The sequence below is a fragment of the Podarcis melisellensis genome, assembly GCF_964234715.1.
Source record: "Podarcis melisellensis genome assembly, chromosome: 6".
Taxonomy (NCBI): domain Eukaryota; kingdom Metazoa; phylum Chordata; class Lepidosauria; order Squamata; family Lacertidae; genus Podarcis; species Podarcis melisellensis.
The window spans coordinates 28,891,404-29,035,236 of NC_138538.1; the positions used below are offsets into that span (position 1 = coordinate 28,891,404).

Sequence of the window (143,833 nt, forward strand, 5' to 3'; positions counted from 1 at the left end):
ATTTTGAATTGTCCTGGCCTTTGGAAGGGAATAGGTACATTTAGGTGCATTGTCATCATTGGATATGGTTTTGTTGGGTTTTATGTTGTTGGCCTCGCTGCGCACTCTTTGGGGAGAAAGGGCAGGATAGAAATTTAATAAATAAACACTTGTCTCTGGTTTGAATCGCCAGCAAAGCCAGATACTTGTGATGTCTCTATATGGCCACACAGCACCATAGAAAGAAAAGGCTAAGCTGTAAACCCTACAGAAATCTGGAGTGGAGTCCCTAAGACAGTTGGATGGTGCCCTGTATGCCTCCCAGCTGGTGCCAAATGTATTGCTCTGCTTCCCTTTGGACCACATCAGCAAGGCCAAGAGGGGTTGCGCTTGTCATCTGGGCAGCCCAGGATCTCCCTGCGCACTGTTCAGGCTTGCAACGCAGAGAGGTGACTTTGGTGCTGCTAATGCAGCAAAAACTAGGGAGGCAGTGGTTATGAGTGACTGGTCTCTGCAGCCACAGCAGGTGCTGTGATTCTCCAGCAGTTTGACTTCACCCATAGAGACTCACTCCGTTGTCTCTCGAGAAGGATAGATGCCAACAATAAAAAGAACAAGCAGCTGGTATTCAGAGCCTGCAACACTGGAAACACCTAGGAAGCTGCCGTTGGTCCATCTAGCTCAGTATTGTCTACAATGCAGTAGCTCTCCAAAGTTTCAAACAGAACAGCTGGAGATGCCCTGGAGAAGTTGAGGATTGATGCTCTACCATTGAACTACAGCCCCTCCCTAAAGGTAGCACATAGCCATCTTGACTCATAGTCACTGATGGCTTTATCCACCATGAATTTCAGACATGCGAGAATTCAGCACCATCCTTATCTTCAGAGCTATTTATTGTCCATGAAACTCTCTGACATGGCATGGACTTAGATTTCATAAAGAAAAGTAAACAAGCTACAGTGGACGCTCGGGTTGCGAACAGGATCCATGCGGGAGGCACGTTCGCAACCCGCAGTGTTTGCAACCCACAGCACTGCATCTGCGCACACGTGGGTCACGATTCAGCACTTATGCGCAAAGCGCCAAAACCCGGAAGTAACCCGTTCTGGTACTTCTGGGTTTGGCGCAGTGCACAACCTGAAAACGCTCAACCTGAAACATCTGTAACCCGAAGTATGACTTATTTTATTTTCTGAAATTCATCTTGAAGACATTGCAAGACTTTTTGTAGTTTTCTCTAACTCTTCTACTTCAGAGTTACCATTCTGGTCACTGGCAGACCATTGCAATTGGGGAGGTAGTTTTCTGTGTTCTCCGTATCCCGTGACTTTCACAGAAGGATCCTGTGGTATGTTCAAAAGGCACACTATGAAATGTGGTCATCAATAATGAAAGCTAAAAGACAGCTGAGATAATGAATAAACCACGAGTGCTTTGTGATGTACACTCCTTGCTGCAGTGCTCTGTCTGATAGCTTCCCACAATTTTGCCTATGCTCCTGTGGAAAAAAAAGGACACTGCTGAAGTATCTGAGAGCATTTAGCCTTACATGAGAATAAGTGCATCTTTTGTTCTCTGTGTTATGTCAGGAAGGAATTTGTTCTATCCATAAAAGAACTGAAGGGTGAAAAGTGATTTCCTCGGGCATGTATGTAAGGTGTGTGGCAGAATAACATTTAAAGAGCTTCTACAATGGTTGGAAAACTTTTTTTAGGTCAAGGACCACAGTCCCTTCTGGGCAGTTTTCTGAGGGCCACATGCCAGTGAGCGGCAGGGCCGGAGGTAAAAGTGGTTGGAGCGACCTTTGTACAATAGGCTAATTTCTACATACACTTGCATGCGCTGCTCTGTCCTCCAGACAAGCAAAAGTCATTGTCAAGGACACATTCCAGCCAGGCAAAGGCACTCAAGAATGATGAGAGGCAATGCTGGTGAGGAGTGCCCTTTTAGGAGAATTCCATGGGTGCCTAGATCCAAGTTTGGGGCAAGTACTCTTTGGTGAGACAGCCCCAGCAGAGATTTAAAATCACAAAACATGCAGCAAAGTAAAATGTGGAAAAGTAGGCTGCTAGACCTTTAAAATATCCTCTTCTAAGTTTCTTCCAAACATAGAAAGTTTGGTATGTTTAAAAAAATTGATTACTTACAAGCTCTTCACAAGGTCAAATTCATGTGCTTTCCCATACAGCAGCATGCAGAGGCAGGCAGTTCAACTTAGTTTCAAAAATGTTTCTATATTATTTGTATAGGAAACCAAAGATGGCTTGCTAAGGCCACATGATCTGGGCTTGGAGCAACTAGCCCAGGCATCCTTATTGGCTGGTTCACACAGTAAAATGGGGAGTGGGGTGGAAAGAACAAAGAGTTTGGTAATCCTACCTCCCAATGTGAGGGAATGTGGCCTAGTTAAGCCTGGCAGGACTGCTTACTCTATGGTCTTAACCTCTTCATGCCTTAGTTGTTAGTCATGTTGGTTATATGAGGCTGATTTATATCACATAGGCAGCCCCACTTGCTCCCCCAAGCCTGAGGTTCCCCATCCTGGTTCTACATTGTCAAAACTTTCCACATTCTAAGAGACAAAGTTCATTCTCAGCCATGCACATGAAATCACAGAACGACTTTCATCACATGGAAATTCCTGACATGGAGGGATGGGGATGCAATGCAGGGAATGAGCAGGTAGACTTATATGCTCTGGACTTAAACAACTGAATGGGAGTGGCAAAAGTCCAGAGCATATAAGTTGTCCCATGCTTCCTTAATTCATATACGCCAATGCTGGCCCTAGAAAAACTAGTGCTAGGTCAGATTTAGACCAGCTTTACTACCGGGTATGTGTGACAATATTTGTTCCCGAGTAGAATCAACCAGTCACACTAAATCAAATTATTATTCTGTTTTTTCCCTAATAGAAAAAAAGGAAGGGGAGAGAAAACTACCCATAAATGTTTAGTAACTCGGCTGACTGTATCTGCAGATGGTACAATGATGCTCACAGAATTCTAATGAATTTTATATAAATGATGGAGTTTCCTCTCTCTGGTCGTTTTAAAAGCCACAATATTTAAGGTTGTGGAGGAGGAAAAGCTCTCAGCATTTGCACCCTTAGTTATGGGGGAAACTACTGGTGAGAACGCATCACCCCAAACATTCAGTGGCCAGGTAAGTTATTACATTCAGGGTAATCATATATATTTTTTTAATTAATTAATAGGCATTTCACGTTTGGACTCCCATTTCTAGCAAACTGCAGGTTTATAAACACATTGTCACCTGGTCACCTATGGCAAGAGAAAACTGCTTTCAGGAGACCAAATAGAGGCACTTGACAAAGGTTGATCTCTTTTACTCACACAAATGAGTGTCAGGGGTATGAGCAGGCAGACAGGCTACTGCTACACTTTTGTGGTCATATTTTCAGAGCTGAACTGACCCAACAGCAGTTGCACAGAACACACGGCGAGCTCATTGGCAGTCTGGCCATTCCTCTACTCTCATGCTGAACAGTCGAAGGAATACCTGAGAGCTTTTAGAGTTCGTCATCCCTTGCTCAGGAGGTCTTCAGTCTCTGTGGCTGAGTGCTTTCTATGCTTCTGTTAGCGCTGGGGCAGCTATCTGCTTGTTTGCATACGACTTTCCGCTTGTTATTATTTAATCAATCTGATGAATATTTCACTCCTGGCTCACTTATGTAAGATTCCTAGTGGTGCTTCAGGTTTCACATCTAGTTGGGAGTCCTAATTCTTTTATTGCAAGCTGTTATTGGGTGGCCTATAACGGTCGCAAACAAACAATTTTCTGTCTCCGTGGAGAAGAGCTTAAGTGTGTCCAGGGCAGTCTCAGGAAGGAAGCCAGAGGAAACTCAGCAGAGGATTTCTTTCAAGTGTCATTGTGGCAGAAATAGAAGGAAGCGTCTACTACATTAGCTAGAACTAGTCTAGATGGAGTTTTTTTGGGGGGGGAGGTGCTGGCTGCATGCCTGAGACCTAATTCCTGGACCCAGCATGGATCCAACTCTTGGAATAGCCAGACTAGTTTCCTGGTAAGGTAGTGGCCTAAGTAAGGGTCATTAAGGTAACAAGGGAAGTGACTCTGTGCAAGAAAACCAATAGGTGGGGGCCCCTCCCTCAACTGCCTGGTAGTTAGAAAGACAAAGGTGAGAGTTGTGTTGAAGCTGGCAGGCTGGGCAGCTTGGAGCCAGAGCTATGTCTGATTGCTGTTGGAATTTAAGGCTGCGGCTATGGGACAAGCAAGATTAGTTGTCTATTATGGTTGCTAGTTTAACAATTTAAGGCCTTTTAAACGAAGAGGGGTATTGTTTTGTTTGTTATTATGTTATGTATTCTTGAGTTTTTTATATTGCAGGCTGCCTTGCAATCCTTAGATGAAGGGTGGTATAGAAATTTAATAAATAAAATCAATACATTTTTTTCCATCCCACCCACTGATCTGAAATAATCTCTGTGTGCATTTCCCATGCCCTCAGGCGTCCCACTTCTGGAAGCAGATATTCAAACTTATAAATTTTATTATTTAAAACACTGAATTTGTGCAGTTCCACCCATGCATGCCCGCTAGCCTTTCCAATACATTTTATTCCGGTGTACTAAAAAACCAGGGAAACTGATTGCTGGGGATCGAGAAGTAGCCAAGGAAACAAGAAAAATATGCTACTGCCACAAATTTTGTAGGGCAGCGAAGTGTTTGAGAGATTTGATCTCTACCATCAGTTTTCCCATATTGTCCTTGACAGCTTGCGGCCATGTTTTAAAAAAACAGGCTACTTGCACGTGTGAATTTCTGTGAACCAGCCTGAACATTGCCCCTTTTTTTAGGTGTACACCCAATACATGTGTAAATACAGCAACCGGGTGTTTGACAATGCATACATTGTGCAAGTATGCTTGTCAGAGATTTGGGGCTGGATGTGGCTCCACGCTGAGCGTACAGTTGCTGGCAAAGTTGCAATTGCTGCTGTGCATTGCGTGCAGGAGTCGACAAATTTTGGCTGGCCTTGGTAGCCAACCCAAAATGTGTGGTTACCTGAATCCTGCAGAAGATCAAGGACAATTCCCTCTCCCCAGCTCCCAGGGGGTTGGAGGCTGTAAGTCAGGCTTCCTCAACCTTGGCCCTCCAGATGTTTTGAGACTACAATTCCCATCATCCCTGACCACTGGTCCTGCTAGCTAGGGATCATGGGAGTTGTAGGCCAAAAACATCTGGAGGGCCAAGGTTGCCTACTGTAAATGAACATCTGCTCCTGAGGTGCTCAGAGAGCTTCAGTAGCACAGTGCAACTGCAGGGGTGATTCCACCCCCCCCCCCCCAGCTTCACAGTCAGGGAATAAGTCTGAGACTTGTAACAGGGACACGTGGCATGTCGAGTGTGGCAAATGGAGACCCTTGCTGATATGTAAAAGAGGCCTGAGGACCAAGTGTCTTAGATCAGCGCAGTGGTAAATTACCTCTTCCTCCACCCCACCCAGAGTATCCTGCATCCTTAATGTGCTTATCCTCCTCTGTTGCAGAGGTCTGCCTGACATCTGCGATTGACTGCTGATTGTCAGTCTCCAGAGCCTACGGTCTGACATTTTTCATCAGCAGTCAATCCGCTTAATTTCAGTTTCCAAAATGTGTCTCAATTTTCTCCATCGTGTTGGACACAGTTGACAGAGCCTGCTCTGTTTGCTTGAGGCTTGGCAAGTAATTAAAACCGGGAATGTGATAAAAAGGGATTTGAGCATTCGCTCAGAATTATGAGGAAGTACTAGATGGGGCAGCCCTGCCAGCTACAGGAAGCAGAGGAGATAGGCTCTGGGCTTTTGGTATTTGTTATGCAATAGAAGCTGGCCCAGTGCAAAATGCAGACTGAGGGTTTTATTTCCACTTCTACTGAACTGTGTGAGCACAATTACTTTAGCCACATAAACTTTAGTCTTAAAAAGGTGTTTATCCTGCAAATAATGCAGAAACAAGACTTATGAACAAATATAGGCATGGGCTGAAAATAAGTTGATCCATCCAGCCCTGTCTATCACTAATATTATTAACAGTGTTTGCCTTTGCTGTTTGAACGCTATCCTTGTTTCGATTTAACAATATTTATAATGCTTTGTTCCTTAAGAGCCCTTGTAAGTGTAGTGAGCAGAAGATGCTATTCTAAATGAATAAAACAAGTTCTGCAAGTTCAATTCTGCCTTGGAGGCCGATCGGTTGGTGGGTTTTGCTTACCAGCTATCTATTCTGTGCATTGCAGAGCAGTCTCTATACACCCACTTCCTCATTGTACTGAATTTGGGGATCTAGTGCTGGTCAGAGACTGGTATAATAGCAAGGATTTAGCCATGAAGCAGCTGAAATGGGCAAACAAATAACAAGCTTTGAGCAGACTCTGAGCAATAATATTGTTCCCCTCCAGCACTCTCTATAAATCAAATATTTAAACTGTCAAGACAAATTTGGTTCGATGCTGATCTCCTAAGCCGCTAATAGAGGGATTTTCAATTGAATTCCATGCTCCTGTGAGAGATGCTATAGCACAATGGATGTTGGCGATATAAAGAATCAAGGCTTCTCTTTTTGGTGAATATTTCTTTCTATAATAATCTGCTTAAAAAAAAATGTAGCCACATTTGCAGATCTTTTGAACAAGACTAATGCCATTCTGCTTCCATCATGCAGGGACCACAAACTACACATCATACAGGTGCATTTGTTTTATGCATAGTCATATGTTTTCTTTTGTACATGTGAAATCTTTTCCTACTATTCTCCGGCTATGTCAGCAGTGGTGATTACCGCTGTGTCTTTTGTGTAGTACAGTGTTGGTTCACTTTGCTTGTCCAGTGCTTTTGTATCTAATGATCTGCTTTTTCCAGGATTCTCATGTTAGAAGCACATCTTTTTATGCATATACTTTCTTATTCTGGGGTCACTGAGGAGCCCTTAGAGAAATCTATGAAGCAGCCATGTTACCATTCCTCTGTCTGTGGCCTGCTCTACACATACAGCAGACTGAAGAGGTAAAATCCTGAAATGCTAGAATGCTCTCTTTCACCTCAGATCATGGCTGGAGGAATGTCAATGTTTAATGTTCCCTACAAGTAAAAGGGTGGCACATCAGGGAGAGAGTTGGTCTAGACCCTTCCTTCTGGAAATTTCTACTCGCAGAGCTTTCGAAATGGATCCACAAATCAACAGTTAACAATGTCCATTTTACCTGCTCGGGAAGTTACCACTGTTTGATGCGTAAATCAGACATAAGTTCTTCTCACTTATGGTGGACAGAGCTGTACAAATGATTGGGCAAGCTGCAAAATCAACATCAATTGTATTTCCCATTATAGACATGGTCAAACTTCATCTCAAAAAACATTAAATGTTATGCAACTTACACAATGTATCGAACAGAAAAGACTGCCATATTCCTCTCTGTTTAAACCGCAAGAAAATGAACAGCATGATTCAGGAGGTATTTGTCCACAATGTTCAGAAGTCCTGCTAAACCATACTTTAGTGTGGCATTGATAGGCCACAGTGAGTCTTGGACTTGCACACACACCCTCGCCTCCTCTGGAACAGCTGTGAAGTGGTGGACAACGGGGGAAGGGAAGGAGCTCAAGAACCCAAGGTTCACTGCAGCTTGTTCATGACGTGCTAACCCGGGGGCAGAGAATTTCAGACCCAGGGGCCAAATGTGGCTCTCTTTCTGGCTCTCAAAACTTTCCTTATATTAAAGTTACCAGACGTCCCCATTTCCTGGGGGCAGTCCCTGGATTTACAAATCAGTCCCCTGACAAAATCCATCTATTTAGTAGGAAGTTGAAAAGTGTCCCCAGATTCAGTGGAAAAAAATATGGTAACCTTACCTTATCTCGTATCCCCTCCTCAGGCCACACTTCTCACTGGCCCTACTCCATCCCCTCCTCAAATGCTTTTGCCTGGCTGAAACATGTCCTTGAACTGTGGTAATGTGTCTTGCTTGCCTATCTGGAGGTGTGTGTGCACATTTGAACCTCTCATTTTGGGGTGGCTGTAGCCCACTGCAATAAAGGTAAGTATGGTAGCCTTGTTGCTGAGCAACAGCGCGCAAAGCTCAGTGAAGTCGAAGGCTAGCGAACTGGAAGAGTCTCAGGTGTACTTGCCTGGAGGCTGAGTCACCATCCAAAGTCAGGTCCAGTCCTAAGGTTGGGCAAACAGCAATTCCAGGGGTCAGGGAATCCAATGATCATGGGTTCAAAGGTCAAGATGAGCAGGAAGCAGCAAGGTCGGACCAGGAACTACAAGTGTTGTTGCCAGCATCAGACTGCTGCTGGAAGTTTTGCTTAAGAAGGCTGCAGTCAGCTGGTTCTCATCAGTGTCTTCTCCTCTGTATCCTTGAAGGCTGATCAACTGCAGGCATAGTCACTCTGGCTTCTCCCCCTTCAGGCTGCTGTTCAGCAGGTGAACACCCATCACTGGCCACACCCATTGCTGTCATGTGTCCACTGGAAGGTTCCTCATGTGAGGGATTGTGGCCCTTGGGCAGAAAAGGACTCCTCACTCCTGTGCCACCCTATCCAAAAGTGGCCAGTTTCTAAATCAATGGGGTGAGGGTGTCTACCACATGACAGCAATAATTTACTACAGAAGTGAATGTGAAAACTAAACACTTTCTATCCATGCAACAGGCCCTGTTCCTACTGTGCCCAAATGGAAAGTAGAGGCTGCCTATATTCTCCCACAATGAGTAAGTATTGGCATGCAGGAGATGCTGTTTTTGCAACCATTTCTTCTTAGGACAGGGGAAGAATTAGCCCTACCATTAGGCAGAGTGTAGTGGCTGCCTCAGGCAGCTTTTTTTAAAAAAAATATTTTATTTTCAATGCAGAATCATAACAAAAATGCCAGACATTGAATCCAAAATAATACTATACAAACAAGAAAGAAAAACAGAAGATACAAAAAAGGCAGCTTTTGTGACAACCAATTGTGAGTTACGTAATGTATTTATTATTGTTGCATTTTTATTCCCAGGGAGAGATGCTTCTGGGATTTCTGACCTCAGCTTACAAAAAAATTTGGCCAGCCTTTGGCACAATGTAGCTTGACAGAAGATTTGTTTCACTGAATGCGGCAATGATTTCCAAACTGCTTACATTATACCTGTTGCCCACACAGGAGTACTTATAATCTAGTGTTGCAAGGGACTTCACAGATGGAGTGTGCAGTTGAAAAAGTGCAGTGATGAGAGGCTCTATGAGAGCATGCCATGGTGGAAAATACAATTTAAAAATAGCTTTTGCATGGAATTGATTTGCATAGTGTGATAAGAATTTTAAGGTCTCAGATATATATTAAATGTTCATAAATGTACCAACCAAGCACGTACGTAGATCAGCACAGGAAGACCGACCTGAAACCATTTTTGATTCCCAAACTGACCAAATGTTTTCTCTGCAAGGTCAAAGGAAAATGGAAAAGCCTCCCCATTGTCTTTTCCTTCATAAATCCTGTCTTAAAGGGTATGTCTGTGTTTGAATAGGGTGAGCCTGTGACCTGGCTCAGGAACTAAGTACTTATCATTACTAAGTATTTATCATTACAAAAGACTGGCCAGAGTCCCCAGGGTATCCAATCAAGTAACCTGCCAGACAGGAGATAAACAATGACAGGAGATAAACAATGCACTCAGATTTCTGCTGTAGACCGCCCTTTCTGTGATGTATGATGTATCTGGGGGTGTGTGGTCTTGAACCACACCCCTCCTGTGATGTATGTACGATGTTTCTGGGGGTGGTCTTGAGCTCAAGGGCAGGGAATTTAAAATATCTATATAAGGGCTTGTGCGCATGGCTCGGAGTCCCTCCCCCCTCCTGTGTGTGTGAGGGGAGCACCCTGTTGCAACAGATCAATAAAGATCAGGCTTACTAGCTGCTTTGCTTCTCAATATTCTCTGGTTGGCTCTTTTATTTTCTCCTACCAATAGGGAACCTATGTAAGGACTCTATATGGGCTCTTGGATACCCCGTAAGGGAAAAAGGGATGATGTTGTTTACATCAGTAGATGCATATGGCAAGACAGGTGTTCCATCCATGAGTAATTGCATTACAGGTATCACATTTCATGCAGCAGGACATTGTATCCTTGTGAACATGATGTGGTCTGATAAAAGTAGTATCCAAGCAGAAGGTGAATTAGTTTCAGGTTCTGAATTGCATTGTTGTGGATGATGTGCAGACACCCTACATTATGTCTGGGTTTAATCCATCACCTCTTTGCCATGCCACTTAATCCGCCTGCTTCTTAATCTATGAAAACTGAGCGCAGCAAAGAAAACTGATCAATTCCTGTAAAAGACAGTGAATTTAATGTTGTTGAAGCACAAGGGGTGCTTCCAGATGGATGCTTATTATGGCATGCATATTGCTTGTGCATGCAAACTTTCCCACAGTATGCCAGCTCATTCCCTGCTTCAAATCTGTATTTACCCCTTTTGGGGGGGGGGCGGATCTGATTTTTGCCAATGACACATTTGTGATATCAGAATGGCCCATTTACAATATTAAGTCCCTGATCTTAATATTAAGTAGCCTTCATATTAAGGCTTCTGGGTTTTTTCCCATAGCAAGATTGCCCGTTCTTTCTGTACATTTTGCTAATGTGGGCGCCCCCTCAAGCTTCTGGTAGGCACTGCATTTTAAAGGGCATTTTCAGCACACACCCACACCTAAATATGCTTTTTGCTTTAGGTTGGTGCTTAATACAAATGTAAAGCCTGCATTTATTAACATGAACAGTCTCTTTTGTACACTCTCTCCTGCATTCGTACAAGACACACATGCATGAAGCACTCAAGTGTCTTCTGAATGTACTTGACTAGGGATCAATTCCCTTTCAACTCAATTGAACTCAGTCCTGAGTAAATGTGTACACTGAACCTAGATATATCACTGAGCCCTATTTGCTGTCATGGACTGGCTGGATACAGAGGAGGGCTGGGAGGCACCAGTTGGGGAATTCCCAAGGCAAGAAGGCTCAGAGCCAGGGGATTGGTGATGGGATGATGATGAGTGGTCAGAGGGAGAAGACAGAGCAGACTGGGAGGAGGTGGTGTTGGAAACTGAAGAGGTAACAGGCTTTAGTGAGCAGGAAGAGGCTGTGGCAGAGAGCAGTTCAGAATCAGAGGCTGGAGAGGAGGGACGCGAAGAGGCAGCAATGAATCAGGCTGGTGAGGCAGCCAGGCTGTTTCCTCCTGCTGCTGTGACCAGCTCCCCTTCCCACTGTTCTCCCAGAACCCAAAGAAGCATGAAGAGGGTGGAGCAAAGACAAACAAGGTGGTGGAGTCTCAGACTGCTTGGGAAGGAACCAAGGGAGGAGACTTGGGGAGTTGCGGGAAGGCAGGGACCTTCAGACCTCACAACTTCCTCATAGGAGCAGGTACTACTGGGAAGAGTTGCTGTGCTCATTAGGCATGGCCTCCTGGGCTGTCTTGTTTCTTTGAACAGAATTAACTTCACTGAAGCCTGAAGCATGAGTTATTGCTGACCTGCCCCTGTCATTTGGTCTGGCTACACTGCAGTTTGGAGTCTGGAAACGCAGATTAAATTTGAGCTAGTGTGGTGTAGTCAACAAATTCCTTTGGAGAAGCCAAGTTGACATCCACATTCACCCATAAAGTTCACTGGGGTGACTGTGGGCCACTTGTTCTTAGCCAAACTTCCCTCACGTGACTGTTTAGTTTATTCCTAAAAGGGGTTGGGGGGGATTAAACCCCTCTGATTATTAAGGTAACAGTTCAGGAAATGTGTTTGCTGCATCACAGGGGAATATCAGCTAGGGAAAGAAGTTGTAGGATAACAGCAGAAAGTGGGAGAAAAATCAAAGATATGGCACTACTTCTCTGCTACAAACTGCATACCAACCCTGCTGTTTAGCTGGTGTTGAACCAGGTTCTCAGGTCCAATGCTGCTGTCAGTTCAAATGTGTAGTTATGTAGATCCTAGCTGCATGAATGAACCTTCTCTCAAATAACATTTCAATTCCTCCTTAGTAAGGCATGAACTGCTCCATCACACCTTCATCTATGGCAAAGAATTTCAGTTGAGCTCATTAGCTTTCATTCACAAGCTCTCCACTGTGTTGGGTATCACTGTATGTCTTGCCATGCTCTGGAATAGTTTCTGTGCTTTTTACTGCTGAAAACTCATCTCCCACGCTTTTGAAACTGCTGAGAATGTTAATTAATCAGCCAGGCAATGGAACACATCCCTTTCTATTTGTAGATAGAAAGGATTTATCATTCACGTGCAAAGAACCTTGAATGTAAGTCATATATAACAACACTTCTGCTGCTAGAACACAGGTGGATGCTCATCACTTAGCGAGTGATCATCCTTCTTAATCTTTTTTTATTTATAATTTTTTTATTATTAAACATTTCAACATGACAATTTATCATAAACATATCAACCTCATTTCCCCCAATAAATTTCTCTCCCCCTCCTTAAAAAGAACCCACCCTCCCACCTCCCAGACTTCCCTCAGCTCCTCTCTCTGGTTTTTAAACACATTTTACTCTCTGCATGTTCCCAAGTTGTAATGATCCTTAATTTATCTGTCTATATGTTGCCAAAAGTAATTTGTGTCGGTTTATTCAAAACCTGCCAAGGAGATCAGTTCATTTTGTTGTTTCTTTAAGTACTTTGTAAAAGGTTCCCATTCTTCTTTAAAGTCAAAGTTGTCCTTGTCACGTAATTTATGTGTCAGTTTCGCCAGTTCCACATAGTCCATCAGTTTCCCTTGCCACTACCCTTTTGTCGGGATTTCTTCATTCTTCCATCCTTGTGCTATTAAGACTCTTGCCGCCATTGTCGCATACATGAATATGTTCTTCAATTTCCTTGGCAGATCTTTTCCTACAGCCTTATTAATCTAGCACTCTTGCCTAACCTCTTGACTTCGTCCTGTGCTGAATCACTGGATATTACCTGGGGAATTTAGCCTTGATCTGGGATCCAGCCACCTTTTTTAATTGCATGGAAATGCATTAGATGGTGTTAAGATGCATATATATTATTTTTTCTTCTTCACTTCCCTCTGTGGTCCCCTAGCCTTGTGCTATGCCCCCCCCCATTTACACATTTTTCACCTGTGGCCCCCTTGGAATATTCTGGGCCCCCACAAGAGGCCACATGGCCCCTGATTGGGAAACACTGGTCTACACTGACTGGCAGAGGCCTCTCCCAGCCTTGCCTGGGATAGTCCGAGATTAAACCTGAGGCTTCCTGTGTGCAAATCAGGTGGCCCATCCCCAAATGTAATTATTTTCACACTGACAGCCAGGTGGACAGATAGAGAGGCCACATCTACACCATACATTCAAAGCACATTTGTATCACTTTAGCAGTCATGGCTTCTCCCAAAGAATCCCAGGATCCATAGTTCACCCATCATTGAGCTACAGCTTCCAGCATCCTTAACAAACAGCAGCTCCCGGGATTCTTTTGAGGAAGCCATGCACTTCGAGTGTATAGTCATACCCAACAGAAGTTTGACCAGACTTCCATTGAAAGCCTCCATGTGGTTTGGAAGCTTCTTCCAACAGGCAACCTGAATCTGCTTTCTTGCAGAGGAAAGGGCATCCCTGTTTAAGAGCAGAAACAGCTGCATTGGCACCTGTTCTGGAAACAACAGTGGCTATGCTGTGTTAACCTTCCCCAACCTGGTGCCCTCCAGAGTTTTGGGACTACAACTCCCATCATTCCTAGGCAGCACTGCTGTGCCACGTTAGACAAAGCTAAGCATAACGTGATGTCTGAACATTCCATCTTCCCCACTTCCTCCCCACCTTTTTAAAAACTTTCACTCGAAGAGGGAGCACATATAAGAATTGCTCCTGTAGGTACTACACCCTTCCCCCCTGAAACTGTTATATCTTCCTATGGTGTTCACGTTTGATGCTAGCTAGTATGCCATTGGCAAGATGAATGCAGGCTGAATTTCAGAAGTGGTAACCTGAGTCAGGAGCTTCTTTCAGAATGTCTTGTGTCTCTGCTGTTTCACACAAGCAGCTTCCAAGCGGCAGCACTGGAGGCGCCTAGCTTTCTTATCATTTCCACTTATTTGCAGGTATGCATAACAGTCAAGCTGGCAAGCACAGAGATACACACTATTAGTCTTTAAAGCAAACTTAGTTCTTCCTAAAGCAAATGACCTGGATCTGCAACCCACTTTCTGGTAGCTGCAAACCTCAGGGTCCAAAAAAACACACCTATATTTTGGTTTGAAATGTTGACTTAGAACAGGGTAGCTAACAGGTGACTCTCCATCTGTTGCTGGACTCCAGTTCTCACCAGCCGCAGCTAGCAAGGCCAAGAGATGATGAAGGTTGTGGTTCAGGCATGGGGGACCCTTTGCAGCCTAAGGGCCACATTCACTTCTGGGTAATGTCCAAGAAGCTGCATACTAGTGGCAGGTGGGACCAGAGGGAAAGTACACTTCACTTTCATAAAGTATGCTAGTTTCTATACATCTCTCTCAATTCTCCATCCAGTCAAGCAAGAAACATTTATCAGAGTTCCAGGGACCCATTCCAGCCTGGTGGAGCCACTCAAGGAGAGTGCAAAGCTGCAGAGGGTGTGTAGCCTGGAGAGAGTCCCCAGGGCCTGATAGAGAGATCATGAGGGCCATATATGGTCTCCTGTCATGAGGCTCCCCATCCCTCTGGTAGTCTAACAACATCTAGAAGGCCACCACAGGCTACCTACTCCTTAGAAAGTAGTACAGTCCTAATCCAACCCGCTTGTGAATTAATGCTATTCTATTCTATTCTATTCTATTCTATTCTATTCTATTCTATTCTATTCTATTAATTACGGATTGTATGGCTCAAGAACACCCCATACTGAAGCTGCCTGGCCTAGCCAGTGTAAACCAATGTCCTGCTTATAATGAGAACAATTTTGGAACTCTCGGGGGGCTATTCTGAGAGTGTCTCCAGAATGCAACTCTTTGTGAAATAAGGAGAAATGGTCACTCGCTTGCATTTCAAACACATCACACCTGAAGCCCTTGAGATTGATTCTGTTCGGATGAATTTGGGTAACTGTCACAGCAAGTGCTAGCATCCAGAGCAGCTTAAGCCTGTGATTGGATTTCAATGGGGAAAGAGAGCAATGTCACGCAGCACTCTTTGTCCTCTTCTGGCTAAAGAATATATACACACCACCTTTCCTAAAATAGCATCATGGTTCTATTGCTCTCTCTTTCATCACTCTGATTTTCTGGGAAGGTGGCGTGAAGAAGACAGTTGAAAACCCTCTTTCTCCAGTGCTGTGTTCCAATTCCAGCCTTCTTCCCCGAACTTGCTGTCTTTAAATGGTGGGAGTTCCTAAATGCAGATCTCCAGGGTCTTGCATGATGGGCTGCTTAGCCCTGGGACTGGGTTTCAGAGCAGCCACTGGAAGCAAAGACTCCAGAGATAGCTTTCCAACTCCTTCTGCCCTAAAACTTCAATGTGTTAATGAAATGCATTGTAGGAGAAGTGGAAGTTGGATTGGGCATCACTTGACTAGCACAAAGCAATTGGCTTTGAAGCTGGCAGGCTCAAGGTAAATGATTTGGATTCTGAGACTTCTAATCACCCTCCCAAAGGGAATTCTTGTCAGTGATGAGCTTTGCTTCTTCTGACATTCATCACTTAACTGTTGAAAATGAGGACATTTCATTAAAAAATGATGGCACTAAGCATATCCCCTCAGGGCTGCCCTTTCCCCCCAGGTAAGTGGTCCTGTGGGAAAACGGGCCAGCAGAGCCACGGGCAAGCCTTCAACTAAAGGTGAGAAGGATCCTGCCATTCCTTTTATTCTCAACTTTTATAGCATCATAAATATCATGAAGCGTGACTTCTCCAGCTTTGTGTGAGAATTGTTTCCAGGACTGCTGGGGCAAACCAGTTGCCTGAGGGAGGAGATGAGACAGACTAAGACCAGCAGCTGGACCCACAGGGGCTCGGCTAAAGTGTGTTTTGTGACAAACTGCATAGCTGGCAATGTTTCACAGATAGGAAAATGGGAACATTGGGTGTTATTCAACCAACTTTTACCCACAACAGACCCGTTGAAATTAATGCACTAACTTAGTCATGCTCATTAATTTCCACAGGTCTATTCTGAGTAAAACTTAGTTGAGTACCACCCACTCGTCTAACACACAATTTCAGTACCGAAGACTGTTGCTCAAACAAGCCTGCAGTGCTCTGTTATATGAACACTTGATGTCTGCCGTATTCCTATATTCAACTATAGCCACACTTTCCAGGAGTTATTGTCCAGAGCAGGGCTTCTTTTTGCTATACACTGGTACCTCGGGTTACATATGTTTCAGGTTACATACACTTCAGGTTAAAGACTCCGCTAACCCAGAAACTTTGCTTCAGGATAAGAACAGAAATTGTGCTCCGGCGGCGCAGCAGCAGCAGGAGGCCCCATTAGCTAAAGTGGTGCTTCAGGTTAAGAACAGTTTCAGATTAAGTACGGACCTCCGGAATGAATTAAGTACTTAACCCGAGGTACCACTGTACTGTACTGTAAAAACACTATTGTCTTAAAACAGGTAATCCATCAGCCAAAGCAGACCTCTGCAGCTTCAGTGTGTGAAATGGCAGGATGTGCATTGCATTTTCTATGGTGTTGCACAGCATACATTAGTGCCTGCTTACTCTTAAGTCCAACTGAGTTCAATAGAGCCTACTCCCAAGTAAGTGTGAAAAGATGGCAGCCTTTGTATTTTGTGTACATGTGTCTGGCCTGTAAGTTCATTCAAGGTAGGGTGCATCCAACCCCCCCCCCCCATCACCCCAAAAGACACAATGAAAAATTGGGTGGATGTTTTTTCTAATCACAGGTGGAGGCCCACCAGTTAGGACTGGGACCAGTGCCTACTGTTTGCCTTGGAAGAAAAGCTTCCGTTTCCAGAGGGGTCTCTCCAATGCAAATAGCAGGTGCTTAGACCCCTCCTGGGACGCGGGTGGCACTGTGGGTAAAACCTCAGTGCCTAGGACTTGCTGATCGTAAGGTCGGCGCTTCGAATCCCTGCGGTGGGGTGAGCTCCTCTCGTTCAGTCCCAGCTCCTGCCAACCTAGCAGTTCGAAAGCACCCTCAAGTTCAAGTAGATAAATAGGGACCACTTAATAGCGGGAAGGTAAACGGCGTTTCCGTGTGCAGCACTGGTGCTGGCTCGCCAGAGGCAGCTTCGTCATGCTGGTCACGTGACCCAGAAGTGTCTTCGGACAGCGCCGGCTCCCGGCCTCTTGAGCGAGATGAGCGCACAACCCTAGAGTCGGCCATGACTGGCCCTGTCAGGCAGGGGTACCTTTACCTTTTTAGACCCCTCCTAGTCTGGATCCAGACCACAGAAAGGGATAATTGGTTAAAGACCCCTACCCCCACCATGACTGTGATCTAGACTGCCCCTCCTGCACCTAATATGCACTTTTAAAAAGTAATTAGAACCACTGTTCCTTGTGTGAATATCATCTTATCCAGATTGGGCTTGAGATGTAAGTACTAGGGACTGTGGGAAGGGTGATTCTAATGACTCACGCTAAACAAATCAACAAGGCATGTTATGCCTAACGGTTGAAATTTGGAGAGGAACCCAGGGAATGATTTAGCAGTGACAATACCAGAAAACAGGGATTGCCCCCTGTAAATAGAGACAGTTGGTGGTGCAGATGGCAAAAGAACAACTCTGCCTCCTGAAAAAACATCACAACCAGAGCTTTGTCTTTGAACTGAGCAATTAAGGTACCCCTCCCTGCCTCAGAAGCTGCAAAAGGTCACTAAGGCTGGATCCAGACACATCAAAAAGGCATTTCAGGAAAACGTGTTGTAAACTTTACTACAGGAAATCACGTTGGCAAAAGACGGGACTCCACAGCGCCATCTGGTGTCACTGTGTTATAATGCATATAAAACGTTTTTTCCTTACTATTGTAGCTGACTCCTAAGAGCAACATAGGAAAACTCCTGATAGACCAGACCAAAAGGCCCTACCAGTCTAGCATCTTGGACTCACAGTGGCCAGCCAGATGCCTATAGCACTCTCCCCACTTGTGATTTCCAGCAACTGGCATTCAGAGACATGCCAACATCTCCAGTACTGGGTGCAGTACACAGCAATCATGATTAGCAGCTGCTGATAGCCAAGACTTTGTCTAATTCCCTTTAAGGGTGTCCGAATGGGTGGCTATCAGTAGATCTTGTGGCAGCAAATTCCATAGTTTAAGTACACACTAGGTAAAGAAATGCTTGCTTTTGGCCACCCTGAACCTTCCAGTGCCCAGCTTCATTTGAGAAAAAAATTGGGAACCACTGGCATAAAGGAGGCCAAAGAACAAGGCCAGCTTACTATTCTGCATCAGCTGGCTCTTATACAGAAGGGACCAGTGCTTTTTTCCTAGAAAAAGAGGTGCAGGAACTCCCACCTTTTTTGAAAGGACAACCCTACATTGTTCAGATTTTTTGGGGGTGCCAATACAGTGGTACCTCTGGTTATGAACTTAATTCGTTCTAGAGGTCCGTTCTTATCCTGAAACTGTTCTTAACATGAGGCGCCATTAGCAAAAGTGTGTCTTTCGCCCACAATTTCCGCTTGCATCCAGTTTGCATCAAGGAGCAACTACTTCTGAGTTAGTGCAGCTCGTAACCTGAAGTGTACGCAACCAGAAGTGTTCATATCCAGAGGTACCACTGTACTGCACTGATTGCCACCAACCAGCAGCTTTCCTGCCAGAATAATAATAATAATAATAATAATAATAATAATAATAATAATAATTTATTATTTGTACCCCAGCCACTCTGGGTGGCTTCCAAAAAAGACCAAAAATACACTAAAATGTCACACATTAAAAACTTCCCTGAACAGGGCTGCTTTTAGGTGTTTTGTGAACGTCAGGTAGTTGTTTATCTCTTTGACATCTGATGGCAGGGCATTCCACAGGGCGGGCGCCACTACCGAGAAGACCTTCTGCCTTGTTCCCTGTAGCTTTGCTTCTCGCAATGAGGGAACCGCCAGAAGGTTCTTGGTGCTGGACCACAGCGTCTGGGCAGAATGATGGGGGTGGAGACACTCCTTCAGGTATACTGGGCCAAGGCCGTTTAGGGCTTTAAAGGGCAACACCAGCACTTTGAATTGTGCTCAGAAACGTACTGGGAGCCAATGTCGGTCTTTCAAGACGGTGTTATGTGGTCTCGGCGGCCACCCTCAGTCACCTTAGTCTAGCTGCCGCATTCTGGATTAGTTGTAGTTTCTGGGTCACCTTCAAAGGTAGCCCTACGTAGAGTGCATTGCAGTAGTCCAAGCGGGAGATAACTAGAGCATGCACCACTCTGGTGAGACAGTCCGTGGGCAGGTAGGGTCTCAGCCTGAGTACCAGGTGGAGCTGGTAGACAGCTGCCCTGGATACAAAATTGACCTGCGCCTCCATGGACAGCTGTGAGTCCAAAATGACTCCCAGACTGCGCACCTGGTCTTTCAGGGGCACAATTACCCCTTTCAGGATCAGGGAGTCCTCCACACCAATCCGTCCCCTGTCCCCCAAGAACAGTACTTCTGTCTTGTCAGGATTCAACCTCAATCCATTAGCTGCCATCCATCCTCCAACCGCCTCCAGGCACTCACACAGGACCTTCACCGCCTTCACTGGTTCTGATTTGAAAGAGAGGTAGAGCTGGGTATCATCTGCATATTGATGGACACCCAGTCCAAACCCCCTGATGATCTCTCCCAGTGGCTGTATGTAGATGTTGAAAAGCATGGGGGAGAGGCACCCCACAAGTGAGAGCCCACACTCAACCCCCACCACCACCACTTTCTGAACATGGCCCAGGAGGAAGAAGCAGAACCACTGTATAACAGTGCCCCCAGAGAGATTGGTGGAAAGTGGAAGAAAAGGCTCCCTCTGTGCACAGGATAGAAATCCTGAAGCAACAGCCCTCGGGAATCTTGCCTGCTCTCTCGCTCCTCCTTTCCCCAGATGATGCTTTTTCTCTCTTTTCCTGAGCTCCAGCTGCCACTTGACAAAACATTCTGAATTCTGCAAAAAGCCAAAGAAACCCCAACAACCCTTAAATATTGGCCGCAGCTTGCTGGGGGAGAACCGGCTTTCACACCTTCCCCATCACAGGACATCTTCACTTTCCATGCTAGTGATAAAATGATGGTTCACTTTGCATAATGCTGAAAGCATTTGCTAAGGTTATGAAGAGGCCTCTGGCTCCTTGGGGATGGCAGAGATGAAAAGATGAGGCCGTTATTAGAGTTCTGTTGACTTACAGTAGCATGAAATAGAACAGCATCAGGCATCATTGGCAACATGCGCCTGACCTGAACATAAGATAAGACCAAAGGCCTATCCAATCTGGCATTCTATTCTCACAATGGACAATCATCAGAAGCTCCTTAGAAAGCCCATCTCCTGCTGCTCTCTTTCTCTCTCTGTGTGTAATTTACTGACAGTAGCTGAGGATCCGCATAGGCACAAAGTGCCTTATAGTCAACAACTCACCTGGCTGCCATAGGCGACAAGAGATTGCGTGCATGTAAGTGCTGGGAATTGCATGCCCGTGAGTGAGTGGGCTGGCAGACAAGAGGGGTTCCTCAGTGGTGGATGTTATGTACTGAAGTTCTCACCCTGGGCCAGCAGGGGGATACTGTAGATAGTTTTCACTCAGGTCCACATATGCAAATAAGGGATTGAAAGTGACGTTCAGTGATTGGATAGTTACAGAAAGTTGTTACAGTTGTGTGGTAGTGGAGCTCTATATAAGCAGGGTGGCTAAACCCTTCAGTTCAGTTCTGTTCAGGCCTGTGAATAAACAAGAGCTGTTTGAAGAATCGCTGTGTCGTCTGATATGTTCACCCACAACTTAACAGTGGAACATCTGCTTTGCATTCAGAAGGCCCCAGGTTCATTCCCTGGCATCTCCAGGTGGGTCTGTGATAGTGTTATCTGTTGATTGCCTCTTTATCCTGTGCTTCTTACATTTTCATCCTGCCTCACTGTGTACATGAAGTGGCGTGCAACAGAATAAATAAACAGCACCTTTGAATTTAAAATGCAACACTGGAAACAAGCTGATTTGCTGGGGGGCAGCTGTTCGTTTGGATTCAGAGGCAAGTTTTATTAGCAGCACAGCAAGTGTTGGCCTTAAATGCACATACATAGTCACTAAGGGAAATTACTAAGCATTTAAGCACGATCATAATAATAAAAAAATCCAGACTATTTCATTCTTACATTCTATCTGATGTTGTGAGAATCCTTAGACACGACTGCAAATGATAGCCCTAGAGCCAGTTGGTGCATCGCACGTCCTGGTCTGTGCTGGCTTCTCTGCATCTGTGTAACAGTAACAGTGCTCTAGTCTATCATATTTATACTGTTATGGCCAGGAAGATGGCTGACAGCTATGCTCCTGTGGTCATCCAGGGGAAGTACTGATGGTGCCGTCCCATTCCCATGTAGGTCCAAGGGTTGGCAAGCTGTCCTCTTCTACTAGGTTCTCCTAGTCACCACGATGCCCATGACCTTAAAGAGTTAACCATGAAAACATGGCAATCAGCCAAGAGATGATATGTACTTGTAATGCAAAGCTATGTCAATGGCTTATCTCTGTAGGCCTGAAGGTTAAGCCCACATTCACTCTTATGACACAATACATTCTCACATAAAATTAAATGACACAGCCGAAAAGGACCAAAATACTCACCAATAACTGAGTATTAAGCAGATTCAATCCCCCTAACAAACCCCAAATAAGGTATCATTGAGGCAATAGTTGGATGTCACTAATCTCCTCATGATCACAGTATTCTTCTAAATGTTTCCAATACACAAACAAAAGCTGTTTTCTTTAGTTCAGGGGTAGGCCAACTACCTAGGGGCCAGATCTGGCCCAATCACCTTCTAAATCCGGCCCACGGACAGTCCGGGAATCAGCGTGTTTTTACATTAGTAGAATGTGTCCTTTTATTTAAAATGCATCTCTGGGTTATTTGTGGGGCATAGTAATTTGTTCATTCCCCCCCCCCCAAAAAAATATAGTCCGGCCCCCCACAAGGTCTGAGGGACAGTGGACCGGCCCCCTGCTGAAAAAGTTTGCTGACCCCTGTCCTAGAAACACCCCTTCCTGATGTTGCTCAGTGTCGTTCTCCTGCAGCAGCTTCTTACAAGGCTCCCAAGGGCAAAGGGTGGGGTAGCTGAAAACACCTCTCCCATGATGTTGTTTCCCCTCTTCTTTCTCCTTTCCTTCTTTTTCCAGGCCCTTCCAAGTTCTACAGCACTTTGAATCCAGCAGAGCCCAAGTTATCCATGCCCTGCCCTGCCCTGCCCCCAAACACCCTGTTTTGAGGATTTTCCATAAGCTACCACTGATGGTTAAACCACAGAGCCTAGGACTTGCCGATCAGAAGGTTGGCGGTTCGAATCCCCGTGATGGGGTGAGCTCCCGTTGCTTGGTCCCTGCTCCTGCCAACCTAGCAGTTCGAAAGCACGTCAAAAGTGCAAGTAGATAAATAGGTACCGCTCCAGCAGGAAGGTAAATGGCGTTTCCATGCGCTGTTCTGGTTCACCAAAAGCAGTTAGTCATACTGGCCACATGACCTGGAAGCTGTACACCAGCTCCCTTGGCCAATAAAGTGAGATGAGTGCCGCAATGCCAGAGTCGGTCACGACCTTTATCTTTTACCATTGATGGGAGAGACTCCCTAGGTGCAGTGGCAGAGCCCCACCCCCCAAAAAATCCCACAATGTAGGGTCACCTTCACTTTATCCTAATCCCTTCAAGTGGCATAGATCAGGAGGTTGAGGTCCCATGGTTCGTTAATTGATCTACTAGTTTTAAAATGCAATCCCACGGCCACTTAAATGGGGGAAAGACTGACTGAACTCAGGATCAGGCTACTAATGGCTGCCAGTTTGCTGCTGATCTCATTGCTTTATTGCTATTGCGACAGGGTTTGAACTTTGTCAGTGGTCGCTCTGTGTTGATTGTTATGCACTAATAACCACTTGGGGATTCAGTAGTCTGGAGGGAATAGCACTGGGTGCCTGAGTCCCTGTAGTTGCTCCTATTGTCATAACAAAAACAAGTGCTGTATGCCAGGTGTGTGTGGAGGGGGGAACAGCCACACACTTTGGAGAAACAGCCTCTATAGTTTCCTGTAAATAGTCCATATGGCTGTTATTGCAAGGACAGCTGGAAACAGAAGTGTGAAAAATGTTAAGTGTTTGTTAAGGCCCTGTGCTACACAGAAACAATCTGTCAAAGACTCCAGCTTTTGTCTTGCTATTCCTTTTTGTGTTGGATAACAAGAGTTAAAATGTATTTCACCCCACTTCCCTTCCAAGAGGACACAACACATGGTGAAAGGATCCCCTGCTGCTACCAAGTGCATTTGAAGGACCTCGTGGTTATTCTCTTCTCTGCTACTGATTTTGGAAACATTCCAAATTTAATTCATCTAGAGTAAAAAGGAGCCATTTAACATGCCAGGTTGAGGAGTCTCCCAGGAAAAAGGAGAAATGATTCTTGGCTCACTTGTTGTGTGCTGTTGTACATACTTTGGTTATCTCCCGCTTGGACTACTACAATGCACCCTACATGGGGCTATCTTTGAAGGTGACTCGGAAACTACAACTAATCCAGAATGTGGCTGCCAGACTAGTGACTGGGAGTGGTTGCCAGGACCATATAACACCAGTCCTAAAAGATCTACACTGGCTCCTATTACATTTCCAAGCACAATTCAATGTCTTGGTACTGACCTTTAATGCCCTAAATGGTTTTGGAGCATCTCCACCCCCATCATTCAGCCTGGACACTGAGATCCAGCACCTTGGGCCTTATGGCAGTTTCCTCAGCGCAAGAAGTGAAATTGCAGGGAACCAGGCAGAGCGCCTTCTTGGTAGTGGCACCCACACTGTGGAACCCAGTCAGATGGGCAGGGTATAAATAATTTGGTGTTGTAACAAAGGTCCCGTCTGCACTATACATTTAAAGCAGACAGCCGTGTCTTTTACCAAAGAATCCTGGGAACTGTAGTTTGTTAACGGGGCTGAGAGTTGTTAGGAAACCCCTACTCCCTTCACAGAGCAACACTTCCCTGGGAAGAGGAACTGACTGTTTAATCACCCTGGGAACTGCAGTGACTAATTTGGGGGAAGGTTACCCTCAAGAGGGATGCGGGTGGTGCTGTGGGTTAAACCACAGAGCCTAGGACTTGCTGATCAGAAGGTCAGCGGTTCGAATCCCCGCGACGGGGTGAGCTCCCATTGCTCGGTCCTTGCTCCTGCCAACCTAGCAGTTGGAAAGCACATCAAAGTGCAAGTAGATAAATAGGTACCACTCCGGTGGGATGGTAAACGGCATTTCTGTGCGCTGCTCTGGTTCGCCAGAAGTGGCTTAGTCATGCTGGCCACCCGGAAGCTGTACACCGGCTTCCTCGGCCAATAAAGCGAGATGAGCGCCGCAACCCCAGAGTCAGTCACAATTGGACCTAATGGTCAGTGGTCCCTTTACCTTTACCCTCAAGAATAGCTCCAATCTGTTTTGAGAAATAGCTGTCCTGTTGACGCTGCTGTGGCAATAATTTCTGTTAAAAATCTGGCTGTCTTTTTTGAGGAACGGTTCTTCTTCTACTGTGAGACACTAGGAAATGAAGAGCTTGCTCACTCTCTGAGAACATTTTGTACAGAATACCAGAGCAAAATGAATTGCTTATCAAAGTGCATTTATGCTCAAGATCTGAACCTGAGCAAGTTGCAGTTTGCAGTCTTGACTCAGCAGTCTACTTCTACATAAAGTACTATCCTGTCTCCAGCCAACAGCACATGGGAGCTATGGCACATAGGTGAACTAGGTGGCTACCTTGGGTGACAACATTTTAGGGGCCCCAACTGTCAAGGCTGAGAATTGTGGTAGGTGGGAAAATGATTTCTTAATGACTCTCACAGCATTTGTTTGCTCTCCCTCCCAGAGAAAAAGACTAGCACCTTTGAGTCTTGAGGCAGAGTTGTGCCTGTTTACTTAGAAGTTCATGGCAAAGATGCTTTCCCCTTTCCAAAAAAGGGATGCTTTGGGTTGCAGCCTCACAGGCTCCTGATCCAACCGTTTTACAGCGTCTGTGAAGCAGGGACAGCTAACTAGAGTGGTTGCATTGTGAAGCCTGTGGAACTCAGCGAGACCTGCTTATAGGTGCTTAGGTGAATGCAGCCAGTGGTTGCAGCCTGGCTGGCCCAGCAGTTTTTTTGGGGGAGAACTGTCTCTGCAGGAAGGGATATCATTCCTCAAGCAAGCTCTGTCACACTGGACCAGCTCCAGTTCCTCTCCCTTTGCTTCATTGTTCTAGGGAGGGAAAGTTGTGTGCCACTGCCAGTCAGTGTAGACAGTACTGAGTTAGATGAACTAAAGATCTGACCCAGTAGAAGACAGCTTCCTATGTAACTAACTGCTTGGGCACTTGTTATTCTAACAGCCTCCTAGGCCTTCCTTCTGACATTCTTTCCAAATGCTCAGAGCTGTCAACACACTTTATTCTTCTTCCCTACCCAGTTCCTTCAGCAGTTCTTTTCTGACTCCTTTCCTGCACCTCAATCAATCAATCAATCAATCAATCAATCAATCAATCCTCTTCAGACTGACTGGTGTGACCCAGTGCACTGCCAGGAATCAAGGATCTGCACTCACTCCTGCATACAGAAGTGCAGCCTGCAATCCTCGAAGTCAGTCCTCCTCTCTGAAGAGGAATCTCTTGCTGACTTTGCCGCTCTGAGGTGATGACGAGAGTCTAATAACAAATCCTGCCACTCAAAGGCCCTGACCAATCGCTGCAGCCAAGGGGAGGGCATTGAGACAGATACACCTACACTGAATGTTGCCGAGTGGCTGGCAAGAGCATCTCTCAGTGCACAGTAGTTGCTGCTTCCAACAACTGCAGAGCAGGCTTGTTCGCTGACAGTCACTGAAACCAGGGCATTCAGCGTGCCAAGCAATCCGGGAAGGCTAGGGTAACTGAGGGACCAGCCTCCCAGCATCTGTGAAAGAAGAACCCAGCAATCTTCAGCGAGAAGATGATGGCATGTACAGAGATGCTGACAATGTGCTTGCTTTCTGCCAAGCACGCTTACAGCCCTGAAGCCAAAGACAGCCTGCAGAACTATGGCAAGGGACTAGCAATCTTCCACGATGTAAGTAGCTGCGTGGCACATGTTTTCCCGATGTTGTAAATGGAGAGTGGTTTGAAGAGAAGTACTATGAATGTTTGATTTGCCCGTTGCTTCACCTCCCATTTCAAGCTTTCTGGATTTCGTAATTTCCTGCTTCCACCTCCCCTTGGTATGCTCACAGGTCTGGTTTGAAAAACTTGCCAAGTCCCAAGGAGCAAGGCAAATACAAAGCCCTTGAGTTTCTGCGCTGAAAGCCTTCATGCTACACTTTTGCAGAGAAATGTGTGTGTGTGTGTCTTGGAGAGCCAGGGATGAAGTAGAGAGAAAATTGTTTCATGGTGTGATTTCAGAACAAGATTAGAAAGAGTTGGGCTCTTGTCCCACCTCTGCAAAGGTCTCCCATGATCTCTGGCAAATTGTGGTGGATCAGTAAGTTACCCAACTCTAGCATGGGAATAAGTGTGCACTGCATGCAGACCAGTTCTTGCAGTAATATTTCTGCTCCATTCACTTCTCAGCCCTCTTCCCATCCTCAAGCTAATTTGTATGTATTTCTTCCTGCTGGAATTGTGAGCTTAGTTTTCAAGCTTGCCAAAATTGAAATTTCACCTGTGCACCCTTAATCTCGCCAATAAATTATACGGAAGATGTAAAAAGGGAAGGATCTTATTCAGGCCATGAAGTAACCTGGTGCAGTTTATACTTAAGAAATTAGCAGTTGAAAATTAACAAAATGTCCAGGTGAATGAACGTTTTGCACATTGAGCAAAGGGTCCACTGTTGAAAGAGGAAGAGACTGCACAATGGCAAGGAAGAAAAGGAGTGTGAGATTTCTGCCTAGAGAAATTGTGGACTAGTTTCCAGAGCACCATTAGTCTGTTGCAGCAAAATGAAGGGAGAGTCTTACAGCATGTTAATAATAATAATAATAATAATAATAATAATAATAATAATAATAATAATAATAATAATAATTTATTATTTATACCCTGCCCATCTGGCTGAGTTTCCCCAGCCACTCTTGGTGGCTCCCAATTGAGTGTTAAAAATAATACAGCATTAAATATTAAAAACTTCCCTAAACAGGGCTTAAATACAAACTTTCCTATTTTTAAATAAACATTTAAACAGCTTTTTTAAAAAAGTCTTTAATATAAACTATTTCATTGTTTGTGTGTATATATATATATATATATATATATATATATATATATATATATAGTAACTCCATTTTTAAAAAAGGAACTCCTCTTCATTGGTTTTTCCTATATTAATAAAAAGAAGCAAGGGAAGGGTGGCTGTTAAGGCAGTAAAGCCAGATCCTAAGTTTTGCTATGCTGGTGAATAAGTGTGCAAGATGGAACGTACTGACTGCTGCATCCAAACGCCACTAACAATGTTTATTTTGGCATAAGGTTTTGTGGACTAGAGTCCACTTCAACATAATAGTATTTCCTTAATGAAGGACAAATTATTTCATGGAAAATGGAGCCCTGATCTCCCTGTGCTCACACTGTGATCAGTGGCATTTTGGAGGGGGGTATTGTTGGTCTGGGGACACTCTAAATGGAACAAACAATATCTTACCTGATCAATATGCAAAGTATGAAGGAGAGTTAGTGCAATGCAACTTCAAGTCTGTGAAAAGCAAGGTGTATTTTCAAGTTTGCTCATTCCTGGAAGTTGCTGTCGAAAGACAGCTCATGCTGCCTCAGGAGTTCCCATCTCGGCTGCTACACTTTTCCAGCAAATTGATCGCCTGCAGGAGCAGCTGTTGATGGGGTTACCTCCAACTCAGTCCTACTCAGAGTAGACCAAGTGAAATGAATTGACCTAAATTAATCACGCCCATTAATTTCAATGGGTTTGATTCGCGTGGGATACAATCCAAGGAATGCATCAAGGTTTAACTGGGGTTAAGCATCCAAAAAGAAGAAATGTGCAAACTTGGGGGTGGGGAAAAAAGATGCCAGTGCTTTCAATTAAATTAGTATATGCCAATCTACACTATATGTATGGATGCAAATTTAGAAAGGATTGCTATAATTTAAATGGAATTGCAATACATTTCACCATAGTGGTGAAGACTGTGACTGTGTGCCTGCTAAGTTTCCCATCCGGGTGCTAGGCGTTGGTGGGCAACTTCAAGGCCCCTTCTGCTCTTCCCATCTTGTGGTTTTTTAATCTTTAAAGCAGTCTTGGATCAGACAGCCCTCCAAACAGAGGACTCTGTCGGACAGACGACTGTCTTCTGTAAAGTCAGATCCCTGGATGGTATAGCTCTAACAAAGGCCTCTTCCTCTGGGTTGCTGTGATCTATGTTTTTAACTTTTTATGCTTTTTTGTATTGTTTCATCTTGTTTTTACTGTTACACACCACTTTGATAGATTTTTGTGATATGGCGGTACATAAATATTTTTATAAATAAAATGCAATGGGAATTGTATCACGCTTTGAAAATGTTCAATGCACTATGTTTGTTTGATACCATTGATAGGATTAATTTTTTTATAGCATTTGCATACCACCTTTCAGTAGAAAAAAACCACCCACCACCTGAAGTAATTCATAATAAATTTAAAAGAAAATTTAAATTTAAAAGAAACATAAGCCCAGGCAACTGAAAACTACTGATAAGTAATAGCAAGACAGTTCTGAAAGCATGCACTTCAAAACAGTGGCCTATGAGATACTAAAATGCATGAGTTTGGAAGCCTGGATCAGTGGGTCCCAGTTAGCAAAGTACCATGGACCCCCTGTTTTTCAAAAAATAAAGCAATGGTCCCCTTACTTTTGAAAAAAAATTTGATATCTCTATGGTAGTTTTGTTGTGTTAATGGTGGCACCAACAGACCCCCTGGGTGGGTTACGCAGACCCCCTGGGTTCCGCGGACCACCAGTTGGGAACCACTGGCCTAGATGATATTAATATACACACTTAGTGGTGGGTTGGTTTGTTTTTATGTGTGGGGTGAAGTCTCCATCACCTAGACTTGGAAAAACCTTTTCCCAAAGAAAAGGAAGGAATTTTATTTGTTTGAGACACTTTCTCTTTAACAATGTAGCCTGGCCACTGTGTTTTTCCATACTGCAAGGTGGTTCTGAGTGGCTCATCTGAAACTAAGTGTCCTTCTGAAATGCAATCAAAAATAGATTATTTTGTTATCAATCATCAGCAATAACAGATAGGGAGGGCCTTGGGCATGTTGTATCTGCGGGAAATTATGACTGGAAAATGTTCTAGCTACCAGCCTGAGAGTTTTAAGATAACAACAAAATGAGACAGAAATGGTGGGCTTAAAATGAATTATAAAGTGCCTCTGTTTCCCTGCAGTTATATTTAAAACAGCGACTGGCAGATGGGGAATATTTGAAAACATTTGCTTTCCAAATTTATCACCGATTTGCTGGGATTACCCAGCCATAATTGCACACATTGCATGTCTCATAATCTTAAGAACTGGGGACGGTTCTAGATGAGGACTGGAGGGCTGCAGTTTTCTGCACGCTTCTCTTGAGAGGACATCCCATTGAACGCAAAGGGATTTCCTTTCAAGCCAATGTGCACAAGGTTTCATAAGAACTGAATGATCCAGACAGCTCAGAGCATCTATTAACACTTCCTCCACTCGTGGGCACAGAGAAGAAGGCTTCTGATTTAAAGGAGTTTAAGCATTCGAAACGGTCTTTTGTGTTCGATCCTCTATTCCTACAATGCAATACAGACACTAGCTAAAAGCCCTGTAGCTTCCTGTGCAAAAGCAAAGCTCATAAAAATTTAAGGAGTCAAATATTTCAGCCTAGTTGTGTCAGTGCTGTAATGAAGCACAAATCTTATTCTACAATAGATTGCCTTTTGGAAATGCCTAGAGCTCATTATTATTACATGTCTACTCAGAAGTAAGTCCAAGTTCAGTGCGGCTTACTCCCAGGTAAGAGGGTATAGGATTTACAGCCTTAAATATAGTTAAATTAACAAATCAAGTGCCAATTGTTGCAAAGATGCTATCATAAGCATGTTGCCATGTAAACAACTGTTTGCCCCAGGGAAAATTGCTTTTTTCATAGAAGCTGGATTGGTATACTCAGCGTAAGCGAAAAGAGAGGATGAAATCATCCAGTAATTAACCATTTTACTTATGACAATGGCCATAAATCTTAGGAGCGTCTGTTGGAAATGACATAGATATTTGCTCGACTCAAAGAATAATAATTCAAAGTAGGTCCAGAATTAGCCCTGAAATATGGTGCATTAAAATGTGGAGAAATATAGTTCTAAGTGGGTGTTTTTAAAGAGAAGAATGGGTAACAATTTATTATTTTTAATTGTTATTATTTATTAATTTATATGCTACTTGATTCTGTCTTATTGGGGTTTTTCTTTTTAAAGGGAGGTTCCTAAATAGTTTTATTTTCATAGTTCTGCAAACCTTCTGCTTCTCCATAGCCTATGAACTCTTATTTCCCAGTGACTCTGTTTCGGCTGCAATTCCATGGGCAATCAATAGCAGAGTTTCCTAGTAGAGCGAGTGATGTCTTCTCATGACATTAGGTGAAAGTGATGGAAGCTAAACCATTTTGTGATGACTTCACTATGATAAAAAGTAACACGGAGACAAGACTCCAACAATCCTTCATCAGTATGGCCATACAGTTGCAACTTTCCCCCAATCGCCTTAAGATACCAGATACCATTTTTGACAGCTGAGCAGGGGAAGCCTTGCTTTGTTGTGCCACTTTGTTTGTTTTCTCGTAATCTGGTGAACCAGGTTCGCTTCCCCGCTCCTCCACATGCAGCTGCTGGGTGACCTTGGGCCAGTCACACTTCTCTGAAGTCTCTCAGCCTCACTCACCTCACAGAGTGTTTGTTGTGGGGGAGGAAGGGAAAGGAGATTGTTTGCTTTGAGACTCCTGAAGGGGAGTGAAAGGTGGAATATCAAGTCCAAACACTTCTTATTCTTTCTTTATTGGTATAGCATTGTGTGCCAGTGGTATTGTGGGGATAGGTGGTAAATGTCACCATATGTGATTTATTTTTTCTGGCAACAATGCAAATATAGTGCATTAAAATGTGGAGAAATATAGTTCTAAGTGGGTGTTTTTAAAGAAAAGAATGGGTAACAATTTATTATTTTTAATTGTATTATTATTATTAAATTTTATTCCATTATTTCATTACTACTACTACTACTACTACTACTACCTCATTTACTGCGACATCTCCTTCTATGCAACTTTTAAAGGAGCAGCTGTGCCAGCTGGGAGGTCAAGGGGGGATGACCATGCTTTGAGTTTAAAAACACTAGTCCCTGGGACTGGTACCATCCAAAAAGGTAGCCGTGCCTCCTACTTTGCTCCATGCCTCCCAGCTTGAGGTGTTTGGGCATTCAATGGTGTGCTGTCCCCCCTGCTTGTAGCGTGCAACATTATTTTTATCTGCTGAGAAGAATAATCTGCACACAGAGTAAGGTGGCTGTTTGCACTTCAGCAAAAAAAAAGATGAACTGCATCACCAAAAAGAGGAGAAAATGACATTTGCAGGTCCTAATGTATATGTATAGGTGCAAATTACTATAATTTAAATAAAAATTACAATACATCTCACAGTAGTGGTGGGGAAAACTGACAGGGTGACCTGTGCGTCTCCTGAGTCTATTGCCCTGGTGGTAACTGTTGATGGGCAACCTCCAAGCTCCTCCTTAGAGCCCTTCATCTTTTAACTAGACTCAGACCAAACAGCCCTTCAAATAGAAAATGGTCTTGTGTAAATACAGGTTAGCTGCCCACCCCCATATGGTTGCTGAAGGGATATAGGCCACTGGATTATTCTGGGTGAGGTGTGGAGGAGGACCTTGGTAAGCCGGAATGGCCAGTCTGGATTGCAGTGCAAGCTGCAGAGCTTTGACATTCCCAGCGTGGGTGAGATATGGGGTGGGAGAAGGGAAGATTTGACAGGAAGAATAAATACTCAGAGCCATTAGATTGCACCACAGCTCATCAGCTTGGTTCAGACATAGTTAATGAAGCTTGTACAATGAAAGCACTCCACTTTGTAGCAATTAATCAGTCTACAGAATTATCTTGCTAATTAGTGCTGAACATCTTGGATTTTGGCTAACTTCCCTGCCATAATGCAAATTATATTTGCTATTTGAGGAGTTAAGACATTCTAGGAAAGTAAAGCCACCATTTTGGACTAAGGTTGTTTTTTTTTGTGTGTGTGTGTGTGTGTACGTATGTTCTGTATGGGTATATGACACATTTGCACACGTGTGCACATATGTTTGACAAGGCAGAGATGAAGATGTTGATGTGTAAAGAGCTCTGTAAGTGTGACGGAAATGAGAATGTTTATTGTATAGTTCCTTTGCAAGGCTCAACACATATGCCCAACCAGTGGCGTAGCGTGGGTTGTCAGCACCCGGGGCAAGGCAAGTAATTTGCACCCCCTAACCCATGGATTTGCGCACCCTAACCCTAACCCCCAGATGTTGCGCCCGGTGCGGCCGGCCCCCCCTGCACCCCCCATGCTACGCCACTGTGCCCAACAATGCATGCAAATAAGTCAGGTCTCCAAGTTTAGTACTACAGCCAAGGGACTAACACAAAGTCAGGACTGCTGCTTCTTTCATAGTTTAGATGCTAACGTATTTACATATACCCTGGTCTATTTGAATGGTGCAAATTATTGCTGCATTTCAGGGGGATGGACTAGATGGCTTCCAGGGTACCTTTATAGAATTTACGATTCTATATATTTATGAAATCATTGTTAGAACACTGTATAGCCAGGAGACTAAGAGGTGTGTCTATCTGTGTGTGATTTGGGGGGGCGGGGTTGTATTATTATCTGTTGCTTGCAAGCTGCCATGGTAAATCATTTGATTGACAAACAAGGTCTAAAATTCCAAAAGAAACAAACAAAAGAGAGATCACCGCTTATGGTGTGTAAGCACAAAACAGGTAATGTGAGGAATGGATGCACATGAATGAAACTGACACACTGGAAGACTAGGGACAATAAGATTGCAGTAGTCAATCAGGGCATTTGCCAGAGTTTTATCTGAAGGGACAAAGAGGAAGCCTGTATTTTTGTAATAGAGAGCAATATGATTTGATGATGGACAGGGAGGGGGGAGGGTACAAAGGAGGGGAGGAAAGTCAAAGAGAAAGCCATGACTTTCTGTGTGATCAATAGTGTTGATGGTCTTGTTGTCAATGGATAAGAAGACAGGAATGTGATCTTAAGACATCTAGATGGTTGTAGAGCATGGGGAAAATCTTGTCCAAAGCAGCAAATCGGTGAGAAAATTGAGAATTTGCAGTACCTTACTCTTCTTAACAGAACTTGACACTAGATCACACCACTGTTCACTCTTTTAACTAGGACACCATCTAAAATTAATCTACAGCTTTGGTAATATAAAGACTACCAAGTTTCTCATTATTTCCTCCCACTGCCTCACGATGGATCTGTGTGTTCCTCTTAGTCCTGGAGACAGATCTGAGTAACTGCTACATTTTATTTGGGGGGGGGGAGAGACAAAGAAATGTGGGGAACAGCCATTATGGTTTCTTTGCTCCAGAAATCCTAGGTGCAAAGTTAAATACTTTTTGCACCTAGCTGGGTCTTATGTAAATCTGTCTGACACATCAAATGCTCTGTCTTAAGTCGTTTACAAACTCTAGACTTTCAGGTGTCAATGCCATGCCTGTCTCATCCCACCTGTACTCTACTTCTGATTAATAATAATAATAATAATTTTATTGTAGAGTCCAAGGGGTAAACTGAAAGTAGCTGCTAATAAAATGTTAAAACAATAGATTTGGCTCAACAGGGTGGAGATGACAGCTTGGTCCATCATCTCTTAGCTCTGTTTGTCATTTACTGAGCTAAGAAAAGTTGCCAGATCATAATCCTGAGGAGCCTGTTTCTTTAAGAACCACGTAAAAGAGAGACAATCTCATCAGGTATGGATTCTTTTATCATTGCACTTCTCCATGTGGGGCAACACACTGCAAATTTCTCTCTTTTATGCAATAGTTAAAGGTGCAAGAGCTCATTCAAGGTTGCAGCCAAAAATCCTAGGGGCAGGTGATGAAATATACTGAGTGACTCACTTTTAAGATAGTGTACCTTGGACCTTTTCCTTAGTGGTTGCTACCTCCTGATCCTACTTGACTTTGCCACTTCCATGGTAACTTCCTCTGCGCTTTCCCGTAATTGTGGACAAGATGCTCCTTATGCCTAGAAGCATCTGCCTGTCATCCCTTGATGCATCTGTGCTGCTTTGTAGAGAACATTATATATAGCAAACAAAAACAGCCTTATTGCTGGCAGCAGGTGTTACTACTAAGCAGCAGGAAGGTTTAGAAGAGGTAGCAGGGTTGCCAGGGGAGAAAGGCAGAGGTGTCTGTATTATTTAAACCTGATCTACATTGTGCTTGTAGTTCCACCATTATCAGAGTGTAAAATGCATCCTGGTCTTCTTTGTGCCAGTTTTGCAATCTAGGTGGGTCAGAATGGGATGCCAGACTGAATATGGCTCAGAGCCGCTGTTTTGCAGGAGGATTCCCCCCCCCCCGCCCCCAGACAGGTGAAAATTCTACCATCATGGTACAATGTCAGGAAAAACCAGACCTGTCAAAGGTCCTCTCTTCTTCGTAGCTATTAAAGTATCCTGGTAAATAGTCCACAGAAGTTACTAGGCTGCAAAACTTAAAATAAAAATAAAATCACTAGCTTGATGGAAGCTACATACCAGAGAAAGGATGGAGTACATTATTCCTCTTCTAGCAGTCCAATTGGTTTCTACTGTGGTAAGAATTTACCTCTATACCACAGGTCCTTGCCCAGGTGAGGGAATAAACTTTTTAATAATAATAATAATAATAATAATAATAATAATAATAATAATAATAATAATAGGTGGCTTCCAGCAAAATATTTAAAATAATAATTCATCAAATATTAAAAGCTTCCCTAAACAGGGCTCCCTTCAGATGTCAGCTAGTTGTTTATTTCCTTGACATTTGATGGGAGGGCGTTCCACAGGGTGGGTGCCACAACCGAGAAGGCCCTCTGCCTGGTTCTCTGTAACCTCACTTCTCACAGGGAGGGAACCACCAGAAGGCCCTCGGAGTTGGACCTCAGACTCCAGGCTGAACAATAGGGGTGGAAACGCTCCTTCAGGTATACTGGGCCAAGGCCATTTAGGGCTTTAAAGGTCAGCGCCAACACTTCAAATTGTGCTTGGAAATGTACTGGGAGCCAATGTAGGTCTTTAAGGACCGGTGTAATATAAGCACGAAACCAAGAGAATAGCAAGCAAAGTGTCCTGTAGGGACCCTGTTTATACCGCATGCAGAGGAGGGATGGAGTGCTCTGCCCTTTCTCTCCTAGCCCATTTAGTCACATGCAGTATTCAGAGGCAGTTCCTGGGAGTTACATATGGGCAGAGCTCTCAGGGCTCGCTTATGTGCTTCCCACAAACATCTGGTTGACTATATGAGAACAGGATGGTGGACTAGATGGGCCATTGATCTTATCTAGCAGGATCTTATGGTCTTGTGGGAGCAATTCCTCCACATGCACCCTACCCACCCTGCCACGATTGCTGGAGAAGTGAGGAGATCTGATCGCTGCCACTGCTTCTCCTCACTTCTCCAGAGCTGACCCTGGAAAGTGAGGCTTTGGTGGTGGTAGTGTCCTGGGATGACACCTTCTCATTTTGCCCCAGGCTGCGAAATGGAACAGGTCGCCCCCTCCCTAACTGTTACTGTTTTCACAGCCTCACAAAGCTATGCTCTCCCAAGGATTTGCCCAAACTCTCAACTCAGCCATGAACTTATTGCACGGCCTTTGGCCTCAAACCTTCCACCCACTCTTTCTGCAATATAACAACCCTGGCCTATTTTGCAGGGGTGTCGAAAGGGTTACGGAGACAATATATGATGAGCACTTTGAGCACCTAGGGAAAAAAACATTCTGTGAATGCTAAATGCCATTGTAAATGTGTTCTGCTCTTTTTGTTTTGTTTTAACTTATTTTTTTTATTAAACATTTCTTGGTTTGCAAAAGTATGTGCAATGTCTCTTTTTTCAAGTTACATTTTCTACAGGTCAGTTTCGTTTGTTGAGACATTAGTGTTACATTAGGAAGAAAGGGGGGGAAGAGGTGGAAGGGACCATGGTGGGTGGGTAGTCCGGTGGTGATGTTTTTATTTTACTTAATGTACGTGTGGGGTTTTGTGTCAGCCTCGCTTGTGCAGGTTCTCTTTACTATTCGCATGTGTTCCTTTGGTGGTGAGAGAGGTTTGGGTTGGCTTCTGCTCTTTTTGTTAACAAGGAAGCTGAATGTCTTCCTTTTATGCAACAAAATAGTTTCCAAACAGCTAGCATAATGCCATTAAAAACCTGATGCCAAAGAAATAAACAAACCCTGGGTTTCCCATGCATATCTAAGATGCTGTTGTATTTTGAAATTCTGCCACCTCATTAACCTAGCATGGTGTGAATGAGCCCTTGGGAATATCTGTCCCAATGTGCTCAGCATGAATCCTTTTGTTTCTGCCTTACTGTGTTCACTCTGCTCAGGGTGATTTTGTTAGTACTCTGCGCCATAGAGTCAAAGAGAACAAATGTGCAGGTGTAAGGCTCTGTCTTTATCGAATTGCTGTTCTGATCATTGCTACATTTTAAGGTCAGCCTTTTTCGATGGTCCCAGTGTTTGCTTTGTAGTTCTAAGAAACCTGCGCTTTTACAAGAAAAATGTGAAAGGTGCCAACAGATGGAATATTTCTGCTGCTGTCTTTGAATGCTTTCAGGGTTTTCTTTTTTTAAAAAAAGTGTTTGGTACATTTGAGCTAAAAAGCCTCAAAATGATAATGCAAAGCAGGAGCTTGCAGCAACAGAGTATGGAATGAATGTAAAATTATGGAATTTTAGAGTTAGAAGGGATGCCGAGGGCCATCTATTCCAACCCCATGCAATGCAGGAATCTCCACACATGGTCCTCCCCATCCAATTTGAAACCATACCGGACCCTGCTTAGCTTTGCAAATGTGCTGGCAGTTTTATGTGAAGGGTTTCCCTGTAGAAGGTGAGGAAGAAAATGGGGGCAGGAGAAAGGTTTCTGTATAAAGAGCTCTAATGTGCACAATGTGCGATTATGCTATGCAGGCAGAGAAATTGCCCAGAATGCAGCATCCTAAAAAATATCAACTTTCCACCTGCAAAAGGATTAGAACGTTCTGGACAATGCCTAGCTCATCAATAGCTAGTTATTTGATATAAATATATTAATTGATACAGGTCTCATAATTCAGTTTCTCTTAGAGTATTATTTACATTCATTTGCTTCTTTTATCATAGAATGAGCATAGTCTTGCCTCTAAGGTTACAGTGACTCCTTTCAGCCTAGAAATGTGGTTTTGGTTTAATCCAGTGCCAGTCCTACTCAGAGAAAACCTATTGAAAATAATGAACACGACTAACTTGGGTCCATTAATTTTACTGGGGCTACACAGAGTAAAACTTAGTTGGATACCACCCACTGCTTCTCTGGATGTGTTTGACTTTCATTTAGATATCACATTAGCTTGGGAAATAAAAACTTAGCCAGGTGATAGAAAAGCTGGGCAGCTTTGCTTAAAACAAGCCAAATGTCAACCCTATATGATATCTGGCTTTGGAAAATATTCCCACCTCTGCTCAGCCAGAAACTCATTAGGGTAATAGCATATCGTAGGCCAAATTCTTAAAAGGGATTCTCAAATTACTAGATGTTCTGCAGCTTGTGTCCAAGATAATTTATGACACCTGGAAAATATGCACGCAGAAACTGTAGATCCATAAGGTGTTTTGTAGAAAGAAAAATGAGATCCAGGTGCCTTGTGCCTTTCCCTGTGTATTTATGTGAACGTTTATTTATTTTAGCAAGATCTACTTCCAACAATGTCCCTCCTTCAGAGTTCAAAGATGGCAAAGTGAGTGCCAGGGTCATGAGGATAAATCACAGCGGCATTCCAAAAATAATGCTGGGGTGGGATGGAACTGGTGCCCCATTCCACCCCCACCCCCCAATGCACATTCATCGAACTTAAAAAAAAAACACTTTGAAAAGGGCTTGTGATGAGGATTTAATTTTAAAACAATTAAATAAAGATGTGCATCTTTTCCGTTTTTAAAAGTACATGAATGGATGATATCCACATATGCAGTTTTTATCTTTTATATTGCAAGCCTCTGCTGTGCTGTGTCTCACACTCATAGGCCTTTTCTGTATGGTGTTGTCCCAGGGCACAGCTTAAAGATTTTCTCTGGCTGTTAACTTGGCAAACTGAGCCTACGAACAGAGAGTCATGCTGGGTTCTCACTGACTCATCCACCATTATCTGTACCAATAATTCTGCCTTTTGAACAGCTGCACTGAACGATGAAGGGGGCTGAATAGAATCCAGCTCATCATCCCTGAGACACGTTGGCTTCTTGGGGAGGGAAATAGCAGGAGGGAGCTATGAGATGAGAAAGGGAAGCAGCACTTTTCAAATAATTTCCAAGGGCATTTTGGCAGGGCCTGTTTTCTTAACCGGTCGGCAAGTGAATGAACACTGTCAGAATGGAAATTCTAGGTCTTAGGGACAAATCCAAAAGCAGTAGGAGAACAAAGGGTTAATCACCTCTTCCCCCTGTTGCTTCTTAGCTCGAAATAGCCCCCTCCGGCAGCTGCTTTTTTTACCTTGTCAGTATATTGCTACTTGTGTGAGGGGGCTATTTTGACTAGAGAAGCCGAGGGGTGAATAACCCTTTCCCCGCCTCCTGTTTTTGTGCTTGAAATTGTCCCCATTCCAGAAGCACTGCTTGCTTGGAAATCCTGCAAGGGGGATTTGAATCCCGAAAAACAGCTTTTGGGTCAACTTGGAGCAGAAATCACAACCTGAAAAGGAGACAATGCATGTACTTTTGTAAACCAAGAAAATCTTTAATAAAAACTATTTTTTTTAAAAAAATATGGAGCAGATATCTAGCAGGTAGCGGAAAAATTAAGCACCCCTTGCTACTCCTATGTTCAAAACAGCCCCCTTCCATAGCTGTGTTTGAAGGCACTGAACATCATTAAACAGTTTTCTGTGTGAAATGAATTTGCCTCTTCTATTAGTAAAATTAAAGTTGTCAGCATTTTAATATGAATTTCTCCAAAAAATACATTTGTGTGTGTGTGCCTTAATGTACACATTTTTGCAAGCAATTTCTCCTAATATATTGCACTTTTGCATTTTCACTACTATGTCTTTTTATGCACACTTTTAACATACACATTTGGACGCGCATTATTTGACTGACAAGATGCAGCACAAAATATGCAGAAGGAAAAAAATTGAAGGATAGCTGTGTTTCAGTCAGCATATTATTTTGGGAAGTGCAGATTAGGTAGGCTTACTCCAAAATATGAACCAGACTGAATTCCCAGCCCCTCCCCCAACCTGGTGATCGAACAAGAGTAGTCCAATGCTTTGATTGGCTGGCCCAGCAAACGAAAAAGTTATTTTTTAGGAAATACATTTAGCAACTTGTTGCTTTTTTAAAAGAAGCTACTGCAAAATCTTGGCTCTTATCATCACACGGAAAGCTAATACAGTATATTGCAACTATGTGCAAATATTTAATTGTGTAGCCAGGGGGCTAACACAGGCTGCTGTAGAGAGAGGATTGCAGCTGTCATTCAGTTGTCCATTCTTAGGCATCAAGATAGTACTAATTGAGATTGCTATTATTAGCATTCTTCGTTCTAAGGAATCTAGATAAGATAGGATGGCAGGTTATCATTTCACACGTCGAAATTTATGCTTGCATTAACTCAAGCCATGACAGCTTCCTTCTTGTTGAACTTTTCTTTTTCTCCTTGTGTCACCCAGTCTAACACAACTGGAAATTAGTCAGAGGGGAAACGGTAAAAAATGAGAGGCAAATGAGAAGGGGAACTTTTTCCCAATAGTCTGATACATGCAGTACTCCAAACACTTGGCACAGAATCAGAAAATGTGTCTTTTCCAAAATTTGACAATGCTACAGTCCACCACGACTTCTACCACTCACAGCAGTGCACAATGCATCTCTCATAGATTTATGAGGTTGAGCAAGTAACTACATTCATCCACTAGGTCTCTCGGTTTGAATGGCACTGGGGAGCTTTGAGACTAAGGCTAGATCTAGACACAACAAAAAACTGTTTCAGTTAAACACATTGTAAACTTTATTATGGGAAATCACGTTGGCGAAAGACAGGTGCCGTCTGGTGTCACAGTGTTATAACATATATACAGTCAAACCTCGGTTCCCAAACGCCTCTGTTTTGGACCGTTTCGACTCCCGAACGCCAAAAACCCAGAAGTAACTATTGCGGTTTTCAAACAATTTTCAGAAGCCAAACATACTACGTGACTTCCATTTTGAGTTTCCCTATTGTATTGAGGCTTCCGCTTTCAGTTTCTGGTTGTTGAATGTTTCAGAAGTCGAATTGTCTTCCGGAACGGATTACGTTCAACTTCCGAGGTTTGACTGTACAACGCTTTTTCTTTACAAATGTTGTTGTTTAGTCGTTTAATCGTGTCCAACTCTTTGTGACCTCATGGACCAGAGCATGCCAGGCACTCCTGTCTTCCACTGCCTCCTGCAGTTTGGTCAGACTCATGCTGGTAGCTTCAAGAACACTGTCCAACCATCTCGTCCTCTGTTGTCTCCTTCTCCTTGTGCCCTCCATCTTTCCCAACATCAGGGTCTTTTCCAGGGAATCTTCTCTTCTCATGAGGTGGCCAAAGTATTGGAGCCTCAGCTTCACAATCTGTCCTTCCAGTGAGCACTCAGGGCTGCTTTCCTTAAGAATGGATACGTTTGATCTTCTTGCAGTCCATGGGACTCTCAAGAGTCTCCTTCAGCACCATAATTCAAAAGCATCTTCAGCAATCAGCTTTCTTTCTGGTCCAGCTCTCACTTCCATACATGTAGCTGCGTCCTAAATCTGCAATTCATTTAGCCAAGCAGGATGGGAGAGGTGGTAGAGCAGAGTCTTTACTGGGCAACGTTTCCTGCTTCACAGCCCTGGAACCACCAAACAGTCTGTCCTACCTTGACAGATGGTGCTTCCTCAAGAATTTACAGCGCAAGTAGGTCAGAGGGCCTTTTCCTACAAGTTGCTCAGGCTCTTAGCACAGCAACCTTGACTAGTAGCCTTGCTATTTCAAGGATTGTGAATCAAAAGGAAGAGCAGCTGTCAGGCCAATTCATATTTAATAAGAGGATGCGTGCTGTGAATGTAAAGGACAAGCGGGAGTTTGTAAGGAAATGCCATCTCTCTGCCATGTACAGCTGTTAGTGCTTCCTTTTTTGTGTGTATGTGTTGCTCTTGGACACTTCAGCCTAGTCAGGCAGTGTACAATAGACAGGGGTTTTATATTAGCAAATGAGGGATAATACATCCCACCTGCGGTCTGCAACCTCCCTGTACCCACACAGGGGATATGAAATGCCAACACACTGCAAGATACTATTATTGCCCTGCCAACAGCTGCTCTTGCAGAAAAACAACTGATGAGCAGTAATTGTACACAGGAAGAAAACAAATTCAGTGCATGAAACACTCCTTTTTTTGCATTCATTATTACATATTCGGCTACCTGCAAAGGAAGTTGAATCACCATTCGGGCAATGAACTTTTGTGCTAGGAGAGTTATTTGAGAGACTGAAGAGAATTGCACCAAAGTCTGGGTCACTTTTGAGCTTGTGAAAGTTCCAGAGTCAAGGGAAAGCAAATCCTCATCAGATAACGGTCCTCTTAAAAGCATTCACAGAAGCTGCAATCCTATGCACACTTACTAGGAAGGAAGGCTGAGATCCTAACCCGCATTACCTTGCAGTAAGCCCTATTAAATAGGACTTCAGAGCATGCATGATTAAGATTGCACTGTTAAGTTCCATTGAACTCAGTAGGGGCTTATTTCTGGGTTCAGCAGATTGCACTGCAAAGGCACATTATCCATGTTGTGTAACATATTGTTTTCAGCTGGCCAGCAAATAACTCTGGGAATTCTAGTTTGGTAAAAATGCTGAGAATTCGTATTTAGAGATTCCTCTCCCTCCAACCTCTACAACTGAACTAACATTCACAGGCTTTCATTAGATGGAATTTTTTTTTATATAAATATTTATTAAGGTTTTTTAATAAGAAAATACAATAATAATGAACATTATTGCTTTGTTTTAACAAAGTTTCATAATATTCTTGAGCTTCCTCCCGCCTCCCGCTCCCATTTGCATCTTTAATAATTTTTGTCAAGCAAATTATCATCTTATTTCCAAATCTATGACCCCATGCTTAAATATCAATTCTTAGTCTATTTTAATGATGGCCAATTATTTATAACCAAGCATCCTTCTTAACATTCCACTAAATCACAATATTTCTGCAGGTAGGTCTTGAATTTCTTCCAATCTTCTTCAATCCTTTCTTCTCCCAGGTCTCGGATTCTGCCAGTCATCTCCGCCAGTTGCATATAGTCCATCAGTTGCATCTGCCATTCTTCCAGTGTGGGTAGATCTTGAGTTTTCCAGTTCTTAGCAAGTAGTATCCTTGCTGCTGTTGTTGCATACATGAAAAATGTTCTATCTTTCTTTAGCACCTTCTGGTCTACAATGCCCAGAAGAAAGGCCTCTGGTTTCTTGGTAAAGGTATACTTAAACACCTTTTTCAACTCGTTATATATCATTTCCCAGAAGGCCTTCACTTTAGGGCAAGTCCACCAGAGGTGAAAGAATGTTCCTTCATTTTCTTTACATTTCCAACATTTGTTATCAGACGAATGGTATATTTTGGCAAGTTTAACTGGGGTCATGTACCATCTGTATATCATTTTCATTACATTTTCTTTCAAAGCATTACATGCAGTGAAATTCAACCCAGTGGTCCACAACCTTTCCCAGTCCTCAAACATAATGTTATGCCCAATGTCCTGTGCCCATTTTATCATAGCCGACTTAACCATTTCGTCTTGCGTATTCCAATTCAGCAGCAAATTATACATTCTTGAAAGTACCTTAGTCTTAGGTTCTAACAGCTCTGTCTCCAACTTCGATTTCTCCACCTGGAATCCTAGCTTTTTATCACTTTTAAAAATTTCCTTAATCTGAGCGTAATGTAACCAGTCTCGCACTTTATCCTTCATTTTCTCCATACTCTGCAATTTCCAGTTGTCCCCATCTTTTTCTAACAATTCCCAATATTTCGGCCAGTAGGCTTCCATATTGGGTCTTTTCCAAGCCTTAGCTTCCAAGGGTGAAAGCCACCTCGGAGTTTTATTTTCTAATAAGTCTTTGTATTTTGTCCAGACATTAAACACTGCTTTTCCATTAGATGGAATTAACTTCATAGTTAAAGACCAGTTTTTAAGTCTGTAGTGAAGATATGCTTTGCAGAAGATATTCTGTGAATACTTTAAAAAATATAAAAAATTCAACGACTATAGTGAGAAGCAAAATGCAAGACCCCCACCCCTCTGGGGACAGAAGTTTATAACTACCAGAAATAGGGTTGCCATATTCTGAACAGCAAAAAAGAGGACATATTTGTAGGTGGGCTGGAGGGGGGGGGGGCAGAGAAAACTAGTCGTAATAGTGTGTGTGCAGTAAAAGACAAACTGTGTTGAAATATTTAATAATCGTAATTGAAAATGAAAATGACATACCCGCCAACGTTATGTGAGAAAAATTCAGGGCGCACACATACCCCATCCCGCATCTCAGTCATTCGCTGATCTCTTCCTCACCTGCCTGCTCACCCCCTCTTCCCTCCCCTCTCTTACCTTTGCCGTCTTTGGCCTCCTGCTTAAGAGATGATGCTTCTCCAGACAACGTGAGGCTGAGCAGCCATGGGAAGGCCACGCCAGGCCTGGTGGCCGCTGGACACAATCCAAAATCACCTAGCACAGCCCCTGGAAGGCTGCTCCAGGCCTTGCGACTGCCAGAGACAACACAAGGCCTAGCACAGCCCCCCTGCCAGCTGCCCAAAATACAGACGGATGAAGGTGGGGAAGAGGTGACATGGCTGAACTGGCATGGGGTCTGCTGGATCCTGAGCCATTCTTACTGCCATTGTGTGAAGTCATTGGACCTGATTCAAGCCTGATAGCTGTGTCAGTGGTTAAACCCAGATTGGGCCCAGTCACTTTGCCTCCCTCATCTTCTGCCATGGATGCCCTGCAGATGCCACAGTGGTCCCGCCACTCCACAAAGCTCTGGTGGCAGTGGGAGGAGGTTAGGACTGTGTCCTAATAGTGCAATCTCATGCATAGCTACTCAGAAGTAACTTCTGTTGATTTCAGAGGGGTTTACTGTCAAGAAGTAGGCATAGGATTGCAGCCTAAATGAGTGAATGACAATTATAGTGACTCCCAAGGTGGTTTGGTTTAGTTTTGTTTGTTTGTTTGTTTTAAACCCATTTCCTATTAGAACAATGTAAGTCTTAAATCTAGAAACCGACAGGGGAAAAGTTTTAACCAAACAGCATTAACAGCAGGGCAATTGAAGCACAATGTCGGAGAAAGATATACAACAATGAAAGAGCAAAAATAAATTGCTGAATCTAATGATGGCGCTGAGAAAATTGTAGACTTATATCGTCCACAAATTTATTTAAAAGATTTGTAACCTGTCTTTCAGTATTTCTATTCCCAGGCTGGCTCACATTTTAGCACAACTGCAAATAGTTGAAACTAATTTGAAACAAATTAAAACTGCAAAAGCAATAAAAAAGTAGGATAGCAGCAGGATAAAAGCAATTTCAACAGTCCTGGAAAAATTAAAAAAGGTATTTACTTTGTGCCCCAAAGGCAACTGAGCTGGCGGCAAGCAAGCTTCCTTGGGAGGGAGGGGGCAGGTATTTCAGAGGTGGGCTCTGAACAACCTTATTTCTTCTTTGGAGATCACTCATAGCTGAGTAAGCTTGTCTTCCATGAACACGGTAACAGTGAGTCCATAAGTGACTGTGGAGGGCAATTCTGGATCCACACGACCTTCCACATTGGGGACATAGGTTTCTGGGCAGGAGTTGATCATGGTGAGGGTTTGCCAAATGTGCCGTCCTCGTTGCTCATCTCTCCCTTTCGTCCTGAGTTCAAGCATCTTCAAAGTCCATGACACATTTGGTAAAGGCTGTTCTCCAACTGGAGCTCTTGCAGGCCAGTGTTTCCCAATTGTCAGTGTTTATCCTACATTTTTTAAGATTTGCCTTGAGAGAGTCTTTAAACCTCTTTTGCTGACCACCAGCATTATGCTTTCCATGTTTAACTTCAGAATAGAGTAGTTGCTTTGGAATACGATAATCAGGCATCCGAACAACATGACCAGTCCAATGAAGCTGATGTTGAAGAATCCTTGCTTCGACACTGGTGATCTTTGCTTCTTCCAGTACACTGGCATTAGTTCACCTGTCTTCTCAAGTAATATGTAGAATTTTTCAGAGACACCACTGATGGAATATTTCAATGAGTTGGAGATGGTGTTTATAAGTGGTCCATCTTTCACAAGCGTACAGTAAAGTTGGTAGTATAATAGCTTTGTAAACAAGCATTTTGGTTTCCCTTGAATGTCCCGGTCCTCACCTTAAACACTCTACACTTCAATTGGGAGAAAGCTTTACTTGCAGAGCTCAGGTGATGCTGGATTTCAGCATTAATGTTGGCCCTTGTGGAAAGATAATTGCCCAGGTAGGAGAAGTGATTGACACTTTCCAACGTTACAGCATTGAATTGGATTTGTGGTGCTGCAGAGGGGTGGTTTTGTCCTTGTTGTATGTTGAGCAATAGGCCAAGCTTTTCATAAGCTTCTGCAAAGATATTTAGGATGGTTTGGAGGTCATCCTCTGACACTACGTTGTCATCAGCATACTGAAGCTCTATGACAGAAGTTATGGTAACTTCACTCTTTGCTTTCAGTCTACTCAGATGAAAGAGCTTTCCATCTGTTCGATATATGATATCTAATGAAAATAATAAATAGAGTTGGGGCGATAACACAACCCTGTTTAACACCTGATCCCACTGTGAATCGTTCACTTTGGGAACCACTGTTATCTGTGATTGTTGCTGTCATAGTATCATGGAGGAGCTGAATGATATTCACAAATTTATCTGGGCAGCCGGTTTTCAGAAGGACAGTCCACAGGGCATTATGATTTACAGTGTCGAAAGCCTTAATCAGGTCAATAAATGTCATTCATACAGGTTGGTTTTGCTTTCTGCATTTTTCTTGAAGCTGTGAAAATCATGTCCAGTGTCCCCCTAGAAGGTTGAAAACCATTTTGGGATTCAAGAAGGGTAGCCTCGGATATAGTTAGGAGACAGTTTGTTAAGATCCTTGCAAGAATTTTGCTGGCCACAGTTAATAAAGAGATGCATCTATAGTTTCTGCAATCCATTCTATCACCTTTTTAAAAAGAGATTCATAATTTTGGCACCCCTAAAGTCTGCTGGGATCTCCTCTCTCTCCCAGATTTTCCCCCAATGAGCTTGTGAAGTTGTTGTGTAAGTTCAATTCCGCCACATTTGAAGACTTTGGCAGGTATCCCATCAGGTCCGCTGGCTTTGTTGTTTTTCAGTGGGTTAATAGCTGTACACAACTCTCCCAGATTTAGCGATACTGCAAGCTCATCTCTGATTTGTTTTTGCAGAATTTGTGAGAGGACCTCGGCAGCTATGAGGGAGTTGCGGTTAAGGAGATGCTGGCAATTGTTCTTTCTAGCGCAATGCATTAGCTTCTTTATCTTTGGCATCACTCAGTGATATCTACCTTTGTCCACTTGTGGATGTCATGATGGGGCTAACAGGACTCACCTGACCACCTGATTGCAGTCATGCCATAACACCCCTCTTGAAGCATTCTTCTTTGGAGTTAATGCATTGCTGCTACTTACTGGGATTGGGAGGGGAAGGAAGAAGGCGGTGTCAAGGTTAGTGCAAATGCACTAGTGGAGCCAATCCAATGCTCCCACCATTTGCTACACAATGATCTGACCACCACCTTGTCCTCTCCCTCTGCCTCCCATTAAGCAATAACATGGCTGATTGGAGGTCAGGTGAGCACTGCCGCTCACCAATAAAAGTGTTTCCAGCTATGAATCTCTGCTTAAAAAAGAAGAAGTGTATGATCCAGGATGGGCTTTGTTAATTGTTCAATGACTGCACTATCTAATGAATTTAAGAGTTTTAAAAATCACAGGAGCTTTAAGTGAGCAGATATATGCAACAATGATCAGATCACGACTAAAAACATAACAGAGCAGGGAAAGTATTAAACTAAAAGGGGCTGGGGAGAGACTTTCATACACCAAAAAACTGTAACTGAAGAATCCCCAACCAATCCATACCTCATTAAAACCTCAGAAACTGCAGAAACTGCTGTGACCCACTTATTAGCACCCCCTCCTTGCTAAGCACGTCTTAGTAGCTGATGTCCCACGAAGTTCTTTGCGTGGTTCTTCACAAAAGGAGAAAGGGAGCTTTGAAAAGATCAAACATGGGGACAGGGCGGCTGCGTGCTGTGTTCTTGTGCCATTCGCTTACCCCCCGTTTCCTGACCATATTTCTCAACATTAAAGCTACACTTTTGATTCACCTCAGGCTCAGGACGTTCATATCGCTTTCAGTAATGAACAGTTGTTGCCTCTCTGAGCAATTTCCTGAAACGTTGTGTTTCTCAATAAACACCAACACACAAACGGCTGCAAAATGCACTACTAGGTAATGGAATGTGCTGAGTAATAATTACTGGTGAGAAACCAATCTTGCAAATATCCAGAGATCAGCAGATCTGGGGCTTTGTTGAGCAGTGGAGAAGAAATGAACCTGAGAAAGAAAGGGCTTGGTGGAAAGGAGTTTGTTACTGTTGTTTTGATTGCAAGGAAGCAGGGGAAGAGAAGGAGACACCTATCAGTGGGCTGGTACTAGCCTCTGCTTGTAGAGTTGTTATTTGTTCATAATGTAGCTTCTGAGCTTGGCCAGCCCAAGGTATTCTGCTGCCTGAGCCAGAGCAGAAAATGCACCCCCCCCAACAAGATGCATGGTATCGAAGGCCAGATAAACTTATGCCAGAAAATCCCACAAGCGCCTCTCCTTTTCCCTGGCTGAAACATTTAATAATAATAAATAAAACAATTAAAAGTTTGCTGCCATTTCGTGACACTCAAAATCAGCTGCCTGAAGCAGTCACCTCACCTTGCCTAATGGCAAGGCCAGCCCTGACCATGTGCATGAACGCACACACCACCCCGCACTTCACAGTTCCTATAATTGAACTGCAATCTACCACCCACGCTCACTTGTCACTTGGGCACCAAAAGGTACATGCCTCCCTCTTACACTTGTCACATACCCTCTAACACTTCCCAAATGAAAATGCGACCAGCGTGTCACTCTGCTATTCTCGTACCAAGGAATGATGCAGAAGCTCCACACACACTTCACATCGCATATGATGAAAACGGTCCATCTGCTCTTTGCTGTATAAATTTTCTCAGCAGTAACCTAACCTATGTGCTCTCTCTTTTTTAATAGTTTTCCCCCCCTCTTTTGTATAAAGAGATGCTGCTGGGGCTGGGTGGGAGGGATGTCATTGTCATAGGAACGGAGGAAGCTGCCTTATATTGAGTCAGACCATTGGTTTATTTAGCCAGTATTTTTAACCCTGATTGGCAGTGGCTCTTCAGGGGTTCAGAGAGGACACTCTCCCAGCCTTACCTAGCAAAACAGGGGATTGGTTACTGAGGATTGCAAATTAGGGTTTCTACCACTCACTGGGGTGTGCACTACATGGCATGTTAATATTGATTAATGTACATAGCAGTGTATGTGTATTAGTGGCACTGTGGGTTAAACCACAGAGACTAGGACTTGCTGATCAGAAGGTCGGCAGTTCGAATCCCCACGATGGGGTGAGCTCCCGTTGCTCGGTCTCTGCTTCTGCCAAACTAGCAGTTCAAAAGCACATCAAAGTACAAGTAGATAAATAGGTACTGCTGCAGCAGGAAGGTAAACGGTGTTTCCATGCGCTGCTCTGGTTCACCAGAAGCGGCTTAGTCATGCTGGCCACATGACCCGGAAGCTGTACACCGGCTCCCTCAGCCAGTAAAGCGAGATGAGCACGGCAACCCCAGAGTCGGTCACGACTGGACCTAATGGTCAGGGGTCCCTTTACCTTTCCATCTTCCTCAGCCTTTGCCCCCAAATGCAAGAAATTTAACTTGTATAAGTTAGGGAAAGGTGGCTGGGTACCATGTAGAATGGTAGATATAGTAACCCACACTAACCAAACTTGGGCATCCACTCTCAAAAAGGGGGAAAAGGATAGTGACTCTACTAGGTACACCCCAACTTTCATAGATCCCCACAGGGAAATTTCAATCCTGCACACAGAGGGCATGTAGGTCCAGGCAGTTGCACAGCATATCCCTTAGATCTTGAGAGCAAATCATTAAGAAATAAACACTCAAGGAAGCAAACCCACTGAGAAATTCATTTTGCATGGGGAATGTTTTCTTCTAAAACTTAGAAAGATCCCTAGTGGATAAAAAAGTTTCCTTATTTAGATGCAAAACTCTCTTAAATCTGGCTAATGGACTCTTTGAGAATGCAGATTGATATTTTTGTGCTAAGATAGCATTGCTGGTTGTCTCCCCCAGGAAGCCATTACCTAACACTGGCAAGATGAGAACAGATTTATTTTCCTGCAGCAGCTTCAAAGGTTGTGCTGAGTTGTTCCTTGGACTGGAAAAGTCTTTAACTCTGAATTAAATAAACCAATCAGAAGGCATTTGAAATGGAGCACTTCATGAGTGTCAAGATCCCAACAAAAGTTCTAGCATAGGAAGGAAACAAAAGCATTTTGAGGATAAAACCACTTGCATCCACTACAATTTAGATTCTGTAGTTTTGGCAGTCAGTCTGTGAAGGTGTCCTAAAGCACTGCCTGGTCCTGTGAGGATGGATGAACTTCAGCTGATAGGGCCCAAGAATGTGTTTGGAAGGGTTAATTTGACCACTTGTAAACTTGTCCACTATGGATCTTTTTCTTCTAGCAGGGAGGGAATAGCTGGCTAATATGTCAACTATGACTCTATCTGAATGGGGATAGCCTTACTATTCTTGTAAGAGATGGAGGCTAGATTTGATCCAGTTCACACTTAAAGCTGAACTTACCTACTTTGCACTTTCTGATAAACTATATGAATTGGGGGGAAACAGCCATCCTCTGAAATTCACACTTTTCTGAATTTTACAATGCATTTCTCTAGCCAAATAATGTGTATAAAAATGCATATCCTATAGTAAAGTGTGTCTAAGAATGCTTATACTCCTAAAAAATAACATATTAATTCCATACACAAATGTGTATATTAGGAGAAATTTGCAATAGAATGCTGGTGAATTTCCAGGAAGACTTAAAGATACATATATCACAAACTAATGCAGAAATGTAGAGAAGTCAAGATTGGAAAGATTGGAAAGATAAGAAACTAAGAGCAACTGAAATTGACGGATTTGACTGTGGTAACCTCCTATCTGCATTACTAAAGCATGTTGTATGTGGGGCTGCTTTTGCAGAGTGCCCAGAAACATAGTCTAGTGCAGAGTATAGTGGTAAGAGTTCCAGCTGCAACTGAGCATTACAAACATATTACACCAATACTAAAACCTTCACTGCCTCTTGAAAGTTATGGTTCTAACCTAGAAAGCTCATGGCTTGGGACCTTGCTAAAGGGCCGTCTTACCCATAGGCACTAGGGGTGGGGGGCACCCGGGCACCGGGCTCTCAGGGGCGCCATGCCAAGAGTCTGGGGCCCAAGAGTTGAGTCCATGGCAAGCTTTTCTGCCCTCCTGCGAGCCTGGGACTGGGCAACCGGGAGGGGTGCCGGTGGATCTTTGCACCCCGGTGCCGCATATGCTTAAGACAGCCCTGCCTTGCTACACCTGGGATTGCCTCCCACATCCCCATAGTGCAACTCTTTTGTTGCATCAAGGTCTTGACAATAAAGATATCGTAATATCGTAATATCCCCACATGGAAATGGAGTTGTGAAACTGATACTGTTTTTTTAAGAGCAATAAAGAAATAAAAATAATAAATGAAGAGAAGAGAAGACCACTTATGTGGTGATCTGCTACAGAACACCCCCACGGCAGCTCTTGTGAGTCATCCCTGAACAGCCATGACTCTGTAGGCTACAAGCCCGTCAGTGCAGCAAACTGAGTCTCTTGAATGCACACCAGCGAAAAAGCAACTTGGAAGCTTTGTCCATTATAATACTGCAGTGTCTGTCTCAGCTTTTTACAAATGAGCATGATACATTGCTATCTTTTCAGTGCAACTGAAGAAAGCCAAGTGTGTCCTGATTATATCAGTCCATACCAGCAAGTGGAGAGATAAGGGTAGTATGGTCCATCCGCTTTGAAGATGTGAGAGTGAGGGAGGAGAGCCAGCCACCAAATTATTTTTAAATTCCTGCTTCTAATGATTCACATTCTTCTGACAGTCACAAAAGAGATCATTATAGATTGCAGCATGTATCACACACGAAATGTAGAACTGGATTCTTCCATGACCCTCATTTCCCCAGAAAATTGGCTTCCTGTATTGAATGCTTTTATCATTTTAAAAACAATTTCATGAAGATACTTCTGGCAACTGGGACAAATTCAAATATTAGTATGACCTCGCAAGTGGGGAATGAGAGCAGCTAATGAGAGGGAGCGTGTCTCAGCAGGATAGATTTATATGAGGTGCTGTAGAAGAGCGGATTTTAATTTACTGTCTCAGTAGCAGCCTATGCTGGTGGTCTGGGTCTTCCTACCATCTCCCCCAGCAGAAAGTGAAACATTAGATGTGAAATTGTGATGAAGAGGCATGGAAAGAAGAATTTGGGAAGACTCCAGAGATTCTTCCACCTCCCCGTTTTCACGTTTGCAACTTAATGAGTCACCAGATATAAGGTCAGGTAAGGTAAATAACCCCTGGATGGTTAGGTCCAGTCAAAGGCAACTATGGGGTGTGGTGCTCATCTCACTTCAGGCCAAGGGAGCTGGCGTTTGTCCACAGACAGCTTTCTGTGTCATGTGGCCAGCATGACTAAACCGCTTCTGGCGCAATGGAACACCGTGACGGAAACCAGAGCGCACAGAAATGCTGTTTACCTTCCTGCCACAGCGGTACTTATTTACCTACTAGCACTGATAAGCTTTCTAACTGCTTGTTTGGCAAAAGCTAGGACAGAGCAACGGGAGCTCACCCCATCGTGGGGATTCGAACTGCCGACTTTCCGATCAGCAAGCCCAAGAGGCTCAGTAGAGACCACAGCATCACCCACATCCCTTCTCCAGATATAGGACCTGAAAGTGACCATACTTCACACAAAAGCTTCAGAGAAAGATTAATGCAAATGCTAATAGAAATATATAATATCTCCAGTGACTGCTGTTGTGAATTAGTTATTCTGTTCTTATATATAATTGGGCTCTGCTGCATAGCTAAAACAAGTGAGTGTGAATAATAGACCCCTGCAAACCTTCCCCACTGAACACGGATCATTTGGAGACTGCTCAGGGTGGGGGAGTGGCATACATTGGCTCCCAGTACATTTCCAAGCACAATTCAAAGTGTTGGTGCTGACCTTTAAAGCCCTAAACAGCCTGAGCCCAGTATACCTGAAGGAGTGTCTCCACCCCCATCGTTCACCCTGGACACTGAGATCCAGCTCTGAGGGCCTTCTGGTGGTTCCCTCCTGCGAGATGTGAGGTTACAGGGAACCAGGCAGAGGGCCTTCTCGGTTGTGGCACCTGCCCTGTGGAACGCCCTCCCATCAGATGTCAAGGTGTCAAGGAAATAAACAACAAGCTGACTTTGGGAAGACATCTGAAGGCAGCCCTGTTTAGGGAAGTTTTTAATGACTGATGTTTTAATGTATTTTAAATATTATGTTAGAAGCTGCCCAGAGTGGCTGGGGAAACCCAGCCAGATGGGCGGGGTATAAATAAAAAATTATTATTATTATACATGAGGATGTTGGAGGTGGGCACCCTGTGCGTGCCCCCCCATCCACATTTTAAGAATTCATGTGTAACCTTGCATTGCAGGCTGAAGGTCTTTTCACTCAATCCATTCCATTTTTATTTTATTTATTTTTTTGAAATCTCTACCAGATTCAATCCTTCTTCTGCAACTTGATTGACTGCATTTACAGCTTCTCCGCTGCTTAAATTGTATTAAAGTTATGAATAAAGTTGAAGACTGAGGAAAGGATGAATTGGATGTGAGTTTAGAACATTCAGCCTATTCTGTGTTGAGGCCAGAAGGGTCTGAACTAAGCAAGAGTGGTGGCATCGTACAGATGTTCTAGGAGGCAGGTACAGGTGCAAAGGGTGAGAAGGGGCAGTATTACGAGAATGTTATTTTATTCTTTAACCAACCAGATCATGGCAATCAGTCGCGTTTGATGGTACAGGTGTTGCTTTCTGTTCTTCACAACCAGCTACTGGGAAGGAGGGGGAAAAGGCAGTGGGATACTTGGTGTGTTGCAGCTGCGGAGCCAACCCAGTGTTCCTGATGCTGTGCCCGCACCATGCCAAACTACCCACCACCTTGTCCGTTTCCCAGCAGTGATGCACAGTGAAGCCAGGACAGGAACACAGTCCAACCTGTGCTGCCCCGGCAGCCATTACCGATTACAATAATATAACATGAAAAAATCATAACTGAACCAAGTGTGTGTCTATATATCTATTGATGCCTACCTACCAAATGAGGGTATCACTTTTGTTTCTGATGAAGTCAGTTGTAGTCTTTGAAACTGTATGCCCGTTAGCCTCTAAGATGCTATAGGATGATTTTCCTGTTAAAGGCATGTATGGGGGAATCTCGTTTCTTTCCTGCTGTCAGATTCAGGGATGTGTTCCCCTTTGACAGAAAAAGGCAATGCACTTAAAAGTTTTGTTCGGGTGTATTTTAAGCTGAATCCTCTTTTGTTTAAAGCTGCTGAAAATTTAAAGACATGAGCTGTAATGTAGCAGAGATGAAGTCTAGGTTTTTCTTTTTTTGTGAGGCCTGTGCTCTTACCTATAAAGTGTAAAGGAGCAAAAGGATGCTCCTGAATGCCTTATGCTAAAGCACAGGCAAGCCTCCGTGGGGGCCTTGAAAAGTACCCGTATTTTTCGCTCTATAAGATGCATCAGACCACAAGATGCACCTAGTTTTTGGAGGAGGAAAACAAGAAAAAAAAATATTCTGAATCTCAGAAGCCAGAACAGCAAGAGGAATCGCTGCGCAGTGAAAGCAGCAATCCCTCTTGCTGTTCTGGCTTCTGGGGTAGCTGCACAGCCTGCATTCACTCCATAAGACGCACACACATTTCCCCTTACTTTTTAGGAGGGAAAAAGTGAGTCTTATAGAGCAAAAAATACGGTAAAGGCTAGAAACAGCTCTCCGAATTTGCAACTATAAACTCTTTCCCAACCATCCCTCTAGCCACCAGGCCATATTTTTGTGGTCTTGTAAGATGAACTGTCCCATGGCAGAGCTGCCCCCCCCCCCCGTTTAAGTAGAAACAATCAGTGTGACATAGGAATACCCAGCAACAAAACAGTGGATATACTGGTGCTGAAATAACACCAGTGATGATACCCCACAGCTCAGTTATTGATGCAGTAACTTGGATGAACATGTGGAACTCCGGTGCCTATAAATGTTGCCCATTAGTTCTGGCTTTGTTCCCTGTTCCTTTACTCCTGCTAATCTGCTACTTCCAATGAAATTAAATCCTCCACATGCTTCACCACAGTACACACAGTGCACTTGCCCTTCTGAGCCATGTTCCACATTTGTGCTAGTGTAACTGTCTATCATCCCAATATCTGTGGGGGAGTGGGTGGGCTCAGTCTGTACTGACAGCGGAACTCCCATCTATGGTCAAATTAGCCCAGTCCTGAACTGCAATAATACAGAAGGGAAATCATATCATAGAATCACAGAATTGTATAATTGCAGAGCTGGAAGGGACACAAAGGGCCATCTAGTCCAGGTCCCTGCAATGCAGGAATCACAGCTAAATAACAAGTATCAAACCTAAAATTTTTTCAACTAAACCTAATGGGGTGCGGGTGTGTAGTATAAAATCAAAGCATGCAAGTGATTGCAATAACTCTCAATATTTGCAACAATCTGGTATTGCTTTAGAGTGAGAAGCCCATTATCAGTATGAGAGATTGCAATATCCATTTCTCTCATCCTGTCAGCTCAATGATTTTTGCTTGCACACAATGGGATTTTGCCCCTCTTTGCCCCCTGTGTACACTGGTGCGAATGAACCAATGGAAGAGGAATCTGCCTCTTTCTGGGGCACTTCACTCATTTCCTGCTGTATTTTACAGTGACAAACCAAGAAAGAAGCTGATGTCTGGAGATACCTGGTAACTAGAGCTTAATTCATTAGGGCTTGGCATATGGATTGAGCTGGTTGAAGGAGTTACTAATTTTTATAGACACTCATGTGTGCAAAAAGAATTTCCCACCCAAGTTTGTGTTGCTGAATGTGATTTTTGTCTTTTCAGGTTTTTCGACGAGCTGACAAGAACGGTGAGTGACCTGCCCACATGATTTCCTTGCCCTTCTTTTTTTTTAATTTATGTCTCATCATTTAAATATATAACGTTAGTCCATCTCAAAGACTAGGCTTGAGCAACCAAACCCTCTTACCCCACAACCACTAAGCTTACTCAGGAATCTTTGGTGGAATCTTTTTAAAAGCCCTGGTACACAATATCTAGTGGATCATCCCTATCTATATGTTTGTTGACACTCCCAAAGAACTCTAAAAGTTTAGTTGGGAAAGACTTACATCTGTGGAAGCCATTCTGGTTTTTCTCCAGCAAGACTTGATCTTCTAGATGCTTTGTAATTTTATCTTTAACAAAGCTTTCCACCTGTTTTCCCAGAACAGAACTTAAGCTAATCAGCCTGTGATTTCCAAATCCTCCTGGATATATTTTTTTAAAAATTGATGCTGCATTGATCACTTTCCAGTCCTCAGCTATGGTGACTGATCTTAGAGACAAGCTACATTTGTTTTTGTTAGAAGTTCAGCAGCTTTAAATTTGGATTCTTAAAGAACTCTTGGGTGGATGCTATCCAAACCCAGTAACTTGTCAGCTTTTGGTTTGTCAATAAGTCCTAGAACTGTGTTTCTTTGCCTTAGTTCCTCAGACTCTGTTCCCAAGAAAGTTGGTTAAGGAACAGGGATCTGCCCTACGTTTTCTGTGCTGAAGACAGATACAAATAATTCATTCAGCTTCTGTGCAATCTCCTTTTTTAGCAAACCTTTGGTTCCTTGTTGTCCAAAGGCTTAGCCACCTTCCTAGCCAGTTTCCTGCTTCTAATACTTGAAAGCCAACCAGGAAAACAGATGAGTGGAAGTTGGGACCTGGTTCTCCCCATTCCTTGTCCTGCATTCCACCACTCTAGCTTTCATAATTTCTGAGCAACCATGAGAGCTATAAACTTTATGATAAATGAAGGCCAATGTTGTCTAGTTTTCAAGTTCTTCAACAGATAAGCAAACTCCAGGCCTCATGGGTGAGTGGATACATCCAGGCTCTTCTATAGCCTTGCTGACCCAGTCTGTGGCCTATGGTTCAATTTAATCCCTGGATGTTTCTGACATTCCTGTGCCCCCTGCTGTCTATCACTTTGGCAATTGCTGTCTATTATTTCCCATACCCATGCATCCTTGCCCTTGTCATACAAACTTGCATGTCAATCATTCTTCCTACTTAGGCCAAATCCATCTATCAATGCTGATCTTTCATTGCTATTCTGCTATCTGGTCTGACCTTTATATCCCCCGTGGCTGCTGTGTTCACACTCCTGTCACTCCCAGGAAACAGATCTGTATTTTATTATTTATTTATATTTTTTAGTTTTATTATGCACACTTGTCCATTTGGCATTTTATTTTTGTTCCACTTTTAGAGTGTTTTCTGCAATTGTTTTCTCACAACACTAGCCATTTTAAGTTTTCCCGTTTACAAGTGGAAAACTGAGTACAAACTGTATTGGCTCACTCAGATTGCACCCATGGCTGGATTTTAACCCTGGTTTCATAAGTCCATTCTTTGGGCAGCTTTCTTTATTCATAAGAAACGGCAAGCTGAAAAGAAGCAGAAGGTCTGTGCATTGGCTAACCACCGCTGCCAAAATATGACTAGGGAGGAGATAATATGGATCTGACAATGATGTTCATGTAGACAGGCCCCTAGTATTCTGCACAGACTGTGGATTGGTTCATACCTCCATGTGCTGCTAGTCTCTGTGCAGGTTCAGAATCGTAAGTCTTACTTCAGTAGAGCACCTGCACTTCCTCCAAGATGCAACTTGGCAGTGGTGGTCAGTAAACATGCAGAACTCTTTGGTTTTCAGTGTCTACATGTCCTCCAGCTGCTCAATGGAGCATAAGCGCTTAAGAAATACCTGCTGGATCAGACCAGTGACCCATCTACTTCAGCAGCCTGTTCACACATTAGCTACCCAGGTTCCTGTGGGAAACCCTCTAGCAAGACCTGAATACAAGAGCACACTCCCTCCTGTGGTTTTCAGCAGCTGGTATTCAGAATCATTACTGCCTCCAACCATGGAGGCAGAGCAGAGCTGTCATTTTATTTATTTTATTTATTTAATTTCTATACCACCTTATACCTGAAAGTCTCAGGGCAGTTCACATATATTATCAAATACATAAAATCAAAACAAAAATAACAACCCAATAAACCCCCCTCCCCAAAGAGCCAGCATTTTAAAAAGGGTATGGGATGTAGATCAAGTGAGGCAAAGGCCTGGTTAAAAAGGAACGTTTTTGCCTGGTGCTTAAAGGTGTATAATGAAGGCGCCAGGCGAACTTCCCTGGGGAGAGCATTCCACAGACGGGGAGCCACTGCAGAAAAGGCCCATTCTCGTGTTGCTATCCTCCTGACCTCTCGAGGAGGAGGCACACGAAGAAGGGCCTCAGGAGATGATCTCAGGGTCCGGGTAGGTTCATATGGGAGGAGGTGGTCCTAACTAATAGCCACTGATCTCCAAGTGAGTGAGAGTGATCTCCAAGCATGAACAGTGTGATATGTCAGCCAGGAACCCATGGATCTCACCTGCATCAGCCTCTGCCATCTCAGTGAAAACCTGTGTCTTCAGCACTGCTGATGTTGCTCAGCAGAGACCTATGAATTCCTAGAGGAGTAGCCCTGTTAGTCTGTCACACAACAGCAAAGAATCTTGTGGCCCCTTCCTAAAGATGGCCGTAGCATATCTGGTAGTCTTCAAGGCGCCACAAGATTCCTTGTTGTTTTTCTATGAATTCCTGGCTCCAGTGTTATACCATAATCTCTTCCTGTTGCACAGCTTGCTGAATTAGACAAAATAACATACAGAGACTCATGTTGCTCTCATCTCTGCAAAGGTATAATTATTCCTTCTCTTTCATTCAAATGTAGATGATGGGAAGTTGTCATTTGAAGAATTTAAGAACTGTTGTGCCGATGGCATCCTCAACTCTGAAGAACTGTGGGAGTTGTTCAGTGGCATTGACAGGCGTCAGTCAGGGTAAGGAGGCACCTGTTATGTTAACAACAAGGAGATTTCAAGCAGAGTCAGTTCCCCCTCCCAACACCCATTGCACTATGTCAGATTAGCATGCACTTAAAGCAAATGGGTGCGTTATATAGATAACAAAGATAATATTCTCTGTTAGAGTTGTCAGATATACAATGCAGACATTTGCTGTAGCTCAGAGGCAGGGTATCTGCTTTGCACACAGAAAATCCCATATTCAGTCCCTGGCATCTCAAGGTAGGGCTGGGCAAGATCCTTGTTTGAGACCCTGGTCTAGTTTGTTTTGTTCTCATGAAAGTACCCTTAAGTAATCTGGACTTAACTGATGTGGAACCTAAAGCTTTCTCTTGGCAATACAGACTATGTAAGCATGCCACGAGAGGATCAAGAATATGACTAGATAGATGGTGTTGCCTATTGTGGCCTGGATTGCATTTAGTGCTGAGACAAACCATGGCTTAGTGTGAATGCACAAATTTCCAGAGAGGAAATTGTGGCTGCTTAGCTCCTTTTCTCACCCTGTTGCTGTGGCACTGTTGTGTGCTACGCTATTGATTGGCCATCCCAAGCTGAGCTCATGGCTTGTTTACAGAGGAGGAGACTAGCCATGAGCCTGGGTTTGGATGACATACTAAACCATGGCTTAGCTTGCAGCAGCAGGAGGACCAGAGGAGGGACAAAGTGGCCACAATCCCCTCTCCAGGCACTGGCATGCTGGCATGTTTTCACTAAAGCAGTTTGGCTCAGGGCTACATATGAGCAGAGCCACGTGAGATTTCATTCTACTTAAATTGGTTTAGTCCTTTTCCGTCTTGCTGTATTTTGAGTTTTGAAGTATACAATGACTGGTATATATAGAAGAACCTGCCTTAAGTTTTGGGATTAGGCTGAATCAATCTTCCTCAGCCTGGTGCCCTCCAGTTGACATCTGAGACTAAGTTGTAGTCCTATATATATGGAAGGCACCAGGTTTGGGAAGGCTTGGCTAGATGACCTTCAGTCATTCTCCAAATCATCAAGGATTTATTTCATCCAGTGAGACGGCAGAATAGTTTGTCTGTGAGCTACATAAGGATGCATTATGTCGATATGGGAGCATCATGGAGCTTGAAGATGGAACTCGGTAAGCCTGGGAATTAAAAGCTGTTTTAAAAATAGTCCAGACTCTGATCATAATTAAGATAGTGTGTTAACTTCACAGCAGCATACTTGAATTGCATGGATCAAAATCTGCTTTGCTATTTTTGTCCAAGTGCAGATTTCAATGGCATGTAAACCCTCTATGAAATATGCAGGCAAGATGTTTGTTTGTTGGCTTGCTTTTAAGCCCTACAGTGCGGTTTTGTCCATCACAGCGAAACTTCAATTACACTGTAAGATAGATGGCCTTTCTGCTGCATTGTCTCAGCTTGGCCCCTTCGCTTATTTTGAATAGACAGCATCCAGACAAGAAACAAACTTCCCAAAGGAAAACAGCTAGAAATGCTTCAGTCCTCCCTTCATGTGAGCCAGTAAATAAACCAGGACATCTACAGTTAACTTTCATTTCCCATTTGGTCCAAACTGGGAAACTGTGGTCAACAGCTTTGGAAGCAACCAGGATATTAAAACAGTTTCAAACTGGATTAATATCCTGTCTTGTTCCAAAGCTGGTAATCACCCCCCTGTATGGACAAAATGGGAAGCTGTGGTTAGTTAGAAATTTCCTGGTCTTTTTGATGGCTTGGACGATTGTCTGAATGTGGTGCAATGCACATGTACATGATTATCATACCTGACCATCTCCTTGCAAATAGGATGTTATATCTAACAGGGAAATTCTCCATGCAGTTTGTGGGGTTAGACTGTATGATATTCCACAGCATGTGCTTGCTGTGGCTGGTATCATTTTACTGATCTTAACACAGATCAGCTTTTGGTGCTTGATCCTTAAAAAAAAAAGCTACAGTTGTGTTTGGATGCCCAAAGCAAATCCATGTGTATTGCTTACTGTGGCTGTACTGCTAAACTGATAACTGGATAACTGAAAAGTGCCACTGCCGCAGATAATAAAAAAAGGCAAGTCATGTGAATTGACCCTGAGTGATCACCAACATGTGGCATCTGAGATGAAGGACTCATGAGTCTGAGGGTTCAACTGTCAGGAGGATTTGGGTCCTGACCACCATTGTCCACTGGTGACATAGAATTGATTTCAGCATCTGCTCTTGTTGTTCATTTAAGTGTGTGAATACCTGGTCTCAGGTTTATCTTTGCCAGGCAAGCTAATTTCATGCCCATATAAATAAAACATGTTTCAATGAGAAAGGAAGACAGATGGAGCAAATCAGGGTCAGATTTTATTTTTCTTTTGTTTCTTTTAATAAAAGTTCCAAGTGACCTTGGAGAACTGGGCCAGAACAGTGTTCAAAATCTCAAAACTATCACAAATCCTGCCAGAAACAATTCAACATGTGGGAAAGAATGGGACTTTGTATTCCTTTTTAAAAAATTGTTACTTTTTTTTTTTGTTCCTTTCCATGGTTTGTATTGTTAGTAGCAACAATTATTGGCTCTACCTTTGAGATTTTTATCTATGCTTTATTAATGACATTAAATGGTTATATTCCCTGATGAAAAAGAATTAAAATGCAATAGACTGAATACACCCAGAGGTACCCTTGGCTCTCATCTCATCCTAAATGTCTCATCCTGATGCAAGTTGTCTTTAGTGAAATGGGTTTTTCATTTATTTATTTTTAAAGCCTACAGTTAACCAGGGGCAAAAATAGAATGAGTATATACACCGGGAGCAGCAATGCTTTTCTTTTTTCTTTTGCACTGTAATTTTTTTTTAAGCATAAATACAACATAGAACAGATATAATCAAAATAGGTGGGCAGCTACCACCAATATATGGAGTGACATACAAGTCAGTTACATCAGTCATACAGCATGAGACATTATTGTACTATAGGAGACCCCAACCCAACAGGCTGAGAGTTAACAGAAGAAATGAAAACAAACCAATTGGTCTCAAACATATGATTAGTAGATTCACCTCTAGCCACTCTACATGTTTCCATGAGCTTATCTGCTATTGCTAGGGGCCATGCCTATCGCACCAGTTTTGTATGTTACAGCCATTCCCATCTTGCAGTGATGCTTTTCTGAAACCAATTTCAGCTCCCCTCCCCACTCTTTGTTGCCTGACAAAACTACAAAGAAATGTGCATGCGGGCTTTAACCTCTGCATTCGTGTGTCCCACACCTCCCATCATCTCATCATCTGCCAAGCAGTTTCTCTCCTGCTAGTATTACCATATTTCAAAAAGGTAAATTCCTGACACCCTAACCCCACTGATTTTTACACCTGAAAACCAGGACATGTCAGGAATTTTCCTGATGTATGGCAAGCCTATCCCATACTGTTGTTTGCAGCAGGCAAAACACCAGAATCTGAGTCATGCAGAGGTTAGCAGCAAAGCAACCCATCTGCAGGACAACCCGTGCTTCTCTTATCCATATACTTCTCAATGTATGCTGTTAGCAAGCTGGTAAGCAGGAAGTCTCTGACCCTTGTGGTCTCGGGGACAAGGAGGTGCTCACATGCAGCATTAAAGCAGCCATCTGTCTTCAGCTTCTTGATCTGAGTCTCACTGGCTGCTGTAATATAACAGCAACCAGTTCTGCCTTTGGGTGTTTATTGCAGCCAGAAGCCTGAGAGGAATGAGCCTCTTGATTCTGGCCTCCACATGTTCAAGACACATTAGGAATTAGCCCATTTGCGTCAACTGGCTTGGGGTTGAGATTGCTGCTGCACAGAGCAGGAGCAGGAGCTTTGCTGGCTCTTTATAGATGACGGTAATGAATGCGTACAAGCTCCAATGCTTGCAGTTTAAACTGGGGAAGGAGAATCTGCTGCTTTCAGCTTCGGAAGGTTTCTGAGTAGCCTCTCTCTTAAATAAGCACTGGGAAATGAAGTGGTCCTTCGTCATGACAGCATAATAGAACCAGGGCTTTGCCTCAAAATCGGTGATTGTAAAAAGTTGCCTTATTTTGAGTCACACCACTGATCCATCTAGATTAATACTGTCTATAGCAGCTGGCAGCAGCTCTCTACAGAGTTTCACAGAAATGTCATTTCCAATCCTAACTGGAGAGCCAATGAGTGAAGCTAAGACTTTCCACTTGCAAAACTGATGCCCTACCACTGAGGTGTCCCCTCTCCCCTCTGCCAAGGGACACCACTGGAATATGTGGAACAACCATAGCATACTGCAGATTATTTTTCAGTGTTCTTTATTATTTAAATTGTGTTTCTGGGTTGAATTCCACTTAACGCTGCTTATTGTGGCAATCTGCCCCATGACCTTCAGACACTGGGTGGGAGATAAATTTTTAAATGAATACATAAATTGCTAATTGAAGGAATATTAAGAAAACAATTAAATGCATGTGTTGTAGATTAAAACAATTAAATGCATGTATTTACATATGAGGAGAGGGGAAAGCTATGGGGGAAGCCTATGTTGTCATTACATGATGCAAGTGTTGCAAACAAGTATCAGGGTAGAAAGTGAATTCCTTATTCTAGTCTGCATAGAGGGAAATGCCCTTTTTAAAAAGATGGCACTTGCCATCTGCAGCTTGTACAAGCTTACAGTTTGTTTCCAAGCCACTGCACAGAATTTTAAGTGGGAAAGTGGCATATGAACATTTGAAAGAAAAGCAATTTTAAAATGTTTTTAAATTTGCTGGCTGAGGGATCCAGGGCCTCTTTTTCTTCTTTCAGAATGGATTAATTCCTTAACCTAGCACTGATTTATCACCTAGATGTGGCATCCCTGAATGGGTGCCTGCAGCCATGTGCTGAGTGCCTATCTCACATCTCAGGAGTAGCACATCTTGTCTTTTGGGATTAATTCATAAAAGGTTTTCAAGCCAGAGGTCATGTAGGTATAAAGCCTGGCCATTCCCCTGTTAGAAATTCAGCACTCAAAATAGCAAGCATTCTTCAAAAGTTCAGTTTAACTAGGCAAAAATGAGCTCTCCAGTGGTTTCCAAAATATAAAGGAAATTATTCCTTCCTAGATACCCCATGTAGATAATGTACTCCGTCTTGACAGGTTTCCTACATATAACATCATTCTTCATGCCCCTTTACAATTTTCAAGGGATGCCTGCAATAAGCTCAAGGGGACCTACATTTTGGGGCCCCTTCGCAACCAGCAACGAGGTCTGGGTAACCACTGTTATCTTCTTCAATAGGGTTATTCCATGACAGATCACCATATCTCTATACCATCTGTGCTACTGAATCTATAACTCTGGGATTGTTGTGATATATAGAATTTAAAAAAAACAACTAATTTGAGTCGTGCCACTCAAATAGGGTCTACCAGACCCTTAAAAAAAAAAGCAATGTGGACTAAAGTTGTTTCTGGGGACTCTCTGGGATTAGGCACCCTGAAGCTGAAGCTTCATCCATTTCATAGCAGATTCACCCTGCATGGGGATGTGCAGATCTCTGAACAACTTAAAGATGTATGGTTCGGTTATTCATTGTCCTTGAACAAACACCCATTGTGAAAAGAAGAGGGGAGGACAGAGGGGCAAGAGGAGAAGCGGTACAACAATATAGTCCTCATACCCTATAAAGTGGTACCTTGGCTGTTGAACTTAATCTGTTCTGGGAGTCTGTTCAACTCCCGGAACGGTTCAAAAACCAAAGTGTGGTTTCCAGTTGGCTGCAGGAGCTTCCTGCACTCAATTAGAAGCCATGGAAGCCAGCAGGATGTTCCAAAAAACATTCACAAACCGGAACACTCACTTCTGGGTTTGCAGCGTTCGGGAGCCAAAACGTCTGAGTACCAAGGCGTTTGACAACCAAAGTACGACTGTATACTAATAGCAAACTCGGTTCTCTGAGTGTGGATCCTTGTATAGCCCAAACAGCACCATCTGCGCACAAGAAGAAGGAATCAGCAGGCTTGGGGGGAAACCCAGTTCTGTGAAAGTACAATTATAAATATTGGGGGATTGGGGGGGAGGGGGAGAGGAGATGACTGAGGGGTGTGGAATAGCCTAATGAGAACAAAGCCTGCTTAGTGGCTAAGGAATGCTGCCTAGGGGCCTAGGGGCACGGGCAGGATGCAAAAGTAGCAGGGAGGCAGAATGGAATGGCATATCCTGGAAGGGGGCATGGATGGGACCCTGTACATTTCATAGACCTCTTCACTGGAGTGTCATGGTCCCAGAGAAAGCAAAAGACACCCTGTAGGCAGAGAAAGAGAGTGACAGAGGAACTGGTGGGAAGTAGAATGTTGCGGTAGGAGAAATACCTGTCACAATACAGATCTAAATTTAGTCAGAATAACAGTACCTAGGACTGCTCTTTTGTAAGTGATTAGGAAGTGGAAGCAGCCGTCTCTTGCAGTACATCCTCTGAGAGCATGGAGATGGGGAGGTACAAACAGCACACAATGTTTTGTGCATATTTGAGAGCTGGGTGTTTTTTTTTACCCCCACTCCCTGCTGTCAATGGCACCAAGAGCCGTGGGAATAATGTGCTTTACCTTCTGAAATATCACACCTTGGGCACTAGGGGGGCTTCGCTTCCCTTAACGATGCCTCAACCCGGGCCTGAAGCAATTTCCCTGAAGTGATTAAATTAACCTAGATTAATCTCAGGCAACAAAAGGTACTCTGAAAGGTAATTGAAGGTGCCTGAAGAATATGGAGGTGGTGTGGTGAGATGGCTGGCTCCGGAGGGAGTCGCCGAAGGAAATCCAAGGAAGAAGAGAGCTTGGAATTGTATTTGTGCAATGAAGATCATTCCTAATGAGTTTCTCAAGCTGGCAGGCTGCTGATTTCCTAGAATGGAACGCTAACATGTCTGAGTGACTTTTCACTGCCCTTGCCTGATGTGAAGAAAGGGCTGCACAAATGAGAATAAAAAGCATCTCTTCTGGATAAGTTATCTGATGCTGACACTGTAAGAGAGGCAATCTTCACAATCAGATTGGGCAAGGAAATTGATTTGGTCAGGTCCAGCATGATTTATCTCCTGTGTATGAACACGGAGGCTAGGTTGCTTGTGAGGACAAGCCAGTATATAATGCCTTGCTTGTAGGATTTACAGTGTCTGCTAATTTGCTACTGGTGCAAGTTAAAGCTGCTGGTGCAAACAACTTCTTCTTCTTCTTCTTCTTCTTCTTCTTCTTCTTCTTCTTCTTCTTCTTCTTCTTCTCCTTCTCCTTCTCCTTCTCCTTCTCCTTCTTCTTCTCCTTCTCCTTCTCCTTCTCCTTCTCCTCCTTCTCCTTCTTCTCCCAGAAGGATGCTCTGGTTGATGGTATCAAAAGCATGTACCGTATTTTATGTACCGGTATTTGTGCTTTTAACTGTTTTTAATTATCTTAAATCACCTTGAAATGGTAGCTTCGAAGGTAATTAGTTAATTGAAATACCCATAATAAAAGGAGAGGGTATCCATTCTGCTGCTGGGAGGTGGAGATGGTTGGATTTTGTCCTATATACTTAGTACTCATTCACACCAGGGTTTTGGTGTGTGTTTGTGGCTTTTAGACTGTGATCACAAAAGCTCATAACACATACCTGCGGTTACACTCGGGGCTGCTTCTTGTGTTTGTTTACTTAAATATTTATATCCCATCTTTCGGCCTTGAAGTTTACAAGGTAGAGAAGAACAAGAGTTTTAAAAACCCCATCAATTAAGGGTTTAGAACATTCCTCAGTGTGGATTGCCTGCAGCCACCATGCTAGCAGTAAGCCAGGCCGGGCACTTCACTGGCTGAGGTGTCCAAGGGGCTCAGAAGGACTCCTTTAGTGGCCTGACTCAGCTGTGCCACTGTTCCCTGCCAGCCCCATGAAGTCTAGATCCAAAGCAGGGGTATTGCGTTTCAGGGAAAGCAAGATGGCAGGTAGCCACAGTGGATGGGAGGTTAGCTTTTAACAGGAGCCCTCCATTAAAATACCTCCCAGCTTCCATGGCAGCAGCAGCAGAGGTGGTGGTGAGTGGGAAAGCTCTGTTGGCACGTTGGCGTGTGTGTGCATTAGCAGGTTGGGGCATCATACTGAAGGCCTCCTGAAGGCTGGTGCTGACCCGCTTCTCAAGGAAAGTACCAACACTGTATTCTTTGAGTGCATTGGTTTCATTCCTCCTTGATTTATTGCGTTGCTGGTTACGCTGCAGATTTTTAAAAAAGTTTTCCATGCTGCCCTGAAATCCATGTTTGAACAAAGGGCAGTTTGCACATTTTAAAATGAACTAAATAAAAATGAGAAACAATTAATACAAAAAGCAATAGAATGGTATTGTGCAGGGAACAGCAAAACCATTGTATGCAGGCAACACATCAATAAAACAAGGGTGGCAGCGGGGGAATAGCAATAAGAACACAGGTACAACAATCTCTCTCCTTCCCCCTTCAGGTTTTGTAGAAATGAAATGCCTCTAGCAAGCCAATCTGGGCCTGGAAGAACGTTTAAATATTTTGTTTTGCTGTATTTGTTTTACTGAATTTCTCAGATTTCACACAAGTACCATATATCAGATGCTTTTCGCAGTGCAGTTGCCTTACACCATGTACAACAAATAGGGCCACAGGAGAAGTGTACCCACCAGTTTATATTCCTTTAATAAAAGATTATTTGAGCAATTGAGGCTGATTGATCCTTCGTGGCTTATAAGCAGATCTCATTAAAACAGGCTGTAATCCAGAGGCGATTTTCGGGTCGCGCGAATGGCTCGGCCACAATGCAGGATGAGCCACAACAATGCTCTAGAACTGAGCATGAGAGATGAAGGAGCAAATTGTAGCATCACAGAGGGTGCCTCCAAAATTTGAAAGCCCAAACTTTGCCACTGCTGCAATCCTATGCATATTTACCTGGGAGTAGGCACAAATGAGCACAACGGGACTTACTCCTGAGTCAACATGCACGGGATTGAACTGTTAGTGTGACTAATTTCATAGCCTCCCACACTCCTGGCTAGTCTCTAGCTATGGCATCGTCTTTCCAGTGCTTATGAAACACCAGGTGAGCTTTCATTAAAAGACTGAATACGATGTCTTGAAACTCTGCTAGTATAAGACATGTAATGTAATTTAAAACTTGGATCCATAGATATTATAATACCCACCATTTTGTTGATTGTTCTTACCACAGTAGACCATGAATAGTCAAATGCTGTGATGTTGAAATCCTGGAACCTTTTTATGTCACAAATGTTCTGGTATCTTTTTGGTTCTGCTTGCGTTGAGCTTCCAGAGGGCATAATACATGTCCTGCTCACCTTTCAACTGGCATCTGGGTGGCCACTGTGAGAAGAGGATGCTAGACTAGATAGGACTTCCCCCCTGAGCTAGTATGACTCTTCTGATGTACTTATGTCCTGTGCTAGGAATGGTATCTTCTAAAAAACAAACTGTAAATCACTTTTTACATTGAACATGTTACAGAATTAGTATTAGTACTGAGAACAAAGTCAAAATGAAGTGAAAACCATATTTCTGTTTAGATTCTGTTCTGTTTTAAAGTCCTGGGCAAAGATCTCTGCCTGGTTTTTCTCAAGGTTTGCCTGTGCATTGAATTATTCAGCATTTTAATTATTAATTGGTTAATGTTTGTTACAAATTCAGAAGATGAAAAGGGCCAGATAAGTGCCGAGTGCAGTTGGCTCCCTTAGGGAAGTGGGTCTTATCAGGAGTGTTCAGTTTTTATATGTGGGGATTGTTCCGGTGTTTTACTATTAACTGGATGACAGCCATCAGACACAATTTTAAGAGGAAGCCAAAAGTCTAAGGTTAAATAATAATGTGCAATGTTTTCAACAGGCATAGGATAGTCTAGGCAAAGAATGGCTCCAGCAGTGCAGATGGTGGGGAAAGTAAATAACTTGCTCCAGTAAATAGTAATAAATTATCCCTTCCTTTCCCTGCACATGCTGTGTCCTCCCCAAATCAGCACCAGAGGGTTTGGGGAACCTCAAAGAACAGATTTAGAGGAGGAAGATGGGGGGGGGGAGTTCTGTTGTGCAGGAAGAAATCCTTGCACTCATTCTGATTTGTTTGCAGGGAGATTGGGTGACATTGGCTATTACATACCTTCCAAGTGTCCCTATTTTCCGGGGACAGTCCTGGAATTACAAAAGTCACCCCAGCTTCTGATTTGATCCTGGAATGTCCCTATTTCCTTCGCCAGTGCTGCCACCACTAAGCTTGGGGAGGAGGAGGAGCCAGCACTTGCCCTCAGTGATGGCAGCTGCAACAGCTGTGAGGGAGCATACCGTTGCCTCTCCACGGTCTCTCCATGACCACCATTGCCAGCCCCCCTCCCTCTCTTGGGCAGCTCAGAGCAGCTGCTGGGGAGCAGGTGAGGTGGGGGAGAGGCTGTTGCAGCCAAGGCCCAGACCCACATGACTCTGAGGGGCAGGTAGAGGACAGGGCTGCCCTGGGTAGGAGGAAAGGGAGAGCAGAGCAGAGTGCAGGGAGTCTTGATTTTTTTTTTTTAAATGCTTCATGCATCCACATCTATTCTTGCCACTTTCTATAATTTATTTATTGGTGTGTGGTTTTTTTTAATCTACCAAATAATAAAATAAAATAATAAAATAAAATAGTCCCTATTTGCATCTGAGGAATTTTGGAGGCTATGCTATTTAATAAGCACTTACAGTTGTACCTTGGGTTAAGTACTTAATTAGTTCTGGAGGTCCGTTCTTAACCTGAAATTGTTCTTAACCTGAAGCACCACTGGGGCCTCTTGTTGCCGCCGCGCCACCGGAGCAAAATTTCTGTTCTCATCCTGAAGCAAAGTTCTTAACCCGAGGTACTATTTCTGGGTTAGCGGAGTCTGTAACCTGAAGCGTATGTAACCTGAAGCATATGTAACCTGAGGTACCACTGTACTCTTATTGGTTTGAAGGGAGGCTACACATCTGGGAGGCTAGATTTCCCTGAGAAGATGGATTGACCATTACACCACTCTGGAAACTGTAGCTCTGTGAGAGGATGGGGCTGTTAACAACTCTGTGCACCCTTAACAAACTACAGTTCCCAGGATTCTTGGGGGGGGGAGCCACAACTGCTTGAAATGTTATGACATTGCTTAAAATGTATGCTGCAGATTATTTCCAGTGGCTTTTCTTCCCAGGTGGAAGTGCTCAGAATTGCATCCTTCATCTGTGCTCAGTGTCTTTTCAGCATATATCACATAAGGGCTGCATGGAGTGGTTTTTATCATTATTGTTATTACTACTATGCCACTGGCTGTGCAATAAAATTCCTCCATAATGTACCTTTTCGCCCTTTTCCTTAAAAAAAAAAAAAGCTGGCTTAAGTGAGGCATCTATTTTCATTAAAAAGAAAAGGTGGCACAATGTCATTACTGAGACAGAAGGTTGAAAGCTGCGCTGTGAAAAATGAAAAATGTATGGGTGCCAGAAGCTCAGATGGGAGAGAAAAGATCGGTCACATTGCATTGGCATATGAGAGCGCTGGAAGTCTTACCCTTTACAAAGCGGTCCTGTTGTGGTGAAGGTGGTGGAGATTCCTTTGAAGGAGTTACACAATGTCCTAAACCTTGCTGGATTGCTGTGTGACCAAAGTGGATGGTGGGTGGCTTTTCCCCACTTCCTCCATTTTTACCTCTGTCCTATTGCAGTCAACGACTTGCTTAGTGCAAATGCCTGAATGTGCGAGCTGCCAGAGAGGAGAGTGTGGCCTCTTTGGTCCTCCTCTGCTGCCCTGTTGTGAGCTGAGACATGGCTTCACTTAGAGTGCTGTCTGAAAATATGGTTCCTCTTTCATCCGATTCCAGCACCTGTTTCTCATCTAAGGTTTAGACCCATCATCTCATCTGAGTTTCTTTTCTTTTTTCCCTCATTCTCTTACAGCAATTTAGAGACGGAGAAGTTCTGCGGTAAGTAGGCTATTTACTTCCTTGCTATGAAAAATGTACTTCTAGGCATGTTATTCAGTAAGTGCCCACAAAGCATGTGGCTTTTGCTCCTCTGTTGAAGTTTATTTCCCCCCCCCCCCAGATGGGGCACTAGACAAAAAGGAGGTTTCCTGGTGATAGAATACTCCGTACTTCAGGGAAGAGAAGAGATACTTTGGGGGAGAGATGTAGCTCAGCAGTGGAGCATCTTCCTTGCATGATGAGGGACCCGGGTTCAATCCGCAGCATCTCCAGATATACCTGAGAGACAGCTTGCCTGAATGTGTGGGAAGCTGCTGCCAGTCCATGTAGACAATACTGAGCTAGATGGAACCATAGTCTGACTCAGTAGAAGGCAGCTTCCTGTGTTCCTATGTACTCTATGATACTACTGGCCACTCCCCCCAGCGATGACAACACAGATGTAAATATTAGTAGAGGCAACATTTCTTTGAAAAGCAGGCGTGGGACAAAACTGGCATGCCATTTTGAAATCTTCACAAGCTGTTTCTCCTACTGTAGAGTATTTCTCGGACTACCTTGGAGAATACAGGCATGTCCTGTCTGCCTTGGAGCAACTCAACACTGCTGTCCTGTCAGCCATGGATAAAACCAAACTGGTAGGTGTGCATTCATTCTGATATGGGCATGAATGGAGCCAGTAATATATGTTTTGACACTGACAGCCTTAATTAGCCTTCAATCACTCTTTGCATCCAATTCTTTATAATGGAACATTCATTCATGTGTGAATATCCCAGGATCAATAAATAGGCAATAATTAGGCATCCAGTCAATGAGGTACATAGTTCAATTGTATTCCTGCGTGTATGGCTCTCATGGTTCTCAAGAGAAAAGCTGAAATTTGTATTTCATAAACAAAAATATAGATATAATGAACTCATTTTATTTTTCTCCAAACTCCAAATACAGTAAGGCTTTTAGAGACAGTCCACTTGGGTCACCGTTCTTTCCAGTGCCTCTGTTGTCCGAGGACTTGTGAATGACTTTGCCTCATACCCAGTAGAAAAGCTTTCTAGGCTTGATAGAGTGATAGTGTGTTTGTGAATAGAGCTGCCAGTTTACAACCTGAATGTTTTCTACACACCTTTAAAAGTTCCGCATCTGTAGCTGCAATCCTAAACACACTTACTAGGGCATAAGTTCCACTGAATAAAGTGGAACTTGCATCTGATGTATATAGGAATGCACTGTAGGAGAACAGGTGCAGTCATACCTTCTCCTGCTCTGTTCCTCCATCATTCCTGTCTCCCACCCACTCCCACTCCCAATTTAGGCTCTTTCATTTCCAGCAGATCTTGGAATGTTCAAAGGTATGAGTGCAACATCTCTAAAGAGCATCATTTGTGGAACCTCCAGGGGTCCAAGTTCCCTTTTTGGGTGTTGACAATTTCATTAGTTTTATATTGATTCCAGTACAGAATAAATGGTGTCCAATTCTATTCAATCTTCTTATTTTCATCATCACCAATATATTTCATGTCTTCTTTAGCCATTGTTGGGTTGTATCAAACTCAGTTTTAGTCACAGTAAACCTACTGAAATTAGTGGACCTAAGTTAGTCATGTTCATTAATTTCATTAGGTCTACTCTGAGACCCAAATGCAACATTGTCAACATCTGTGATACCAAGACATCAGATATTTTCTCATCCTATGTTTCGCGTACCCTAGAAGCATTGTAACTGTATTTATATGATAGTATCACTAATTTTTCCCCAGTGGTTGATATTATTATGAATAACAATTTTGATTGTACTCAGCAATGAATTCAGAAGTTGTTGCCTCCTAGGATATGGCTGTAGTTAGACTCCACAAATCCAAAGTGATTTGCGGGGGGGGGGGGGGGGGGGTGGAGTGTCACTAATTCCATAAGGATAAAAAAAATCTGTTTGAGTTGAGAATCTGTTTTTCAAGGATAATCTGTGAGTGCAAGATGGGCATCTATTTAACAGAATATGCTCCTAGCAGAGAATTAATTGCTAAGCTTATCTGTACAGCATTTGTTTCTTTTTGCAAGCTCCATTTCTGTAGCTAAAAGGCAGAAAGTCTTAGCAAAACCTAACATTGTGAACCCTCTTAAAACCTTCTGCCAGTGTTTTATGTTTGCAGTTGAGTGCCCTCCATGTTAAACCCGATGTGTGTGAGAAAATCTTAGAGAATAATGAACGAGAAAACTTCCTGGGAATAGTTTTTTTTTTTGTCTTAAATGTGCAAAACAATTTCATTTTTGTGCCTAAATGATTTCTCTCATTTAGGATGAGGGGAAATCGTAGAGATTTGGCCTTTCAGGTGAAATGTCAGGTGCACCTGCGCCTATGCATGCATGTGAAAATATTTCTGGGTCTTTCAAGGTCAATATTTAATGGTTGAAGAAGATTCATATGGTACTCCTTACCCTCAAGCATTATGTCAGCTGTAAAAAAGAAAAGAAAAGAAAAAGACTGTGATTGGGTGTGCACACACCTGTTTACTCTGCACCCAGTGTGCTGCCATCATGGGTTTACCAAGAAGTGTAGACAAGACATTAGCCACAATCCATATCTGCCCTGAAATAATGTGCATTGATGCATTTTTTTCCCAAACCAGCTTTGCTCTGAATTGTGATAATGAACAAAATAACTGTGTTTCAAGCCAGTAATGTCAACAGAGCCTGAAACAGCAAATATTTTTTACCATTTCTTTTTTTTTCTGGGTGAAAATGAGGTTTTAAGTAGACCTGAAATATTTCCTAAAACTAGGGTGAATTTAACTGAGGACCGTGTTCTTTGTGAAGGGCAGAGGTGTTGCCAACTGTTCTTTTCCTCACAGGGCTTCTGCACTATTGTTTGCAATGCAGAAGTTCAGTTCATTGGACTTTTCATATCACCTCATCCCTATTCTAGAACAACACTTTACCTGCTAAATTGTTGCCTGTTAAAAGTCTGGGACGGAGGGAGGGATTACAGGAAGAGAACTGGCAGACTTGACCCTCCAGAGAGACCAGAGAGGCTGGAAAATTTCCTTCCACGATCTTCCTTCAGTTAACGTATGAGCCACATCAATATATGTGCTTGGCTATGCACTCTTTAAGGAGCTGCATGTCAAAAATTTAAATCATCTCAGAAAATTAAAAGAAAGTTCCTTAGTTGCTATAAAAAAGCCCAAATGTTTAGACCAGAAGGTTGCCAATTAAATGAAAGATTCAAAACAGGGTTGCTGACTTTTCTTCTAGAAGAGGTTGTTTAACAGCAGGATGACGGGCAAAAATTCAACAGGTGCAGCCCTCCCAGTATGGAGGTGCTTTATCTGGGAAAGTATTAATAGGCTAAGGTAGCATCAGCTTCTGCTTGCCTCAGCAGGAGTCTCAGTAGGCAGAGGAAGAGGAGAAAACGCATCTCATTATGCCAGGCTGTATGGTTGCAAAGGTTGCTCAATGTGAAAAGCTCCCAGTGCTGATGGAGAAGGAAGGAGAGACATTTGGATCCTGGAAGGATTCCATCCTGGAGAGAAAATGGCAGGGGCTCAACAATGCAGCAGCAGATCAATAATGTATGCTGCTAAAGGTCCCAAATGGGGAGGCATTATATTAGGCTGTCACACAGGCGTCTTCCTTCAGGTGGTCCTAGAGTCCTCTAAAGTGATGCATCTCAGATGGATTTTACCTGAGTTCCCTTCTATTTGTCAAAAGGGAGTTAATCCAAACCTTATTCAATATCCTGTGCATTCAAGGAAGGGCTTTAGCGCAGTGGGTGAGCACCTGCCTTGCATCCAGAAAGTCCCAGGTTCAGTCCCTGGTGTCACCAGGTACAGCTGGGAAAGTATCACAGCCTGAAATCCCAGAAAGCCACTGCCAGGTGTGTAAACAATACAGAGATAGATGGACTATTGGTCTGGCTCTGTCTATCCCATTTCCCTTTCAATGTCTCTCTCAGATATTTACATTGTTCAAGTTTCTTCACATATTGATGCGGCCACTTATGGATTATTCACTATAGCGGGGCTGTAGAAAGGTACGTCACATTTAGCCACATTTAGAGGGGAGATGAGCCGTAGGGTAAGTTGCATCTCATGCTGCTCAAGTGATGTCAGAAGAACCCTGAAGATATGCTGCCTTGTTTGGAGAACCATCAAGGCTACTCTGAACTTCCACACCTCTCAGGGAAGGTTGAGCAAAACCATGCTAAGACCTAACTGTTCTTTATTGATTTACATGGGGCTGCTTGTCTTCCCGCAATCCATTATGTAATACAGTGCTGAGACAGCATTGATTGCAAAGCAGGAGGTTATATTTATTACTATGTTCCCAGGATTCAGAGCAACCTGGTGACTTCTAGATGTTTTGGACTACAACTCCCATGAGTCCCTGCTAGCCGTCTGGTTGGCAAATGCTGATTTGGAGCAATACCATCCAGACAAGCTTTGTTAGGGGGAAATGGAAGGTCTAACTTGATGTGAGCCATCACTGGATCTCCCAGTATCTTTTTTTTTTCTTTTTCTTTTTTGGGAAGGTCGATCAAAACACCTAACAGAGTGTCTAAAGTGGGAGACAGCCATTTCTCTGATCAAAATGACATGACGCTAATAACCTTGCTGGAGATGGGAAAGAAAAGATATGAGGATCCTGTTTTTCTTCTCCTGCGGGTGTTTTGATTGGGGGAAATGGTGCAAGGAAAAGGGTTAGACCCCAAAGCATCAGGACTCAAATCTCATCTGCCCACCCCCATGTCCGCTTTTAAACTTTCAAAAAGTTATTGGGAGATCTGAATTTCCATTTGGCCCCAAACTACTTGCCTGTTTATTGAATTTTTGCCCAATCCAGCAAGTAGAGATAAATAATTCTGTGCCAATCACCCTTCCCAAAGACTTGAACAAATGAATGTTGTATTTAGCTGTTGGTGAAAATATGCCAGTATGGGGAATTATTATTATTATTATTATTATTATTATTATTATTATTATTATTTATACCCCGCCCATCTGGCTGGGCCTCCCCAGCCACTCTGGGCAGCTTCCATAAAAACCAAAAATACAGTAAAATCACACGTTAAAAACTTCCCTGAACAGGGCTGCCTTAAGATGTCTTCTGAATGTCAGGTAGTTGTTTATCGCTTTGACATCTGCTGGAAGGGCTTTCCACAGGGTGGGTGCCACTACCAAGAAGGCCCTCTGCCTGGTTCCCTGTAGCTTTGCTTCTCGCAATGAGGGAACCGCCAGAAGGCCCTCGCCGCTGGACCTCAGCGTCCGGGCAGAATGATGGGGGTGGAGATGCTCCTTCAGGTATACTGGACCGAGGCCGTTTAGGGCTTTAAACGTCAGCACCAACACTTTGAATTGTGCTCGGAAACATACTGGGAGCCAATGTAGGTCTTTCAAGACCGGTGTTATATGGTCTCGGCGGCCGCTCCCAGTCACCAGTCTAGCTGCCGCATTCTGGATTAGTTGTAGTTTCCGAGTCACCTTCAAAGGTAGCCCCACGTAGAGTGCATTGCAGTAGTCCAAGCGGGAGATAACTAGAGCATGCACGACTCTGGCAAGACAGTCCGTGGGCAGATAGGGTCTCAGCCTACGTACCAGATGGAGCTGGTAAACAGCTGCCCTGGACACAGATTTGACCTGTGCCTCCATGGACAGCTGTGAGTCCAAAAGAAGAGACACAATCCCATGAGAAGAAACTTCCACAATCGGAGGGGGAGGGGAGCTACCACATAGAAGGCCCTGAAGCCATGTACAACCAAATCTCCATGGGAGGACAAAAAAAAAATCACACATGGAAATGGCTCTTAATGTCTTCTCTTTGGGGTCTTCAACATTGAACAATCCTTTGTCTCTGCTCTCATGATTACAGTTCTTCTCCATGGGAACTGAAAGCATTCAAACTTAATAATACAAGTAGTATCACTGGATTCTATTTTGGACACAAATGTATTGGAGAGATAATTCAAAGTGCTCAGCAGGAGGGGAGCATGATAGATTTCTGCTGTTTCCTGTGATTCAATTCCCCTATAGTAATAGGCATGGCCCACAGGTCACATCTAAGCAGGGAGCCTGGTATTTGAATGGGATACCCACTTCTCTGACTTGATTAAGGCATATGTGCACAAAGTGGGCCTATCTCTAATCTGACTTGATGACGACAGACGTTTTGGATAGACTTGAAAATAGAAGTGGGGCTGAGAGACAGAAATGACTGTAGACTAATAAGGTAGAAAAGCTGAAGTGTAATAGGACCAAACTAGATGGAATGGGCACAGAAGCCAGCTTCTTTTCAGTTGCCCAACCCATTCACATATAAAATAGATGACAGCCAGTCATCCTGGGCTTGGGGCCTGCTGGGGAAATGGTAGCAATTGGGCGAGCAAGGCAAATCAGGACCTTGGTCAGTTCCCAGTGGGCCCTGATGGCTGAGCTTTGGAAGAAGACAGTTGAGGTGACGCTGGGACCCAGATGTAAATGACAGGATACTTTTTGAAATAGCTATCTTCTGCAAACAGAATTTTGTGTGTGAAATATCACATTCATTATATAATTTCTGGAGAATGCTGAAGGAAAAGCCCTTGCTTTTGACACTTGAGGTGTGTATGTGTGTGTGTGTGTGTGTGTGTGTGTGTGTGTGTGTGTGTGTGTGTCCAACTTTATTTCTGTGATTCTAAGTTGGTTTAAAGTGTTTTTTGATATTGTGTTTTAATGTTGCAACCCGCCCTGGGACCTTAAGATGAAGGGCAGGTAATGAATAAATAATCAATAAACAAATAAACAAATAAACAAATGCTAATCACACCAAGTATAATTTATATTTATTTATTTTGTTAGTTACCTAACACAGCAGACTGTCTTTAGGTGCCTTGCAGTTATGTTTGGTCCTCAGCTATCAAGTTAGGACATCTTGTGACAGACAGATACCTTATTTTTAAAGAGCCCTCTTTCTTGCAGCTGATGGGAAAGACCATGATTCTGCAATGCAATCTTCATACAAATATAAATCTAGTAGTTACATATATAAGGAGATATAATGTAATGCAATATAATATAATATAATATAATATAATATAATATAATATAATATAATATAATATAATATAAGTTTGATTTTCTCTGCTATTTCAGAGGAGCAGCACATTTATGTTGCATTTGAGTTAATGGTTCACTGTTTGATTTGTTTTGCTTTCATTTCTTCATTTCTCTTAGAAAATTGGCAACAGGTATGAAGTTTTAATCACCAGATAAGTAGAATGTATAATGTGTAAAGTTGGTCATGTTGTAATGAATGATAATTCCTTTTCTCTCCATTTGAGTGTAGAAATGATGGGTATCCGTGCATTTTTCTCTTCTCGTATTTCCACTTCCATTTGCTAAAGAAAAACCTGTTTCCATAGAGAGTTTAGGTGCACAATCAGACCTCCATTTATTTAACTCCCATTGATTTCAAGGAGAAAGAGCTGAGAGCAGAAATCAATATGACACAAAGCACCCAATTTTGGTTGGATACAAAATACAATCACATTTGGAAAGCCACTGTGCTCTTGCTGTTTTCTCTCTTCCCCATTATGCCTTTGCCTTATCTTAGTCGTAGCATTTTCTTTGCCTACTTGAATTTCTCATGCACATAAGTTGCCCCATGCTCTTGATAGTCTTCTTTGTTCATCCAAAAGCCACTGAAAGAGCTGAGTGAGGCCACCAAAGAGCCCCCAAGCCATGCTGCCTTGCCTCTTGCTGGGGAAGCCAGGATTTTTATAGGGTGCCCCCTGCCATGAAGCAAGGCATGCAGTTCCTTGCACATCCTCTCTGGAAAGCCAGGAAACAATGAGGAGCCTCCTGATAATACAACATTATGCATGAGCTCTCCTTGAAACTCAGCTGGAAACTTCTGCAAACTTTGGAAAGCCAAGATATGAAGTCCCGGGGAGTTCTGGCTCAACAGATGTGGCCTGAAGAGTGGCTCTGGGCAGCAAATACGTTCTTTGTCTAACATTAACAAGTGCCCATCAGGGATCTGAACGCTCACAGGGTCCTGGCAAGCCTTGCCTTGAAGATCCCTTTCATAGTCCATGGACACATAGCAGTACTGTTTTGTAAGCCGGGCCACCATCTTTTTATCCAAGGACCCAAGAAGCTGTGGGTCATTGGAACTCTCCAGCAGCAGGGCATGCATGTGCTTGCAGAGAGCCCTCCCAGCCACGTCTAGTCGGTAGGTGCCTTCCATCCAGGTTTGCCCAGAGTGGATCGGAGTGACATGAGAAACCCCCGCCCCTGCCTCCACGCTCAGTCCAGTGACTCTACCACAGGCGCAGAGAGAGAGGAATCCTGTGTTGGCCACATGTAAAGCTGGGACACCAAAGCTCTCAAAAAACACTTCTGCCATCTTCTCTCTGTTTGTAGTAGGGCAGGAGGGAGAGTCACTCATCAGCATAGGATGGTCCTCAACAGGCACTCTCAATCCACAGTAGAAGAGATGGCTCCACAGATTCTCCATAGCCTCCCAGTCCACTATGATGCCATGCCTAACTGGATGGTCTGGGGATCTTCTGAAGCTGCCTTTGGCATGGACATTACAGGAGATAGATAGATGTTTATCCTGAGTCATCCCTGGATCGGTGGGAGGCAAGTATGTTGTCTTCATGGAAATCCTTGGCCTTTCCTCTCCTGCAAAGCCTGATCGAATGAAGGCACTGCCATTGTCTACCACAATCGCAACTTTCCCCATAGTGTTGCACCTTTCCTCATGCCCTCTTCTGACTTTGCGGAAGTGGAATTATGTTGGCAGAATTGGAGAGAGATAAAAGCTCTTGTCACCCTGCCAAAAAACCAAAGCATAAGTAAAGAAGGAATGAGGCTGTGAATTCCCTTGGTAGTCAACTGCTGAAGTGAAAGTAGGATTCCTGTTGAGCATCAGAGTCAGGATATCTGAACAATCTCACAACACAATTGTTGCTTACAAGAGTAAGCCCCTTTGGGATCCCTTTTGGTTGCAGCACTATAGTCCATAGCAATCAGATAAAACATGGAGCTGCAATACACCAAGGTTTTGTGTTTCTTCATGGACTCAAAATAAATAACAAGTGACGTGACCATCATGACCCCTATGGTGTATTGGTGTTTTTGTTAGTGCCCTGAACCGTTAATACTGCATAGACAAGACTGAACAGATGCTAAGGACTTACATAGTGCTTGTATGTGCACTCAGTAGTAGAAACACAACCTGGTTTGCATGTGACACTAAGCCATGGTTTATAAACCCTGATTTAACTTAAGCACAGTTAAGCCTGATTGTCCATACCTGCACCTCAGCTTAACTTTGGTTTATGTATTAACCAAGGTTTGCAGCTGGTTTATAAACCTTGGTTTATGTTAACCATGGCTTAGCTTAATATGGGATGCATTCCAAAGGACATGGTATTGTGTCGACTTCAGAATTCACAGTTTATTACAGAACCCCAAGTGTGCTTGCATAGGAAAGTGTTGTGGAAATAAAGACATTGTTATAATAAGATACTGAGATAAAGCCTGTTTCCTGTTCATTGAATATTCATCCTGATATGTTTGTGTGGAGGTTAAATGTCACTAGCAACTAGTGGCTATTATCCCATGTTTTCCAGTGCACTTTTCTTTTGTTTTTCCTTTTGGACTTTATGTCTTTTAGAAAGGTGATGGGGGAAATGTGCTAGAATGTATAGGATAAGAAACATTTTTTGTAGATGAACAGCCCTCTGAAAAGGCATAGCAGAGACATGTGTGCAGCTTGTAGCTGCCCAGTGTGCATTTCATGCTTCCCACAGGTCTCACAGCCTGACAGTCCCACTCAGATAGTAGGTACCAGCACTTTTCTTGGTTGCACTTATGGTGCATCTCCACTGGTTTTGCATGGAAAGTGGGTGCCTTCTTGGCAGGGGTGCCAACTTGCCCCACACATTGAGGGGGTGTGGTCATGTGACACTGCCCAGCATGTGCCAGGTAGGGGTGGGACATGCGGAGGACAATCTTTGTGCTTGCTAGTCCCAGCCTATGCCTGGCTCCTGGCCTCTCAGGTGGAGGCTGGGGCGAGCAAAGGCAAAGATTGCCCTCACTTGTCCCAGCCCCCATCTGGCTCCTGGGATCCTGGGCTGCCGGGCAGAGGCTGGGGTGCATGGGGGTGGCAGGGGGTGATGACCCCCTCAATATTGGGGGGTGCAGCCCCCAGCCGCCAAAATATTTGGGTAGCTGGAGCCCCTTGCATCCCATAAACCCAGCTTCCTTGCTTCTTGGGAGTTTTATTTAAAATAGCTGTAACTTGCGCTTTATCCTAAAATCTCATGGCAGGGAACATACATAAAACACCATCCACTTACCAAAATAATGAAGATAAAATAAACTAGAATGTCCTCATGTAGTGCCACAGCGGACAATCAATAATAACCCTTCCTGACATTGACCATTGTTGGTTGGTGGAATCGATTTCATACCTTGTCATATGTCTCCTCCTGTTTACCTCATCTGAGGAGCCTCTGGATATTAGAAAACTTTGGCACGACAATGGGGAGGTCCTGAATGAGATGGCCAAAGAAAGGAAATGCCCAGCTTTGATGGGAATTCTTAGAACCTGCTGTGGTTTCCCTTCCTAACATGGATTTCCTTCTCTTGTGACTTCATTGGGTTCTGTTATGTGCAGTTCCATGGCAATGGAGCAGTGGGTGATCTGTGGCCCTCCAGGCGTTGCTGAGCCCCAGCTCCCATTATGCCCAGGCAACATCGCCCCATTGAAAAGCTTTTGAAGGGAGTGGGCTCTGCACTGGTGTCAAATCCAAGTAGCATTAGCTATGTTCATTCATTTGCATTGTGCCCCTCCTTTTCTTCACAAAGCTCAGAGCAATGATCATGAGGTTTCCAGGTGGTCTCTCATCCAGAGCCAAATCTGCTTAGCTTCATTTCTGAAACATCATCATGACCTCTCAGACCATTAAAATAAACAAAAACTCCAGATGATTAGAAATATGTATAAAGCTAATAAATCCCAGCAGAATGATACCATAAAATGAAAATCAGTTATAAAAAATGGGGAAATAACTGGGCAATTTTACTATTATTGATTTTAAAATCTCCATCAGGAGCTAAAATACACGCTTCCGCAAGGAGGGCATTCCACAGACTGGGCTCGGTAATTGAAACGGGCCCTATTCTATTTACCACCCATCTAACCTCAAAGGGCAAAGGGACCCACAAAAGTGCCTCAAAAGAAGGCAGCATGGAGGATATTTATGTTTTGTGAAGATTACAGGCTTCTTACACATGACATTTTTGCATATGTTGTCATTCAGCAACATACCTGTCACAACAATGTGTTTTGTTTTCTGCACTTATCATTTTGAAATCATTTCCTTTTTAAAAGAGCCACATAGACAATATAAGAACGTAAGAAGAGCCTGCTGGCTCGGACCAATGGCCCATCTAGTTCCGTGTGCTGGTCTCACAGTGGCCAACCAGATGCCTTTGGGATCCCTGCAAGCAGGACATAAATGAAATATCCATCTCTTGCTCCTTTTCCCTGCCAGCTCCAGCAAATGGCATACGGTGGCTTGCCACCTATGGTAGCAAAGGTAATATGTAACCATCATGAACAGCAGCCACTGATAGCCTTATCCACCATGAATTTGTCAAATACCCTTTTAGCTTCTTCATATAGGAAAAACGTGGGATGATTTGCAAGACCATAAGGATTGCCTAGATGGGCAAAGGGTCCACCTAGTCCCCAACAAAGGCCAGCAAGATGCTTTGGGAAGATTTCTGGGTAGCATCCATAAATCGGTGGTACAGCAAGTGATTATCGTGCATAAGGCTCCATCCCTGGCAACTCCAGTTAAAGCCATCAAATAGCAGATGGTGGAAAAGACCTCTTCTGCCTGAAACCCTGGAGAGCCACCATCAGTCAGTAGACGGTACTAGACTAGAATGTCAAATAGTCTGACCTGCTATATGGCAAATTCCATATTTCAAGCTCACAGGCCAGACATAACAGGGGTGCCCTGTTGTTTGTCAACAGCATCCAGAAAATCAAATATATCCTGCCTCTAACCTTGGAAGTTCTGTTTGACCTATCATGGCTCATATCCAGTAGCATAAGAATTCCCAAACTATAAAAGCCCATGGAAATGTGAATTGATGGTATCTGAGCTGAGTATGGATGTGGGTTTGGAGCACCGTGCCCCTGTAGTCCCAAGCTACATACCAATTTTTTTCCAGAATACATCGTTATTTCTCAACGAATGCTGTAATGAGTTGACTGGCCCTTCAGAGGATGAGAGGGAGGCCTCTTCTTAAAGTGCCTGCTAGGACTGGAGCTTAATCTTTGACATCCTCGCAGGTACTCTGTAAGCAGGTATTCTGTGTATATGATTCTCCCTCCAAAACACCCAATAAAGCCACAGGGTGTGTGGAAATGCCTTTCCACTTGCCACTGAATTCTCCTCAATTGTTCTGCTGTTTTCAGGCTTTGGAACCCACAACAGCCTGATTCCCTCATGAGGCACCAACATGAAGGTACCCAAAGGAAGCAAAATGCTCATAGCTTATAGTTAAGGTGAATCGGGGCCTCTCCCTATTACACATCACATTCCGCAATGTTACAACTGTTAGTTCCCAATCAGCAATTGCTGGTGCAACATCTTACAGCTACTTCTCTTCTGGATTCTTTGGATGGTGTCTGCTGGGTTTTCTAGGAGGACCATACCTGTTTCCTGGCTGACAGCCTCAAGGAACCTGTGTAGCTTGCCTCTTACAATGATGGGCTTGATTGCCTGAATGATTCTAGCATGCTCATGCATTAATATTGTACAATGATAACTATCCAACCCGGGAACAGAACCTGTGTCCTTCCAGTTGTTGCTGGACTATAATTCTCATCACCCCTGACCATTGGCCATGCTGGTGACGCTGGCTGGGGCTGATGGTAGTCAGAATACAACATCTGGCAAACCCGAGGCTCCTCATCTCTGCCTTAACCCATTAAGTCTTACTTTAACCTCACATTGCCCTTGTGATCGGCACGATAGCAGGACGTGAGAACAGACCCTTGTTCTCGCCCCACTTTCAAGCACACACTAAAGGTGACCAGCCTTTTCGAGATGCTCAGCTTGGTTTATTGCCTTCCTGTGTCCTGGAGGTTTTTGTTTCCGTACCCTTGACCTGGCAATGTCTGCTGATCACAGTCCAGGTGGTCCTCTCATGCCTACTGGATGTATGGTGTACCAATTCTTGGTTTTATTTTTGGCAACCGTGGAGTCCCCGTCTGCGTTGAGCCCTGTCTTTTCAGCCTCAACCAAGAAAAACATTGTGAGAATCTTCCGCAGCTGGTGGTCTCCATCTCCTCCTCCTCGTCGGGCTGCTGAAGGAAACGGCAATGAGGGGCTGCTGGGACTGTCTCCACGGTAGCCCCTTGGCTCTTGCCGGCCACAAAAATTTACCCTGCTCCCCAGGGGGAGAGTGAAGAGGGGGAGGACTTTGGAGCCATGAGACAATTTTCCAAGAGGAGGAAGCAGCACTACCTTGACCTGTAAGCAAAACAGAATCTTCCTAATAAACTGAAACTTTCCTCCCTCAAGCACAAGAATTCTCCCTGATCCATTTCTGCAGCCTGAGTCAAGCACTTGATTGGACCTCATAGTCTCAGCTATTGCCTCCGGACAGATATTTAAACACTGTTGGATTTTTCTCATGTGATTCTTGCAGTGGCTGCCTTTGAATAGAAGAGTCTCTGGGTGCTGCAGCTGACCCAGAATGCAACAACTAGGTTGTTAGTGGGCACCAGAGGGACTGTGTTTGATCTGTCCTGCGGCATCCTCACTGAGTGCCCTTTTGTTTCCTGGCACAATTTAAAGTGTTGGTGATCAACCTTAAAGCCCTAAATGACCAGTGTACCTATGGGATTGCCACCTATGAGAAACAGATGGGCGGGACATAAATTATCATCACCATCATCTTTCCAACCTGCCCTTCTCTGGTAGTGGAGGCACAGTTGATGACAGCAAGATATTGGGTCTTCTAAGTGACTGCAGCAATATTGCACCTTGTGATATGAATTGTGATTTGCTAGCTAGCTGGTAAAGACATTTTTATTCTGGCACATTTTTGCCTGCTAAGTACTATGAAGGTCGTTTTTACCTGTTAACACTGCCATTGTTTTTTAAACAGATCTTTAATGTTGCTATATATATATATAGTAGTATTGTAATTTTAAAGTTGCCCTGAGTGGGGCATGGGGCCTAGAAGGGTGGGGCAGATCTAGGGTAAGGGTGGGCAAGAGGTAGACTGGGATCTACTGGTAGATCAGTGGACGATTTGCTGTAATGTTGTGTTCAGTAGTACTGAAATCTAATGCACTAGTGCAGGGGTCCCCAACCTGCGGCCCATGGGCCAGAAGTGGCCCATGGAGGCCATTTAACCGGCCCACAAGCCACCCCCGAACGAGCCACCCACTGCGCTAAACTGGTGTGGCACGGGGACTCTCTTCCGCAGTTATGGAAATTGCTTCTGCCCATGCCCAGATGCCAGAAATCACATCTGCACATGTCTGCGGTACCAGAAACCGCTTCTGTGCATGCCCAGATGCCAAAGGTTGCTTCTGCGCAGGCCCAATTTCCGGTGTCTGGGCATGTGCAGAAGTGATTTCTGGCACTGCGGACATGCGCAGACGCGATTTCCGGCATCACGCTGTGCCGGTCTGGCCCATGGAGGATCTCTGCGGGAGTGATCTGGCCCATGCCTGGTAAGCCTTGCTGACCCCTGCACTAGTGGAACTGAGGAAGCTTAGTCTCAGCTTTTTATAGTGTTCCCTGTTAAGGTTGATTGCGTTCAAAATTTGGGAAAGAAGAGAGACTTGCAGTGAAATAGGGAATGTGGTGCTCCATGAAGAAATAGTTGCCGGAACAGCAAGCACAAAGCAGCAAAAGTGTATAACTGCAAAACTAAACTGCAAAACTAAATAAATAAATGAATAAAACTAAATAAATTGTGTCATTACAGGAAACCCTGTGTGTGTGTGTAGTGCAGAAGAATCTCTAGGTCACACTAGCGGGAAATCCCTGTAATCTCTATAACCCAGAGTTAGCTAACCTTCATTAGGAGCAAAGATATGTTACCGTTCAAATCAGGCCATTGGCCTGATCTAGCAGGCTCTTCTTAATGTTAGCCACCTCCACATCTTGTTTAAATACACCATTTAATGAAATGCTGTGTGAAGCAGGATTTCCTTTTGTCTGTTGCAAATCTCTCATCCTTCAACTTCATTGGTTGACCATTCCTTTGGATGGTCAATAGATGTCTCTTCTCGGGAGCTGACTGAGAAGAATTAGGTCCTTTCCACACTTACCAATTATCATAGCACTGTTGCTATTTGATCTGGCTTTCTTAAAGAGTTAATTTGTAGCTTGATTGCCTGCACTTTTGCTCACACGTCACAGTTATTAGAGAGTGACTTTGAGGGTTTGCTTTCCAAACTAAGGGTGAGTTGCGCCCTCATGGGAAAAGTGCCACTGCTGTAGTTCTATCCCTCAAGTACCCTTGTGTCCCTCAGCAAATGTCAGAGTTATGAGCATGTGCACTGAGATAGCCGTTTCACAGCTTTTATCATTTTTATTTTAATGCCTGTTGTGCTGGAATATTGTGTGAGGATAGGAGATTAGAAGAGGATCTGCATGTCTGCTTGAACTATGGTGAACCTTGTCAATGTGATGGAATTTTGCCTGCAGCTAATAGTTGAAGGTATAGGCAGTGCATTGACTCAGTCCCATTGATTCCTTTTGCTATATACAGGGTGAGTCCTTTAAAAGAGGCCCCGTGGATACAGAGTACACATGTTCTATGGGGCCTCTTTTAAAAGACTCACCCTGCATATATCCCTCCTCTGAACAGAGCTTGCGTGCTGACAGCTCGCAGTGATCAGAGGGAAGGAAAACAGGCGTCTCTCAACCCTTCCACACAAAAACTGAGACAATGCTTACACAATGCCACACAAATGCAAATATTGATGATCCATTCCAGATCTTTCACAAAAGTCAAAAATTTTTGTGGTACACAGGGGTGGGGGTAGTACATCATTTCAAAATACTAGCTGAGTAATAACGAAGTTGCTCAGCAATATGCCAGAAAAGAAACCCTGATGGAAAGAACAGTTATGCCACCATAAATGATAAGTGCAAAAAAGCACTCTCCTGATATCTGGAAATCTCTCCAATATTTTTGAAGATTACCATCACCACTTATAGAATGTGACACCACCAACCTACATGGAGGGGTATGTGTGAAGGATCCACAGTTATACATTTGAGACCAGAAACAAGGCTGCAGTGAAGTCTGAAAAGCCTGAAAAGGTTTTTGAAATGTCTTTCTTTGGTCTGAATGGACAGCAAAGTAGGCCCCGGGTGGCTTTTTCGGGGGGAGAGCCTTCCACAGTTGGGATGGCAGTGCTGAGAATACTCACTCCCGGGTCTCTTTTCAGATGGTGGTGACACTGGGGTCCCTGGGTCTAGTTCACGGGTAGCCAAGATGATGCTCTCCAAGTGTTGGTGAGCAATTACTCCCATCGGTCCCAGGTAACATGGTCAAGGATGATGGGAATTGTAGTCCCGTAATATCTGGAGGGCAACACATTCGCTACCGCTAGTCTTGTCAGCATTATGGCATAATCTCTGCATGTAGAAACAGCTTGGCAGGAGAGAAATCTTGTGTAGGGGGAGGACGTATATTATACACAGTTGTACAAGACTGCAGAAAGAGGGTGTAGGGGGCACCCTCAGCTTCTGGTGTTTTTGGGGGGTGAGGATATGGGGGAGCAACTAATCAACTGGTACTTACAGTGGACTTGTCTTTTTTCAAGCAAATTAAAATTCCCCTTTTGTCCTTGTCCTGGTCTGCAGACTTATCAGACTTATTTTTCTTTATTTTTCTGTGGGAGATGTTATTCCCCATCATGCCACCAGGGTAGCGGCTCTCCTCCTGGGGAAGCAGCTATGATAATGTTGCTACCAGCCCCTCCTGTGGTTGGGACTTTAACATCAGGTGCTATTGTGATGTCATCCAAGTTCATAGGGCAATCTTACAATGGCTGAGAGATACACAGCTAAGCCCTTGCAGTCACCAGTGGCTGAGATCTTTCTTCTTCTTTTGCCCTTTGTTCTCTGTCACTGAGCCACAACAACCAGGAAGCAGGAATATATTTGAATTAAGCAGAACACATGGAGTTCTCCAGATGTTATTGAACTGCAACCCTATCAACCTCCATCAAGCATGGCCAGTGATAAGAGGTGATAGGAATTGTAGTCCAGTGTTTGGAGGGCACGGCATTGACTTCCTCTGGTTTAGAAGGTCTGTGTTAGGCCCTGCATCATTTCACATTGTGCTGGTTTTGACCCTGAAAGCCTTACACAACTTGAGCTCACCATACCTAAACAACTTCCTGTCTCCACCTGAACCTCTCTGGACCCTGAGATAATCATCTGCAGTCCTTTTCTGTGTGTCCCCTTTGAGAGAGAATTGGAGGGTGGCAAGAAGAGAATGGGAATTCTCTGTAGCATTCACCCCATTTATGGAAAGCTCTCTCCTAAGGAGGTCTGCGTGGCACCAACCTTGTCATTGTTTCAGTGACAGGCAATGGCATTTTTGTTTTCTCGGACATTTGGGAGGCACTAATGATAACAGTATTGTGCTGTTGAATCTGTTTTTTGTTCTTTATTTAGGTTTTTGCTGTATTTTTTTTTACTGGTTGTAAATCACTTTAGTGGGAAGTGATTTATAAATTGAATAAACCCAATCTGATGTGACCAGATCTGACCTACAGTTTTCTTGCTTTTCATCTTCTTTGTTGCTTTTTCTCCATTTATGAGGGAAAGGGTCTTCCAGATGTGGTTGGCACCAAAATGCCAGCCTGCATTTCTCACCCATTTAATCTGGATGTACCCTTTCCAGCAAAAATCGATGTTAAAAAAAAATTGTTAACAATCATCCAACATCTAAATGATCTCCTTGCAATATTAAGCACCTGTCTAGAAACATGCAAAGAGACAGATTCTCCACCCCACTGCATGATTGTTTCTCCAAGATAATTTTGCAAAGCAGAGATAGCTGGAAAGTAGATTCATCATGTCTCCATGAAATGGAATTTTGAAAGAAGAAGGAATGCAGAAGAAAGGGGAAATTAGCATATTTATGAAGCAAAAAGGAACAAGAGGGGGAAGCTCCTGTGGCCAGAGGATGTGCACTGGAGTTTGCCTTTTGCTAATCTGCGGTGTGCTGGCTCATAATGAATCAAAAATCCCTCTTCCTCCCTTTCAATGGAAATGGAAGTGCATTGTTCAGAGCAACCAGGCAGATGCTTTCAGCTGATGGGGTATCTCACAGAAATTGCACTGGGGTGATACTTACCTTGGTAAAATGCCCCCCCTTTCCCCCCCTATCAGCTTATTGTGTGCAGTTCTGGCATCTTTCCTGTTCTTTAATTTATGAGCCCCATTTTGGTATCTAATTATTCACTGCCTCCTTACGTTACTCAGTAATTTATCTCCTACACAGAAATGGTTCTGTCTGCGTCGGACTTCATGATGGCTCCTGTAATAAAACTTCCCGCCACCAGCGAACAGCTGAACTGGGGATGGCTGACACAAACAGGACAATGTTTTAGAATTGGTTTCAGACAACAGTCTTGCTTTTGGTCAACCAATCGATTATAGAATTTTGTAGCACCTCAGTTAGGCATATAGTATTTTAGGAAATCTTCGCTACATTGTTTGCTTCAAGAGGTTTGCTGACCTGTGCACACCTCTTAAAGCTGGGCTTTGACACTTGAGATGCATAGTTTAGGACTCAGCCTATTCTAGTGATTGTGAGGTAAAGGGCCCCCTGACCATTAGGTCCAGTCGTGGCCGACTCTGGGGTTGTGGCACTCATCTCACTTTATTAGCCGAGGGAGCCGGTGTACAGCTTCTGACCAGCATGACTAAGCCGCTTCTGGCGAACTAGAGCAGTGCACAGAAATGCCGTTTACATTCCCACCGGAGTGGTACCTATTTATCTACTTGCACTTTGACATGCTTTCGAACTGCTACGTTGGCAGGAGCAGGGACCGAGCAACGGGAGCTCACCCCATCGCAGGGATTTGAACCACCGACGTTCTTATCAGCAAGTCCTAGGCTCTGTGATTTAACCCACAGCGCCACCCACATCCCTCTAGTGATTGTATTTTGTTTTAAATTGTTCTGACCCACCCTAGGACCTAAGGGGAAAGGGTGGGCCATAAATTACTATTTTTATTAGTAGTAGAATCATAGAACTGTACAGTTGGAAGGGACCCCAACCCCCTGCAATGCAGAAATCTTTTTGCCGAATGTGGGGCTTGAACCCAAGACCCTGAGATTAAGAGTCTCATGCTCTACCAACTGAGTAGCGTTACATTTAATTTATTGAGGCCTTTAACCCAGAGATCACAAACCTGTGGCCCTCAAAATGAGGCTGAATTACAACTTCCATCAGACCCAGCCAGCCTGGCCAATGGCCAGGGATGGTGGAATGTCTTTCAGCAACATTTACAGTGGTACCTCGGGTTACATACGCTTCAGGTTACATATGCTTCAGGTTACAGACTCCGCTAACCCAGAAATATTACCTCAGGTTAAGAACTTTGCTTCAGGATGAGAACAGAAATCGTGCTCCTGCAGCAGGAGGCCCCATTAGCTAAAGTGGTGCTTCAGGTTAAGAACAGTTTCAGGTTAAGTACGGACCTCCGGAACGAATTAAGTACTTAACCTGAGGTACCACTGTACAGGCTTCCATTGCATTAGGCCTTCCATCAGCCACAACAACTCTTATTCCCATTTTTACCACTGGAGGGCATTCTGCAACTCATTCCACTCCAGCTGTTCATTAGAACAACATGTAACTAAGAACTTGAACTTGAGTTTGCTTATTTCCTCCTCCCTTCCAATCCATTTTCCTTTGGTGTCATGCATTTTTACATTGTAACCTCAGGGACAGGGGCTGTCTGGGTTTTTTTTTTTTTTAGTGATTTGTAAGCTATCCAAGGAATCCTTTTAGGTTGGAGAGCCGGGTAAAAAAAAAAAATCCCTAACAAAAATAAATAAATAGCTGGCACCACGACTGAGCAACAGACAAAGAAACAGGTTGAACCAAATATGTGTGGTTCAGGAAAAAAACAAAAAACTAATATATGTGTTTCAGAGGTCTAGTTTTGTCTGTGCAAGGAAATGGCATCATCGGGATATGTCAGGAAAGTCCAGTACTGAGAGCTGGTGTAGTATTGTGGGCAAGGAGGCTCATTGAGAAGCCAGGAACTTCCTGCTTCAAATCTTGCCTCTGCCATGAACTCATTGGGTGGGATCCTTGGGCAAGCCTCTCTCATATTCACACACACACACCCAACACACATCCTGCCACAATATGGGAATACTCAATGCTGTTTTTCTAGATAAAGAGGTGTTGGAACCTCCCTCGTTCTCTTAGAATGGCAATGGTGCCTGAGAGGTACCAGAACTGAGTTCTGGTGAGTTCCGGCTGAAAAAAGCTACTTTTACAGGTAGTCATGAAAGCTTTTGACTATTCTGAAAGGCTGCCGCCGCTGTTATCGCTAGTCTTCCTCTCCATCGGCTTTGTTGGACTGGCTGTAAAAAGCATGCAGCCCAGTCATTCTTCAGCTTCCATTTTGGGCTGGCAAATACAGCGCAAACTTCCACAAAGGGCTTGACTGCAATACAAGCAAGGAAGTGAGCTCAAGACTTGGCCAAGACTGCACTATGGCAGGAGTGGAACTTCAGCCCAGCTCTCATGGATTAAAGACTTCTTCTTTAGCCACTGAGTCATTGCACTTGTCATCTGAGTGACCTTTCACAGAGGACAGATCCCCTTAACATCCATCTAAACCGCCATAGGAATTAATCAACTAATTGCACTAATAATGTAATGCATTTGGGTCTTCTGGAGATGGATTGACTCTCTTGTTCAAAATCCACCCTGCGATTTATGGATACTTGCCACCACCAACATCTTACACAATGTACTTCCTTTTAGAGTTTCAGAGTCAGGTGGCAAATTTCAATAAGCTAAGAAATGCAAAATAAATGTGGTGCTATATCTGTTCAGCAAGAATCGAAGGCTCATATTATATCCCCCACCATCCTAATAAAATGAGATATAACCAACTTTAATCTCTCTCTTTTTTTGAGAAGTTAAAAGCCAGCAGCAGTTCCGTTTAGCTGGTTGCAGCCTCTGGGAGCTTGTGACTGGGACTTGAAAAGAGGATAAAATAAGAGAACAAGAAGAACATATGTTTAAAGAAGACTGTAAAATGTATATATGGGGAGAAACTGTGTACACTCGAAAACGTTGGCAGCATTAAGTTAAATTCAACAGTGTAAATAAGTCTTGATGGATGTAATAATGGAATACTGAATGGTTTAGTTTACATAAAATATGCAGAGATTTATGATATGCAAAATGAACCATGGAAGGAGAAGAAAGGAAGTAATTGATATTTTAAGGATGTTTAAATGAATATTCTAAATTGTAGAATTTAGGACCAAGAGACATGGATAGCGAGGGAGCTGCTGCAGTGCAGTTTGTCTCCTTCACTGGAGGTTCTTAAATAAACGTTGGATGGCCATCTGTCATGGATGCTGTAGTTGAGATTCCTGCACTGTAGGGGGTTGGACTAGATGACCCTTGGGGTCCCTTCCAACTCTATGATTCTATGAAACAGCACTATGTTTATTTTGCCATTGCTTCTCTGCTTTAAGCAGGACTTGCACTGTCCAATTTATACCTGTTCGGCACAACCTATGTTCCAATAATCAAAGGATCCTACAGCTGCTGTTACATCTAAGTACACCTACAACTGGATTAAAAGTATAGTCTCTTGACAGAAACTTTTCTGCCGCATGACTGAATCCACAATTATATAATCAGGTCAGGCCTAATAGATTTGTGCTCACAATAGCAATTCATCTGGATGGATGAAGTAGCCATTTTATGTGGATCATCTTTATTGTACAAAAAATGAGGGAAACAGAAGCTTCACAATATTGCATTATTACCTGTGCTCTGGTAGCGTGGCTAATAAGATATATATATATCCCTTTGTTCCATTGTGTGTGAAAACAGAGGCTCTTCATTCGCAGTGTAGCTTGGTGGATAAAGCACTTCTTATTTATTCATTTTCATTATCGTCGAACAAAGCCCACTGGTGTGTGTGTGTGTATGTGTGTGTGTGTGTGTAATCTTAAACTTAGTTGCAGCAGGGAAGGTAACACTTCAAAAGAAAGTAACAAACAAATGCGCCTGCTAATATTTCAAAGACCTATTGATTATATGCTCCTGGTTTAATTTTATGTGAGAGTGCTTTGAGCATTTTTTTATTTGTAATTATAGTCCCTCCCCCCAAAAAAAACCACAATAACAGTGCAGAGCTTCTGTTTGTGTGGCCCCCTTTCCTCATGTATGGAAAGTAATACTTATCTCAATGCATTTCTTTCTCTTTGTTACTGAGGATATTGAAAATTCCCCTTTATATTTATGCATTTGGAATTCCTTGAATAAAAGATGTTAGAGTGCAGCAGTGGCACGATACTGACTGGGTCTTCCCCTCAAGGCTCTGAACTTGCATCAGAGCTCAGGTTCCTTCTGCCGGGTGGTTTCCTTGGTGAACGCAGCTGGATGGTGGAAAGAAGAGTTTCCACGGGGCATTGAACAGAGCAAGGGCAATGGTAGCAATTCTGGGGAAAGATTGTTCAGAAGTATTTTGCTGTGTCCCCCAACCCCCTGCCCTCACTTCTCCAGGTATATGAGAGCTCCTCCAAAATGGAACAGTTTGTGACCCGCTTCTTACTTCGCGAGACGATGAACCAGCTGCAGTCCCTGCAGGTCTCACTGGAATGTGCTGCAGACACCATTGAAGAACAGGCTGGCCGAGAAAGGTACAAGAAAGCGCTGGGGGAGTGAGAAAGAGATGTAAAGTCACCAGTGGTGTAGCGTGGGGGTGCAGGGGGGGCCGGCCGCACCGGGCGCAACATCTGGGGGGGCCGCGCTCGCACTCGCAGCTCTCTGCCCCTACTAAAATCCACGGGTTAGGGGGCGCAAATTACTTGCCTTGCCCCGGGTGCTGATACTCCACACTACGCCACTGAAAGGCGCCACCAAAATCTGAGGAGAAGGTTCTCTGGGCATGCCACTTCATGTGATAATGGTCTCAGAGCACTTCCTTCCTTCCTTCCTTCCTTCCTTCCTTCCTTCCTTCCTTCCTTCCTTCCTTCCTTCCTTCCTTCCTTCCTTCCTTCCTTCCTTTTCTCCTCGTCTCAAACCATGTTCACATGTGGAACTTTATTTTGCTACTGATATTTCATCTGCCCACAAAGTCAATAGGGGCAGTGGCAGGACTGGAGTGGGATGTGCAGTCTACATCCAGCATCCCATTCTGGCCCAGGGTTTCTCCCAGTCCCCACCATTTCTGGGAGCAGTTCCTGCATCTCCTGCCTGGTTGAATGCTGCAGTGCTGTTCTGGAAGTCAGAGGAGCTGTCACATAGACATTCAGTTGCAGAGACAGGAATAATACGTAATTGCCACCAGGGAGAAGCAACCCACAGGAACTGAGAGGAACCAATATTTCATTCTTATGAGATCTGATCTCCCAAAGCAGATACCACTTTTCGTATCCTTGAAGTTTTCAGAATTACTAGTAAATAATAGAAAAAGCCCCCACAGATTTTAGACCAAGAGTGTGCTAAGGGTATGTCTCCTTTGTGCTCCTGCCATGAAGAATGAGGGGCCTTGTTTGCAGAAATTCACACAGAAGTGACTCTTAGCCATGCATTGCTGGCTATGATTCTCTTAAGAACTCATATAACCCCTGTTTTAAAACGGCTGCTTTGGGTGGCAGGTTATTTTCAGGCCCAGTTTAAGGTTTAAACCCCTAAATTATTTAGTCCCCTAATATCTGAAAGACTACCTCTTTCCCTACAGTCCTTCTTGGGTGTTAAGAACAACAAAGGAGGCCCTATTGGTTCCACCTCCTTCAGAGGTTTTTTTTTTGGGGGGGGTGTCCTGGGAGATGACATTCTCTATGGCAGCTTTGTGTGTCTGCCACCTTCATCACACAGTTTTTGGTGAATGCTGAAGATACATCTCTTTACCCTATCTATAATTTAACTGTTTTTAATATTGAATTTTAAATTGTTGCAACCTGAACTGGGACCTGATGGCAAAGGGCAGGTGATACATTGAAAAAAATAATAAGATTGTCATCATCATCATCATCATCATCATATTTTGTGCTTTTCAGGAAGGATGTTACCAAATCAGAAGCTTTTGTTGGTCCACGCACTGCTAAAAGATGTGGCCGTAGAGCTCAGAAGAACATCTGTTTGTCTCCAACAGATCCTTATTCAGGGATGCTCACCACAGGTACTGGCAGGCTCCCCATCCCTCTTGTCAGACTTCACATTGAGGCTGGCTGCTTCACTGCCAGAAGCAGAGGGGTGGCTTCTGGAAAAATAGGGTATAAAAATGTCTGAATGCAGTAACAAAGTCTTGTACAAATTCCCTGGCCACCATCAACAATGGCCTGGTGCACACAGCCGTAGGTTTCTCATCACTTGAGCACTATTGACATTATTATTATTATTATTATTATTATTATTATTATTATTATTACCCACCTATCTAGCCACTCTGGGCTGCTTACAGCACATATAAAAACATAGTAAAACGTGTTTACATGTTTACTCCCACATAGAGTGCTCACATCTAGCAGCAGAGCAGGACCATGCTTCTAGTTGCACCCCTCCCCACCCCACCGTTGCATCATCTTCCTATCACCAGACCTTCAGCATCGTGAGCACAGAGGTCTCACGCATGTAATAGAGGCCCCTGATGCAAATGAAACATGCATTAGGACTCCACGCATCGAGAACAGGACTTGAAGCACAGCCCCATTCCTGTTGCTACATGTTAGTGTCTTCCATGTGAACGAACACATGAACAGGGCCTTGATTACTCAATGATCTGGCGACTTGGTGTGCACTGTGTTTTGAAAAAAGCATGGTCATGAAAGGTTATATGGAAATTCTAGGTACAGAGTTGGATACACGGGGGCTTATTCATGCAAGTCGCCATTTGATGCTGATGTCAGCATGCGAGGGACGCAAATTATTTATTTACCTATTTTAATAATTTATACAGCACTTAATACTGCCGTTTCTAAGTGGTGTACACGAGGGATACAAGAGGTACACCAAAAGGTAGGCACACTTAATGCCTTCATAAGAAGAAACACTGGGCCTTTCTTTCTAATGAATTGCTGCAAATCAGGGCCTAAGTAGACCTTAGACTGTACTACAGCACTAAGATCAGAAATAAGCCTCTGCTGCTGCCTTTAACTATCCTTTTACAGGCAGAGGCGAATCTCCGATCTTAGTGCTAATCTCCACAGCACTAGGACTGGAGACAAGCCCCCTGCTTGCTCTTTGATAATAAAAAGCAGCAAGGATAATGGCTTATCTCTAACCTTAGCACTGTGCAGTCAGGTGACTGACAGGTAGGTGGCCACACCCACTTATCAAAATAGCCCACGAGGCCAGGCTACTTCTAGGTCAGGTCTTCCAGCCTGGTCCTTTTTCCCACCCCACCCTACAAGGAACTGTCTCCAGCCCACATCTCCCAAGTAATGTCAAGTAAAAGAAACACCTGATGTGATATCATCACTTTCTGCATTCTCCACCCTTTCAAGGGTCGGGGAATGCTGGGTGTGACAATGTCACACCATGCAAGTGGCAACCACTCAGTCCATGTAACATCTACTTAGGCCCTGAGGCATCGTTTCAACAACAAGCCTGGAAGTAGCTTGAAAGCCCATTTCTGATCTGTGAGCCAACACAGGCCAGGGCTCTTCCATGTTACATTTTTCACCACAACACCAGCAGTGTAAGAAAGTACATTCACAAATGAAAACCTGTCAGAAGTGGTCGTGGCTATTTTCCAGGCAGAGGTACTGTCTGTGTTGCAGCACAGAGCACATTATTCTTTAAACATTTGCAACCACAAGGAAATCATTATGGGGAGGGCAGAGAGAGAGAGAGAGAGAGAGAGAGAGAGAGAGAGAGAGAGAGAGAGAGAGAGAGAGAGAAAGAAAGAATGGAGTATTGCCTTCCTTTGTGGGCTGGAGTGGGCAATGCTACAGGGTCAAGGAGGAATAACAAGCAAATAGACCAGCCTTATTTGTGCTAAAATGAAGGAGTGAAGGTTTGCCATGCCATCTATCTGCCGACACTACAGAAGTACTCCCTATCCGCTGAACTACAGGCAGAAGGAGATTTTGCATGATTTCAGCTCCTCCTTCTCCCTTTTTCCCATTGCATCCAGGTGTTTGTGTGGAAACTGACAGCCAGTGGACAGCTGAGATCGACCAACTACAGCAGCTTATTGACAAACTGGAATGTAAGGTGGGCCAACAGATGGAACTGGTAGTAATAATACATGATGGAGATTCTGTGTAGAACAGAGATGCATTTTCCCAAGATCCTGGCTGCTTCTCAGGGCATTTGGATCTGGTCCAAAATACAACTTAGTTCGCTTTAATATCATCTCCTGTTGGGGCAGTTCATGTTCTCCCTAGACATATCTGACTGAAGTATCCATCCTTTGACCAGGGAATCTTTGAGCATAAAGCCCTATAATCAGGCATCACTTTCCCAGCCTCTCAAAGTCAACTTGTCTACTGACAAGGGTTTGGAAGATTTGATTTATTTTTATCCATTAGGCCCCACCTTTGTACCTTTTCTTAGTAGATTATGCTTTAAACCCATCTTTAAGCCAGTTTTAAACTGTCAGTTTTAAACTGTCACAATTACCAGTCAAGGGACCCTAAGATATGTAATTATAGTAAGGAGGGTGGGGGAGAGTACAGAAGCCAAGTGTCAATAGAAATATTGCAACCTTTCTTTTAAGGTTTATTGCATTAACCAAAGCAACCGATACTAGCCAACCAAGTCTGAAAGGCTTATATATGGTGGGCCCCATTTTGTGACTCTGATGTGTTTCAAATATATGTACATGCATTGCCTGCCTAATACATTATGAGTTGGAGATCCAGACATTGCTCCTGCTGGTAGAAGAGGGTAAGTGACTCCTGGCCACCCCCCTGTAACCCACAGCACCACCTCCCACACTGTTTCAGAGGCTTGGGTAAACCCTGGAGGACTGAGTGATTTGGCAAATGTTGCCTCCCTCCACCTCCCAGCAAAATCCTTCTGTTGAACCACAAAGGCTGAAAGGAGCCTTTCTGTCTGTGGAAGGTGTATTCTGGATCCAACCCAGAGCCTGTTCAATGTATAGCATCATATGTATTTCAAAACAAAGTGGCAGTAAAATCCTAAATAAAGTTCTGTCCTTAAACAAAATGGTTTTCTTGTGCCCTTTCTGGGATATTCCCAGGGCAAAGACAAAGGAATAAAAGTGTTTATAGAATTGCTTATGGTGTCAGGAGTCCCTTGTCTCCAGTCATGTATAAAGAATGCTTTATACTTCAGAGGGAGGTGACGCATTCTCACAGCTTATATTAAGGTCCATATTCTTTCTGCTGAAATTGAACCTAGCCAAAACCCTAGAATGAAACAGAGAACAAAGGAGCATCTCTAGAGGGTGTTTACTGTGAAATATTCCAGTACAGTAGCTGTGTTAGCCTGTTGCAAAAAGAAAAAGAGGGGGGAAGGGGAAAGAAGGCCTTGTGGTATCTTAAAGACTAACAAATTCATGATGGCATAAGCTCAGTGAAGTCAACTGTTGTCCACAAAAGCTTATGCCACACAATACATAAATGCATATATTAACATGTCAGAAAATTTTGTTCTTTCCACTTTCCAATCTTTCTGGGGAAGGACCATATCTTAGTAGCAGAACATCTGCTTTGCATGCAGAAGGTGCCAGGTGCAATCCCCAGCATCTACAGGTATGGCTGGGAATGTCTCCTGCCTGAAATCCCAGACAGCTGCTGCCAGTCAGTGTATACTCAGTGCATACTGAGTGAGATGGGCCAGTGATCTGATTCAGTATAAGGCAGGCTTCCTAGGCTCCTATGACATAGGTTCCTATATACCATTTGACTCACTTCCTCAGGTTTTTTACTGTTCCGCCTATGAAAGAAGATGGGACTTCTGCTGATGAGATAATGAAATATCCTCCTCATTACCTTGGAGCTGATTCATATATGCACGCTCGTCATTTGCAGCTGAAAGTGTGAACTGCCTCTGTTGAAAATCATTGTGTCCGGAGATAGGAAAGTTCTGCCTATGGTGTGTGGTCTCTTAAGAGTGTTCCATACGTATGAAATACCATCTGATGTTACCCTGATTCCTACACATTACACTCACCCGTAACACATTCTGTGAGACATCAAATAACCAACTGCTAAAACTCCCACTGGTTTATGTCTGGATACCAATAAAAATGGCTGGTTTTGATTCTGGGAAGAGCTCAAAAGCACAAAGGCTAGACCCTAAAGGGAGTGGGGTACCAATTCTTCTCATATATATTGCATCAGGCCAAATTACCAGGTTTTTTGCTCTGACATACTTCTATGCAGTGCTTTTTTCTAAAAAAAATAATAATGTTTAGGGGTACTCTCATTTTGACTCAAGAAAATAACCATTTTATAGTCAAATAGGAAAAAAATGAATACAGTAATTGGACAAAAGTACAAAGATTCACAAAATGTTTAGGAGTATGCGTATCCCTGAGTACCCCCAGAAAGAAAGAAAGAAAGCAGCCAAGCCGTGGTTTGTAGCAACTGTGAATGCTGACAAAAAAGGCAGTCATTAAGTCAATTATACATTTCACACTTCCACATTCATTGTTCTCCTTTTGCAATAATTGTGCATTTCTGTCTACTCAGAGTCCAAGGCTGGAACCTCTGAAAGATGATGTGGTCTGCAAAGGAAGAGATTCTTCTGTAAGTTTAATTGTGACCGCTCCGTTTATTTGATAATAAAAATGAGCAAATCCCTCAGCCAATGTGCTTGGGATACTATTAATATACTGGTGGAAACAAAGAAGATGATTTAATGACCAGATGGAGTAAAGGACAGGGCTCCTATGCCTTTGAGAGCCGTATAGAGGAAGGAATTTTAGAAAGAACAGCTTTTTATATCACAGGGCTACAAGGGTGAGAAAAGTTGCCTCCACCAGATCTTTCTCTTCTGCCCAGGGCTGTCAGTGGTGTTGCAATCTACCGTATTTTTCGCTCTATAAGACGCACCAGACCACAAGACGCACCTAGTTTTTGGAGGAGGAAAACAAGAAAAAAAATATTCTGAATCTCAGAAGCCAGAACAGCAAGAGGGATCGCTGCGCAGTGAAAGCAGCAATCCCTCTTGCTGTTCTGGCTTCTGGGATAGCTGCGCAGCCTGAATTCGCCCCATAAGACGCACACACATTTCCCCTTACTTTTTAGGAGGGAAAAAGTGAGTCTTATAGAGCAAAAAATACAGTAGTTCTCTAGTACTTGTGATCACTCAGCAAGGGAAGCTGCTAGTTCCAGCTTGTGACGACATGTTTATATGGCAGCCTCTGCAGAAGTTTGATCAAAACTGACATTTCTAAAGCTGTCAACGTTTGAGAAAATATGTGCCAATACAAAAGGGGACTCCAGACTGTATTTTGCTGGAAGGACTCACGCACATTCCAGGAAATGTAGGTTGGCACAATTACAGTGGATTAAAGGGGACGCAGGTGGCGCTGTGGGTTAAAGCCTCAGCGCCTAGGACTTGCCGATCGAAAGGTCGGCGGTTCGAATCCCTGCGGCGGGGTGCGCTCCCGCTGCTCGGTCCCAGCGCCTGCCAACCTAGCAGTTCGAAAGCACCTCCGGGTGCAAGTAGATAAATAGGGACCGCTTACCAGCGGGAAGGTAAACGGCGTTTCCGTGTGCGGCTCTGGCTCGCCAGAGCAGCGATGTCACGCTGGCCACGTGACCCGGAAGTGTCTCCGGACAGCGCTGGCCCCTGGCCTCTTAAGTGAGATGGGCGCACAACCCCCGAGTCTGTCAAGACTGGCCCGCACGGGCAGGGGTACCTTTACCTTTACCTTTAAAGCATTCTGTTGCTTCAGTACAACAAATTCACATTAAGAAATAAATAAATGGGCTTTTTGCCTTTAGGATAGTGATGGTGACATGCATTGGAAAGCATGGGAATGAACAAATGAGTAATGGGGAGACATCTAAATGCCCCACAAACACATCAGGATGGATGCAGGGTGAATATTCATTGTAGTATAACCTCTCTGCAACCAAACCAGAACAAATGTGTAATAAATACCAAAAACAATACAGCCTCCATGTAAGTTGCATGCAAGTAAATCAGGACGAATGCTCAATAAATGGGTTGTCTGAAGGAACCCAACAAAAATTGCAGAAGCCACAGTGTGTCTTTAAATGAGCAGGTTTTCACATGAGTTTTGAACTAAAACCATACCTAAAGTGGGTAAGTCATCTCCCAGGAACAATTGTGTCATTCCGAGAACTTTGCTCACTTTGCAAGAGCCAGTGTGGTGTAGTGGTTAAGAGCGGTAGTCTCGTAATCTGGGAACCGGGTTCACGTCTCCGCTCCTCCACATGCAGCTGCTGGGTGACCTTGGGCTAGTCACACTTCTCTGAAGTCTCTCAGCCTCACTCACCTCACAGAGTGTTTGTTGTGGGGGAGGAAGGGAAAGGAGAATGTTAGCTGCTTTGAGACTCCTTAAAGGGAGTGAAAGACGGCAGTGGCGTAGCGTGGGTTGTCAGCACCCGGGGCAAGGCAAGTAATTTGCGCCCCCTAACCCATGGATTTGCGCCCCCTAACTCGTGGATTTGCGCCCCTAACCCTAACTCCCAGATGTTGGCACAGAATACTTTTTAGCATGCATTTGGCTGGCCCATCCATCCATCCATCATTCAGGCCCCCCCTGCACCCCCCACGCTACGCCACTGAAAGGTGGGATATCAAATCCAAACTCTTCTTCTTCTTCTTCTTCTTCATTTGTGGAGCTTAATCAATGTATGATCACAGGAAGGGCTCCAAAACATTTGCCATAGCCTTTGCACAAAATAAAGGAAAGGATGGATGGATGGATAGATGTATAGGCCGGCCAAATGCATGCTAAAAAGTATTCTGTGCCAGTTAGAGATATGCTGCATATAACGGGGAGCTATAGTACACTGTCAGTGCTTCTGAGAGCTCTTGTTATCTGCATGCTCTGGATCAAGACTGCTGGAGGGCACCATGCTAGGGATGGTTGCTTCTTAAGCAATAATACACACATCTTCCTGAACTATCTTTCTCTCTGTTACTCTCTGTTTGCCACTGGCTTCTTCCATAAACTTGTCAAATCAATATAAGTGGGTGTTGCAGAACCTGTTTGGGTGTGTGTGTGTTTCTAAGTGGAATGCAGTCCTTAGATACAAAGGGCTGGCTTTGATCGCAGGGATATTGCATGTAGCATACTGGAACTGGGTCTATCACCCCTCACCATCTCTCTTCCCCCTCCTGCCTCTGCCGCTTTCTGCAGCACATCCTGGTGGCACAGAGACAGATCTCAGTGGCAGACAGTGGATTAGAGGCGTTCCGCCAAGCTCTCCAATCCTACACAGAAATCACAGCCGGACAGAGCAGCTGCCTACAGTAAGTCTTCCAGAGTTTGACTTTCATAGGCTGTTTGGATGAGAAATGTTGTTAAGAACAGCAATTGTGGCTTTTGTCGAACTCTCCATCTTCAGGCTATTAATTTTAACTCACTCTCCCAAACAGCTTAGTGGTATTATTTAGAACAAAGATACAGGGTTGCTTTATAGTTAATCCTGAAAAGAAAAAAAATCTATGAACTAAATTGCCCTCCTAACATCCCCCATAAAGTAGATGAATGCTGCACTACAAAATACAGACTCATTACAGGGAACTATTATTACTCTTTTTCTGTACAGATGGCAAAACAAACAGAAGCACAGAAAGAAAATTGCACACTCAGATGATTGTGAATGCAGAATCTCCCCCCTTTCCTAGTTTTGTAATTATTTTTGCTGTTGGAAAATGCATTAAGTAATTGGAAATGTATTAGTAACTGCCTGTATTTTACTTCCAAATACTGGAAAAAAACAAAAGCATTCATCATTGAAACAGTGAGAAAGGAAGAGTCAGCAGATTAAGTTACTGAATTAATGAACATACAGTAATAATAATAAAAAAAAACTTTGGGAAGGTATTAGCATTAATCAATTATCTTCGTGGGAAAGTTGGCACAATTTCATTGTTTGCTGGAATTGGCTGTGTGATGGCAGTTCTTCAAGGTAGGATATGGTCTGAAGAAGCATGAGACTATGACCTTGCTGGGTCTGAAACTATAGGATAACCAAAACACAGCCATTTTTCAGAAGTTACATTTATACAAAATTTTCTCTGTAGTTCTCCAACCAAATAATGTCTGGAGAAATGCATATATTTGTGGGAAAGCATGCATAGAAATGAATATGTTGGTGAAAATAACAGGTAGTTGCTAGCAAAAATGTGTACATTAGCCAAAACTGCACACAAAAAATGTTTATTAGCAGAAAGGCACACCTAAAATGCTGAAGCATTTTAGTGAGATTATTCAAAAAATGAAATTTGCAAAAAGCTGCAGAAATGCGGAGAACCGAATCTAAGATTGGAAAAATGAGAAACTGGGAGATCTGAAATCAACAAATCCTTTGATCCCCAATCACCAGCATCCTCCAAAACATTAAACCAATTTATGTGTGCCATGACCTCATCACAGTCACCCACCCACATTCCACATCCTTGGTAGCTCCCAATGTTTCGAAGGAAACTTGACACAGGGCTACTATTTTTGACAGCAAGTATAACACCCAGTTCCACTCAGAAGTGGTTCTGTGAACAGGTCCTATTTAGTAGAGTTTGAGGCTAGTATCAATTCTTGTGAGTGAAGAATATCAGCATGTCCAGCAATTTCATTAAAGTCAAGGTGACGTGGAAGGTCACAGCATCAGATAAAAAATTCAATGTCTGCTAGTCTGCCGAATGCAGGCTGTGCAAAAAATGGGGCCGTCACAACACGCCAAATGATCCTTTGAATAGCACTGGCAGTTCTTAAACATCCTTGTGAAGATGGTTCAAGAGCTAGGCTGGCTGTGAATCCTGGGGTCAGAGACTATACACTGTCTGACATGTAGCGATAACATTTTCCCTCATGGCCTGTCTTCTTTTCCTGTAGTGTGTCTGCCCACAAACTGTCGAGCGATGCCTGCTTCATCCTCTATGAGTTTTGGCAAGATGTGGCTTCATGGAGAAGGTTGGTGGCTCCTGACAATTCATGCAGTATTTGCGGGGAGATGGAGTGGCGGGGGGAGGCCTCAGAGCGGATGTCCAGTTAGCATGGGTCAGTACTCAGGGATGATGGGAGTTGTAGTTCAGCAACATCTGAAAGGCACCACATTGGCTACTCCTAATCTCAGAAGTCACCCATAGAAGAAGTTCCATAAGACTTGCCTCTTGTTACCACCTGATGATAGAGATGATAGAGATAGAGATAGAGATAGAGATAGAGGTAGAGATAGAGATAGAGATAGAGAGATAGAGATAGAGAGATATAGATATAGATATAGATATAGATGATATATAGATATATAGATATATAGATATATAGATATATAGATATATAGATATATAGATATATAGATACCGTCCCAACTCTCCCCATTTCTTTGCAGCCACCTGCAATCAAACTACAGTAAGAAGTTTCAGCGTGCCATCATTGACTTATTGGACTCTCCAGAACTTTTGACCACCATGCTCTTTCCAGGTTGAGTACTGATTGATGTAGATTTGCAATTTTGCCTCTAATTTTGCTTTTATTGCTTTTTTAAAAAAAGTGCATCAGACCTAGAGATGAGAAGGCCTGGAAAAAACCGGAAAAATGGGGAGGGGACCAGTTTTTCCCCTTTTTCTCCAAACTTAAATAACGGCTTTGGAAAAGGGAGAAAAACTGGTTATTTCCCCAATTTTTCCGGGTTTTTTTTTCCAGGCCTTCCTATCTCTAATCAGACCTCTTAACATTACATCAGAAACAAGTCACATAGTGTGTCTCGATTCTGATCTAAATTTTATTTGGCATTTCAGAGCTGTGTTCCATACTTTATGTTCCTTGGAATAAGTTGTAGTTATTCTTGCAAAAGAAATACTTAAAAATTATTAGACTAAATTGTAGCCCAGTCTGTCCGTTTGAGCAGGGCTGGTCCAAGCCATTTTGGCACCAAAATAGTGCCTTGCCCTCTGCACCAGGAAAGAAGGGGTGGGGGGTGATCTATATCAGGAACAAATGTGGGTGGGAAAGAAAGATGGACATGGGGTTCTCCTGCCCCAGTGGACCCTGCTGCCTAAGGCGGTCACCTCACCATGCCTCATGGGTGGGCCGGTCCTGCATTTGAGTTTTGTGAACCCCTTGTTTTTGTTTCCTCAGCTTGCTGGTGGATCATGAACAATAACTGATCTCCCCATGGCATTCCCTCAAGGCAGCCAGCATGTGGATGGAGCAAGCATTCTCTTCGAAAGACAGCCTTCCTTCCAGGGTTGTCCTCCCACCCTCTTCAGTGTTGCTTTTCTCATCTATCTTAATGTGGAATGCTTTTACCTTCTTTCCTTCTGCAGCTTTGGGAATGGGGCAGCACTTTGGAATGCACCCTGCAATCCTTCCTGAATGTTGTCTTCCTGCCACCTCCTACCTTTTTGACATTAGGAGTTTCACCCAGAATAATGCCATAGCCTTGCTAGCCTCTTTGACGATAAGAACAGCCTATTATTTTGGATTGTTGGTGCTACAACAGTCGGTTTGACCATCCGGCATAGCATGATGTACCTCCACTGTCGGAGGCAGCACGGCTATGAATTCCAGTTGCTGGGAATGACAGGTAGGAAGAGTGCTGGTGCACTCAGGTCCTACTTGTGGGGCTTGCCATAGGCATCTGATTGTCCACCCACCATATGAACATGGGCCTTTGGCCCAATCTAGCAAGCGCTTCCTGCAGTCTGAGGATGGCGCCACACAGGGAGCACAATTCATACAGATTATTGTGGAGATGTAAGGCCATAACTCTGAGATGCAAGGCCAATACTGGAGCTGTATATTGTCATCCCACAAAGCTTTGGGGATAAATTAATGAGAAGACCAAACAATTTTTAGGTCAGCTGTAACCAGCTCTTTCCTGCCCTGTGCCTGAGGTCATTGCAGAGTGCTTAGGAAACTTTGGTCAAGGAGGGCAAAATTAGAAGATTCTCCAGTAAGGATCAATGTTTTGCATTAGGGGCTGTGTGCATTTTGTGATCCTGCCAAAGTGAAAAAAACAACAACAACACATACATACATACATACATACATACATACATACATACTTAAAGCCCAGTCTGACCTTTGAGAACTAGGTGTCATATCTGCAATGTTCAGTTCAAGTTAAATGGCAGCCCCTGACCTTTTCCAAATCTGCCTTACTTGTTAATAAGATCTTTCTGAGCATCACTTCCTCAATTTATTGATGCATTTCTAGTACCTTTGACAGTGTGTTCCTTACTAATAAGCTTAAAGAAAGGTGGTCCAGCTCCTAGTGCTAAAAACGTTGGTTAGAGCGTGGTGCTGATAATACCAAGGTTGCAGGTTCGATCTCCATATGGGACAGCTGCCTATTCCTGCATTGCAGGGGGTTGGACTAGATGATCCTCAGGGTCCCTTCCAGCTTGATTCCATGAAATGAAATAGGTCATAATTAGCATCAGAGCCAGAACAGACAACGTGTTTTGTCGTCTATGGTATCATAGTACCATGAATAGCTGACAGGAAATTTCGCGCTCTTGTGTTCTTTGTTTCAAGATAGACATTTTCCTCAGAATCTCACCAATATACATGCAGCAAAGGAGTATGACCAGTGCTTTTTTTCTAGAAAAAATGGTGCCGGAACTCACCATGAACTCCTCACTTGTTCTCCTAAAATGGCAATGGCACCCATCTGAGAGGTGCCAGAACTGAGTTCTAGTGGGTTCCAGCTGAAAAAACCCCTGAGTATGACTTAGGCAGCTGTGATCCTTCAAACCCTTATCTGAGAGAAAGTCCCATTGAACTCCAAAGTTGGTGGCACTGTGGGTTAAACCACAGAGCCTAGGACTTGCCAATCAAAAGGTCGGCGGTTCGAATCCCCGCGACGGGGTGAGCTCCTGTTGCTCAGTCCCTGCTTCTGCCAACCTAGCAGTTTGAAAGCACATCAAAGTGCAAGTAGATAAATAAGTACTGCTCCGGCGGGAAGGTAAACGGCATTTCCGTGTGCTGCTCTGGTCCGCCAGAAGTGGCTTAGTCATGCTGGCCACATGACCCGGAAGCTGTACGCCGGCTCCCTCGGCCAATAAAGCGAGATGAGTGCCACAACCCCAGAGTCAGTCACGACTGGACCTATGGTCAGGGGTCTCTTTACCTATACATGAATAGAATTGCACTGTTAGGCTGTAATCTTATGCATACCTTCCTTGGAGAAATCCCCAGTGGGGTTTCAGTAAACATGTTGAACTCTTAATCTTAAAAAGGGATATCCACTGGGGTGCCCTCCAGATGTTGTGAACTACAACTCCCTTCAGCCCCAGCCAGCATGGCCAATGGTCAGGGATGATGGGAGTTGTAGTCCCCAGCATTGAGGTGGGGGGAGACCCACCAGATTGGCTATCCCTGATCTAAAACTAGCCTCAACTACCTTTTTGGCTTTGAGAATATTCTCAAAGAAACATTAGGAATATAGATGAGCATCACCAACAGAATTTTAATTATCCTCCTAAAAATAGAAAACTTGGTGAAAACAGTGTCTTTTGGTGGGTGGGTGGGTTAATTTTATGTATTTACTGAATTTCAAGATTGCTCTTCTTTATCCATAGCAATCACAAGGCCATTTCCCACCAATTTCTCCAACAATCTTAACACACATGGTCAATAATAAAAGCACATTTTCATCTCAAAACACAGCAGTGTAGAGTAATAACCCAGGGTTTTGAACAACTAAATTACCCTCCATCAACAGAGTCCTATATAAAACACTCAATACTGTCCTTTCACATTGATTTTTTGGGTGGCTTGCAAGACTGCAAATAATATAAAACATAACAAAAAAGAGAAGAAAAACAACATCATAAAGCAACAATTAAAAGCACCATAGGACCAGCTCAGTTTTTAAAAAGCTGGCATTTGAAACATGGTCCTGAAATGTCTGTTTTTCACGCATCCTATTATTTAAATCTGCAAAGAAAAACAAAGTGTCAGGGCTGAAGTTAAACACTCCCCTCCATCCTCTCTATTTCTTCTCTGCTTCAAAGTACTTTGCAAAGGTGAAGGGGTTGCTCAAATGGGTGTGACGTGTGGCTGCACCGTGATGTGTGGTTTGTCCCTAAGCAGTGGTGCATTGATGGTGGCTGCTGCCCCTGGGCAGAAGAGATTTGCTCCACCCCTTCAACAATAAATCCTACATGTCTACTCAGAAATAATTCCTGCTAGATGGAATGAGGTTTCCTCTCATGTAAAAGGTAAAGGGACCCCTGACAATTAAGTCCAGTCACAGGTAAGTGGGGCCAAAACTGTGTTGAATCCTGAATAGGATCAATCTGGGCTGGCTTCCTCCTCCACGCAGCTTTGGTGGCAGGAGAGAGAAGCAGACTGCCTGATAAACACAATAATCCTCTTCTCTCTCTCTCTCTCTCTCTCTCTCTCTCTCTCTCTCTCTCTCTCTCACACACACACACACACACACACACACACACACACACACACACAGCTCCCCCCACCAACTCAACAGTGTTGCAGCTTGGATGAAAATAATCTACTGGAGTTTCAAAGCAAATTTTTTAAAAGCATTTGGACTTGGGGAAAGGGAGCATGTGCTTTATTTTATTTTGGGGAAACCTCATTAACAGGAGACAAACTTTCTAGAGGCACAGGTGTGTGTGTGTGTGTGTGTGTGTGTGTGTGTGTGTGTGTGTGTGTGCAGGGAAGTGAAACTATGGGGCATGTTGTAGTCAAAGATAATCAACTTTAAAGCCCTACTGAAATGAATGGCATGTGAAAAATGCTTAATTTTGGCTGGATCATGTCCTGTGATTTATGCCATGGGGCAGAGATAGCTGAAACTGCAGTCTACTCAGCATAGTGGACATCAAAAAGGGAGGGATATAATCAGGGGGAGGCTAGATGCTAGAAATTTATTTTCTTTGATGGGGCTGCTCCTTCATGCTGCTCCATGCTATTCTCTAGGTCAGGGGTCAGCAAACTTTTTCAGCAGGGGGTCGGTCCACTGTCCCTCAGACCATGTGGGGGGCAGACTCTATTTTTTTTGGGGGGGAATGAACGAATTCCTATGCCCCACAAATAACCCAGAGATGCATTTTAAATAAATGGGCACATTCTACTCATGTAAGAAGACACTGATTCCCGGACCGTCTGCGGGCCGGATTGAGAAGGCGATTGGGCTGGATCCGGCCCCCAGACCTTAGTTTGCCTACCCATGCTCTAGGTCTTACTTCTAAGTAGACATGCAAATGATCTGGCTCCTCTTACAATCTGCAGTATGTGGGGAATAATTGTGACCTACTTTACCAGGGTGCTGTAAAAAGGTAAGAGACTGAGATGAAGTGTGTGGAGCATTAGAAATGATAATGTAAACATAGAAAGCATCACCTTCCTAGAGAAGAGAAACAAAGTCTGACCTGTCAGCTCAAAAGCACGGGGGAAAGGAGAAAGGCCAGGCCTGCTGCTGCCGCCACGTACAAGCTTCCTCCAGCATGTTGTACTTGGTGGGACAGCACTATAGGATCTCATCTCTCAAATGAAAGCAAATAAGCTCACATGTGCAGTGGCTGCTCAGCATAAAATATCCCAACATGGAATGAATCTCAGGTAATTTATGTCACCCAGTCAGTGCATGCAAGCTGAATTGCAATCGCTCCTATTCAGGAGTCTGTGGTGCATATCTTCCCATGAATCCCAAACTGACTAGCCTAGGAGCAAGGTGGTCTGCCGGGCAAGGATGCAAACAAACATGGCCTCCTCAAATTTGCCGCCCAGTGCAACTGCCTGGTTTCCCCTTCTGCAAATACCAGTAAAAATGATTTGCAGAAAGCCCTCCTGCTCCTCTCTTGTGGTTCTAGATGGCAGACCACTGCCAACAGGCAGCTCAGCAAAATTTATTCTGCTATGAATAATATGAACCTGAAACAAAAGCAACAACAACAAAGAAGAACAGAAAATTGCACGCTTTTCAAATCAAGACATTGATTTCTCTGAAGTGGCACTTTGCCATCTGTAGCGCGTTCTATGTTCTGTGAATATTTTTTTCCAGTAAAATAAGGAGTTGTTTTCAAAACGAGAGAGGGAGAGAGAGAAGCAGCTTCATTTATTTTACTAATGCCTGGTTATTTAGTATTCCTTTTGTGTATATTCAAGGCTCTGCCTGTATTCAGTAACTGACACATGGCTGTGTTATCCAGTTTTCCTTACCTCTTAATAAACAATTCCACACTCCTGGACTGGATTGGTTGAGTTTTAAGTCTGCCTCCTCTGATTAATTTTCCTAAATGTATTTGGGTGAATAACCAAAGCTAAAGAGAGTGCGGGTTCCCTGATGGAACTCTTCAGAATAAGGCCACTCAAAAACACTTGTTCTCTTATAAATAAAGTGAACCTTAACACGCATACAAAAACCTGAAAAAACCAAGGGAAAGCATAAAATAGTGAGCTGGGGGCGGGGGCGGAACCAAGGCATTGATTTCTCTGAAGTGGCACTTTGATGCTTTGCCATCTGTATTTTCTCTATAAATGTGTTTTTGCATTCAATGGTTTTTTTAAATATATATATATATATATACATATTTTTAGCAGGTTCATTTTGAAATGTCTTGTTTATTTGAACAGTTAGGGGGAAAGAACACAGGGTAGTCTTCTTTAGTAGTGGAATATGAAGGAAGGCTTTGGTAACTACAGAAGCTGGGTATTCAGCACAGGATAAGAAGCTAATCCTTAGATGATATGAAGGGATACTTCAATGGATTGTGAGGGCATAGCTTGTGGGTTGCCTGGGTGCCAGTAATGGATGTGAAAGATTACAAGGGCAGATGTCAGATGTCAGTGGATCTTCAATGACACCCGGGCATATTTCATTATCAGCTCTGGTAAGCAAAACATCTGAGAACTCTAATGGTGGTGCTTTCATGAGGTGTCAACATTACTAATGGCTACTATTGATTCTTGTTCTCTCATAGCAGAGTTAGCACATCGGCGATTGGTTAGATTTACATCTGCCACCACCCACCTTTAAACAAATGTTCCCCACAAAAATACTTAGGCTGGACTAAATCACAGGCAGCTAGCTTTGCAAACAAGTGAATATTTTACTCACAGCGTTACAGCAAACATCTATTGGCAGTAAAATGAAGATGGAAAAGGTTCCAAACAACTTTTTAAAAGAAAATAATTTGGCTTCTTTACAAAAACCAATCTCACAATGTTCAGGTTAGCAAAGATGCAGGCTTTAAAATGTCATTTTAGAGAGATTCATTTCACCTGCAGGGAGCCATGGCCACATGACTCCTTCTTCATTTCTTCCAGGAAGAACGAAGAGGGGAAAACTGACAGGATGGGGAACAGAGGCTGCTGAGAGCCTGTTAAATCTCACCTACTCATGTAGCTAGAGCTTAGGGTTCAAGTTGACCTTTTCACGCATGCAAGTGTGAGTCAATAACTGTATATTACAACATGGCCTCCTCCTAGGATTGTGTGTTCCCCTCTCCCTCTGTGTGGCCAGGAGGAGGAGTTCAAAAGCTTCTGCTTCCACACTGAACTCTGGTCAACGTTAATTATGGTTCGTTTAAGCAAGCTGCTTTCAGAAACCACAGTCTGAAGTTGGTTTATGTGGGAGAGCACCTGTATGTGGAAGGTGCTGGGTTCAGTCTCTCCAGCATCTCTAAGTAGGACTGGGAGGTAAAGTAAAGGTAAAGGGACCCCTGACCATTAGGTTCAGTCGTGGCCGACTCTGGGGTTGCAGCGCTCATCTCGCTTTATTGGCTGAGGGAGCCGGCGTACCGCTTCCGGGTCATGTGGCCAGCATGACTAAGCCGCTTCTGGCGAACCAGAGCAGCGCACGGAAACGCCGTTTACCTTCCCGCCGGAGCGGTACCTATTTATCTACTTGCACTTTGATGTGCTTTCGAACTGCTAGGTTGGCAGGAGCAGGGACAGAGCAAGGGGAGCTCACTCGGTCGCTGGGATTCGAACCGCCGACCTTCTGATCAGCAAGTCCTAGGCTCTGTGGTTTAACCCACAGTGCCACCCTGGTCTGAAACTGGCAGTTAGGGCAGAGTCTACATTCCACTGAAGCTGCTTGCCTACTCCAGCCCCCATTGCTTAGGGTGTATTTGTTTGTGTGCTGTGTATGCTCCATGAGATCATGTGCACACAAGCATGCGCACACACTAGTACGCAGCCATTGGAAGGGTGGCAAACTTTCATTGTTTCCAGAGCACAATATTGAGCTAGATGGGCCAGTGATCTGGCTCAGTATGAAGCAGCTTCGTATGTTCCTGTGTAAACCGGTAGTATGGAGTCTTTGAGCCCAAATATACCAAAAATATTGCATTAAATATATTTTCAAGCATCTTGCTTTCTTATTTGGGGTTTGTAACATAAAGACACCACCCTCCCCTGCATAATTTTGGCATCAGGTGAAGGATGCTTGAAATAGTCTCCATATGGCAGCCTTAATGTTTTGAAGAGTTTCCTGGGTGGAAACACCTGTATTTGGTGGACGTTCCACATGGCACCACTGGGCATTTTTAGTCATGGTGGCCAATGGGGTTACTGAAAGTCAGGGTGATCCACATGGCAAACTGCTCTACATTTTGCAGTGATCATATGGAGCAGCTGCCATGCAGAGACAACTTCAAGCAGTCCCACATGGCAGCTTTAACTGACTGCCTTTGCTCTGTAATGTCCAGAAACAATTTTATCCACTTGCCTATTACTCTTCAACAACCACTGTCCTCTTGAGGCTGAGTTTGCAAATCATAACACTATCCCAAAGAGGTGGCTCTATTGCTTTGTGACTGACTGCACTTTACTTGTCCTGTTGTGCTAAAGATATGTGGGGAGAGGCACCTTTAGAGATGGCAGGATTTATATACAGACTACTGAACTTACAAAACTGTGCCCCCTCGATTGGCACTGGAATAGAATACATGGGTTGCCCTTCCCTCACAATATATCAGTTGTTCTACGAATTATCAATGTAGTTGTTTGCAATGGGCCCTCATCTGAGGGCTATCCCCCCCCCCCACCACGCAAAAGACCTACTATCTGTTTTGTGGTCTAGTCCTAAGATGGGCAGAAAATCAATGGCTGTTACGTTAACATCAATCACCTGTCTTGTTTTACCAGGCTTGTTGCTAACATTCATGCAACCGTTCTTCCTCAGATAAGGTTGATTCTTGAACCTTTAATGTACTGTTCAGGGTCAAGGGAAGGACTGTCCACCAGTCACAGAGTTTTAACACCCGCCACTATTTCTGCAGCACTCCTTTTATCAGTCAGAGAAAGGGATCTGGTGGTGGTGGTGTTTTCTTTTGCAAGGGAAATCAAAACAGGCCACATTTCCAATTGTGAAATTGCTGCAACAAGCCCCATCTGCTTTCACAAACTGACAAGAGACCTAAAGATAGAGAGCATCTGTGATTTCTCATAGGTGATTTTATGCAAACAAGGCATGTAGAAACTCAGATTTGGTCCATAATTTTGTAGATGCAGCAGGAGTCACTAGTTCTGCTTCCAATCACTGTCACTTTACACCAGTAAGCACAATTTCACCCCATCCCCAGGACTCATTTATGCCACTGCTACAGCTGGACTAACCAATGAGAATTAAGCTGCAATCCTAATCTCACTTACATGGGACGAAGCCCTATATAAATCAATGAGACTTGCTTCTGGGTAAGGATGGGGGAGAAATTTGATTCAGTTCACATTTAAAGGCAAACCTACCAAATTTTCAATCTCCAAAACAGTGTTAGAAATGAAACATGGCATCCTTTAAAATTTGAACTTTTACAAATTTTCTGGTATACGTCTCCAACCAATGTTTACACAAATAGATGTATTGGGGAAAGTGCTCCTAAAATATGTACATTAGTCAAAACTGCATACAAAACAGATATTTATTGCAAGGAATTTGCACTAACATGCTGAAAAGTTTTCATGAGGATTTTTTGATTAAAAACACTGCAAATTGTTGCAGAAATAGGGATAAATGAATTTATGATTGGGAAAATGAGAAATTGAGAGAAGAAAAATCAACAGATCCATCTACCCTGACTTGAATAGGCATTGTTAAGACTGCAACCTTGGCTACCTTCACTTGTACTTTACAGATGCTGTTTTGAATCACTTAATACTGAATCATAGCTAGGTGTGTCTCCCTTGCTTCTTTTTTCTACTCAGTCCTGCTCAACATCCATACTTTCAAGTGTCAGTCGTGCATGGTTGTACTGACATTTTATTAAATTTGTTATGGGCTAGGTTTTAACATGATGGGTTGCTGCTCTTAATACATGTTGACCCAACATGTTGCCTCCCCAAACTGGGATGTGCATCTTCCCGGCCGTGTTCCTGCACAAGTCAAGTGCCTCCTAAGAGATCACGGTGCCCAAAATGGCCACCAGCTCTCACAGGGAAAAACAATGTCCCAGTTTTTCTAGGACACTTATGGGGTATGTTAATGATAATCATACTTAGTTTAATTGCAATATTTTTGTAGCCCACCCTGGAACTATACCATGGAAATGACCCTTGAAGTATACACAATAAACATGTGGAGACACAATGGGGTTCGGAAATGTATGGGGAGCCAGTAGGTGACTATGTGTTAAAAAGCAATTTAAAGCAACTCCTGAAAAGGGACACTGGTGCTCCATCTGACACACCATGGGAGAAAATTGGAGGTGGTGTCCAAACTGATTTTTACTAAAGTGTGTCCAAAATTTGTGCTTTCCCACCATTGAGCTATTCCTTAAACAGAAGTACAACACACCAAAGTGGAAAAGATTGTGACCAGGTAACATGTGCCAGCTCAGTTTGCTGTTTCGTGTTGTTGATAAGCTTCAGGGCTGCTGTCCTTCCTTTTCGTGGTTCTTTATCTTTAAAATGGACTTAGACGGGACAACCCTTCAAAGTGAGGATACCTCCAGACAGACAGCACTTCAGTTTAGAGGACTGACCTCTGTAAAGTCAGACACATGGACAACCTACAGCTTTAGCATTTCTGCTTCCATCCCTGAGCAGGCTCTTTCCTTGTGTCTCTTCTGGCACCACACTTGCATAAATCTACACATTCTCCTGGCATCTTTGAAGCCCAGTTTTCCCCACCACAGAGCAGGAGGGCTAAAGCCAGGTCTGCCCAGATGGTCATCACAGCTGGGAGAGTGAGAAATTGAGTCGGAGTCAAGGAAGACACAATAGCGGGGGAAAGGCCACGGGGTTCCTTCCTGCTGTGTGCCTGACGCTCCTCATCTCTCCAGCAGAACTGCCCTGTTATGTTTGTTGCATAATAGATGAACCAGACTTTCTATCTGGGAGTGGTAGCGAGCAGCCACCATCTCCCCCCATCTGTGTAGCAGAAGGGCATCATGTCAACACAGGAACTGTGCGGAAAGGTGCCTGGCATGCTTAATAAGGGAAGAAAGCGACTGTGCTTTGGGCAGCTCAGCATGACTTGCCAGAGGGAGCATTAGCAGGACCTTTCAGGAGCACAGTGGTCAGGTATAACAGCACTCCGGGTTAAGAGCTGTTGACCACAGGAGAAAACCTGCATTTGGTTGGATGCAATCACAGAAGTGAAAGGAGAGGCATGAGGGATGTAGTGGCTGTGGCAACAAGACTTGCAGGAAGAGGCTGGAGGAGCCTTGGTCCTACCACAATCTGTATAGATCAGGGGTAGTCAACCTTTTTATACCTACTGCCCACTAATGCATCTTTCTTGGTGGTAAAATTGCCTTACCGCCCACCAGTGCTCAATGGAAGGAGGATTCAGCTTGTGCTGGAGAACCCCTTACCGCCCACCTAGAATCCACTAGTAGGTGGCAGGCACCAGGTTGACAACCCCTTGTAAAGATGGAAAGGAGGACTATGGACAGAACTTATTTCCAAATTCAAGCTTCCAACCATGGTGAACAATTCCAATAAACACAACCTTTAAATATTATGCAGCTTTACTTGCTACTGGGAAGTTGTTCCTTTAATGAGCGGAGCCCCAAGTGTATTTCTGAGTACTGCCAATCCCTATTGCATCATTTTGGGTTAATGACCTTTTTTGTACACTGCCCACCTGGCTTTTTTAAAAGGTACCATTAAAAGCCTCTAGTAGAAGATGAGGCAGGGAACTAACTATATCATGTGTCAGGGTAGGACTTCTGTACTGTATGGTGTTGGATTGGATTGAACCCATTGGATTCCTCCCAACTCTACAATTCTATAATTCTTGCATATTGGTGTCCCTCCTACCAAGAGATTAAGATCTCAGCCTTTACACACTTAGAGGGTCATGTGAGCCCTTTATTACAGGATATACAAGAAATGCGGTACCTACAACAAACTGAATTAACAGCCATCACCCAGAAGTTTGGCAGCTGAAATATGATAAATCCCAGAGCATTAGAAGGTATAATCCAATCAGTTTGAAGTGAACATTTGATGAACTCTTTTAACATTCTGCCTCTTCAAGGTGCTGCTGATTTGATTGGTCACATTGAAATCACTAGGCCATCCTAAGAAGAGAGAAGTTATAGGTGTTTAAATTATTCCTTTGAGATACCAGTCTTTATTCCAATAACAGATGGAAGTACCCAGCCCAGCACACAACCTTAAGGAGGAAACAGATGAGGAAACACAGGCAACTCCACTCAGTGGGAGCCGCCCAATGGTACGGTCCCATGGGCATTCCCAACCTAAGGACATAGCTCTTTTGCCTCCCTCCAACTCACAGGTTGAATCCCCAATAACATCCCACCCCATCCCTTCTTTTCTACATTGTAGAAGTGCAGAATTGGTTGAGGACCCTTTGAGTCAGAACAGCTAGCTCCTCAATGCAGACCTTGCCAACCTACCTAAGGCCTCAGGTGGGCCTAGCTCTTTCCTAAGACAGCACCTTTCAGAGCTTAGCCAGCAGGATTAGTGGATGCTGCTCTTTGCCTGACCTTGTTTTCGTGCTCCCACTTCCCTTGGAAATCCAAGCAGGACAAATACAATATACATGGGGAACCAAATAATTGGATCTAAATAAGAAAATAGGTCTCCTTCCTCCACAGTGTCCATCTTGCATGCCAAAGGTGGTGCTAGAAGGATGGCAGCCTTCCATTGCTGGGCATTTGCTATAAGGTTCTGTGTCTTTGCTGTACCTGGAAAAGGGCGGTGTTGACTTTGGTCCACTTGACATTTAGCATGGAAGGCAAGGTAATTCCTCTCCTGAGCATGCCTAGAACAGAGAACAGCCAATGGACCTGCCTTCATGGTCATTAGTTAGCTGAGCAGCCCCTCATGAAATGTTAGCTCCTGTTCCCGCAGCTGAAGCCCTCCATTTTCTGTGAAACAGCTGCCTGGCTTACCATTCATGGCTGGTAGGAAGCTGTTTGTATGAAGGTTGTTGATGTACTCATGGAGCTTCTGGGCCTGGAATATAGGACATTCTTTCAGGAGAATCATAGGCAGGCCTGAGCCCCACATTTAGTACACATATTAAATCCATATATATCCACCACATGTACTATAAGTCTTTTTTAAAGGATTGGGCTGTCTTTTAAGGACTATAATAAAAGTGGATTCAAGTGATCTATTGAAATCCATGCACAGACAGCTTCATCAGGAAGCTTTTCACATAATCCATTAATCACCCATTTGCCTGGTGGCTAGGGTGTATTCAGCCTTCATTCTCTGATGTCAAACCACAAAGCTGTACCTAAGCCAGGTAGATAAGTTTGTGCAGAATGCGCGGAACAAGAAGACATGTAAGCAAAGATACACTTGGAGTAGAGAGAGCTTTACCTCCTCCTTGAGTATCTGGCTATAAAACATGCAGTCAATATCCTCAATTCTCTTGGATCAGGTTGTGGATTGAAGGCTCATGCTATACAGCACACCCTATTGTTTCATGAAAAATAGATTGATTTGCCTGTGGCATATTTCAGGCCTTGAAGAGAAGACTTACATTGGTAGAGCCAACAGATGAGGATGCCTGAACACCATCAAAGCTACAGGGAAAGAAAGCAATCAGATTAGGGGGTGGGATGCAAGCCATGACTCCAGTGGCATAGCGTGGGTTGTCAGCACCCGGGGCAAGGCAAGTAATTTGCGCCCCCTAACCCGTGGATTTGCACCCCCTAACCCGTGGATTTGCGCCCCCTAACCCTAACCCCCAGATGTTGCGCCCGGTGCGGCCAGCCCCCCCTGCACCCCCACGCTACGCCACTGCATGACTCTCTACAGCAGTGGTTTTCAACCAGTGTGCCATGGTTGTATTCCTTATTTCTACTAGCTGCTCACAATCTCTCACTACTACCTGAAAACAAATCCAGTAAGAAAAATACCCATACCTCTTTTGTGACAAAGAGATCAACAGTTTGCCATTAGAAGCTGAGAGCTTTGCATTGAAGATGATGACCTGCAACAACAACAAAAATATGTATCATTGCAAATGGCTGGACTGGCACAGCCTCAATTACAGTCTTTACTGTTTAAAAAAAAATGTGTTGTGGCATCTTAAGGGCTAACATTTATTATGGCACCACAGACTAGCGTCTACTTCATCATATGTAAACCTAATACCATAATATATGTATTAAATTGTGGAACCTAGACTAGCACAGCAAATGCTACATTACGAAGAGTTTCCTGACAGTAAGAGCTGTTCGACAGTGGAATTTGCTGCCAAGGAGTGTGGTGGAGTCTCCTTCTTTGGAGGCCTTTAAGCAGAGGCTTGACAACCATATGTCAGGAGTGCTCTGATGGTGTTTCCTGCTTGGCAGGGGGTTGGACTCGATGGCCCTTGTGGTCTCTTCCAACTCTATGATTCTATTCTATGATTCTACATCTCTAGAAAGTCTTAGCTTTGTTGTTATTGCTGTTCTGTTTGTTGTAGATCACATAACAAGTTTGTGCCGGGGGGGGGGGAGAGAGAAACTGCTGGGAGTTGCATGTATACATGCATGGATTATAGCACACCCCTTTTCTATTTCTTTCTTCTTATTTGTAAAAGACACTGTTAATTTACTCTGGCCGCATAGGGAACATCATTCATTTCTACATATATCAAGTGACATACAACACAAGACCATCCTATTATGAATGAACTGTTTCAAAGAGATAAACAATTATATGACTTTCCGAAGATATCTGAAGGCAGCCCTGTATCATGAAGTTTTAATGCCTGATATTTCATTATGTTTTTTATTTTCTGTTGGAAGCCACCCAGATTGGGTGGGGTATAAGTAATATATTATTATTATTATTATTATTATTATTATTATTATTATTATTATTATTATTTTCTATTCTGTTCAACAGGAATTGGCCATTGCTTTGTCAGTGAAAATCTGGCTAGGATACTCTGACAAGTTTGCATTTACTGTATGGGGGCATGTATATGAATCTTGCGTGTATAAGTGAGGTTTAGTTGAGGTGAACCTGGCCATCAGAAGAATATAATTAGTGTACCGTGGCCAATGTGCTGTGCAATTCATGTTTTTTTCTGCATTTTGTAAAGTTTATTTAAGAACATAAGAAGAGCCTGATGGAATGGATCAATGGCTCATCAAGTCCAACATCCTGTTCTCACAGTGGCCAACCAGATGCCATGTGGTATTTATTGGTTTACACTGCTCCTGGAATCTTTTGGTCAGAGATTGGGAACCTGTGGCTCTCCAGTTGCTGTTTGACTCCCAACTCTCATCAGCATGGCCAATAGACAGAGGTTGTTGGAGTTGTGGCCAGTCAACATCTGAAAGGCCCAGGTTCCTATCTCTGCTTTTGATGAAGGGGAGAAATTTTTTTAGATAAATAAATAAAATGGAGGTCATGCAGGTGTTTTGCTTCAATACTCACAACTTCCCACTGCAGGACCGACTGACCATGTACAAACACATCAGAGAAAAGAGGCTGTTTCACCACAACACTCTGGCTGTCTATGGAAATGAGTGGAAAATTTGAGCCCCTTATCTTTACCACCAAAGGTTGTGGAGCAGGGAAGCGCTCAGAAATCTGCAAGAGAAGGCAAGGTGTCATGAGCTTCTGGTATCTGTGTGTGGCTGCCACTTCTACAGACCTTCGTTCCCATTAGGACAAGACACAATTTCCAGGGCTATTATCCTAAAGGATGGTCTCATGAGACAATGAGATTTAGAATGCAGACACTGTGTTCAGGTTCTGCTACCAAAAGAGCTTTTAATGCAAATATATATTCAGCAGATTCCAAGCTTAATAAGCATATAAGATTCTAATACTTAGGCGAGCATAGCAGTGCATCTAGGCAGCTAATTAGTTAGACTTTGTATGCAACAACAGTGATTGCCTGCTGACTCTATTCATGCAAATTTGTATGAAGCACTTATTTTTTAAGCAAGCAAACTTTGGGTTGAATGGCTTAGTTATGTCCTGTGCTGCGTAAGCGGGCAATCCTATGCATGTCTTCTCAGAAGAAAGCCTCACTGAGTTCAGTGGAGCTTTCTGTCATGGGACTGCAGCCTTAATGACTCACGGTATATCTTTAAAAGATGCACACATATAAGGAGAAGATCAAGTGCTTGGTTTGAATGGCCTATTGCCAGAGGAGCATAAAAAGAAAACACACTAACCTTTGTAATTGCACTTGCCAAGTCAGTTGTCATGAGTTGTTTCTGTTGATAAAGGGAATAGTAAAGTGAATCAGCTTTGGAAATCTCTAATTAATTTCTGAAACACTCATTCAGGGCTAGCAGGCCAATAGGAGAAAACATAAAGGCCACCCACCAACAGCAGCTTGGGCCCACTCTTCCCTACTCCCATGTTAGAACCATTCACTCTGTCTCTCTTCCTCTCTCCTTTCATGTTGCCTTACTCTGCATACAAAAAGGGCTTACGTAGGTAGTTGGAACCAAATAACTCCAATATGAGCTAACACACCACTTTGGAGGCGGGATGGGAAACAGCAGAAGGGACACTGTGTTGCCTTGCTTTACAGCAGGGACAAGGAACCCTGACAAGAGAGTTTGGCTTCTGTGTTGTGCTGTGTGAAAAGGACTTCATTTCTTGCAGGGCAGCACAGAAAAGCTCCCACCTCCCCTTACTCTCTGTTTCTCCTCTCTCCCAGCCCCTTGCATTGGTCTGTCTTCCGCCTCTTGGGCCTTGATCTTTCTGCTTCCTCCTGCTGCTTAACCCCCCCCCCCTCTCTCTCTCCTGTCTCCAAGAGACCCAACCCTTAACCTTTTTCTCCCCCACCTAACCTCTAGCCTCATCTTTTCTTTACCTGTTCCACTGCTTCAATTCTGAGTGTTTTCTCTCTGTGCAAGCATCTCTTCCTATTGGGACCTCTGGCTCCACTTAACACTGGCTCTACCTGCTGTTAGTTGCCTTGCCCTCTGCTCTGTCATTTGCCCCACTGGCTTCAGTGGTCATCAGCTGCTGTCTGTGTCCAAGCACAATTTGTTTTGGGGGTTTGTTTTGTTTTGCCTGATTGTCATGGGTTCTAGGAATCCATTGTCGAGGAGACTTGCTGGAACAATCAGGATTTTCCTACTTCATACATTTTTTGATAAGCCTGGCACTAAACCTCATCCACAAAGCATAGGGAGAAGCAATCTCCCTCTCTCAAACAAGATGAAAGGTGTGTGCAAAGGCAAGGAGAAGGAGAAGCATCTGATTATGAAAGATGAGGGCAGGAATAAGGGACATTGCAAGACATATGTTCAAAGTGACCACAGAAACAATATTACTTCCTTAACAAGACAGTCCGTTTCAGAGGGAGAAGTCAGGAAGCAGAAAGCTAATTAGGGGCAATCAGTGATAGGACAGGGGATGAGGAGCAAACCATTTCCATTCATCATGTTATTTTTAGAGAAAGTGTGCTTGAAAATGTTCTGGTGAAATTACAATAGAAGGAAGGAGATGCACAGCCAATTATGCATCCTCTAAATTGAGGATGACCTTTTATGTTCTATGAGGCTACACTGTTCTAGAAATAGAAGCAATCCTCAAAACCAGGAAATGTCCAGTCATCTTGCCCTAAATCTATCAAGGATAACCTTGGAACAGTCCTCTATAGCAGGGGAGCTGGTGGTCCTCCAGATGTTGTTGCACTCCAGCTCCTATCAGCCCCATCCAGCATGGCCAACCGTCAAGGACGATGGGCAATATAGCCCAGCAACATCTGGAGGATCATAGGTCCCCCACCTCTACTATAATATAGATTTTGTAGCTACTGTTCCATTGTTTGGGTGGTTGCTTGCTGTAGTTTCATATCTCCCTGAAGCTTTTCTTAGTGTTAGCTGTAAGCTTTGCATGAGGCTTTTAAATGATGGAGGAAGAACATCTTCAAGGCAATTGCTGGAAACAAGATTGTAATGAAAGTATTTCTCTGGTGCAAACTGGGTTCATTAGCAGAAATTAGCAGTAAAATGCTGGTGAATTTCCAGAAAGCATATATGTGTATATATATGCTGCAAATAGCTGCAGAAATGTCATAAAGTGAATTTGACTGGAAAAATGAGAAATCAAGAGAAACCAAAAATGACACATTCAACCATTCCTACCTAGCTCTACACAAGTGCAAATAATGGAGATGGGCTTGCACATTTTTCTCTTGGGCAACAGCTTAATCTACAGGAAATTAGCTGTTAAATAGTTATCTCTAGGTTGATAAAAGCTTTGCCTAGTGTTTCTGTACAACGACTAAGCTACTGTTAAAAGCACAGCCACAGAGGCCAGTGAAAAAAATATCAACCCTTGGTAAAGAACAGATTCTAGAATGGAAAGGGGCGCTTTTCATGAGAAAGTCAATGGATCCATCAGAGGATGGGGGAGGGGCATAAGAGAGGTAAAGGGAGAAAGGGGAACAAGAACATAAGAGACTTGCTGGCTGATCAGAGCAAATCCTCTTTTCTACAGCAGCCAAACAGATGCCCACAAGCAAGATATGAATCCATCTCCTGTTGTTGCTCCCCATACTGCTCCTAAAATATGGAATCACCAGTGTGGGGAGTGGAGTTGCAAGGGCTCACAGGTGCACATGTATGGCTAAGAGTAGATCATTTTGGCAACATATCATCTACAGCCACAAAATGTATAGCACTAACACTGTGTCATATAGAAGCACGGAAACCCAAAATTTATGGTCACTTTACCCCTGCTCCTTTGGTAAGGTTGGCACTGCAGCCTCCAGTCAGGGCAGCAATCCCAATGCTGATGAAATCCTTGCTCAGAGTCAAGTGGAAGTTAGTGCCAGACTGTGGAGTCGCTTGGAAAAGTGTGGTGCTGGGTGGACTTCCCGGCAGAGAAACCTGAAATGTAGCCTGGTGGGAGATCCAAGGGGGAAATGCAGGACATCTTTGTTAATCCTTTAAAGAGAGTATGTCAGCCTTAAGGCTGCTATTTCTCCTTCCCAGCTGTTTGCAGGAACTCTCCTTGCTGTTTTGAGAATCTTGTATTTCAAAAACCCAGTTTATCCCCTTATCCACAATCAACCACTGCGCTCTGCAAAAGAGGGTATCCTGCAGATAACTTCAGGATTCTGCAGGAATAAGAACTTCAGCATGCTGGTTTCCCCTCCTGTTACATATTAGACAGACCCCATCTGTTATCATTTGGGGACCTACTGAAGACCTTCCTCTTTTGGAAAGACTTTTAAGTGGAGATCTTGTCCCAATCCCCATCTGTATTGGAACTATTTTTAAACTATTTTTACACGTGGAATTATCTTTAAATGTTTTAAGTTCACAACTGTTTCATTTTTGTTTTGATTGTATATTTTATTGCTTTATCCCACCCTGGGATCTTGTGGAGACGGATGGGTAAGGAAAATACAGAACTACAGAAATAAAACCAACGCTCTAACTCTCAGTCGGGACGCGGGTGGCGCTGTGGGTTAAACCACAGAACCTAGGACTTGCCGATCAGAAGGTCGGCGGTTCGAATCCCCGCGACGGGGTGAGCTCCCGTTGCTCGGTCCCTGCTCCTCCCTAGCAGTTCGAAAGCATGTCAAAGTGCAAGTAGATAAATAGGTACCGCTCTGGTGGGAAGGTCAACGGCGTTTCCATGCGCTGCTCTGGTTCTCCAGAAGCGGCTTAGTCATGCTGGCCACATGACCCGGAAGCTGTATGCCATCTCCCTTGGCCACTAAAGCGAGATGAGCACCGCAACCCCCGAGTCGGTCACGACTGGACCTAATGGTCAGGGATCCCTTTGCCTTTAACCCTCAGTCAAGTTCTGTGCTCTTTAGTCCTACAGATGTCATTAGACTTAAGACCATGGACCCAGGTAGGGAGTTTTGCCTAAGGCTGGGCTGATTATCCTCTCACCTGATACACACACACATTCTCTCCCTCTCCCTCTTGTCTACCTTTCCCCTCAACCTACTAGTTTTCTTTGTGTTAGGAATTTCTGGTGTTGGGTCATGCAATTCCGCTCCTCCCACATATCCTGAAATGGTACCTTCCCAAGAGAGCTGTGTCATGTGCTTCTTCTTATAAAGGCAGATCTTGTGGAATAAAACAGGAACAGCAGCAGAAAGCCATACCACAACTACATCTACGCCTGACTTCCATTGCCACAATCACAAGGCAAGAAAAGAGGTTATAGATATGGGGATTAGTCAGAATTTCATAAGGCAACCTGTTCTCCAAAGCCAAGAATAATACTTGCCTGATAAGGAATCAGGAAATACCTATCGTTTACTTTAGGGGAACCTATTAGATCATAATGGATGGTCCCAAATGTTCCAACAGGAACTGCAGCTGCAAGAGAAATACAAAGAGATTGTTGAATCACGTGCAAAACCCATGAAAGAGCATGTGGCTATTGCGACCTGAGCCACCTCTTTTGTGCTGCTCTTTTACGATATATATGATATCTTTATAATTGTAAGGTTAAAACAGACTTGAAAAGTACATTCAGTTCAACCATTTGCCTCGAGCCTTAGAAATAGGGCAGGCTATCAGACAAGGGCAATTGTTGCTTATGATGCTCAATGAGTCAATTGGCAGTAATTCCTGGGACCAGATAGGTGTCCCTGAATACAGATCACTTCCATTGATGGATTGACTTAATAAAACCATGGAGAATCACTGTGAGATAACCATACCTAATTTAGGGCATAGAACACTTGGATAGTTACCAGCTGATTTCTTATCTTCTGTTTCCGAACAAAGTTATTTGTTAGCCTCTGCTAGGCTGTTCCACAAAGTCTCCCCAGCAGAAGCAAAGGTGGTTGGAAAAAGAGGATGTCATCAGCAACTTACAAGCCAGTGTACTCAGAAGTGACACATTAAGGATGTCAGCCACCAGTCGGATGCAGTGACGGATCTGTAAAACAAAGTGAATGCAGAGCACACAATAAAAAAATTCCTTCTAATAGCACCTTAGAGACCAACTAAGTTTGTTATTGGTATGAGCTTTTGTGTGCATGCACACTTCTTCAGATACCAGAGCACACAGTAAAGAATCAAACACACAAAGTCAGGAAGAGAATAATTTGGAATGGAAAGGACTGTTACCAAGTCCTCCTGAAACAAGGTGCTGAGAGACTTCTTTAAGAATCATGTAAAATGCATATTTTGGTATAGAACTACACAATGAATTAGCTAACCTAGGAATTTCTTCTGGAATTTCTGAATTTCACTCAGATCAGGGCTGAATACCTGCAGACACTTCTAGGCCGTAGCGATTTTTGGGTGGGATTCAATCACATACCAGCAAATCCAGGTTGCACAATCATAGCTGAACAGGAGGTTTTGCACAACAACCCCACTTCCCCCCAAACACTGGACTTTTTGCAAGAAGGAAAGTGATGGGGAAATGCAATGGAAAATGGGAGATAACACTTGCTTTGACACAGCATTGTCTAGCCTCCCCACAAACAAATAGCAACAAACGCTCCTTAAATAGTCAAGGTCATCTAATCTCCCTGCAGACAAATTAGGATACAAATGTCCTATGTGTTTGCGACACAGAAATTTCTGTGTGTATCCTGTAATAGTAAACCCAAATGTCCCCAGATAGAGAAAATGTGGTGCTGGAGAACTTTGTCAACTTTACTCCACTGTGAGTTGCATGCTCTTCATAGGGAAGAAACTCTTGTGGTTCACGTGAACCTGCATAATTCACATTTCTCAAACCAATATGCAAATTTAAGGACAGCTAATTTACACCAAATTTCATGATGCAGTTCTCCAACAAAAAATTGGGTACAAAGATACCTTATTTCAGGGGAAATTGAGCACAAAAACATATATATTCGTGAAACCAATGTACATAGTTGCCCAGCTTACCACATCAATCAAAATTGTCCAGACCACAGATTGCATGTTGTTCTCATCTGGTCCATCCACACTGAGCAAAAGGAATTATTGACATCACTGATTATAAGGATCAATTATAAGCATGTAGAAATTTCAGTATTCCTATTGCTTTGCAATTCTTATCTCACATTCTAAAGCTTAAACCTAGGTTGGTTGCAAAACAGGAATACAGATATAAAGGAAGAACATGAGAAAGTTAGAGAATATATGCTGCTGGCAAATGGCTGGGTGTATTCCACACGTCCAAACAGTGAAAAATAATTTTAACTTCAGTCTTTGGAAGAGGCCTGATGGTCTTCAAGTTACACATGCAGAAACCCACAACTGAAGACAAAATGCGTTTGATAGCAAATTAGCAAGGTTGCAGAATATAATTAGGTTGCAGCCAAAAATGTTGCCAAAAAGTTCAATCAGATTTTATCATTATCAAAATTGCTTCAGTTTTTGCCATTATTCTTCACTTTGGGTTAGACTCATGGGACAATCCAACAGAGACAGGTGCATTTAAAATCTAGATTGAAACATCTGTTTAACCCAGAAACATGGCACTAACAGCAAGAGCTGAGCCAGCTATTTATTTCTACTCTTTAGTTTTATCTCAGATTTGTATTTGAGATGTATCCTTCTCTGCTCATGACCTTCTTCAGTTACCAGAATATGAATTATCTTCCCCACTCACCTCTTTTGCTGTTTGACTTGAATATCGTTGATAAAGATCCTTGAAGCTTCGATGATGAATATCTGATTCTTGGAAGAATCCCAGAGTAGTTTGGATACAACATCAATCTTGACTTTCACTTCAGAACTGAAGACACCACTCTTGGTGCTAAACTCCAAGGAAAAGCAAATAAACAAATTTTCTCCTTCTTTACAAGGGCTCGGGATGTTGGCAGAACAACAATTCTTAATGACTGCATCTGCATTCCTATGAAAGCCATCACCATTCAGTTGTGTTATTAATATTCTTGTTCTTTAGAATTTTATTTCAAAGAAATTCCCAATGTAATCAGATTTGAGTTAGAGCCAAGGCTATAGACATTAAGGATTAACTTATTATAGTTCTGGTCTCTGTCATTTTATGATGTTTTAACCATGATTCTGTTCTGTTCCATCTCTGCACTTATATGAATTTATTATTATTATTAATTTAAATAATTTCAAAGTATATATTGAAATGTGCATTTTCTCTCGAAGTATGTATGCAAAACACTTACTTTATCTAAAAGATTAGCCTTTAAATGTGTATTTTGATGAGAAACTATGTCACATTATTTGGAGAAGTGCAAAATTTGCTGGTCAACTATTTTATTGTCTTCAAAAATAGACCTAATTCTCACAATGTAGCTAACAAATCAAAAATAAAACAATAAAAACCAAAACAACCCACAAATTTAATCCCAACACATAATCAGAATTTAAACATAAAATTTCCAGCAAACGTAACATCTCCAACTTCATTTTAAAAAAACCCAGCAACATAAAACTAAGTCTGTTAAGACTTAGAACCAATGCACATGTTCGTTCAAGAAGTACTGATCACATTCTGCATAGGAATTCACAGAGAATAATCATCCCTATGGGCAATTCATTTGCCCTCTAAAACATATTAAACAGTGGTAACCAGCCATTTTATGGGGGTAGCCCATTTTTATATCATACCCTGCAACCTTAAGCACATTTGCCAGAGAGTAAGTCCCCTTCAGCAAAGTGCAATTTACTTTTCAGTAAAGATACTTTGTCTTGCGCGGCTAATGAGCCAACTTACAAACTATTTGGTTGATGCTTGAAAGGCAGGACTAGAACCAATGGCTGGAAATTCCAAGGGAGCAGATTTTGGTGAAGCGTCATGTGTAACTTTCTAATTGTAAGACCTGTTCAGCTGTCAAACTGAATTCCTTGGGAGGTGGTGGGCCCTTCATCTTCGCTGGTGCTTTTAAATCAGAGGCTGGGTGGTCATCAGGGATGCTCTAGTCGTAGTGTCATGCATTGCATACCCCATATAAAGCAGAGGGTTGGAGTAGATGACCAGTAAGGCCACTTACTTAAGCGGGTGGCGCTGTGGGTAAAACCTCAGCTCCTAGGACTTGCCGATCGCATGGTCGGCAGTTCGAATCCCTGCGGCGGGGTGAGCTCCCATTGTTCGGTCCCAGCTCCTGCCCACCTAGCAGTTCAAAAGCACTCTTAAGTGCAAGTAGATAAATAGGTACTGCTTTATAGCGGGAAGGTAAATGGCGTTTCCGTGTGCTGCTCTGGTGCTGGCTCACCAGAGCAGCTTCGTCACGCTGGCCACGTGACCCAGAAGTGTCTGTGGACAGCGCTGGCTCCCGGCCTCTTAAGTGAGATGAGCGCACAACCCTAGAGTCTGTCAAGACTGGCCTGTACGGGCAGGGGTACCTTTACCTTTAAGGCCACTTGCAACAACTCCATAATTCTATTAAACATTTTTGAACATTTATCTTGGGATGAACATTTCTTCAGAAACTTCGACAGACATCAAGACACAATAGTACACATTGTGGGTGGAAATGAGCTACTGGGCACAGGTGACACTGGGGCTCTTTGACTTCCTATTGCCAAGGTTCAGGCAAGATTCCTCTTGACATCAGCCACAGTGTAACTTCATGAAAGGGGATTTATGGAGATTGGAAGTCTTATCCAACTTCTGACTGTGCTGTTTTGCAGCTCAAGCCAACTGTTAGAAATGGAAAAGTGTGTTTGGTGCTCTTCTGGCTGTCAGCCCGATCTTTTTGGACACTTACCTTCCACCTTTAATGGAAATTTCAACTGGAAGGGAAAGGTGGACCTTGTCACCAGATGAAAACTTCATCAAAGTTGGAAGAATTGTAATTTTTGTAATAGCCAAGCTGAAAAAAGCAGGGAGAGTATTGAGAAGAGACAGTCAAGCAGGTCTTTTACTGCAATCTTTCCTCCCCCAAGCAGACTTCTGGTGAGAACAGAATAGTAATGAAAGAATCATTTGATTCCTTACCAGACTGAAAGACAATCAATGACCCATTGTTGCGTCTAGCAACCACCTTCATCTGTAACTAGCTTTCTTGTAAATATAGGTCTTGGGGGGGGGGAGGTGCCTTGGTACCCCTTGTCTAAAGCAAAGACGATATTGCTTCCAGATAATCTGTTTATTTATCCTAATTTGTTGGTGGGTAGATAACACAATGCTGGCTATTTATTGAGCATCCATTTTGATTGGGTTGCAAGGAAGTTAGATGACATTGCATCAGGCAAATATTCTATCCCATGGTGCATTGCTCTAGAGCAGGTCTGGAAAACCTGCAGCCCTCCAGATGTTGCCAGACTACAGCTCCTATAATCCCTGACCATTGACCACAATGGCTGGGACTGATGGGAACTGGAATCCAAAAACGTCTGGTGGGCGACAGGTTTCCCACCCCTATTGTAGGGGCATCTGAATATTTTAAAAAAGGCTTTGAGGATGGAGCATAGCCTATAAGCCAACATCTGTAAAGATACTGCCCTTGTCTGGGCTATGCATGCCACTCATGATGAGAGCTGTCTGAAGACAGTGATATACTTACTGCGTTATACTTTGTATCACTTTGAGCATCTCTGTTTCGTCAGCCTTGTTTCTCAAGCTTCCAGTCAGTTTTGTATCTTCTCTGCCTTTTAAGAGCTCACTTACATCTTTGATTGTCTTCGGCAGTGAGTTTGTTATGTCCAGTGGCAGCAGTTGCTTGATCACCTCTGACAGTAAGCCTTGTATATCTGAAAGTGGGAGGTGGTACACTGACTTCTTCACAAACCAGCTTTAAGGGAGTTAGAGAACACGGAAGGTCACAAAATTCAAGGGCTGGGGTATCACAATGATCCATCACAGTTAAATAACCTGACAAATTCCCAGAGAAAAGGCTGACCATGATTTAAGGCATCTATTACTTTATGATAAATAGAGAATCTTTGCAAAGCAGGGAGATAAAGTGGGAAGAGGGGAACTTTTGTACACGATGTTATCTCTTCTGCTTGTAAATGCTGGATTCAACCACAAACTTTTAAATTGAAAGAGAAGGTCAGCTGCTGTTGTTTTCTTGACCTGAGCAGGGCTCCTAGCACTGGGGTGGGGGGATGGCTTGTGACTATTGATGCCGTGTTTCAGGGATCCAGAATAACCTGTGAAACCACCTGATGTTTAGGAAAATAGCAACAAAGGAAGTCTTATCACCTTCATCTTCTGCTTATGGACACCCAGAGGCCCATTTGACTGGCCACCATTTGTAGCAGAGTGCTAGATAAAATGAATACCTGGTCCAATCCAGAAAGACAATTTGCATGTTTCGATCATTAAATAAACACTCACCTTCTGCAAGAGGGAGCCTTAAATCAGGAATGGGGAACCTTTCTCAGCCTGAGGGCTGAATTATTGAGGTTATTGATATTGTGCATACGGAAGCAAATTGGATAAAAAAAACTTGCTCTTCTTTGAAATAAAAATTCCCCAGTCCAAAAATATGGTTCAAAGGCCTTACTTACAGAACATTACTCCAGAAAAACTTAAAACAACAAAGTTACATTCAAATAGTTGCATAATATCATTTGCTAATTCTAGTACAGGTAAAATATCTTAGAATTAAAAACCTCTTTCATACAGAGCTAAAAATCAAAGCTCTGCCTCTCCTCTAAACAGCCTCCATTAGCCTGAGGCTGTTTTCCTGGAAAGAGATTAGCAACATTCTCCTCAGCAGTTTCAGAAAAAAGACTTGCTCCACCCAAAATGGAGCTCTACAAATTAGCATACGCATAGATTTATAACAGTATACTTTTCATGTGGTTGAAGTTAAACACTTTGTGACTGACCCAGCAGAGAAACAGCCTCACTTAATGATCAACTGTTAGTCTCTCTACTCAGCTCCAATTTAGCTTCAGTGGAAATTTCCATGTCATGCATGCATACAGACACACCACAAGAGTTATTTTCCATTTTAATGTGCATTAAACAATTATACTTAACATGCATTTCCTTCTGGGCCCGCTTGCAAGGTCCATACACCAGCATTGGGTGAAAAGGTAAAGGTGGGCAGAACAATGAATGAATTTTAAAAAATTTTTGTGCAGCTAGCGTCATTTCTGCACACTAACATACCCCATCTCTATCCTCCAACCTCCATCAGAATTCAAAGAAACATTCCAAGGTGAACAAAATAGGACCAGTGAGGGGGGTGGCCTGGGAGGGTTCTAAGGGCCAGGCAGAGGGCTGCATTTGGTTCACAGGACTGAGGTTCCCAGTCCCTGCTTAAAATGGGAGTTTAGGTGACAGAGGGAAGAAACATCAAAGAGAATAACTGCAAAAGCAATGCCATATCCCTGTTTTCACTCAGTATTTCTGATGGAAGAGTTTATTTCTGACAGTTAGGGCAGTGTATGCAATAGAAATATGCCATGCTGGTTACTTACAGTCATTGAATGCAGTGTCACTGATGCCTGCAGTGATGGAGGCATAGACCGCTCTGTTTGCAAATGAACCAACTTGACTCCTCGCGGTTCTGATTAGTCTCACTGTTTTACTAGCTGGTAAATAGCTTCCATTTCCAAACAGATACTCTCCTCCTCCTTCTCCAACAGTTGGGTCAATTATACTGGCTCTGGTTTTGCAGTAAAAGAAGATCAGAACCACATTCCAAAGGCTTTGCATCATTGCCCCTGACACATGGGGAAAGCACCTTTGCAAAGAAAGAAACGATGATCAAATAATAATATGCTTTCTATATCTTAGATTCCCAAGAAATACGCGTTGCTCAGTCCCTGCTCCTGCCAACCTAGCAGTTCGAAAGCACGTCAAAGTGCAAGTAGATAAATAGGTATCACTCCGGCAGGAAGGTAAACTGCGTTTCCGTGCGCTGCTGTGGTTCACCAGAAGCGGCTTAGTCATGCTGGCCAGCTCCCTCAGCCAATAAAGCGAGATGAGCGCCACAACCCCAGAGTCGGCCACAATTGGACCTAATGGTCAGGGGTCCCTTTACCTTTACCTCTACTTCCCCCAAAGAGTCCTGGGAACTGTAGTTTTCCCATCACAATGCTGCAGTTCCCAGCAACATTAACATGTACTACAGTTATGTGACAATGAGCATCCCAATTTGCTTGTAGGATATCTACATGTCTTCCCTTTGTTTGTCCCATGTCATTTTTCAATGCATTTCCCTGTCACGTTGCCAACTGCAAAAAGCCAGATTATTCTCAAAAGTGGATTTGTTGTGATAGGATGGGGCAATAGAACCATTTATTCCACTTTAAGTGCAAATGCCAAAGGTACAGTATGTTTTTGAATCCCTCCAGCAAAATACTGTCAGTCTGGATGCAACCGTAAGAAAGTAAAAAATAACGTTTTACAAGTTTGTGTTATGTTCCAGTCTAGTTTCCCTTGCTGTGCTTTCTTGTGTCAGTGGTCCGTATCACTCCCTGAATTTTCTAGGAGCCAACACACAACCTAAACACTCCTAAATGGCTTCCTCATCCCTCTCCATTTCTTTTTTTCTTCTTCTTCCTGCTTTCCTAGACTTGACCTTTTATACCTCGTCGTTTCCCTCACCTATTTCTCCTCCACTGTGGAAGTTTATTCCCTGCTCTTTACCCGCCTCCAGAGACACCCTGTGTGTCTCTCAGATCTCAGTGTGAATATTATGGCACACCTACACCCATGTGGATTCTGAGGAGAAATTCAGTCTTGTTAGTCATACCACCTATGCATATTTCCCACCACTGAATTAAATGCAAAGAAGCAAGACTGTACAAAATGAAAGCTCAGTTGTAGCACACAGCAATAACGATAACAATAACAGTAATAATTTTATTATTTATACCCCAGCCACTCTGGGCAGTTTCCAACATATCTAAAATAATAATAAAAACATCAGCCCCTAAAAACTTTCATAAATAGGGCTGCCTGCAGATGTGTTCTAAAAGTCAGATAGTTGTTTCTTTCCTTGACATCTGAAGAGAGGGCGTTCTACAGGGAGAGCACCACTAACCTTAAACATGTTCTATGGCAGTAGTTTTAACATCTGGGACCCACCTTTAGCCCAAACACGCATTTGGAGACCTACTTCATAACTTTTAATTGTCAAATAATTCTGTGTACATTGTGGCAGCCTTTGGCTATGTGCAATAAAACTGACTGAGACTGACTTTTTACCAAATCTTTGTGTGGTGGCCATATTGGTGTTGCAACTCATCTGTGGTTAGGCTGCTGTAACAGAGTTAGTAAGTCCTGACTCACCAGTTCAAGACCAATATTTTAAAGGACAGGTGTCAGCTTCCACATTGTTCTCTGTTTTTTTGGATAGAAAAAACACCAACCAGAGTATTTACATTCTTAATAAATTTTCTTCTAAATGCCCAGTCCCCAAATAGTCTGTTTTGGTTTTGTTCTTACCGAAAGTGGATGACGTAGCAGGTAGCTTTTACCTAGTAAAGAGTTTCCAGCAGCGGCTTCTCAAACTGGCTCCATCCTCTGCTCTCACTGTTATATACTAATTGAATAATATCTTAATGAAGGGGTTGTTCACTAAGATGATTGTTTGTGGGAAGCAGACCTATGTTCCTGCCAACCTTCCAAGGTAAATAATTGGGTAAAATACAATATTCTGACTGTGAGCAGTAGGTGTTATGTTTGGCTACAGACTTTGAGCCAATTTGGTTATTCATTTCTCTTGGACTCTGATGTTGATAAGCAACGCAGTGGGCATTAAAAGAGGCAGGAACAGTGGATGCAGACCACCCAACTTTCTTAATATTTGTTCTTTGCAGATGTCACATATTGAGAATGGAACTTGGTTGCATGAAGAGCACTCTCCATCAAACACTGCCCCCCCCCCGCAGCATCCCCCATGAAAACCTGCTCTTTGCCACTGTTCTGATTCAGCATTAAAGAGTAGGTTTTCCTGGGGAAAGTGGGGTTGGGGTAGGGTTGGAGCTCTCAGACATGGACTGGGAAAGTATGGATACCTGTGCCTAGAACACATGGGGCTAAAGGTAAATGTGGATGAGCCCTAAGTCTCATCACTGCAATTGCTTGAGAGACTTGCTAGATTTTGCTAGTATGAACCCTGTGCATTGACGACTGGATTGATTCTGCAGGAGTCCAAGGTGGCGTACACATGGTTCCTAGGAGATCACCTGTCTAGGCACTGACCAGATCCAGACCTGTTTAGCTTCAGACTGTGAATAGATAGATACTGGAACAATGATAGCATGAATTTCCTGCAGCCAGTGGCTGCCTATGATCCTGATTTAACACTACTGCATAGAACCAGGAGCTCAGAGTGGGTCCAGGTGAAATTCTTGCCGTTACAGTGTGTATAGAAATCTGCTCCTTAGTCCTGTTGAGCTTATTGCTGGATTCACACACAGTTCTCCATCTCCTCATGGACAAGCTGGTAGCAGATCAGCCTATAGTACGCCATTTGTCAGCACTGTTGGGATCAGTAGAACGGAAATAGCCCCTACCTGAGTAGCCTTTTCAGACGCCTGGCCATTTTTCTTCCACCAACCCCTTAAAAGCCAGCAAAAACACAATAGATCCAGTTGTAGGTCTCAAATCACCAGCAGATATTTCAAGAAAGATTCAAATAGACTAAACCTATCCTACAACCCTAACTAGATAGTATAATGAAGATCCATAATTACGTGATTGCTGGTCTCTAAGTTTTAGCAACAAGCAACCACAGCAAGTGGCCAAGAAGATATTGCTGAAGGAGTTCCTTGAGAGCTGCTTTCAGGATGAAAATCCCAAAGCTCCACCACCAAAAAAAGCTTGTTGTACCCATGAAGTGAAATTCACTTTGTATTTCTGTTCTTCTGTTCTTGTGCTTACAGAAGAGCTGCTCTTCACAAAAGCTTTAACCTTGATTTCAAAATGACAAAACTGAGCTTGTTTATCACCTGCTATTCATTGCTAACTAATTATTGGCTCTTATTATGAGGACTGCCATCTCTAAACCCTCTTAGTTAAAGAAGGGATGCTATTCATTTAAAGCATCAGACCATGCAAGAAATGGAAAAACATGGGTTGAGAGGGGGATGCGCTTGCCAGACATTAGGATGGTCCCTCTCAAAGTGAGATTATATATATATAGACACACACATACCACATTTCATATCTGTCTCCATATAAGCATATGCAAACACACAAGGTATGGAAGCAGAGCAGCAGGAAAGAAATTGCTCTAGGGGAAGATTTTCAAAGGCATCAAGAGTAGAGAGGGGATTAGGCAACGCAAAATATGTCACAGAGATTTCGCCTCCCATTTTTGGTCTTTGAAAAAGAAATGTCCCCTGGCTTCACTAAAGGGACGATCAGAAACTCTTTTTATCATAACAGGAAGAACCACAGCAAATACTTGAAAGAGATTGTGGAAGGTGGATTCAGCATGAGGTCCAGCTAACTCATAAATGGCGTCACACATATATCTCCAAGACTGAAGGAGATGCAGGGCAGGAAAAGGAATGGTGTGCCTGCCTGCCTGTATAGAGCTGCTGGGTCAGAGCAAGGTGGGGACATTTTCAAGTGGTATGCTATGGCTTTAAATATATAATGCAGATGGGACCTACGTCTGCAGGTCAGAGGCATCTGCTGCTATTCTGAGGACACAACGGTGGAATTGCTTGTCCATTATTTCTGAGGAGATACAGGTGCCTTTAGACATTCTCCTAGCACCAAGGGAGCTATTTGTGAACAAGCAGTTCCTGAGCATGTTTAAATTTACAGATAGAATATGTCAATGACCCGGCTGTGTGGGCTTTTCTTACTTGAAGCAGTGCCCTGTTCTATTTAGAAGTTTGCCTAGACACACAGGTGCTGAATGCTAGTCAAGGGTGATTGCATTTGGAGACCAACACGTTCTGTTGCTACTGTGTGTTTGTGGTTTTGTGTGTGTGTGCAGTGGGGGGGGGGGAGGAAACCATGTGATTTCAGCTTGGAAGGTCTGCTTGATTACGGTGAAGTTGTTGTAAGTAACAGCAGCTGTTCAAGTAAACAGAGCACCAGGAAGGGGCAGTGGGTTGCATTATGATGAGGTGGTTACCATGGTATTTCAAAGTGGTCAATGAGGTGAAACACAATGAGGACCAGAAAGAAGCTGCTCACACTTTTGAACAGGTGGGTTTTTCAAGCATACCCTATGATATTCCACAGCAGTTGATGAAACGTTATCACGCCACAAGCAAGCGCATTCAACGCCTGTCCTGTGGAATATAAGTATACATCCTCACTACCTGTGTCTACAAAGGGGCACAGATGGGGGAAGATGTGATTCCTCATAGACCTGAGCTTCTGTGCCTTCTTCCATACATGAGAGAATTTCTACAAATCCAACTTCCCCCACAAAAATTCAGTGCTATCGAATGAGAAGCTGCATGTGCAAATGTTTCTTTTCTCTAAGACTATTCTTATAAGTGATGAGTGTCTTGTCAGGAGACCTATTCCTTGGGTTTGACCAAACATACAATTCATCTTTTGAACTTCTTATCAAGGAAACATTAACCCTTCCATCTCACAACCCGCTTGCAAAATATCCGTTGAGAGAAAACAACAAGGAATGGAGCACTTCTTAACTGCTCTGATTTTTAATCACTGCTTTGCTAAAGCACGTAATACTGAGCCACCATTAAGACAGGCTGAATCACGATTCACTCAAAAATTCATTTTCTTTCCTCACTCCCTTTTAAATCTGCATTTGTAATCTCATGTAGAGCCTTGATTTCTTTTGTAGGCTCCAGGCTCTGCAGAAATTCTAGTAATTAACAGTAATAATGAATATTTAGCAACCAGCAAATGAATGAATATTTAGTCATTAGCAAATGCCTACCTAAAAGGTGTTGTTGTGCATTGTGGAAATGTGGCCAACAGTTTGTTGATGCTCTGCATTTATTACCAACAAGCAAATCACAGATTGCAACAAGTGCATTTAAAAATGGTAATGTAGACATCAGTGATGATGCCCTGCTTGGTGCTTTAATTAGGCTGCCTGCCTTACATGGGGAAAAGGACCTGGTTATTTTTCAAAAACAGAACACTTTAGGCTGATGGAATGTTTAATTTTTGGGAAAATACCAACCTATTGTTTATTGTTGTTTAAAGCCCTTCCCGAATGAACTGAAGGAAAAACGAGTCCTGTAGTTGTTGTTGTTGTTTAGTCATGTCCGACTCTTCGTGACCCCATGGACCAGAGCACGCCAGGCACTTCTGTCTTTCACTGCCTCCCGCAGTTTGGTCAAACTCATGCTGGTAGCTTCAAGAACACTATCCAAGCATCTCTTCCTCTGTCGTCCCCTTCTCCTTGTGCCCTCCATCTTTCCCAACATCAGGGTCTTTTCCAGAGAGTCTTCTCTTCTCATGAGGTGGCCAAAGTATTGGAGCCTCAGCTTCACAATCTGTCCTTCCAGTGAGCACTCAGGGCTGATTTCCTTGAGAATGGATAGGTTTGATCTTCTTGCAGTCCATGGGACATTCAAGAGTCTCCTCCAGCACCATAATTCAAAAGCATCAATTATTTGGCGATCAGCCTTCTTTATGGTCCAGCTTTCACTTCCATACATCACTACTGGGAAAACCATAGCTTTTACTATACGGACCTTTGTTGGGCAAGGTGATGTCTCTACTTTTTAAAATGCTGTCTAGGTTTGTCATTGCTTTTCTCCCAAGGTCCTGTAGTTAGGGAGGTTCTTAGTTATCGTGGTTCAAGTTATTGTGGTTCAAGACTGTGCCTTTCCCGTTTTTATTTGGAAATGCGTTTGTAAATGCAAACTGTGCTCAGAGGATGCAGAAAATTCCAAATCTTTCCTTTAGCTAGCTTGTTATAGGGAAGTGGTATGGCAGTTCCTTTCAATTTGCTTATCTATAAGCAAGTTCAGACAAAGGGTTGGGCTAGTCTAGAGCCCAGTTTCTAAACCATGGCTAACCAGACTCTTTCGGGAAGCTTAATCTGAATCATCCAGAGATGTACAGCGGTTAAAAACATGCATGGAAAATATCTGTGTAACCTGGGGGGGGGGGGGAGACGTGAAGCCTGTGATTCACAAAGATAGGCCACAGGCGCCACACTGTGGTAGGAGGGGGGCATAGGCGTTTTTGGGAACAAAACTGTTCTTCAGAATTATTCTATATGTTTGCTTTCTTATACTTATATCTAGTTACAGATAGGTAGCCGTGTTGGTCTGCCATAGTCAAAACAAAAAAAATTCCTTCCAGTAGCATCTTAAAGACCAACTAAGTTAGTTCTTGGTATGAGCTTTCGTGTGCATGCACACTTCTTCAGATAAGTATCATACCACACGAAAGCTCATACCAAGAACTAACTTAGTTGGTCTTTAAGGTGCTACTGGAAGGAATTTTTTTTGTTTTATACTTATATATAAGCTTGAAGTAATCACCCTTTTCCCTTGGTTTTTCTCCCAGCTTTTCATAGACAAGCTAAATTCTATAAATTCTATAAACCTTTAACCTATAAACCCAATTATTTGCAAATAATTGCAAAATTATTTATTTGGGCAATTTATATATCTTTACATGGACAGTGGTTCGAATCCCTGCGACAGGGTGAGCTCCCATTGCTCGGTCCCTGCTCCTGCCAACCTAGCAGATCGAAAGCACGTCAAAGTGCAAGTAGATTAATAGGTACCGCTCCGGCGGGAAGATAAACGGCGTTTCCGTGCGCTGCTCTGGTTCGCCAGAAGCAGCTTTGTTATGCTGGCCACATGACCCGGAAAAACCTTCTGCGGACAAACGCCGGCTCCCTCGGCCTGTAGAGCAAGATGAGTGCCTCAACCCCAGAGTCGTTCGCAACTGGATCTAACAGTCAGGGGTCCTTTACCTTTACCTTTTTACATGGTTTATAACATAGAACAAAGACATGTTGAATTTAAAATCAGGAGAATTTCCACATTCTATAAGAAACAATTAACAACTAAAAAGAACACTCTCTTTAGCAAGAGTGTATATATCTCTTTCTCTTTAGCAAGAACAAATAGCAAGTGAAGACATGCCAGTTGCAAGAAGCCTGCAAACCTGCAGAAATGTTTTAGAGGTGCTCACTTTCCCTGAGAATGCTAACTTCTAAAAAAAAAGGGGGGGAGTGTTTGCCTGCATTCTGCATAATTTTTATTCTTTATTGGATAAATACAGCTTTAAAGCTCTTGACAATGTGTAGAAACTGTATTTCCAAGGAAAATTTTAAATGAAAAAATGTAGTTTTGTTTTAAACACGGCTCAGACTTTATATCATCAACTGTGTGAAGGGGACAATGGTCTTGTACTCCTAGCTGAAGCCAGAGCAATGCATTGGATGGGTTCAGGGCCAGCGCAAGACATTTTGGCATCTGAGAAGGACCCCACAATGACTCCCCCCTCCCCACCAAGAAAGAAGGGGTGAGGGAAGATCTACATCAGGAACAAGGGGGCGGGGAGAGAAAGATTGACATCGGGAACTGGTGCTCCTGTGGATTCTGCTGCCTGAGGTAGTTGTTTCACTTTACCTCATGGGTGGGCCGGACCTGACTGGGGTTCAGCAGGCAATCTGCCAAGAGGCAGTTAATCAGTTGCTGATGCTGAATAAAGTTGCCAGGTTTCAGTAATGGTTTTACTGTAGGAAAGGTATTTGTGTAGCAGCAAAAGCATTAAAATAAATAATAAAATAAATGTAATCATTAAATTTAAGTGTAACATCAGTAAAGCAACAGTAATCCCTATAAGCAAAGTATTGTTACATAACCAAATTGCAATATGTTCTTCTGTATTTAAATTTTAATAAATCACATTTGTTTTGACTTTCAGACCCTAATTCCCCAGTCTGTCAGCCCTGTATCTACCTATGGTAGGTGAGAAAATATGTACGGGAATATTATTATTTTATTTATGTAATGCTGAAGGCAGGAAGTAAAAAGGAATAACAAAAGCAGATACTTTTAATATATAGTGTATGTTGCAGGGATACTACATACTACATATAATAAAATAGTGGTGGCAAGACTAAACAGCAGCAGACCCTCTGTTGCAATATTGGGGGCCAATACTGGGCCAGGAAGCCCTAGATGGACAAGCAATATTCTATATATTGATGTGGGAGGGAGGTGGGGCTCTTGAGTAAACTCTGAAACTATAGAACTCCACAGCAGTGTGCTAAAGCAAAAACTCTCCAAAATCCCACCTCACACTCAAACATGAGACCAGGGTTTCCCAAACTTGGGCCTCCAGCTGTTGTTGGACCACAGCTCCCATCATTGTTGGCTGGGGCTGATGGGAGATCGGAGTCCATCAAATACGGAGAGCTGGAAATTTCCCTGCCTCTGCACAAGACAGGCAGCCCTGATTACTAACCAGTGGCGTAGCGTGGGGGGGTGCAGGGGGGGCCGGCCGCACCGGGCGCAACATCTGGGGGTTAGGGTTAGGGGGCGCAAATCCACGGGTTAGGGGGCACAAATCCACGGGTTAGGGGGCGCAAATCCATGGGTTAGGGGGCGCAAATTACTTGCCTTGCCCCGGTTGCTGACAACCCACGCTGCACCACTGTTACTAACCATTGTCTGGCTGCTAATTTCCATGATTCCTGTCTCCAAACAGAGTGGCTGGGGGACCTTTGGCCTTTCAGATGTTGTTGGATTCCCAGCTCCACAACCAGCATGGCCTGTGCTACTGTTTTTGATTGGTTATGTTCTACTTCCACTGTCAGAATGCTTCTGAATACCACAGGAGTGGAGAGCACTGTTGTAATCAGGTTCTACTTGCAGTACTGTTGAGTACAGGATGCTTGTCTTGATGGGCCTGATCCAGGAAATGAGACTTACAAGATTCCGGCAACATGGAGGCCCTGCCCAAGAGGCTGCTAAATCTCACCTGCAGGTTTGGCCCCTGACCTATATTGATCTTCTCTGGGAAACCCACAAATTTTGGTAACAGTGGCACTGACTCTGGCTTCCATCCCGAGCTACAAATTGAACCCTAACCTACTTCTCGGCTTCAAGGGGTCAGGAAATATGCAGCCACCCTAGACACTGAGAGCAACAAGTTCAATGGAAGTTTACCTTGCATCTTCCCCAGCAAACTGTAGCCGCATTCTCAAAGTAAGTACCATATTTTTTGCTCTATAAGACTCACTTTTTCCCTCCTAAAAAGTAAGGGGAAATGTGTGTGCGTCTTACGGAGCAAATGCAGGCTGCGCAGCTATCCCAGAAGCCAGAACAGCAAGAGGGATTGCTGCTTTCGCTGCACAGCGATCCCTCCTGCTGTTCTGGCTTCTGAGATTCAGAATATTTTTTTTCTTGTTTTCCTCCTCTAAAAACTAGGTGTGTCTTATGGTCTGGTGCGTCTTATAGAGCGAAAAATACGGTAAATCACTTACCAGGTTTGGTGAAGAGCTTTTGGACTTCACTTTCTTTGTGTTTCTTGCTTTGGCCGCTGAGGCAACGGCACCATCTAAGTAGCCATAGGATGTAGCACTCTGTACTAAAATGTATTTTTTAAAAAATAACAATTGTTTAAAAAATAATTATTATTTTGTGCCAGCTCCCAAGAACATGGCAATAACTCAAATTATGAAAACTGTGTTAAATTATGCAGTTTCTTACTTCTTATTCTGCTTGTGCCCAATATTATATTTTAATATATAATTAGTCAGGTCTTGAAAAACAGCCAAGGAAAATCTGCAGTAAAATGTGCATTTTACTGATGTTAAAGTAAAATATGGCACTCGTTAATGTAAATCACTTACAGTATTGGTTTTTTTTAATGCCCTAGGCAGCAATTTTAAACTTTTTAATTAGAAGAAAATTATTCTGCTCTCTGCCTATGAACATAGAATAAATAGTACATGTCACTTAAATATATGCTAATACTCTTTTGCTTAAATCAGGGGGTGGGAACCAGCAGCCCTTGGGAGCCTCCTTAACTGACTTGCAGTGTCCTTTCCTTGTCCTGGCCCCTGCAGAAAATAAGCCTCCTGTTGGAGTCAATATAAGTTATCTGAGCCAAAGTTTGAGGGTTGTCACAGGCAAGGAGGGAAGGCTTAAACATCCCCCAGCTGCTTGACAGTGGAACCATCTCCCTCAATAGGTTGTGGACTCTCCTTTCTTGGGAGGTTTTTTAAGCAGAAGTTGGATCACCATCTGTCATAGATGCTTTCGCAGAGATTCCTGCATTGCAGGGGGTTAGACTAGATGACCCTCAGGGAAAAATAGGGGGAAAATAGGGTGGGGGGAGAGAATAGCTGGCTATGACAGTATGCAGCCTCTCCAGCCACACTGTGCAACAAGTTCAATGTGAGGTTATCCCAAAAGGCTTGAAAACAGAATTTGGTAAGGTATCAATGGAAGGAATGGCAGATGAAAATGATGGACTATATGGAACTTGCTGAACTGATTGGGAGACTCCGAAACCAGAGAGAAGAGATGGTGGAAGAAGATTGGAAGCAGTTTAAAGAATATTTGAAAAAATATGTTAATATTTAAATCTTAGAATAGCTTTGGAAGTGGATATAGGCTGTAGGGTTAGAAGTAGAAGATAATGTTTTACAATAGTATTACTTGTAAGGGATAAAATGTGGAGATTTTTATGGTAAAAGTGTGATAAAAAATGGTTAATAATTATGATATATGTAAACTGCTAAAGATGAGGTAAAATGAAAATTAGATGGGGGGACTTGGGGAAGCTCACCTAACAATGTTTAGAAAAAATAAGGATAAGAAGGATAAGACAATAATTTGTTTGTATGTTTGTTTTTCTGTTTGTGTTGTTTTGTTGTGTTAGAAAATGAATAAAAAATGTTGAGGGGGGGGAAGGTGCCAATGGAAGGCTGTTTTCAAGCCTCATGACTAGAACCTTTGAGGAGAGTGCAGCTGGACAGGGAAGGGTTAAGCATCCTCAGCCGCAGTTTCCCTTGTAGATCACCCACCTTGAGCAGTTAGGCATGCAGTAAAGGCAAAATGCTCGTCTTCCAAGTTGAAATGCACTGTGCAAGAGACTGTTTATGTCTGTGCTATATGCGTGCTGGCTGTGATTCTGCCCACTCTTGGCATAGGCCCCAGGAAGGTCAGCTCTCTGGCTGAAAAGGCTTAAGTGCTCTCATTTTGCCTGCTGCTTTACTCCGGGGTCCGACATTTGATGACTGGTTTTCTCAGGCTTGCATCTCACTCTTCCAACGGGAACGCACAGAGCAGCAAACAATTAAATCACATGCACAACATTACACATGGAAGTAAAATAGCGTTGAGAACAGTTCTATTTTGTTATTTGGGTTACATGGATAAAAATTGTTTTTTTAAAAAAACCCAAAACTTTGTAACATAACCAGGAACGGAGCCGGAAGTGCCCTATCACACCTTGGATGGTACTTTTTATGTTCTTGGCTTTGA

The 143,833-nt window shown here is 43.4% G+C and overlaps 3 protein-coding genes and 1 long non-coding RNA gene across 4 annotated transcripts; 1 reads left to right on the plus strand and 3 right to left on the minus strand.

Moving 5' to 3' along the window:
- The first annotated feature begins 25,908 nt into the window (after nucleotides 1-25,908).
- On the plus strand, nucleotides 25,909-105,644 carry NECAB3 (N-terminal EF-hand calcium binding protein 3). Its single transcript, XM_081917198.1, has 13 exons — nucleotides 25,909-26,218; nucleotides 55,841-55,865; nucleotides 58,769-58,877; nucleotides 70,786-70,811; nucleotides 71,352-71,449; nucleotides 93,635-93,771; nucleotides 95,134-95,255; nucleotides 97,212-97,291; nucleotides 99,739-99,795; nucleotides 102,387-102,499; nucleotides 104,085-104,162; nucleotides 104,581-104,672; nucleotides 105,330-105,644. The coding sequence occupies exons 1-13, from the start codon at nucleotides 26,102-26,104 to the stop codon at nucleotides 105,356-105,358; spliced, it is 1,083 nt and encodes a 360-aa protein (XP_081773324.1). The 5' UTR covers nucleotides 25,909-26,101; the 3' UTR covers nucleotides 105,359-105,644.
- Nucleotides 78,163-81,432, minus strand: ACTL10 (actin like 10). Its single transcript, XM_081917172.1, has 2 exons — nucleotides 81,268-81,432; nucleotides 78,163-79,622 (listed from the first exon to the last, which is right to left on the minus strand). Exon 2 carries the CDS (start codon nucleotides 79,530-79,532, stop codon nucleotides 78,414-78,416), a length of 1,119 nt encoding a protein of 372 aa, XP_081773298.1. The 5' UTR covers nucleotides 79,533-79,622; nucleotides 81,268-81,432; the 3' UTR covers nucleotides 78,163-78,413.
- On the minus strand, nucleotides 83,915-88,097 carry LOC309373183. Its single transcript, XR_014169800.1, has 2 exons — nucleotides 87,650-88,097; nucleotides 83,915-84,348 (listed from the first exon to the last, which is right to left on the minus strand). It is a non-coding gene; the product is annotated as an uncharacterized lncRNA (long non-coding RNA).
- Nucleotides 105,645-115,985: 10,341 nt separating the features above from the next.
- On the minus strand, nucleotides 115,986-137,308 carry LOC309372925 (BPI fold-containing family B member 4-like). The gene is made up of 16 exons (XM_081917019.1): nucleotides 137,299-137,308; nucleotides 131,891-132,156; nucleotides 130,021-130,207; nucleotides 129,223-129,327; nucleotides 127,143-127,289; nucleotides 126,434-126,494; nucleotides 125,405-125,468; nucleotides 124,809-124,900; nucleotides 123,293-123,460; nucleotides 120,770-120,811; nucleotides 120,021-120,176; nucleotides 118,514-118,581; nucleotides 118,129-118,171; nucleotides 117,530-117,593; nucleotides 117,323-117,399; nucleotides 115,986-116,692 (listed from the first exon to the last, which is right to left on the minus strand). Exons 2-16 carry the CDS (start codon nucleotides 132,129-132,131, stop codon nucleotides 116,669-116,671), a joined length of 1,539 nt encoding a protein of 512 aa, XP_081773145.1. The 5' UTR covers nucleotides 132,132-132,156; nucleotides 137,299-137,308; the 3' UTR covers nucleotides 115,986-116,668.
- Between the last annotated feature and the right edge of the window lie 6,525 nt (nucleotides 137,309-143,833).

Excerpts from the sequence above, each read along its gene's own strand:
- NECAB3 (XM_081917198.1), top strand. The coding sequence starts at position 26,102 with ATGATGGCATGTACAGAGATGCTGACAATGTGCTTGCTTTCTGCCAAG. Across the intron at positions 55,866-58,768 it reads TCGACGAGCTGACAAGAACG|ATGATGGGAAGTTGTCATTT; the intron begins GTGAGTGACCTG and ends ATTCAAATGTAG. Across the intron at positions 99,796-102,386 it reads GCAAAGGAAGAGATTCTTCT|CACATCCTGGTGGCACAGAG; the intron begins GTAAGTTTAATT and ends CGCTTTCTGCAG.
- ACTL10 (XM_081917172.1), bottom strand. The coding sequence starts at position 79,532 with ATGGGGAAAGTTGCGATTGTGGTAGACAATGGCAGTGCCTTCATTCGA.
- LOC309372925 (XM_081917019.1), bottom strand. The coding sequence starts at position 132,131 with ATGATGCAAAGCCTTTGGAATGTGGTTCTGATCTTCTTTTACTGCAAA. Across the intron at positions 123,461-124,808 it reads ATTTCCTGATTCCTTATCAG|GCTACATTTCAGGTTTCTCT; the intron begins GCAAGTATTATT and ends ATCTCCCACCAG. Across the intron at positions 117,594-118,128 it reads CATCTGTTGGCTCTACCAAT|GCCCAGAAGCTCCATGAGTA; the intron begins GTAAGTCTTCTC and ends CCTATATTCCAG.